The following is a 142,954-nucleotide window of genomic DNA, read 5'->3' as shown; positions in this document are numbered from 1 at the left end:
AAAGAAGGGAAGAAGGAAGGAAAGAAGAAAGAAAGAAGGGAAGAAGGAAGGAAGATAGAAAAGAGAGAGGTATTGGAAAGAATACATGCAATAATTTATACAAGAAGTTTTATAAACTTTAAATGCCATCTACATAAAATGCAAATTATTTTTGAAATTGGTAAACAAGAGTGAGAATTAAGAGAAATGATCAAAAGACACCATGACTAAACACTTATATTTCAGTTTTACAGTCCAGAAGCAATTAAGAGTCTAAGGCAGAGAAGCCCTGTTTTTAATAACTCTGTCATTATTCTCAATTTTCAGCACCACCACACATGAAAAACCCATTTCCCATTTCTTTAAAAGGTGTTAAATGGCTTTTGCACTGAGTTGGGAAACTTTGCCACTAGCAAAATGACTGCAAAGTGAGTTCACAGCTTTCCTGCCCCAAAGCTTCTATAACAACCCAGTTTGGCCTATTTTTTCCCACTAGACCAACACTCTCTTGTTAAGTGTTTAATTATGAGGACTGCAGACTATGAAAATTCTGGCATCATGGAAGCATCTAATTGCAGCCTAAGTGTTTCCTCTAAGCACTTTCCATCAGAGGAACTAAGCTAACCTTTACCTCTGCATGGCCCTGCTAAGATATTACTGGGAAATTGCTTCTTCCTGTTAAATAGACAAACTGATGCAGAAACCAGGGAACTAGAGTAACTTCTATGAGAAAAGAAACATACCAGGACTGGGAAGGGAAGCAGAAGAATTTGTATGAGAATTTTACCAAAGGAGAAAAGGACTAGCTGAGTGTACTGAATGGGAAAATGAGAAAAGAAATGGGATCCCATCAGCGTGTCAAAAAATGAGCCCAAATTGTAGGAATACCAAGAATCTGTGATTTCATCAGCTGAAGAATTCAAAAAAAAAAAAAATACACTTATGAATTTCATATATTTAGAACTAGGGGGCAGCTAGATGGCGCAGTGGATAGAGTACCAGCCTTGAATTCAGGAGGACCCGAGTTCAAATCTGGCCTCAGACACTTAACACTTCCTTTTTTTTTTTTTTTTTTTTTTTTTTTCTTTTCTTTTTTGAGGCTGGGGTTAAGTGACTTGCCCAGGATCACACAGCTAGGAAGTGTTAAGTGTCTGAGATCAAATTTGAACTCAGGTCCTCCTGAATTCAAGGCTGGTGCTCTATCCACTGTACCACCTAGCTGCCCCTCATTTAACACTTCCTAACTGTGTGAAATCTGTGATTTAGAAATACTAATTTGGCAGTTGTGTTTAGGACCTATTAGAGACAAAAATGCTTTATGCAGAGAAATCAATTGGGAGATTATTTCAATAGAAGAGAAGAGAAGTGATCAGAGAGTGTGAAATAGGGTGGTTATGGTTTGAATAAAAGATGAGACAGAGGTTAGAGATGCTGTGGAGACATCATTGACAAGTCTTAGCAACTGATTTGACAGGTAAAGGTGAAACAAGAGTGAAAAATCATGGATGAGTCCTATATTACAAAATTGGATAACTAGAAAAATGACCATGCAGCAACATAACTAGACATTACACAGGAGAAAAGTAGGTTTAAGAGAAAAGATCCTGATAAGTTCTGTTTGGGATCTATTGAGTTTGAGGAATCTATAGGACATCTAGATAAAAATAGATATCTAGTAAATAGTTGAAGATAGAAAAATGGAGCTCCATTTCTAAAATACATAAAATATAAGAATTAAAGCCATTCTCTAATTGACAAATAGTCAAAGGATGAGAATAATTTTTAGATGAAGAAATTAAAACTATTTCTAGTCATATGAAAAGGTGCGCTAAATCACCACTGATCAGAGAAAGGCAAATTAAGACAACTCTGAGATGCCATTGCCCAACTCTCAGATTGGCTAAGATGATAGGAAAAGTTAATAATAAATGCTGAGGGGGGTATTAGAAAACTGGGACACTGATACATTGTTGGTGGAATTGTGAACAGATCCAGCCATTCTGGAAAACAGTTTGGAACTATGCCCAGAAAGTTATCAAACTGTGCATACCCTTTGATCCAGCAGTGTTTCTATTGGGATTATATCCTGAAGAGATCTTAAAGGAGGGAAAAGGATCTGTATATGCACAAATGTTTGTGGCAGCCCTTTGTCTAGTGGCAAGAAACTGGAAACTGAATGGATGCCCATCAATTGGAGAATGGCTGAATAAGTTATGGTAAATGGATATTGTGGAATATTATTGTTCTTAAAAAAAAAAAAGAACAGGATGATTTCAGAGAGGCCCAGAGTGACCTACATGAACTGATGCTGAATGAAATGAACAGAACCAGAAGATCATTATACACTTCAACGAGACTGTGCGATGATCAATTCTGATGGACATGACTCAACAATGACATTATTAAGGCCAGTTATTTTATAATTTATAATATATAATTATAATAATAAATTCCCAGGCATATTTTTTAATGATTAGCTAAGCCAGGCCCTCTACTGAAGTAGCCTTCCATCATAGAGTGATGATAATTCTGGATCTGAAATGCCATGCCAGTAAGATCCCAGACAGGTCCTACCTAGAGAAAAAACTGTATACATGTCAGGAAATAGACTGTGTGTTCAAAGAGATTTATTCCCACAGATTTGACTTTCAGATGATGGCCACAACAACTCATTTAACTTTCTACTAATGATGTCATTTGCATCATAGAAAAGGCTCCCCATATCTATTGATCAGTAAACATTAATTAATTGTGGTAGCCACAGGAGATAACAAGGCAAAATAAAAGTTTTTAACATCAAAAAGCTTATATTCTAGGATTTCACATAAGTGAAACCACAGATCTCTGCCATCTTGAAGTTAGTGTCATAAAAAAGAAGTATTAAAACAATAAAGGTGACAGTCACTTGAAACATGGGAATAACTGAGAAATGTTACTGTTTTCCAAGAGGAGATTTGGGGATTGAGATGAGAAAGGGAAACTAAAGAACTTGGGCTTTGGGATTTGAATGGCAGACCTGGAAAGGTTCTAATTATTCAATTTGTATGGGCTCTCATGCCAATAGAGTTTCATTGTTATGGAAAGTGATGGATTAAACTTCTGGAAATGGGAGTTCACCTGCTGCTTCCCATCAGAAGACATACTCCTCTCCAACAATCCTTTTTGGTCTGGGTTAAAAAAAGAGCTCTTTATTGAGTTTCCTCAGTCCAACCTTTAGAGATATGATTTTTTGCAAGTAACTGGGGTGATAACATCTTCCAATTTACACCTTCTTTCAAATAAGCTCTGTTGATTTTTGTAATCAGCCTATAAGGATAAAACCTAGTAGCTTGTGATCCCCTGCTGCCAACCTCTACTAAAGCCACTAGTGGTGATTCTAACAAACGTTCCTTAGTCTTGATACCATTGGTAAATTAATGGGCTAATTTATCCTTACTTTTCTGTCTTGTGAGAACACGCACCAGCTCTGTCAGTACCTAGCTTCCCACTGCCAGACTCAAGCTGCCAATGAGAAGGACGTTAGGAGGCAAATGGATCTAACCCCAGATTACTTAGTGAGCTCCCTGGGACTCCAGTCTGAGGGATGTGATAATTTGACAAAATAATACTTCTCTAGAAGGTGGAAATTTTCATATATCTAACACAGATCCTGTCTTTGCCAAAGGCACTGGCATCGGGCTTAGAGAGGTCAGATTGAAGGAACCTTGGGCATCACCAGGGATTTGTTCATGTTCACATAGGTAGTCAGTGGTAAAGTTGGGACTTGAACCCAGAAACTAAACTATGAGATCAGTGCCTCTATTATAGAGAAAAGTCCCAATAGTTCCACGGGAAATGGGATCTATTGTTTCCATGAATGGTTTGTCAGAAGGGCCTGACTCCCTCAGACTAAGGGAGAAAGTGACTGATGAACTCTATCACCCCCCATTCTCTATATATCATTAGAGTCAGCCAACAATGTGTACAAGTGCCTACTGAATACATTGCCCTGAACAAGCTTCCAGGAGGAAATGGTACAAAACAAACATGGTCCCTGTTCCTGAGGGTATTTACTTTCTATGGATTGAGACAGGTCAAACACTCCCTTAAAATTTTTTAGATAGCTAAAGACAATGTACTAAACTATATCAATACTGCAGCATAAGTGAGATTAGTTCTTCAAGGACAGGATCAAATAACAGTCTAACTCATTCTAGTTCAAGAAAGAATAAGCATCTCTACCATCTCAGTGTCTAGCTCTTTGAATAGATTTGAAAAATACAAGGAGTTCCTTACAAGGACACTGTGAGACAGATACTGTTCTCATTTAAAAGTGAAATAATTAAGACTGAGAGAGATGGATGTTTTGCCTACTGTCACATAGCTGGTAAATATCTGAGGTGATATTCATACTCGAATCTTTCTGATTCCAATCCCAATGCTCTTATCTACTATGCCAAGCTGCTCTCAAAATAAGACTTATCCTTCTCTCACATGATAATCCCTCAAATATTTGAAGGCAGCCATAATATTTTCTCTTCTCCAGGCTAAATGTCTCAAGTTCCTTCATTCTAACCGCTCCTGGCACAGTAGCAAATTTTTATTCCCTCCTAGTTGCCCATTTCCTGGCAAGTTCCAGGGTATAAACGTCCTTCTTAAAATGTAACACTTGAAATAAATATGACTACAAAATATAGTTTGACCAAGGCAGCATATAACAGGATGATAGTCTTATTTGTTTGGTATCTTTGCTTTAATGCACTCCATGATTTTATTCCTATGAATTTTATTCACCATTGCAAGTTGCAACCTCTCTGTGTCATGTGTACATGGTCTCTGTGAGTTCCTGTGGTCAACATTTATTCCCTTGTAATCCCATTTTTTGCCTTGTTGAGCCTCTCTGTAATCAGCTAGCATGGTTTTCAGGACCAGAGCCTATGACTGGGCCTGTTCCTAAATTCCCAAATTTTTCCAGCTTAATAAGATTTGCCAGAACTTGCTTTCCCCCCAGTGTAGTCTTTGAAAGTCCAGAGTCATGCAGAGGCCACAGAAAAGCACCGGAGATGAAATTTTAATGAGGCTTTAGTTCTAACCATTAGGCAATGCAACAAGTGATATCATTAGCTTTTCTTAAGCATGGTTTAGGTAACATAAGATAAAGTGCTTTATGTTCTCTGATGGAGAAACAAGTTATAAATTGAAGAAATTAAATTATCATAGGATTTCATAGCTATTAGTGGTACTTCTATCCACTATCTACTTCTATCTACACCATAGCAGCATGCATCAATACTCTTCAGCTTCATGATTAATTGATATATGACTTTCTCAGGATTGTCCAGATCACTCTTAATTGTGTTCTCAAAATGTCAGCAATTGAGATCAATCTTCACTGGGTGATGCCAGACCATCTGCTAATCCCCTTGATTTCAACCACAAATCCAGTGTCTGCTACAGCATGTGCATTTTGGCTGGAATTCAGGATGTATTAAATTTTTTTAATTGTTCTCACATTTGGTCTGAGATACCCTCGGGTCCTATATATTCTCTTCAATTATCATGTGGCCTCCACTTTAAGGCCAAACACAAACTCTCCTGTTTCTACCAAGCTGAGAAAACTTATAGTACAGGTCAGAAAACAGACTATTACTCTTCCAGAGATCCAACTAGCTACATTCAGAGACATTTATCATCAGAAAACTGGTCACCAGGTGATGAGATTGTTTTTTTTTCTTTTTTAGCTACAGCATACTAAAACACAAGTTTTTAACATGAAATCCATTGATATATTTCAGAAGATTACTGAATTTGTATGTGGGAAAAAGTTTTATCTTTATCTTCACTAATCTTTGGTTTCTTTTATAATCTAATATATTTTATTTTATGCATTTAAAATATTCTTTTAAAAAGATATTAATAAGCTTCACTAGACTGACAGAAGAATTTGGGCCACGAAAGGTTAAGAATCCCCCTGTTAAAGACTGTCTGCTAAGGCATTCTTATTGTTGGCATTCTATTGTTAAAAGAAATACTCATGCTAATGAAATGATGGATATTTAAAGTACTGAATGAGCAGCCATGTAGGCATAGAGCACTGACCTTGGAATCAGGAGAATCTACATACAAATCTGGACTCAGATAGTTACTAGCTTTGTGACCCTGGGCAAGTCACTTAACCCTACTTACCTCGATTCCTTATCTGCAAAATGAACCAGAGAAGGAGATAGCAAACTATTCCAGTTTCTTTGCTGAGAAAACCCAAATGGGGTCACAAAGAGTTAAACATGATGGGCAACAACATAAGTACTGAATGATCATGTGTGCCCTTGATTTTGCTCTTTTTGTTACTATAGATTAACTCTGAAGTGTACTCTGAACAGAGTTGGAAGAAGGCAGGATTCTGGTTTAAAATTTCAATAGAAAAATTGTCCCAAAAGGGAAAATATGCTCTTGGTGACATAAGCATAAGTTATTCTGATGAGGAAAAAAGGGGAAGCATTATAAAGAGAACGATGCACATGGAATTTAGCAACAAGCTTAGCTATTTTAAAAATGTACAAATGTTGGAAGGAAGGACAGATAATTGAGAGTAATATGTTTCAGTGAGAAAAGCATCAGTAAAGCTCATATGAACTAAAGTTATTGATAAATAGTATGGATAGCAATAGGGACTAAGTGGAAAATCAAAGAAAGGATAGGATGACAGGATCAGGTTGGAGAAAAGGGAATAAAGGAGGAGAAAAGGCATAATTATTCAACTAAAATTTTGGTTTTGTCTTCTCCAACACTGTTGTTTAGTTGTTTTCAATCATGTCTAACTCCTCATGACCTCATCTGGAGTTTTCTTGGCAAAGATACTGGAGTGATTTGCTATTTACATTTCCAAATCATTTTACAGATGAGGAAACTGAGGCAAATGGGGTTAAATGACTTGCTCAGGGTCACACAGCATCAGCACACAGCATTAGTAAGCATCTGAGGCTGGATTTGAATTCGGGCTCTCCTGAGTCCAGGGCCAGTATTCTACTCTCTCCATTGTCTAACTTCCTATCTTTTCTATCAAGGAGACTGAAAAGAATGGAATAAAAATGGTTAGCAAGAGCATGAAAATAAAAATGAAGCAAAATATAGTAATAGAAAACTTAACTTCCTTTTGTAAGTTTGAATTGCTTTGCTCAAGTGATCTAGAGCTCAAAGTATGAAAAGTATTAGCTGTGATTGCTGAGCAACTACCAGTGTTGGTCTTTTGTTTTTCTTTTTCAAATCTATCTAGATGCATAGTAGAGTGTTAGGCCTGGAATCAGGAAAACTTGACTCCAAATATGGCTTCAGAGATTTACAAGCTATATGGCAAGTCATTTAACTTCCATCTGGCCTCAATTTTCCCAACTGTAAAATGGGAATAAAGAATAATTAAATGATATTTGTAAAGTGTTTAGCATTATGCCTAAGACCCATTTAGGTAGGCATTTAAATAAATGTTATGTTTCTCTTTGCTAAATAATTTGCCAAATTCTTAGCACAATTTGAGTACATTTTGTTGTTGTTCAATTATTTCACACATCCAACTCTTTGTGACCCCATTGGGATCTTAATGGCAAAGATACTAGAGAAGATTGCCATTTCCTTTTCATTTTACAGATGAGGAACCTGAGACACATAGAGTCAAGTAATTTGTCCAGGTTCAGACAGGAAGTAAGTATCTGAGACAATATTTCAACTCAGATCTTCCTGACTCCAAGCACTCTGTCCACTGATCAAAAGGTATGCATAGTTTTATAGCCTTATGGGTCTAGTTCCTTTGATCATTTATTGAATGGAAAATGACTTGTATTTTCATGAATTTGACTCATTTCTCTACATAATTGAGAAATGAAGTCTGAATACGGGATTTTATTCTAAGGTAGGCAAAAAGAGATGTGTGTTCCAACCTCAAGTGAACAAATTCCAGATGACTCTGAATGTTCCAGTCACAGGTAGTACAGTTAAATCTAAATATGAGAATCAGCAAAATTCTTTTAGAGTCAAGGTCTTCACTCATAAATATCCATCATTCTATGACTTTCCTTTTCTGTGTGAAAGGACTAGACTAATTTATCTACCTTAAAAATCATATCCAAGGAGTGATAATTGACAGATCAAACTGGAAAGGGATTTACAGCAGAAGGCTCCCAGGAATGTTTTCTTGACCCTGTTCTGTTCAACATTTTTATTAATAATTTTAATGGAAGAATAAATAACAAATTTGTAGATGTCAAAATTGAAAATAGTACATTGGATCAAAGAGTCAGTATCCAGAAGAATTTCAATAGGTAAGAATAATGGAACTAATTTAATAAGGTAGATTTCAATAAGGATAAATATAAGCACCTACATTTGGTTTCCAAAAATCAGTTGTACAATCAATCAACTAGCATTTATTAAACACTTATGTGTGGAGTATTGAGCACTGATGATGTAAATGAAAAGTAAAAATGGTCCTTGCCACTTAGGGACTAATATTATTACAGGGGAAATTATTTATATGAGTATTATGCAAGGCACATACCAAGTAGATGGAAAATAACTTGGGTGGGGAAGTCATAAGTAGCTAGGAGAGACTAGGAAAGGCCTTTAAGAGAAGTTGACATTTAATCTGAGTCTTAAAGGAAGTTAAGGATTCTAAATGTGGGCTGTGAGGTAGGAGAGTATTCCAGCCACAATATGATTAGTTCATTGTGCAGCCACAGAATTTGTAGATGAAAGTAATATATAAGAAAACTATAGGGAAGTTGTCAAGAACTTTAAATACCAAATAGAGGAGTTTATAGTTGATCCTGTAGGTATAGGATTGATATATAGGGAACCCCTGGAGTTTATTAATATAGGAGTGACATAGTCATGCATAAGCTTAGGAAAATCATTTTGGCAGCTCTGTGGATGAGGATGGGTAAGACTAGAAGAAAGGAAACCAACAAGGAAAAAACTATAATAATTCAGGTGAAGATAATAGGACTTAAGCTACAGTGGTGATTATGTAAGTAGAGAAAAGAGAACATAGGTGAAAATTTTTGTACAGGTGGAAATCACATGATTTGGCAACTTATTGGTTATGTAGAGTGATTAAGAGTAAAAAGTTGAGATTGACACCTAAGTAGTAGATCTAGGTGACTGGAAAAATAGTGGTGCCCTTGACAGTTATGGGAAAAGTTCAGAAGAGGATTAGATTTTAGGAGAAAGATTACAAATTCTATTTTAATCATGTTGATTTGAAATGCCAATGAGATATCCAATTGGAAATGTCCTGTAGCATCTTGTAATGCAGGCTGAAGCCTAGTAGAGAGACTAGGGCTAGATATATCTATGGATGTGGGAATCATTAGCATAGAGATAATATTGAACTTTTGTGAGCTGATGAGATCACCAAGTGATTGAATGAAGACATACAAAGGAAGAAAAAGCATTAAAAAAAAAAAAAAAAAAAAGAATACAGTTGCTGATGACATAGATAAAAATCCAGCAGAGGAGAGGAGTGGTCATGGAAACCCAAAGAGGAGAAATCATCCAGAAGGAAAAGATGATTAATACTGTTAATTGATACTGATAGGGTGAGAAGAGAAGGATGAACACATAAAAGGTGAGAAAAGAAGAAGAGGAGACACTGAAAATAGCTGGTTTCTTCAATAAGTTTAGCTGAGAAAGAAAAAAGAGATACAGGATGATAACAGGGATGGTAGGATCTAATATGTGAGTTTTTTCCCAAAGAGAGAAAAGCATACACATGTTTGCATACAGAAAGAAACCAGTAGTTAGCGATTGAATTATAGAGAAAAATTGGATATGATTTTGGGGACCATCTTCTGGAGATGACTAGATGAGATGAGATATAAAGTGCATGTAGTATAGTTGACCTTGGCAAGGTAAAGAGTGACTTATTCAAGTAGTGACAAATTATGTCGAAGAAATATAACATGAGAAGAGGAAAAAAAAGGAATTTTTTTTGAAAGTGACCTCAGCTTTTTCAATAAAGTACGAATGAAGGTTCTCAGAGAAGAAGCTTTCTAGAAAACCAATATTATGAAAATCATCTTAAAATCTAGCATGATCTTATACTCCAAAATTGGAGGCACCATGTCTGGAAAGAAGATAATAGTTCCACTGTAATCTGATCTAGCAAGACCATGTCTCAAGTACCATGTTCAATTCTGAATGCCATAAAAGCTTGGGAAAGATGTAGACAAATCAGAATGTGTCAAGAAGAGGGAAGCACAGTAAGATGGTGAAAAAAATGGGAGAATGTGACATAACAATGATAAATTGTAGGAAGTAAGTGTATTTACCCCATGGAAAAGAAGATTTAGTGGTAGCAGGGTAACCTTCTTTAAATCCATGAAGAGCTGTCATTAAAAACATAGTAAGACTTGTTCTCTTTGGTACCAAAGGACATAAGTAGGAACAATAATTTGAAGTGACAGAGAAGCAAATTTCAACTTAGTATAAAAGAAAGAAAGAAAAAAAAAAAAAAAACTAGAGATGTCTAAAGGCTGCTTATAAGAGATAATGAGCTCCCCATCACTAGAGCTCTTTAGATGAATTGGGATGTTTTCTTGCAGCATTCTATTATTTCTGACCCCTAAGACCAAGCAAAGACAATGAATTTTCCCTAAGACAATGCTTTGAATATTTGAAGATAGTTATCATGTCACCTATAAGTTTTATCTTCTTCAGGCCAAGCTTATCTAGTACTTCAAATGTTCATCAATTCTATTTCCTCATCTGTAAAATGGAAATAATAATGCTATTTACTCCTCAAAGAAAATTCAAGAAAAATAAAGGATGTGAAAATGTGCTCTACACATGTAAGAAGTAATCACCATTGGTCAACTTCTATTTCACTGCAGGAGAATTGTAATTCTGGTAAATGGTAATTTCATGGTAAATATTTCATTTCAGGTTGTTTTCCTCCTGCTCTCCAGTACCACTTCCCCCCAGCTACCAAATGGTATGTGGTTAAGAAGGCCAGATTCATTTTCACATTATCCTCATGAAAATCTAATTAGAAATATAAATATACTTCCTCAAAATGGCAACATGCATTTTAAAACCATAGGGAAATGGTTTGAAGTTTGTCCATACTATGCTGTCCCACAAATAATTATTTAAGTATAGGTCATAAATATGTACTGAAAAATGATAGTATTATGCCATGTGCTTAAGTATACACAATACACACTTGTACTTGAAGATACACTACCTTTCTAATATTTTAATCTTTCTTATGTATCATTGTTTCAGAGAGATGTCCTTGGGAATAGTCTGGAAGACCATGCCAACAAAAACAAGTTCTCTCAGACTCTATAAGTTCTTCCAATCCAGGGCTAGTTCTGAGGTCTATTACTATTGTCCAAGGACTCTTCCTAATAAGTTTGGAGAAGTATATTATCAGAACATTACTCACAAACTGATAGGTTTTGTGGGGCCAAATCAACTCATGAAATGAATCCACTGAGTCACTGAAGTATTACAATCTATATCAGTAAAGGAACTACCAACAATACAGCAATCACTGCAATGAAAACCTTGTTAATGATTTTAAAAAGCACATTAATACCAATTCAACTCTTTAAGACTTAAATAAGTATTAGTTATTTGATTCCAGTTTGTAATAAAACAATCATTCCTGTTATTGACAATTTGCATTGGTCCTACTCAGCAACATACTTAATTAAAGTTTCTCATCTGGAATTATTTAAGGTCAGTTTATCATGAGAAAGATTGATGGAATAAGCAAACTTGGCTTTTGGCATTTAGAGAAACACCTTATCCTCTTGCCATTCTGCAAGACTTCTTTAATCATGTTTGATTGAAGGTTACCAACCTTGAATTATTATTTAATGACATCTTAGCAAAGGAATGATTTATTGTGTGAGTAAACTTTGCAGTGGAATATAGAACGTGAAACACTAGGTATTTAAGTTGTAACTGAAATGTATGTTATTTCATTTTGACACTGAAAATAAAATCCCAAACAAAAGCATTTACACTTGGTCTTAGTTCCTTCTGTGCAAGAACTATGCTGAAATAGATAGAAGTCTGAAATCCTTTTAACTCTCCCAACTTTTCAAACGATGTTGATGAAGAGGGGTCTACACAGCACAGGAAGTCCAGCCTTAGAACTAGTCCCCAAAGTCATTGATCATCATCAAAAAACTGAGAGGGATGTTCCAGCAAGCTGAAACTCAGGTGTGAATTTTGTGCTGAGTTCCAAAGATCAGTCACCTCTCATTAGGGACCTCCTTCTGAAACATCAGCATGTGTTCAAAAAGCAGCCCTCCACACTATAGTCTCACGGCATGAATTTTTAGGTCCAAAAGGATATTCAGTTCATCTGGTTGGGCAGCAAATTAGTTAGTCCCAAGTGAAGAGAATGCATTCATTTTGGCAGGTGTCGTATTTTTCCCGGCATTTTGTCTGAACATCTCTTTCCAACCTTCCATTCTTCAGAGAAATACCACTCAGCTTCAGCTCTTCTGAAGGGCAAGTGTGATGAGGGAGAATTTGTTCAAGAGACCATCTGCTCCTTATGCCTGGTCCCTTGTGTTCATCCAACAGTCATTTTCATCAGTGGCATTCCAGAGTCAAATTCAAAGCATAAATTTATAAAATTGGAAGGTCATCTTCAGATCAATCTCTCACCCAATGTCAGAATGCCCTCTATGATATCTCTGCAGATGAGAGAGGGAAGGAAAAAAGATATTTATATGATAAATTTATTATATATTTAAAAGAAATAGCAATAGTACATAATAGATTTGCAGTTCCATGTGCAATCATCTTTTTATTATTCTACCATGCCATGGTAATATTTGTTTTATTTTATAAATTAAAAATAAAATAAAAATATTTTAAAGGTAGTCATTTAGTTTCACTTGCACATCTTTAGAAAGAGGGAAATCATTTGTTCCAGAAACAGCCTTTTTCCATCATTGGACTAATCTAATCACTAGAGTATTCTTTGGATGGAACCAAAGTAAAGTGAGGCTCTAGAGCATGTTTTATTTTCATGTGAAATGTATGTGAAACAAACTGGTCTATATAAATAAGAATAGAAATAAGAGTTGGGTGAGCTTAAAGCCACTTGATTCTATTAGTGTAGAAATCCACAATTTATATTTATATTAAATTATTAAATTATATTTATATTAAATGCACTGTGTGAATACCCATTTACTAAACCATACCTCATGCCACATCTTTTTCTATATTTATCTTTGATAATCAGCCAGGAAGCATAAATACATGCATTTAATGCACATATTAAACACATATCATGGGGTATACATGTAAGTAATATATGTGACCAGGGTACATAGATAGAGAAGGAAATCATGCTGGTAATTCTGCAGTAATTCTACTACTTAGATCTTCTAATAGTGCCATGGTTTAATTCCTGTGAACACTGATCTGCTAGAGATTTCTCTGCTAGACACATGTCATCTACTCACCCCTGCTGGGTATGGCATCACTGAACCTATGATTATGGAGCTTCTTTTTTTTGTCCTGTAGCTTTTGGCTATAGTACCATCCAAGAGTGCACTGGTAACTTTAAAAATTGGTTACCTAAAAAAATGTATACAGGTTGTACTTTTAAGTTCAGTCTACATTATTCATTTCTCCTGGTTCAGTCATGCCCAATTCTATGATCAATTGGAATTTTCTTGGCAAAGTAACTAGAGTGCTTTCTTGAGCTTATTTTGCAAGTGAGGAAACTAAGACAAACAAGGATAATTGACATGCCCAGGGTCACTCTGTAATGCCAGAGAAACTGAGGCAAGACAGAGATTAGAGGTTTTTAATATTTTAATAGTGGAGAAGTTGGACTAGTGAAGACATACTAGTCAGCTGGCTTGGATGGGGCTCTTGTCTCAAAGCATCCAGCAACAAGCAAGTAATTCCAGAGACTTTTTATAGGGCTGCAGTAATCAGGAAAACAAAGGCAAGGGTGGGGCAGAGAATTGGGTGAGTGAAAATTCCAGGAAGGACCATAACTTTTTAATTCTGACAGGTTGGGGGTGAGGAAGATGGTCAAGCAGGAGACAGGAAGTCTGAAATAGAAGATAACCAGGGTTTGAGATAGGCCATCTGGAGTTTTATGACTCTCTGGAATGCCAGAGTGACCAGAGCTCCACAGCCCTAATTATCTCAGTCCTAATGGCCAGGAAGGGGGTTTTGTCACTAGGGAAACTGAGGTGGAACAATTCAGGGAAACTGAGGTATTAAATTCAGGGAAACTGAGGCAGAACAATTCAGCTAGTAAATGTCTGAGGCTAGATTTGAACTCATGAAAATAAATCTCCCTGACCAAGGCCAGTACTCTTTCCACTGCATCACATAGATGTCCTTATTAATTTCTCCAGCATTTTCTTATTTCTAGATAACCAAGAAAACAATAAATCAAGGCTTGGTTTATGCATAAATACTGATGCTAAAAATTTAACAATTGCCTCTAGTATAAACTGGCTCCAGCACACCCCTAGTGCTACCTCTTCATAATAAGAATAGGCACTGCCATGTTCTTAGTTCAAACAGCAAGATTTTTTTAAAAATAACTCTGAGAAAAAGAGCCACTCTTACTTCAACCATGATACTAATAATAATATAAGGATTAAAAAACAAAACAAAACAAAAAAACACTTTTTCTTTATGGAATGACTGTAGTCTCTTCTAGAGACTTAGCTGGAAGGTTTTTAACCCTACTTGAAGGTTCTTTATCCTAAAGGATTAGGAGAAAGAACAAAGCCCTCCCACTTAAATAATGCTTTTAGACTTTTAGAGTTTTTAGAGTTTTCTTCAGACTGAAATTTTTAGTTATTAGGCTTGACTTTCTGTGGGTAACTTTACTCTAGTTAATGATGAGCCTTCTGTATACCTTTTACATTTAATAGCTAAAGGTCAGACTATTCCTGTTCATAATTCACTTAATTACTATTTGCCCAATAACAAACTCCATAATTACTCTGGAATTCATAGTTTCCTAATTTTGTTCCAATCCAAATCTCTTCCACTCTCCTATGTAGATTCATGGATTGGAGAAATTTACAGAAACGAATTCACAAAGACAAAGCTAAGTCTAAAGATAGAATCATGGCCTCTCCTATCTGTCTAGCCACATTCTTGTTGTCTTTTGTACATAGAAATACAATCCTACATTATCATTTACTGGATATGTGGTAGGTCCTTAGAGCAGTACAGCAAAGTACAAAGTTTGTTCCATCTCTTCTAGCCAAAGAGATAAAACATACACACAATATTAGATTTCAAGTGGTTGTTCAGGACTAGAGTACAGGGTTAGAGTATCTCAAGGTTAAGTCTCAGTTACCCTCAAGGTCAAGGGGAAGAATAAATGAGAAGTTCTAAGGATACATATAAATTAGGGCAACAATTTAAGCCAGAATCCTTTGCTAGCCTATAACAGAAAAAGCGTATCTATGTGAACCATGCAGAGGAGTTCACATCCTCAATCTATTTGTCAGACTTGAGTCAAGGATACACAAGAAATATGAGAGCTATAGCAAAGAATGAGAAGTAAAAACAGAATGGAAGAAATTAGTTTGCCCACAGATTACTGGTAACTGTCTCTTTGTAATGCTTTTCCCACCTGTTTTGGGTTGGTAAGTCTCAGCTGCCTCCAACATCATATGAATTAAAGAACAAAGGAGCACAATAAATGATCAAATAAAATGCCACTGTAAATAGTTCTGCTTACTCATATACTCCATTGGTCTAAATAATAATCCTTTCTGATTTATAGCTCTAGTTTCTGTATCCTTCAATGGCCTTATGTAATTTTTTTCTGTATAGGCTAAGAAATGGATTTTTAAAATTGGTAATAATAGATAACATATTTCCACAGAACTCCATAGTTTATTTTCTTTCCTACAAAACTGTGTGGTCAATAGTATAAGTATCATTATCCCCATTTTAGAGATGTGGTAACTGAAGTTTAAAAGGACAAGTGATTTATTTATGAGCATATATTATTGGGATCAGAACTAGAATCCAGTCTTCTAATTCCAGGTCATTCTACCTATTAAAATATCATGCAGTTTCTCTAGATAGAATTTCAATCTCAAGGCAGGAGCAAGAAGTCCACATTTAACTCACATTTTGGAAAGATTATGTTTACCCTCAGACACTAAATCAAATTGAGGGAGACTACCTAGAGTGCCAAAAGCAAGGGGACTTCAGAGACTGGTCTTCCAAGACCCTTTAAGAAAAAAAAAAAAAAAATCACTGGCATCTGAGAGAAACTTATAAGTATCTGCAAACCAATCCCGGAGTCTAAAAGCTCTTTGGAACTACTACTCCCAACTATCCTCATACTTTCTTGATTCTTTGAAAAGCAATTTTCTAAATATAAGATCTAGGCCCATGACCAAAATGGGAGAGGTATTTTTAGGTCTTGTCTATTCCAGCTACAGCCACAGTCATCAGAGAAATAACTTGGCTCTCCCTGGGCAGGATGAAATTCTCACTCCCTATGTCCTATGGGTTTGAGATCTAATTGGACAGAGTTGTTAACACTGCTTTTACTTTTTCACTGACCCCCTCACCCTGACCCCCTACTTCCCTTTCTGCCTGCAGATGCTTGTTCTATGATATGAATCCTTTGGCAAAGCAAGATAAATGTCTGCATAGACAAGAGGACAATGTTTAGTCCCATACTTTGCCATCTTAATAGTGCCTTTCCTGTGCCCAGCTAACAATTGTTTTCCACAGTTTGAAGTGACATGTTTATTAGTTAATGAGTCAAATTCTCCCCTTCAGGGTGAAAGGAAAAGTATTAAAATCATAGAAAATAAGAGTTGAAAGGGATCTTTTCTTATCTATGCTGACATGGCAACTTACCAATCATGTCACATCCTTTTATCTTACAGATGAAGAAACTAAGCTTCCTAGCCAGTTGTCAGTAGTCAGCAACCACTTATTGAGCATTCATTATAGGCCAGGTATAATGCTAAACCCTGGGGATACAAATATAAGCAAAAAGAAAGACAATCTGTGACCCAAGGAATCCTAACAGGAGAAGAAAACACAATAAAGGAAGAGTAAGGGTGGTATGGTAGAGAGTGATGAAGGAATATATGAATTGCAAACTGGTTTGCCAGGGATTTCTTTTTCAGTAGAAGTTCTGGGAGGAGCCATCCTATTGGAGGCAAGGGTCACAGGGGCTGAAGGTACTGCTGAGCTGTGAATTCCAGAGTGGAAGTTATCTTCCAAGTTAAAGAGTTTTCTCAGAGGTGACAGAGTATTGTAGCCTGGATTGAAGCTCTATAAGAAACTAATATCTGTGAAGTGATTGGACCAACACCCATGGGTACTAAGTGGCTGAAATCAAAAGTAGGACCAGAGTCTTTTGACATCTAAGGCACTGTTATTTCTGCTATTAAAACATTGTCTTTAAGTCCCAACTTTGAGCTTTGCTGTGCCCTTTTCCTGATGATTATACCTGCTCCTGATTGGAGGATGGATGGGAAGGCTGTCCAGGTTATTTAACTTCCAGGAACCAGTGATTTTCTTACCACATCCACAAAAACTAAAACTTTTTTCCCTAAAGAGCTTCCCAGAAGCCTTACTGATCAGTGTCTGAATTTTCATAGGTATACCGCAGAGGGCATCACTATCGCAGTCTCTCCAGCTGGCCACCACTCAGATTCACCACTCAGAGACTTCCCTAGAAGTGAAAAGTGAGGAAAAGACTTTCTTTCTCAGTCTCTGTTCTCTTCCTTCCAAACACAGCCCACAGCCATGAAGGTCCTAAAAATCAACATTATATGAATTGTTGCAATTGTCAAAATCACAACCCCATCATGCCATGGATCAGATAGTATCTGAATTTTCCATAATTCAAACTTCCAAGCAGTATTTGAGGTTTGAATTCAGGCCCTTGGGTAACAATCTCATAATTAGTCTTCTTGCTTTCATAAGCATGAATTTTTTAGGTATAAGGGAACTTCCTCTTTTCTTGTCCCAGTCTTACAGAGGTTGCTTGAATAACCTCTGGTTACACTAGTTTATGTTAAGATAAAAAAATCTTACCAAGAACTCCACTGACTCACTGGTGAATGCAGGAAAGATTTATTGGGTGCCCAGGTTAGTAGACTCACCTCTGAAACTCCAAAGGCAGAATTGTATTTTCTATCCTGAAGCACACACAAGTCCCTATCCTGATTCTTCTTTAATTGGATGTTACAGAAGTGACCACATGAATATCCACCCTTCATTACATAGCCATTTCCTGCACCCAAGGAACTTCCATTTTAGAAGGGGGAAACTAACAGAGGAGGGATAAGGGCAAAGAACAAAACATTCTTTTCAAATCTCAGGTGACCACCCCTGATTACAAAAGTCAGTCCCTCCCCCCAAAGAGCTTACACCCTTAATTATTCTTTGATGTCCATTTGGGTCTCAGTTTTCTAATTCTCCAATTTGATTTTTGTAACAGTGGAAACCAAAATATCCATCCATTTCTCACAATTTTCCCCTTTTTTCTTTTTCTTTTTTTTGGGGGGGATAATTTCCATATTCTTTTCTACTCTCTTCGCTAATATTTTTTATATCCCACTTCATAAAAGTCTATTAACCCCTACACAGATCTCCTTGCATGGGATGAATAATTAATCCCTGAATTGTCTGCTAATTCTTCTGATAGGATTGTACTAGGAATGAAATTACTTCCAATTGTAACACATATTCCTCCTCTTCCTGCCAATAATCTTTCTAGAGTCATTCTATTTTCCCATGCCATTTTGCTAGTGGCATCTAACGACTCTATCATTCCCTTCACTGCCTCTCTGGTGAAACTTATCCAATAATATTTATCCACCAGAGTAGGAATGATCCAAATTCAGAACTAGATTTCTAGCCTTGAATTCATCAGTTACTATTCTTGATTTAATTCTTCTTGCTTCAATCTTTCTTACTACATCAAATGCCAAGGAAGAAAAAAGAATAGCCAATTGGATCCGTGCACAGATGCCCACTCAGTTCTTGAGCAAAGAAGATTTGAGAGTGCTGCCTCCACAATACCACCCAAGTTTGCTTTGGGTATGCTCATCCCTGAGAATTGCCAGAGCTACTCTCAGTACATTCCACTACAGTCACTAGATTTTGGGATCTCTCACCCTGTCATGAGAGGTAAAGATGAGTGATCTCCAGAGCTAAGGGGCTAGTTTAACCTAGTTTATTCCCTCACAAAAAGGGAAAGGTAGAACAAAGCACTGCAATTCTCCCCAGGAATGTCATTTTGGGAACAGGAAAAACTCAGCTTTGTGTGTTTCCATAACCAAGGGAATGGTACTGTCTGGACATGGGGCAACCTATAGCACAGACATAGAAATTGATTTTTGTTCAGATTCTTTACAAAGTCCTTTACCAATTCTACCCTGGTATTAGTATCTATCACTTGCTTTAAGTTCTTAACTTGATTCCAACTCTTCCTAAAGAGATCTATACCTATTACATGTATAACCAACTTACTCTTTGATCTATATTTTCTAAAGGTCTAGCCCTTTTGCAAACCAAACATTATTCAGAATTGGACGGGCAGTTCCAAGAAATTCTCTATTAGGACGTAATTGTACCTACTTATCTATAGCTAATCAAGACTTTACAATTCTATAATCTGACAAGCATCAAACTGATGCTTTTTCAGTAATATTAACCTAAATCTTAACTCAATGTCCCATCCTTAGTCCCAAATATTATTGCAGGGGAGTAACATTAATCCTTTATAACCCTCCCTCTTCATAGGATTGATGGACTCTTTACAGGGAACCTACTCAGAAAATGGGTAATTTGGGGTCCATTCACCAACCAATTTCAATTCCTTCTCAAACAAATGGGCTTAAAGTCCTTTGAAGTATGGGGAGATGATCTCATTTTCTGAAACTACTTCCTGCTAAGAATGGGCATTGAACTGGGTCATCCTACAGAGGCTTGAGCTGATTGAAGATCCAATGGGTTGAGTCAGACTCCTGAAGCTAGTTAATACAGCTGTCTAGTGCTGGGCATTTGAAGATGAATTGCTGCAAAGTCTGGAGGAAAGCAAACCTAAGAGTAGTGAGAGAGGGTGAGAGAGCATTCTTGGGGAGGTATGCTTATACTTTCTATGAAGATTTTGTAAATAGTTACTTAGATATCATCTCTTTTAATAGAGACTACCTTATACCCCAAAAGCAATTTTCAAAAAGGCAGGATCGCATCAAAATTATAGAGGTATTCACAAAATTCTTCATTAATAGGTCTCATTTACCTGTCAAAAGCAGGACATTGAGATAGGGAGATTAACCCAAACTTCTACATGAGGCATATAAAAAGCTTCTCTGCCAGTACTTTTGTTTTTAAAGATATTCTTCCTCTTTTGCCAAGGTCTGTTGTAGGATGGACTGGGAAAGGTCAATATAGATTGGCCAGCAGCATTTCAATATAAATTATTCAAAAGAAAACACTATACACACTATATAACATTATACGAACAAATGTTATTCCCACATTAGTAATGAACTTAAATAAAAGTGACTTCTTCATAAATATAACAAAATATTCTATAAGTTACATCAGTTACATCCCTCTAAGAAAACTTGAATATACTAAAATCCTATTCTCTAAACATTAGGAAAGATTTTTCAGTTTTAATTTCAGTAATCAATAAAATAACAGAGCCCACAGATAACTGTTTTTTTTTCATTTATATAAGGTTCTTTAAGGACCTTATTTCATACAGACATATACATCTAGCAACAGATAGATGACTAGGCCAAGTTACTAATTTACCTAATTATACAATATAATGACTATATATTTATTTTTTAGGTTTTTTATTATTTTCTATATGTGCTTATGCTTTCTATTGACCAATTATTCTGATTTAATATAAGAGGAAAAAGCCGGGGCCTGATTATAATAGCTAACAATTTCACCTTTTAGCCAACTCAGGAATCCATTTGAATAACTTAATGATATTTCTCTCAAAGAGTGTATTACTAACAATTCTGATAATCATTCACAAATTCAAAACTCAAAAAAGTACCAGTTATAATCCCAGGAGATTTCATCTCGATGAACATAGCAAAAACTGGCTGCAGGACTGTCAGGTTGAAATCCTGCTCTAGGTACTTCAAGAAAGCTATAGATCACATTTGCTATCATATTCATTAAACAATGAGAACAAGATGAACTTAATATATATCAGATAACTTCCTGAACGGGTTTGAAATAACCATTTTTAGAGAATTTGCACTTAATCAAAAATCTAATAAACTTCTCTTAAAATTTTTCTTGTATTGCTAAGCAGTAGAATCTTTGATATAGCATCACAAATTACTTTGCTTTAAAACAACTACAGACTTGAAAACTAAAAATAAATATTCAATTATTAACACCTTTTAAACAAAAGTTATGGAAATAACTAGTATACAGTTTTCAATACTAAATTTCATTAACAACCAAAATTCCCAATCAAAAACCTTCAGAAACCTAAAGGTGAAGAGACTGGAACACTACACCTAGAACCAAGCTTTTTCCAAACCTAGCAATTTCATAAATCTGGGAAATGGACCCTAGAGCAGGGGCTGAGTCTACCTCCCCAACCTGTTCAACTCCATCTTAAGAGTCCCTGAGGCAGGCAGGGAGAAGGCACTGATAAGAGATCATCTCAGCAACACAGTCCCACTCTTCAGGGAAGTGGTCCAGTCCAAAATCCAGGTCATATCAAACTCCTGAGATCTACCTTCTGCAGAGGTCCTGAACAGTCCCATCCTGCCATGCTCTGCCAGGAATCCCAGTCATGTTCCCTGAGGTTAAATTTTCCTATAAAATCTACTTATGGGCCATCCCATGGTTGCTGCCTTCCTTTGGGTCAGTCAACCAAGACATTCTGCCTCATGGGGTCTTTCCCTTTTCCCTTTCCCCATGCCATGTGGTATCTCTCCTAATTTCACTATACTTCCTGACCCCCCTTCTCCTTATAGCTAAGTTTTTTAGGGTGCTAAGTTCCTTTCAGGATTAGCCTGCCCACTAAGGTATACCAACCTCACAGGATGTTTCCTTTATCTTAGCAAATTATGTTTCCCTAAGAAACTTGCCCTTTCAGTCATTAATTATTAAAACTCCTTTCTATGCTCTCTCACTCTATTTCAAATTTACCATTCTATTAGTGTTTATTGTATCCCTACATTTTGTCTGTAACCTCTTCCCTAAATAAATTTATTTTTTGTCAAAGAGAATTTGGCACCCATCATCATCATCTGATGTCCACATCTCTCTCTGTGTCCAACATCCCATCCCATCTCTCTCTCTTTGCCTCTCCATCTCTGTCTCTCCATCTGTCTCTCTGTCTCTCTCTTTCTCTCTCAATCTCTGTCTCTATCTTGTCTCTCTCTCTCAATCTCAAGTCTCTGTCTCTCTGTCTGTCCAACAATTGTCTTCTTCTCTGTGCCTAACATCATAATTCATATCAATAATGAACTATTTTAGGTTTCAATATTATAATAATCCCAAATAACTTAGTATTTTCACACTTTTCATAAGTGATAGCCAAATAGACGTAACATAGCCTATCACAAAAATGGATAGGAATCACATGTAATTTATAATCAAGTTTCCAATTTTAACATATATACCAATTTTTTAAAAAGTTATTTTAAAAATCAATTCTTTAGTTTCTGGTATTCTAACTGGATGTTCTATTCAAACTATCAATTACTTTTGCAAATAAATCTTTCTTGTCCCTTGTTTTCTTCTTCCCAAATGTATCAATTGAAAGTAATTCTATCAGGCGCAGCTAATTGGTGTAGTGGATAAAGCACCAGCCCTAATGTGTTCAAATCCAGCCTCAGACACTTAACACTACCTAGCTGTGTGATCCTGGGCAAGTCACTTAATCCCAATAGCCTCAGGAAAAAAAAAAAAAAGTAATTCTATCATATATCATTTAAAAACAGAGTAATCTCGGTCATATTTTTGGGAGAAAACTCCTCTTCCCCTTTAAAAATTCCATTCTCCAGGATTGCCCGAAATCTTTGAAAAGGCAGTAAGCTATTTGAGACCTGAGATGGAGACACAGGCCTCTGGGTGCAAAATGACAATGGCTCCTATCTGCCTCCCTAAATTTTGTACTCTTCCCTATATGGACCACTGTATCGGGAAGGGGAAAAGATTTTAAAGTATAAAATGGATTCCCTTAGACCAAACCCTTTTACAGAATCCAGAGTCCCCAGAGAAGAATTTTGGGATTCTGGGGAATTGGGAAACACAGTGACCCATCTAGAGAAAAACTGAGACTTACTCCAGAGCATGGGGTTTGGGGGGAGTCTGTTGTTCTTTGGAGAGGTTGGACTGGACATGAGTTCACACACAGCTGCCCTGGTCATTTCCAGTCCCCTAGCTTCTCTCCCTAGAGATACTTGAAAGCTTAAGAAAAATTCAGGTTAGTCTGCATCAAGATGCCTTACAATGTTTTTAAATCCCCAAAAGGCCACATTTCTTCCTTTGTAACTCAGCTGACTAAGAGAAACATAGAAGACAAAACACACACACACATATGTCAAAAACCATTTTAAAGTCCTTTTCTTTCTATCTAGTACAGAGTTGTTCCCCATTTCCTGGAGAAGAACCTCTTTTTTTTCTGGAACTCTACTTCTTACTTTACTGGAGTTTCTTGTAAATTTTTCTGATTCAGATCCTTTCTGTGACCCAGCAATGAAGATCTGCACACTCTAGTGATCCCAAATCACTAATATTTACTCCCCCCTAGATTTCCTGATATCTCTTCTCTTCCAGGACTATATGAGAGGAGTTCCCATTCCTTGGTGCCATTAAATTCCCCATCTTACTAACCTGCCTGATTGCTCAGACCCTGTAAGATCTCAGCTACCAAAGACAATACCAGATAGTCCACATTCTTACCTTTGTCTGTGCACAGAGTTGTCTGACTGCTGCAGAGCTTACTCTAGTTCCCTTCCTGATCCCTGCCTTTATCAGTGACCTTACTGACCAAAGTGATCCTGAGATCTTGGGCAGTCTATGAGGGGTAGGGATGCCCAAGCCAAGCCATGAGGCCTTTGAAATCAATGGGATGCATCTCGTTGTGTGTTAACAGGGATGTCCCAAATTCATAATGGCTGGATTCTGGACAGAGCCCCCATTTGTAAGAAATAAAATATCTTAACAAGAACTCCATTGACTCACTGATGAATGCAGGAAAGATTTATTTTACATTCTTGCAAGAAGGGGTGCCTAGTTGAGTAGACACATCTTTGAAACTCCAAAGGCAGCATTTTATTTCCTAGCCAGAAGCACAAGTCCTTCCCCTGATTCCTCATTAATTGGATGTACAGAAATTACACCACATGAATCTCCATCCCTCATTACATAGCCATTCCCTGCTCCCAAGAACTTACATTTTAGAAGGGGGAAACTAACAGAGGAGGGTTAAGGGCAAAGAACAAAAGATTCTTTTCAAATCAGGCTACCATCCATGATTACAAAAGTCAGTCTCTGCCCCCAAAGAACTTATATTCTTTTGGGGGAGATAACCTCCACCCTTGATTATTCCTTGATGTCCTTGTGGATTTCAGTTTTCTATTTTAAGCTTTATTTCTTCAATTTGATTTTCATATCTGTGGAAATCAAAACGCCCAGCCATTTCTCACAGTTATGAGAAAAAATTTGCTAGTATTTTTCAATTTTAAAAAATCTGTTCTTCCAAAAAGCAGCAGGGACCACAATTTCTCTATACACTGATTCCATTAAATGTAATAAAGACAGGTAGCTGTGTGTCAGGTTCTGGCTTTATGGGTCACTTGATAGATTAAATCAATATTGCTCTAAAGTGAATAGATCAAAGTTTCAGGAAAACAGAGACTAGAAAACAAGAAGCCAAAGATTAAGTGTGTATCTTAGTCTTACGTGTAGCAAACCCACAGACCATCCAAGAACATGGTCTTGCATGCAGAGAATGAATGGCTGTCAGACACCGCTGCTGCTTCACTCTCCAATCTAGCATGCATCAAAGGTTTCTTCCATTTCTGATAAGACTATGAAAGCAAACAAAATATTAAAATGTCAATTATTACAGAAATGGATCACTAAATTTCAAGAATAATAGATTTTTCTTCCTATATCCAAACCACAGGAATTTAAAAAAAAAAAAAAAAAAAAAAAAAGCTTATTCAACAAAATTTAAAGTGAATGTCCTGAATTAATTAACTAAACTTCTCCTGAAGAAATCTGTCATGGGCATAAAAAGAAAATCTGTGAAACTCAATCTTGTGGATAGTCTAATTTCTGCACAGGAAGTGATAAGTAACAAGATAAAAATACCCTTAAAGCCAAGAACTTCTCTGATGACAACTGCTCCAAATTCAAATTTTTCAGAAACTTTGAGTCAATAGTTCATGGGTATCTTAAAGCTCTTTATGTTCTATTGATGAGATCTGGAAAGAATATAGCTTAAGATGAAAAGAGATAGGCCAAATACCAGCAGGAAATTCTTTTTTGGGAGAGGCGGAAGGAGATAACAACAGAGAATTCCTGTCTTATTTACAAATATCTCTGGAACCTCTTGGGTAATATCTCTGTGCAAACATTGTTTTGATGACCCTAGTTATGTATAAAAGGAAGGTCTAAAAAATGGAATCCTTACACTCGGTTCATATCAGCCTTGTGCCTGCCAACTGGCGTCCCCTTGCAGACAGTTTGGTCTTCCTGGAGGCCAAATGTCTGTCTATCCCTTTGCTATCAATAAAGACTTTGTTTTGATACAGCATTGAGTAGCAAATTCATTTGCTACCGAACCCGCCCTGGGTTACTTTGGGGAAAGACAGAGGCTAATCAGACCCAGGAGGAAAGGAACTGACCTATCTCGGTTTAGAAACTCGGTTTACTCCTCATCACTATGACAGCCATAATGATGTAATAAGGACTCTGTGTCTCCCTGATCTTTGTGAGGGGTAGGCCACCTGGCCCCCAATTCCTAAAAATAATCCCCACCTACCTGAATCTCCCTTGAGAAAGCTATGTGGTTCCTATTGGAATCTTCCACTCCCAATTGATCTGATAATCACTTCGGTCTGAAGAACAATCACCACCCTTTATTGAATTGAAAATTAGTCCCTCAAATTCATTGGAGATAACTCCCTAGTCCTGGGCCATTAAAAACTTAATATAATCAAAAGCTGTACCCCAAACATTTGCTAATTCCTTTCTGGATTTGGCCCAGTGGGAAATTATTTCTCAGTGTAAACCCATCTTTGCCAAAAATCTAGTTTTGTTAATTCCTAATCAAGAAAGCCCACTGAGAAGTTGTTTTTCAGTGTAATAAATCCATTTTTTTGGTTTAATTTTGCCAAAAACCTCTCCTACAGTTCAGAACTGCAAATTCTTTTGCAAAAAAACTTGCGACATCAGCCTGGGGTCCCTGTTGTTGCTAAGGTAATCTCTCATCCTCATTTCTCACACCTCATACAGATTTCCCCAAAAGCAGGAGCTCTAGAATTCTATACCCCTTTTATTCTGTTAAGAGCTTTGAAAAGTTATTTTCTATTGCAAAGGTTTTCAGATATAATCAAGATTTTAAAAATTTATTTTATGTTATTTATTATTTTCTTTACTTATGTTTATTCCATTTCACTTCTTGTAATTGTCATATTGCTATAGCTAACATTTCTAACACCATATTTACTAATACCAGTGTTATTAGAGTACTTGCTTTATGATGATCTCATTGGGAAGACCATTAGTCTTTTCTCTATTACCTATAAAGTTGACTCTAGATTTTAACAAGTGAACAAGGAGAGGGATTATGTTCTTTTTGTTTTTCATAAAAAATAGGATGCTGAAAAATCTTAGTTGGCCAAGTAAACAGCATCTCTCTGGCCTCTGCAAAAGAGCAAAAATCATGATTCCTATAGTAGTTATCATATAAGGCTATATTAAGAGCTGACAACTAGAGGCTATTATAGATGGACTTCACACTAAATTAATCTAACAATAAACATTTTTTCCCTTTAGCTCTGAAGGGCAGAACTAGCACTAGGTAGCAATGGTAGAAGTAGATTTTAGCTTAATGTAAGAGAATATTTAACAAGTAGTACTGTTCAATGGTGGAATCAATTGCCTCTACCCCTGGAAGCTAGCAGTATTTCTACAAGGAGGCATAGTGAATATAAACTGGACTGGGAGTTAGATAAACCCGAGTTCAAACTGTTCTTAAATATTTTCTAGCTGTGTGACTGAACAATTCCCTTAACCTATTGCCTCATTTGTAACTGGGTAACACTTCACTCTCAGAGTTTTGTGCCTGGTACTTAGTAGGTAATTAATAAATGTATGTTTCCTTCTTTCAATTCAGATACTCCAAGATCTAGTTGTTGTTTTATATTTTTTTTTATTTGAACTTAACATAGAACAAATATAATGAGAATTTTCATGTAAATAGTAAATTAGAAGAGAATTATATGCAAAGTTATGAATCTCTATTTTGTACTTGCTTTGCTTTTCTTTTCAAGCATAAAATGAATTCAGCAGTTAGTTAACTTTCAAAGCTCTCCTGCTTGTCTGTGATTCCTTCTGGTTTTCCTTCTGGTCTTTTATTCACTTTTTAAATTATGCTTTAATAACCCTGATTTTTCTTTCTTATTTTTGGCATTCCTATTGTTAGCTTCTCATCCCTCTCACTTCCCCTGTACTCATTGAAAAAGAGAATAAAACAAAATGCTGGTAAAATATGCAGAGTCAAGCAAAATAAATTCCCACATTGGCTACATGTGAAAAAGTTTGTCTTTTTCTTTATCTTGGAACCTATCAATTCTTTATCAGATGCTGAATTGTATGCTTCTTCTTTGGTCCACTGAAAATGTGGTTGGTCATTAAATTACATAAGTATTTCAAAGTTGTTTTCATTACAATTTTGGTTTTATTATATGTAGTTTTCTCCTAGTTCTATTTGCTTTTCTCCACACTAGTTCATATACGTTTTCTCAGGATTCTCTAAAAATGTTCATGTCCTTATTTAACAATTCAATATATTATATTATATTCATATACCATAATTCAGCTATCCCCCAATTTATGAGTCCTCCCATTTAGTTTCTAGTTCTTTGCAATAACTAAAAGAACTGCTGTAAATATTTTTGTACATATGAGTCCTTTTCCTGATCTCTTTTGGAATATAGACCTCATAGTATTATTACTGGCTCAAAAGGTATATACAATTTAATAACTTTTAGGATATAGTTCCAAATTGCTTTCCAACTTGCTAGACTAATTCATAGATCTATCAGAGTTCTAGTGTACCTATTTTGTTGAATCCTCTTCAAGTAATGTATTGCCAGAGAAACTGAGGCAAGATAGAGATTAGAGAGTTTTTAATATTTTATTTGGTCTCAGGGCTGAATCAGACTTTCCTCTCAAACAGCCTCAAATGTGTGCTTTCAATGAAATATATATGGCTCTAAGCTATCAGGATAGACCAAGGCAGGGGCAGAGTCAGAACACTGGGATAGGGAAATTCCAAGAAGGAACCATTAATCCGGTTCTGACAGGTTGGGGGTAGGACCATAAATTCTTACAAATTGGGAGGACTTAAGAGGTGTCCAACTAGAGCCAGGAAGCCTGAAACTTAGAGATATAGAGGATGCCAATAAGGTATCTGAGATAGAACATCTGGAGTCTTATCTTTTGGAATGTCAGATCTCCATAGTCCTAATTATCTCAATCCTAATGAGCAGAAAAGGAGGATTGCAATCAGGTGGATTGAGGCAGAACAATTCAAGGAACTGAGGCAGGAAAATTTAGGGAAACTGAGGCACAACACCATTATTTTCCATCTTTTCAACTTGTTGACCTATAATCATGAAGCATATCTTCAGAGCTACTTTAATTTGCATTTTTCAAATTATTGGTGAATTAGAGCATTTTTTATCTGTTCATCTAAGCTCTCTGTTGATAGCTTTGACTTTTTCTTTTAAGAACTGTCTGTTTTATAGCTCAGAAGGCTATGAAACTGTGCATATCCTTTGATTCAGCAGTGTCACTACTGGGTCTGTATTCCAAAGAGATCATAAGAGAAAGGAAAGGATCCACATAAGCAAAAATGTTTGTAGCATCTCTTTCTGTGGTGGCAAGGAAATGGAAATTGAGAGGATGCTTATCATAAGGCTGAATCAGTTATAATATATGAATGTAATGAAATGTTTTTGTTCTATAAAAAATGATGAGCAGATTGATTTCAGAACATCCTGAAATGATTTACATGAACTGATGCTGAGTTAAGTGATCAAAGCAAAGAAAAATTGTACATAATATGAGAAAGATTATGTGATGGATTTGGCTCTTCTTAGCAATGCAGTGATCCAATTCTAGTAGACTTGGGATGGAAAATGCCATCCATATCCAGAGAGAGAACTATGTAAACTGAATGTGTATCAAAGCAAACTATTTTGATCTTTTTTTTGTTTATTTTTTCTTTCTTGTGGTTTTCCACTTCTATTCTGATTTTTCTTTCACAACATGATTAATTTGAAAATATACTTTAAATAATTATAGATGTATAACCTATATTAGGTTGCTTGCTGTCTTGGTTGGGAGGAGATGAAGAAAGGAGGAGGAAAAATTTGGAACTCAAAATTATCCAAAAATAAATGTGAAAATGGGTTTTATGTGTGATTGGAAAAATAAAATACTGTTAAGGGGAAAAAAAAAAAAAAAAAAAAAAACTTGTTTCAAAAATTTTCCCCAATTATCTGTTTCCTTATCATTTTTACTATACTTGATTTTCTTGGTTAAATTAAAATTAAATTGGTAATTAAAATGGTCCATTTTATTTTGTGTGATCCCGTCTCTTATTTAGTCATGAACTTTTCTCTTATTCATTGATTCAAATTACTTCTAAAATATACATGGTCAAGCTAAATAAATTCTCATATTGATGAGGTGTGAGATGGGGGTAAGATATCCTTCTGGTCAATGTCACAGTTCCCTTGCAAAATAATTCACAAACCTGAAGTCTGTGGCAAAAGGGGATTTATTTGCACTAAGAAAACAGCTTTCTTAGTGGGCAAGGTTCTGTTAGAACTATTGAAAAGATGAGTTGACACTGAGAAGAAAATATCTTCATCAGTAGGCTAAATCCAGAAGGGCAAATAGCAAAGATTCGGGGTTCAGAGTCACCTTTTATTAGCCTTCTGAGGCTTTTTCAGGGTTTGCCCAGACTCCTCAAAGTGGGAGCAGTTGGAGGGACTAATCTCTAATTCAATAGAGGGTGGTGATTATGCTCCAGGCATATCTCCAATTAAATGAGATTACTTATCATTAATGGGTGTGGCCCCTCCTAGGTTTTGAGACTCAGGAACACCCTTCCTCCCAAAGGGAGATGCAGTTTCAGGGCCTCCCCAAAGCTTCAAAGAGGACAAAATTTACATCGTTTTTCCTCCCAAAAGATCTCAGTTTACATCAATATTGGCTATGTGTGTAAGATGTGTCTTGTTCTGCACCTTTACCCCATTATTTCTAATTTCTTTTTCCTCTAATTTACTTGTGATTTTGACGAGGGAAACTGAGGCTGGAGACCCTAAAAAGTCACTTTCCACATTATCCTGATCCAGAAGTCAGGCCAACCCCACCTCTGTTAAGTACCACTAATTTACCTTTCTATAGAGTTCAGCTGACACTACCCAAGTTTTCTATAGAGCTGAACTAAAGCTAAGTACTCCTACTTAACTTTCAATAGAACTGAATTAATGTTAAGTACAACCACTTAAGCTCTATATAATTTGAGCTATCACTAATCAAACTTTCTATAGCCTTACTGAAGCCTATTCAAATCCAAAAGCTCTGTATTGTCTCAAATCATAAATACCAGAGTGGGAAGAATGGGCAATATGGGCAGAAGGGACTGAACTCTAATTCCATCAGAGAGTTCTGCTCCACTGAAATCTCTTGATGACTTAAAATAAACTTTTACTTTACTTTTAATTTAGTAAATTCTTTTACTTCACCCGAGCCTTGTCTCATGAATCAAAAGCCTGGAGAAATCTCCAATAAACCTGGTGGCCCTCATGGGGAATCGACAGAGCCAGCTGTAGGTAAGCCCCCTCTTTCTCTGAACCTCCAAAGCTGTGAGCAGACAAAGATCCGGATCAACTTTGCCTGCTGGAGCTTTTTTCCACTCAAGCAAAATCCTTACTCGTGGGGACGCTTGCAATAAGGATTTCTGCGATTTCTTTTTTCTCTTTCTCAAGGGACACCTTGGAGAACGAAGACGCTATTGGGAAAAAATTGGGGTGCTTTACGGCTCTTAAGGCTTTTGCATAATTTTTTAAGGCTTAAGGCAAGAGTGGGTCAATTTATCTCATCCATTCCTAAAGACTCACAGGGTGTTTCTTAAAAAACAAAGATAAATTTGGCTTAAGAGATCTCAAAACAAAAAAGCTAATTCATTTTTCCAAAAATACCTGGCCAAAGTACCTTCTAGGCGGCCAGCAAAGATGGCCCATATTCGGCTCAACAGATTATAGAATTATTAAGGAGTTGGACTTATATTGCAGAAGACAAGGGAAGTGGTTTGAAGTCCCTTATGTTCAGGCCTTCATGGCTCTAGCACAGGACGCTGAATGAAGGCCAAATTGCAAAGCGTTACTTGCCAAATCTAATGGAGAGGAAGAAATTGACCTTTTAGACGATCCTCTCTTCTCCACTCCTTCAAGGGCACAAGAAGCATCTGCTCTGCCCTCCGGCTCCCAGCAGAATGCTTGCATCCCAGAACCACCTCCTTATCAGAAACAGCATCCAGGGTCCAAAGATATAGAACTCCCCTCTCCACTGGAGTCGAGTTCTGGAAATGCCCAACCCCCACTTCTTTTTCACTCCTTCTGTTATTGTTTGCTTATATTTTTGTTTTCCTTCTCAGGTTTTTACTTTCTTTCTAGATCTGATCTTTCTTGAGCAGCAAAATAACTGTATAAATATGTATACATATGTTGTATTTAATATATACTTTAATATATTTAACATGTATTGAACTACCTGCCATCTAGGGGAGGGAGTAGGGGAAAAGGAAGGGAAAAGTTGGACCAAAAGGTTTTGCAAGGGTCAATGTTAAAAAACTACCCATGCATATGATTTGTAAATACAAATCTATAATAAAAAAAGAAAAAAGAAAATAATTTAAATAAATAAATAATTTTAAAAATGAATTCATTTAGGTCTTTTGACTTCAATCTGAGTGTTCTAATCATTACATCACCTAGCAGTGATACAAGAAAACAGGCAGTTCTTTTACACCATTTGAAATGCTCAAAGCCTTTTTTGAACAGTTGAAATAAAAGTATCTCAATAATTAAAAAATATCTAAATCTTCTAATAAAACATTTCTTTGCAGTAAACCTGAGTTTCAAGTAACTAGATTTTTCTGTGACATATAAATATATTCTATCTTATCTTATCTTATCTATTTATCTATCTATCTATCTATCTATATGTTGTTAGGGACAGGAAACGGAATGGAAGATATTCTTATTCTGGGACTTCTTGTTTAATTTTCCCATCATTAATTTCATCAAATTGGTTCATATTTCCTCCCCCAACCCATTTTCAGATAAAGTCAAATGCCATGGATCAAATTTCACAGTTCTGCATAATCAAAAAGGAAAAAAAAAAAAAACAGTAAGTGGTAAAGTAGTGTTGATTGATTTTCTTGAGAAGTGAGTAATACTTAATTTAAACAGAATATAAGAAATTAAATATTGATTTCTAGATCTTTGTCAATTCTAGGTATTAGAATACCTGAAAAACTCTCCCCTTTTCTGTCTTTCAAAATCCTACCTATCTTTCAAGATCTACCTAGCTCAAATTTCCCATATTCTCAAAAGTCCCAATGGGAGAGCTCCTTTATTCTGTATTATCTGAAATATATTCTCCTATATATGTCTTCTCTGCTTTCTGTTTTGTTATCAATCTGGATAAATAAGTAATGTTGACTAAGAACCATTTTTTCATTGTGAAGCTAGTATTTGGTAGGAAAGTAGTTAAGCCTTAGATATAAAGTTTGTTTCCCCTCAATAATAAATAATGATCAGGAGTCAGACTGAACCTAAAAAACCCATTCCCTTGACTAACAATATTTAAAAAAGCAAAGAGGCATAACTCTAGCCATGAAGAGAACAGAGTGGGCTCTGGCCCCAATTTCTTGCTTCCTTTCCTGGCAGGAATTTGTGACCAAAGAAGAACTAGAGATCATTATTGATCACAAAATAGATAATTTTGATTATATTAACTTAAAAAGTTTTTCTACAAACAAAACTAATGCAGACAAAATTAGAAGGAAAGCAAAAAACTGGGAAAACATTTTTATATTCAAAGGTTCTAATAAAGGCTAGATCTACAAATTATATAGAGAATTGACTCAAATTACAAGAAATCAAGCCATTCTCCATTAGAAAAGTATGGAAAGAGAAAAAACTAGAAATGTCCATTCTGCCTTTCTTCAAACCACAGCCTCTCACATCAGATGGGATCTTCTTACATGTAAATTTTGCTAAAGAAATTAAGGGAAGAAGAAAAGCATCCAAGAAATTATAGGAGAGGGGAAAAAAGAAAAGTTGGAAAATGTAGAAAGAATGGTCAAGGATTGAAGGAAAAAAATGTTTCTGGGAGATGATAAAAGATGAACAGGAAAGAGAAGACACATAAGAAGAAAAGAAGAATAGACTTTTGTACTGTGCATGTTCAGAGCTATAACTGGACCAGAATGACCACAATTTTGTACCAGGATGCCAATGTGAAGGAGAAGGTAAAATTGCTATGTTCTTCAAGGTTGCAAGGGTTCTGTGACACATTTTCCCCCTGAAACTTGCCCTCCCTCTGAATCCCTTTGTCGGAGTGGGCAAGGTTATTCCCTTCCTAATGTGACTGTATCCATGATTATAAGGATGTTAGTCAAATTCAAATTTCTTTTTCCCACACTCTATTGTTCTTTTGAAGCTTTTATCATCCAATGTATCTGTCACCCTTATCAGTACTCTGAAATTCAGAAACCCAGCAATTAATCACACAGCAGCTACTCCAGGGATTTCAATCTTCAGTCATTTATGACTAGAATGTTTGTAACAACTCACTGAAGAAAGATTATTTTGTGGGCCAGGAAAAATAAGACCACAACAGTAACTCCTTGCAGGACAATACGTTCTCAAATACAGCATGTAATCATGCCAACATTACTGAGGTTTCCCTCATCCTATGAAAGACAGTCTTCTTGAAAGCAGACCAACTAAATGTCGAAAATCCCAATTTTCAATGTTTTATGCTACTGAGTCTAAAGTTAGACTGATATGTTGTTTTTAAATATCAGAATATATAAATCCAATGAAGTAGCCTTGGACTGAAGGAAGCATTCTTCTGCAATCTATTCCAAACCCCTGTTCTACCATATTATTCCATCAGACTTTCTCCATATAAGTAGAAATTCAATAAGTGCTTAAATTGTTAAACTGAACAATAATAATTGTAATTTTAGCTTACATTGATGCAACAGTATAAAAATTACAAAGCACTTTCCTTACAATCACTCTTGTGGGATACATAGAATATCCTAATTTACAAGGAAACGACAAGATCATAAGATATAGGAGTAGAAGGGACATTGTAAAACACCAGAAATGTACTTCCATCCTATCTCTGCCTCTTAAAATTGCAAGTTTCCTAAATGTACTTTAAGTATACCTTTTAAATGAAGGCTTTTCTGATGCCCTCATTGGTTGTTGACTCCATTCCCCATACCTCAATTAATTTGTATTTATTTTGTATGTAATGATAAACGTACAGAGAATGGTTCTATACTCTTGCATGTCAACCTCAGAAGCAGGATTGAGTGCACAATCATACCAGGCACTATTATAGATTCTGGGCATACAAGGAGAAAAATTAAACAGTCCCTGCCCTTAAGGAAGAAGACTGGATTTCCCAGCATGGCATGTATTACATCAAAAAAGGTGGTGTGCTCCATGAGCAAAGCAGAATTGCAGTAGCACAAAGGAAAAGTGAGATGTACAAATCTAAAGATTTCTCCATCCCCAAATGTTCAAAGGGATTATTTGTGCCTGATTTGTGGTAGAGCTTTCCAAGCTCATATTGAACTGATCAACCATAATTGAATACACAGTACCTTGACCCTAAAATCGTATCATTGGTCCTCTTCAAGTACAAAGGATGAACAACAAACAATAGACACAGATTAATGTTCAATAAAAATGGTGATGGAAGATTCTATAGATAAATAGACTGATCTAGATCTATTTTTGTTTCTATATACATGTATCCATCCATAAATAGATAGATAGATAGATTATAGCTAGATGGTACAGTGGATAGAATGCTGACCTTGGAGTCAGCAAGATGCTGAGTTCTTATCCTACTTCAGATACTTATTAGCCATATGATTCCTGGGGAAATCACTCAACCTTAATTTTCTCATCTGTATAATAGAGATAATAATAGCACCTACAGCAGAGTGTAGTTGTGTAGATAAAAATGAGAAAATGTGTGTAAAACCCTTTGTATATCTTAAGGTATTATATAATTGCTAATTAGCATCATTACTATTATTTATTATTATTCTCAGAAAAAATGAAGTGACTTGTTCCAACTCCCATAGGAAGTAAGCAGTAGAGCTGGGATTCAAGAACATGTTCTCTGATACAAGAACCAATGTTCTTTCCACTTTACAGTATATAGAGAAGTTCAAATGATTTGCCCAAAGTTCACCTATTTACGAAATGCTGAAGCAAATATGCTCATTAGCTTCAATGTGTTGGCAACATTTATTCAGATACATAAGTTCTGAAACATTTTTAAAATAGAAAATCAATTGAATTATGTTATGATCAATGCTCATGCACTGGAGTTTCTGGAGAAGTAGTAGAAATAAAAAACATACATCATCCCTTCATCACCATCAACTCCCCCCCCCCTTTTTTTTAACAGTCTAACAAAGTCATCCTCCTGGCTCTGTGTCTATCCTTGAAGCAGATATATTTTGACATTTGCTACATTGCTTTTGAAAGGGAACTATATGACAAAGCTTGTAATCAATGTCTACTCAAACATCAGCAGAACTTTTCCAGGTTCCTAAATAAGAAAAAAATATCATCTAAGAAATGTCCCCTGTCCAGTCCTTAATTTGTTTTCTTGACGACTCTGCCAACTCTTTAGTTTTCTGGAATAAGCATTGCTTCTTTCATCTGTCATCTGTGAGGGGCCTATTATGGGATGTTGTTATAAAGGAAGTTATATATAGCACCAAATAGATTTTGATCAAACTACTCCACAAGAACTAATGCTGTGGTTTCCTGTAGGGCCGATATTTCCCTTTTGTCAAATGAAAGTTTCATTGACTAAGATGCTGGGTAAGCAATATCTATTTAGTATTAAAAAGCAACCAAAATAACTGCTTGAAACAAACCCAGAGAACCAAAAGAATTTTTATTACTGAGAAAATAGAAAAAGAAAATTGAAGGGAAATCTTCATAGAAGGGGATAGAGATTAAGATTGTATAATTTGAAGATGAATAAAAATAAATAAAATCATATTTTTCCTGAACTTAGCTACTGTTCCTGTCAGAAAACAATTAGAAAACTAGTTCATTGTGATATTGCTGTTTATATATTCTTTCTTATTTCCATTACCAATCAATACAAAACATTAAAATATGTTCATATTTCCTAGATTGAGTATCATACATCTTATATTTCCCAAAGGGTTTCATTAACTTTTCATATTCTGGCTTATCAAAATACAAACAAAGTTTTATATTAACAAATAATTGTCCCTTAGTTATAAAGTATAAGTAGAATCATAAATTATGGAATTATTTACATATTCCTTCCTTTTATAAGGAAGCTTAGTATCTTGTGTTAGTCATAAAATATACATTGAAAAAATTAAGAGGAAAATAATTATATAAGTCTAATAATAAAGATATCCAATGCAAATACTCAAATCCAAACTTTCTGTTTCAATAAAAACTTTTTTATGCATCTTTATGTATATGTATGATACTTATTTCAAAACTGTTTTATACTAGGTATAGACTGCTTCCAAGTACAGGGTCATGATCTAGAGATATTGAATCAATGAAATAGATAATGTGTTCAGTTATTTTAGTTAGATCCCTCTCTTCATGACCTCATTTGGAAGTTTTCTTGACAAAGTTGCTGTAGTGGTTTATCATTTCCTTCTCCAGCTCATTTTCCAAATGAGAAAACTGAGACAAGCAGCCATAGGCAATTTGTCCAGAGTCACACAGATATTGAGTGTCTGAAGCCAGATTTTACCTTGGGAAGATGAGTCTTCTTAATTTCAAACCTGGTATTCTATCCACTGAGCCACCTAGCTGCTAAATACAAACACTTAGTAAGTGCATCCATTGACAAGTACAGCTCTGAAGGTCCCCATCTACAAAAGAGTAATTATAAGGATAGGCTTCAGGAAATAAAAAAGTCTGTTTGGTTTGAAAAGGTATGCTGCCTTCTCAATATTGGTTTATCTAGAAATCATTTTTTAAAATGGGTTTTAGTAGACTTAGCCCAGCTCTGTTCCAAGTCTCCATGACTAAAATTTATCGACATGTCTTAAATCACTAAGGCCATGCTGTCTTGTCAGATGCTTAGGATATAAGGACAATGCGGAAATAGTATTGCTTTACCCTTTGATCCAGTAGTGTCTGTACCTAATCCCAGAGAGATCATAAAAAAGGGAAAAGAGCAAAAATGTTTGTGGCAGCCCCTTTTTGTAGTGGTAAGGAACTGAGTGGATGCCCATCAGTTGGAGGATGGCTGAATAAGTTATGTTATATGAATGCTATGGAATATTGTTGTTCTATTAGAAACAATCAACAGGATGATTTTAGAGAGGCCTAGAGAGACTTACATGAACTGATACTAAGGGAAATGAGTAGAACCAAGAGAACATTGAGCACAGCAACAACAAGATTATGTGATAATCAGTTCAGCTGGACATGGCTCTTTTCAATAGTGAGATGATTCAGGCCAGTTCCAATGGCCTTGTGATGGAGAGAGTCGTTTGTACTCAGAGAGAGGACTATGGGAACTGAAGGTGGATCACACCAGAGTATTTTCACTTTTTTATTGTTGTTTGTTTGCTTTTTTTTTTTTTTGGGGGGGGGGGGAGGCTGGGGTTAAGTGACTTGCCCAGGGTCACTCAGCTAGGAAGTGTTAAGTGTCTGAGACCAGATTTGAACTCTGATCCTCCTGAATTCAAGGCTGGTGCTCTATCTACTGTGCTACCTAGCTGCCCCTTGTTGTTTTTTTTTCTCATTTTTCATTTGTTTTTTCTTCTGTAGCATGATAATTGTGGAAATAAGTATAGAAGAATTGCACATGTTTGTCGTATATTGGATTGCTTGCCATCTGGGATAAGGGACTGGGAGAAGGAAGAGAGAGAAAAAAACTGGAACACAAGGTTTTTCAGGAGTGAATGTTGACAACTAACTATTCATGTGTTTTGAAAATTAAAAAAAAAACTTTATAAAAAATTTAAAAGACAAAAAAAAATAGTAATGATTGATATCCCATGCCTTGGTCCTGGTCTTATTATGGCTACAGCAGGACTATGGCTATATTTTAAAAATAGTAATAAGTGACTCAAATCTTAGCTTTACATACCAAAAAATAAAACACTTGAAGGAAACTATGGCACATTAGGCATATTTCAAACAAAGAAGACAAAAACAATCACAGCGAAAATTACTATGATCCCCATGTCAGATAAGTTGTAGTGTTGCCATGCTATGATAACAGTCTGAAAACCAGAGTGGAACAATAGGCCAACGATAAATGATAACAGGGAGACAGCAAACAGGAATACACAGAAAAGTACCAGAGCCAAACAGATTTGAATGCTATCTCTACTGCTCAATATCTGAAAAAAAATGACACCTGGATGCAGAAGTCACAAACTTCCATAAAAAATGGAATAGAAAAGAGTTAATAGAGGTAGGGAGATTCTAAGATACACCACATTTTCTTTTCTCTTCTTGTATTGTTTTAATAGGGTACTGAAAACCTATCACCATCCCTCTTTCTAATCCCATGCTTTAATAACTACATCCATAACTCCAGTCTAGAGAAGGCTTCTATTTCCTCACCATTTATGGGTGGGCTATATAGGAAGAAAACACTTAGTTTTCATATGCTTAGTATGATTAAAGATTTATCCTACTCAACTATATTATCTGAGTGTCATTCATAGGGGAGGGTAATGAATGAATGGGAAGAATCATCACAGGAGGTAAGTATTTTTATCCTCACTAGAATTCCTTTTCTGTTCCCAATCATCATATTCAAAGGCTCCCATCTTTTTCCTGGGTGACAAAATCAAAGAGAGGACTTCTGTTTAACTCAGTTGCCACAAAGTATGTCAATTAGCCCTACATCTTTCATAGGTCCAGCTAGTGCTTGGTCTCATTTCATCATATTCTAATCAGTTCAGTTTTCAGGTACTCAACTGTATCATCCCCACTAGCTCTTTGGAGAATCTTGGTACCAGCCTGAATCCTTGGTCTTAGAAGAGGAGTGAAGAGAAGGGAAGAAGCACTTGGATGGTCAAGCATGGAGTCCATTTATTTCAAGTTTTCTCAGCCTTAAAAATTCTAATACAATTACATCACTATAGCACACTGCACATGTGCTAACTATAGTATAATTACATCACTACAGCACACTGCACATGTGCTAACTATAAGCTCCTTGCTATTATTATGTAGATACCTCTTTACTGCATTTTTACTACTTTACTCTGCTGCAAGAACACAGATTGCCCCACTCCCTGACTTCTCAGGAAGGTTGCGACATCCCCAAGGGGAAATGAGAGCTGAACCAGACATTCTCAACAGGTTACCTCTGGGCTGAAGGATCTTATACCTCACCCAGAGTTTCCCCACTATCTGTGGCCCTCTACACTCAGCAACAATTAGGAACAGTCACAAATGGGAAGGAGATAGTGCTTTTGCTTCTTTGATCCCTCTCCCACAGGAGGTCAATCCTTCTGGATCTGCAGTGGATCCACTTATTTCTTTGGTGAAAATTATCCCACCCCACACAGCTCACAATTCCTATGCTACTAAACAATATGGACTAAAGTTGGTTCATCCTAGTAATCAGAGTGTCCTTTCCTCCTTCTTTTATCACAGCCATCCTTCCTCTTAGCATTACTATCCCATCATTATCCCATTAATCCCATTATAAATATTATCAGGTTTTAGTTAACTATGCTAAAATGTTCTAGTCTAGGTAGATGTGGATCCCAAGTACAAACTTCTAGAAGAGAAATCAATGAGGCAGATAAAAACAATAATAGAAACTTTTACTAAACAAGTACAAAGCAAATATAGATATTGGCAATGTAGTTTTTTAGATCCCTACTTACAAGGAAGTCCCCCTCCCCCGTTGGAACAAATTGTTCTCATCCACCCATTCTGCCAGAGGGATATGCCTGGGGTAGATACCATACTAACTTCCTCATGGGTTTGAGATCAGATTCCCTTAACCTGGTTTACTAGAATGCAACTACTATGGACACTGTAGCTTCTGGGAGCTATGAGTGAGAGTTAGGTGAAAGGTGGACACCAAAGTTTCAGGACTACTTAGTCCTGAAAGGGGTCAGCAAGCCCTCATACCTGAGGTGCTAGTCCTCCTTGAACACTGGGAATACTCCTTCAGTAAACCTAAGCATTAAGTGAAAAGTGTTCTGATTAAGTGCAAATGTAGAGTTGATATTTTCAAGCCTCTTTGGAAAAATCTTTAGTAGACCCAAGACTTGTTGCCAAAGGTAATACTCCAACAAACTCTTTAACATGTTTGTTTCTACAGATTTGAAGTTAGGAAAAGGTAAAAGAAGAGATTAGTATTCAATAAAACTTTTATATTCTCTTTAAAATCCTAAAATTAGGGAGAAGAATCCACAAGATTTCATTTACAAAGTATACTGGCTTTAACCCTAGCCTATCAGACATACTTTTTGGTATTAATATACTCAGATTATGGCTCACAATTGTCCTAGTTGTTTTCTCATATAGACACAAAAATTATTGATTCATGTGACAAATCATAAGAAAAAAAACCCTAAATATATTTTGTTTTCAACTTGAAAGGTTAGGTGAGTCCTCAGGAAATGAATATGTTATTTTCAATCAAGCCTGAAGTGCTTTATATGCTGCTATGTATGTACAAAGAGCCATGACTTTTAAATAATGGAGAACAAGTTGATTTGATGTTGCAGACCTATATAAGGCATAAAGCTGGTGGCAAATCTTGTTGAGAGAGAAATGTAACTCTAGGCATTCTAAGGAAGAGACATATAAAAAGACTTTGGAAGTTGTACACATGTAGGAGATGCCAACTCTTCAATATATCCCCTTGATTTCTAGTTTGCCTCCCTAGAGACTTTGAAAATTTTCCCTTGGGGTTTGTGTTTTTTGAGCTGAGATCTCTCTCTCCCCCAGATCCTCATTCCTTATGCATTTTCTGATGTATATAGCAATACATACAATTTCTATTCTATTTCTATTTGTTTGGAGAATTTGCTACTAGCTATTTGAAAAAGTATTTTATGTAATAAGTTCTTAGTAGGAATGATCAGGACTGCTGAGTCTTGGGGCTACCCTCTCTCTTAAGAGCCCCTGGGAAGTGGCTCTGTTTTAAACTCTCTAACATTTTAGCCACAAAAGTATTTGATGGGAGTAGATAAATATACTTCAAGTCCAATAACTCTCTCAGAAATAGATGAGGGAAGAAAAAGGCACCTAATCCACAATGCTTCTTCAACTCCCCCTTTCCCTTCCTGTTCCCCTCTTTATAAGGCAGAGATCACAGTAGTCCTTGAAGAAGAGTAGGTACAGATTCCATAGATACAAGTCAGTACTTTTTCACAAACCATATGTACATATCATACATAGACATATATGCCTTATACGTAAATAGAAAAATAAAATCATTAACTTTGTAGTTTGGTTAAAGATCCTTCCTGGTTTTGGATAGTCTGCTAAATTGAAAGGTTTCCCCTCTGTCAATATTTCATATAATGGGAATAGTATTCCTTTTATTGCATAGTATTAATTAAAGTTGTAAGAGTAACTGAAACTTTCATTTTACTTTTCTGTAACATTATAGTATTCATTGCCTACTTATCCTACCATAGAGAAAAAGAAATCTGTATTTCTAAAAAATTTTCCTTGAAACTTCAAAGATCCATGACTTCCTCAGTGTGAGTATTCTTAGGATCATCAACAATTACAATCACTTTGGTTTTTGCTGAAAGGTCTTTGAGTTGTAGCTGAAAAAATGTCACCAGGCCTATAGCCAACATACACACATGTATGCATACATACATATATTGAATATATACTTTCTATATATCTAACGATAGAGTATATAGTATATATATATATATATATATATATATATATAGTACAAATAAAATAAGTATCAACATATAAAACATATCTATTATTTTATTTTTTCTAATTACATGTAAAATAGTTTTTAATAGTATTTTATTTTTTCTAATTACATGTAAAAATAGTTTTCAACTTTCACTTTTGTAATATTTTGAGTTCCAAGTTTTTTTTCTTCTTTTCTTTTTTCCCTCCTCTCTCCTTAAGACAGCAAGCAATCTGAAATGGGTTAAATATGTACAATCCTTTTACACATATTTCCATATTACTCATGTTGTGAAAGAAAAATCAAAACAAAAGGGGAAAAACATGACAAATAATAATAATAATATGCTTTACTCTGCAATCAGTCTTTATAAGTCTTTCTCTGAATGTGGATAACATTTTCCTTCCCAAATCTATTGTAATTGTCTTAGATCACTATATTGCTGAGAAGAGCTAAATCTATCATAGTTGATCATCACACAATCTTGTTATTATTGTGCACAATATTCTCCTAGTCCTGCTCACTTCACTCAGCAATTGTTCATGTAAGATTTTCCAGGTTTTTCTTAAATCAGTCAGCTCATCAACTTCTTATAGAAGAATAATATTCAATTATATTCATATATCACAACTTATTCAACCATCCTCAATTGATGGGCAAATATCTCCTCAATTTCTAGTTCCTTGCCACCACAAAAAAGTTGCTACAAACTTTTTTGCAAATGTGAGTACTTTTTCCTCTTTTATGATCTCTTTGGATTACAGACCCAGAAATGATAATGCTGGATCAAAGTATGTCCACAGTTTGATAGTTCTTTGGGCATAATTCCAAATTGTTCTCCAGAATGGCTAGGTTAGTTCACAAATTCCACCAACAATGCATTAATATCCCAGTTTTCCCACATCCTCTCCAACATTTATCATTATATTTTCCTGTCATTTTATCTAATCTGATAGGTGTAACATGGTACCTCAAAGTTGTCTTAATTTGCATTTCTCTAATCAACAATGATTTAGAGTATTTTATATAACTATAGATGACTTTAATTTCTTCATCTGAAAATTATTCATATCTTCTGATCAATTTTCAATGGGAAATGACTTGAATTTTTATAAATTGACTCAGTTTTCTATATATTTTTAAAAATGAGGCCTTTATCAGAAACACTGACTGTAAGAATTGTTTTCCCAATTTCTACTTCCCTTCTAATCTTGACTGCATTAGTTTTGTTTGTGCAAACCCTTTTAAATTTAATGTAGTCAAAATTATCCATTTCGTATTTCATAATGTTCTCTATTTCTTCTTTGGTCATAAATTCTTTCCTTTGCCAAAAATTTGACAGGTAAACTATCCCTTGTTCTCCTAAATTGTTTATAATATCACCCCTTGTGTCTAAATCATGACTCCATTTCAACTTTATCTTGGTATAGAGTGTGAGATGTTGGTCTATGTCTAGTTTCTGCCACTCTATTTTCCAGTTTTGATTCATTTCCTAAGACATGCATAAAAACATACAATTTAGTCCTTGATATTTACGTTCCTCTACTTGAAACAAAACTAACACAAGAAGCAACAAAAGATTAGGATGAAATATTTTTCTGGATTAAGAAAACCTAAGGAGAAATTTGTAATATCAGAGGAAGGCCTGTCTGGAACCCACACATGTGGTGGCAGTAATAGCAACCACAGCTTCTGGAGCTCACATCCCAGAGATGGTAATATGGTCAGAGAGAAATCATAGGGGACCCTTTGCTGACACAGGTTACCGCTGGCATTGATTGGCACTATTGCCCATACACAGTACTAGGCCACAGTTCAAGCACAGAAAGCAATACTAATGGTTGGTCACAAAGGATCAAAAGGCCAGTTCATAGTTACAGGGACACAAGGAGGACCAGTGCTTCTGGCTGCAGGGTAGTAGGGGCCCTTCTTGGCTAAACACCAGAGGACAGATCAGGAGAGTATTGAACATCTCTCTCTCTCTCAAGATCATACCACCTTGAAAGTCCCCAAAACTTACATACTCCCAGACCTAGCTCTAAAAATAGTACCACAAAATTTCTAAATCTTGGGAAAGTGCTGTCTTATCCCAAGTGAGACTAAGAAAATGAACAAAAAACAAAAAATTATTGTGATCATAAAAAGCTGCTGCAATGGCAGTGAAGACCAAAACATAAACTCAGAAGATAACAATATGAAAACAGTTACAAACAAAGCTTCAAAGAATAAACTGTACTCAAGTGCAATAAGAATTCCTGGAGGATTTAAAGAAAAAGATAAGAGTGCTTAGAAGGAAAATGAGAAAAGTAATGAAAGTTATATAACAAAATTATGAAAAGAAAATTAATTGCTTAGTAAAAGCGGCACAAAAATACTGAAGAAAATAGTACCTTAAAAAGAATTGATCTAATGGGAAGAGATACAAAAATTTGCTGAAAAGAAGACTTTCTGAAAAAGTAGAATAGGTCAAATGGAAAAGGAAGTACAAAAATTAATTAAAGAGAATAATTTCTCTTAAAAATTGGAATTGACTAAGTATGATTCCATGAGACAGCAGGACACAATAAAACAAGGTCAAAAGAATGGAAAATAAAAGAATATGGGAACTATTTCATCAGAAAAACAATTGATCTGGAAAATTGATGGGAAAGAATTTAAAAATCATTGGAGTACCTGAAATTCATGATCAAAAAAAAGGAGCTTAAACTTCATATTTCAAGAAATTATCAAAGATTTTATTTTAGATCCAAAGGGCAAAATAAAAAGAATCCACTTATCATTTCCTGAAACAGATTCCAAAATGGAAACTCCAAGTAATACTATATCTAAATTTCAGACTTTGTAGATCAAAGAGAAAATTCTTTAAGGAGCCAGAAAGAAACAATTCAAATATTGTGAACCACAATCAGGATTACACACAATTTGGCTACTTTCTAAGCATCAGAGGGCTTGGAATATGATATTCCAAAGGGCAAATGAACTAGGATCACAATGAAGAATAACCTACTCAGCAAAACTCAGTAATCCTTCAGTGGAGGGGGGTGGGGGTGGAAACCTGACATTTAATGAAATAGCAAGTTTTCAAACATTCCTGCTGAAGAGACTAGAGCCAAATAGAAAATTTGACATTCAAATACAAGACTAGAAAATCATAAAAATAAGAGACTCAATAAAGTTAAACTATTTACATTCTTATATGAAAAGATGGTACATGTAACTCAAGAACTTTATCATTATTAAGGCAGTTAAAAGTACTTTACAAAGACAGAGGACATGGATATGAGTCAATTATATTGGAATGATCTCCAAGAAAAATGAAGGGGTGAAAAAGAAGGCATTCCTTGGGGAAGAAGGAGAGGAGAGGTAGAGAATATGTAAACTTTTCTAATATGAAAGAGGTGCACAAGAAAAATCCCTTTCCATGAAAAGGAAATGGAGGGAAGAGGAAAGGAGGTAAAGAGGAAGGTATGAACCTTGCTCCCATTGGAATTGATTCAAAGAGGGAAACACACACACACACACACACACACACACACATACACACACACACTCTTAGTTGTATAGAGAAATATAATTTTTCCAATGGGGAAAAAGAAGGGGAATGGGAAAAGAGAAAGGCAGGGTAGGGGAGTATTACAAAAGGGAGAACAGATTGAGGGAGGCAGTGATTAGAAGCCAAACAGAGTTTTAAGGAGGGAAAGGATAAAGAGAAAAGAAGAAGAAAAGAAAATGGAATGGAAGGAAATACATAATAATCTTAACTCTGAATGTGAATGGAATAAGCACACCCATAAAATGGAAGCAGAAAGCAGAATGGATTAAAAACCATAATCCGACAATAAGTTGTTTATGAGAGACACAATTGCAGGGTTTTTGTTCCTTTTTAAAAATTAAAGCTTTTTACTTTCAAAACATATGCATACATAATTTTCAACATTCACCCTTGAAAAACCTTGTGCTCTCCAGCCATTCTGGAGAGCAATTTGGAACTATACTCAAAGAGTTATCAAACTGTGCATACCCTTTGATCCAGCAGTGTTATTACTGGACTTATATCCCAAAAAGATCTTAAAGATGGGAAAGGGACCTATATGTGGCAAGAACGTTTGTGGCAGCCCTCTTTGTGGTGGCCAGAAACTGGAAACTGAGTGGATGCCCATCAATTGGAGAATGCCTGAATAAACTGTGGTATATGAATATTACGGAATATTATTGTTCTGTAAGAAACGACCAGCAGGATGGTTTCAGAAAGGCCTGGAGAGACTTCCATGAACTGATGCTGAGTGAAATGAGCAGGACCAGGAAATCATTATATACTTCAACAACAATACTATATGATGATCAATTCTGATGGACCTGGCCCTCTCCAACAATGAGGTGAACCAAATCAGCTCCAATAGAGCAGTAATGAACTGAACCAGCTACACCCAGCGAAAGAACTCTGGAAGTTGACTATGAACCACTACATATAATTCCCAATCCCTATATTTTTGTCTGCCTACATTTTTGATTTCCTTCACAGGCTAATTGTACACTATTTCAAAATCCTATTCTTTTTGTACAGCAAAATAACTGTTTAGACATGTATACATATATTGTATTTAACTTATACTTTAACATATTTAACATGTATTGGTCAACCTGCCATCTTGGGGAAGGGGTGGGGGGAAGGAGGGGAAAAGTTGAAACAAAATGTTTTTCAATTGTCAATTCTGGAAAATTACCTATGCATAAAATTTTTGTAAAAAAACAAAAAAACAAAACAACAACAACAAAAAAAAAAACCTTGTGTTCCAAACTTTCTCCCACTTTGCCCTACTCTTCCCCTAGATGGCAAGTAATCCAACATATGCAATTCTTCTAATCATATTTCCACAATCATCATGGTGAATAAGAAAAATCAGATCAAAAAGGAAAAAAATGAGAAAAAAAAAACAAAAAGTAAGCAAACAACAATTAAAAAAGTAAAAATATTATGTTGTAATCCACACTCAGTACCCACAGTCCTCTCTCTGGGTGAAGATGGCTCTCTTCATTACAAGTCCATTGGAACTGCCTTAAGTCATCGCATTATTGAAAAGAGCCACGTTTATCAGAACTGATCATCGTATAATCTCATTGTTGCGATGTTCTCTTGTAACAATATTAGTTTATGTAAGTCTCTCCAGGTCTCTCCAGAATTATACTGATGATTATTTCTTATAGAACAATAATATTTCATAACATTCATATACCATAACTTATTCAGCCATTCCCCAATTGATGGGCATCCATGCAGCTTTCAGTTCCTTGCCACTATAAAAAAGGTTGCCACAAATATTTTTGTACATGTGGGTCTTTTTCCCTTCTTTAATATCTCTTTGGGATACAGGCCAGTAGACAGTGCTGCATCAAAGGGTATGCGCAGTTTGATATCCCTTTGGGCATAGTTCTATATTGCTCTTCAGAATGGTTGGATCAGTTCACAATCCCACCAACAATGTCCTAGTTTTCCCACATCCCCTCCAACATTTGTCATTATCTTTTCCTGTCATCTTAGCCAATCTGAGAGGTAGTGGTAACCCAGAGTTGCCTTAATTTGCATTTCTCTGATAATGATTTAGAGCATTTTTTCATATGACTATAAATGGTTTTAATTTCTTCATCTGAAAATGAGACATACTTAAAACAGAAACACACAGAGTAAAAATAAAGGGCTGGATTAGACTATAATATGCTTCAGCTGAAGTAAAAAAAAAAAAAGGCAAGTTTAGGAATCATGATTTCAGACAAAGCAAAGCAAAAATAGGGGTAATCAGGGAAACTACATTTTGCTAAATGATATCATAGAAAATGAAGTATGATAGAAAGTTTTCCTGATAAAAAATATATACAACTGAGTCAAATTTATAAAAATAAAAGCCACTCTGCATTCAATAAATGGTCATAGAATACAAACAGAAAGTTTTCAGAAAAAGAAATCCAATCTATTTGTAGTTATCTGAAAAAAAAATGATCAATATCACTTTTGGTTAGAGAAAGGCAAATTAAAACATCTCTGAAGTACTACCTTACACCCATCAAAAATGACAAAAGTTGAAGGGGACAAACAAAAATCTAGTACATTAATGAACTAACTGTTAGTAGAGTAGTGAACTGGTGGTCTAATCATTCTGGAGAACAATTTGAAACTAGGCCCAAGGACTATAAAACTATGCATACCCTTTGATCCAGCAATATCATTTCTGAGTCTCTATCCCAAAGAGATAAAAAAAAAAAGAAAAAGAAAGGGAAAGGAAAGGGACCTACATGTACAAGGATATTTGTAGCAGCTTACTTTGTGGTGGCAAGGAATTGGAAGTAGTAAGGATAGTCATAAATTAGGAAATAGCTGAACAAGTTGTGGCCTATGATTGTGATAGAGGGGCATATGATTGTTGTGGAATGTGATTGTGTTGTGTGAAATGATGAGGGATGGTTTCAGAAAAAAACATAGCAAAGACTTAAATAAAATGATGTAAAGTGAAATAAGCAAACTGAACTGAGAGATCATTGTGCACAGTGACAACAATGATGTAATAATGATTGAGAAAGATTTGTTACTTTCATTAATAGAAAGAACTTGGTGTGAAAAGATACTAACCACATCCATAAAGAAAAGTGATAAACTCTAGTGCAAATTGAAGCATAATTTTCTCACTTTCTTTTTTTAAAATGACTAATAAGGAAATATGTTTTGTATGATTTCACATATGGATTAATATGTCACTTGCCTCCCCAGTAGGTGGAGAAGGAGATGAGAAGGAGGGAGAAAAGTCAAAACTCAAAATTTAAAAAGAAATATTAAAAAGACATAATGGAATTTTTAAAATATTGAATAAAAAAGAAGAAATAGGGAGAATATTTTATTTCCTTTATTTTAACCAATCCTATTCAAAACTGCATAGAGATCTATTGATCTGTCTAATTATATTTACAATTTTAAAACTAACAAAATGGAATAAACAGTTATATACAAATCAGTAACATTCATAACTGTAGAAATAAGTTCTGATGATCCAGTATAAAAATACAACATTTTTTCCTTCTCTTTTGCCCATTATTCCTGTTCCAATAATTCCACAGCATTTTCCACATCATTAACTAACTTTCACACAAGTCTTAGCAAAAATGAATAAAGAAGTAAAGTTGTCCTTAATAAAGTAAGGTCTCTTCAGGTATGACTACCAATTTTCCAATATATGCATTATTTTAGAAAGACTGACTTGGAATATATTTTTTCAAGGGCAGTTACTTTTGATCCCAAATCATCCAGAAAATTTTCAGGCAGGTCACTTTCTGTCAAGGCGAGTGAACTGAGGGATTTAGTAGCTTCAAATTCTCCCTCATCCATGTAAATGTGGGGTTCGTAAGTAGTGTTATACTCCAAGATGTCAATATCATAGAGCTTCTAGAGGAAAGAAAGAAGACACAGGTCAGACATAAAACTCTCACTAAAGCCTCTACATTTTTTATCCTTCTAATTAAAATACAATGAAGTCATCAAAATTATTGTTGATAGATGTCAAATATCCAGGTTTCAGGAAAATTTTTACTTCTATATTCTGAAGATAAGTCTAAGAGAAAGAGTGTTATAAAGGCTGCTTCCCGTTTAGGTTCTCCTTTCTGACAATGAAAGGGAGGAAGGAAAGGAAAGGAAAAAGGAAAGGAAAGGAAAAAAAGGAAAAGAAAGGAAAGGAAAAAGGAAAGGAAAGGAAAGGAAGGAAACTTCCAGGTTTATAAGAATTTTGTAGTATGTATAATGGAAATGCTTGTCCAGGGATTTCTCTGAATAGTGGGGGAAAGGGAAGAAAATACAAAGATAATGCAGGCAAGTATGGGTTTGATGATTCCACTGACCAGATACTATAGTCCTGGGCAGATTTAATAGTTTATTTGTTTGTTTGTTTTGTTTTTTAATCCAGGTCCCTGATGCTGATTTTGCCCATATAAACTGGGAAATAATTCTGAATACTAAATTGGCAATATTTAAGCTATCACTCTTGAAATGGTAAAGTGAATAGTTCTTGGAACTGATTTTTGAGTTAAGAAAGAAGTTTTAAATGGGAGAGTTAGATAGAGCTTGCACAAAGTAATTCTAATCTTTATGATAGTAGTTTAAGCCTTGAGGATTTAGAAGAAGTCTCTCTTTATTACTAACAATTTAATCTTGGAGTTTTAAAACACTAACTTTGATGCTTATTGTGTAAATAAAAAGAAAAACAAAGTTGTAGAAACTAATGAGGCAGTGATATATAGTAGATCAGAAAGTAAAAGAGGAAAGGGAAAATGGTTGATAATATTGACAGCATGAGCCATTGAAAAGCACCAACTTGCCCTCTAAGACTAGAGAGGGATAAGCAAAGGCTTTGAAATGCGCTGAAATATCGAGGACAACTGCTGTGGGTAGTCCCAGTAGAGACAAAGGAAGAAATGGTTGTACCACAGAATTTTAAGGGCATACTTAAAACTCAATGTTGCCAACACCTGCTGGGTGTCTATTAAGTGAAAAAAGACCATACCAAGCCCTAGAATTATGAAAATTAAGGCAACCATGATTCATTATAGAAACAATGAATCCTGGGCCAGAAGAACAGGGCTTGAGCCCCCTTTGCTATTCAGCAACAGCTTGGAAGTGGGACTCAGCCTCAGTCTACTCTAAGGTAGCTGATGGCACAGTTGACAGAATACTATGTCTGAAGTCAGGAAGAACTGAGTTCAAATCCAAAACCCACAATTTACTAGGGGTGACCCTGATTAAGCCACTTAACTTCTGTTTGCCTCATTCTCCTTGGCTATGAAATGCAAATAATAATAGTACCTACCTCCTAAATTATTCTAAGGATCAAATGAGATAATATTTATAAAAAGAAATCATTTAGCACAAGCAGACACATAATAGGCACTAAATAATACTTATTCCCTTCTCTTACCATCAATCTTTACCTCAACTAAAAAGCTAAGATAATGTTCCCTACTTCACAGGGATGTTGAAGGAATTAAATGAGATAAAACATATCTCAAAAATCTTGAAACAGTATCTGATGCTATAGTTTGATTTTAGATACTATTGTTTTTCTTTGTTTGAAGAGTTATTTCTATAAGGGTCATTATGTTTTTAAAAAATAGCTATGTATTTAAGCTTAGAGGAAAGTTCATCTACCTGGATGAATGTGTCACTGGCCCCAAACTATGGGACCCAAAAGTAAGGAAGGGACATCACTGAGCAAAGGATGAGGCTTCAGGTTATCATAGCTCCCACTTAAATCTTGTTGGGGATTCATCTCCAGTTTGTGGGTAAGGCTGTCAATGCATAATAAACGGACTACAGAAGTATTTGCTATTATATTAGTGTTCAGATGACTGGATACTTACACTATTATAACTCTGCCTGACCTAGCTTCCAACACTTAGGATTTTAAATGGAAATTGATTTTCTTTAACTATGGCAAATAGATGGCAAAATTGATTTCCTCTAGCTATGGCAAATAGATGGCACAATAGAATGTTGGTCTTTGACTAAAAAAACACCTGAGAACAAATCTCACCTCAGATATTTACCAGTCCCTTGAGAAGTCACTTAACCAGGTTCTGCTTCCTCAGCTATAAAATGGCAATAATAATAATAGCATCTATTTCATAGGGTTCTTGTGAGACTCAACATAAAACAAAATATATAAAACACTTTGCAAAGTTGAAAGTGATAAAAAAATTATTATTCTTATTGTTATTGCTGTTACCATTTCATAAGATGCTACAATAGATCACTTCTAATCATAGCACTTCCTTTCCCAACTCAGGTAGCAAGATGTCACCTATAACCTGGCCATTACTTGAGAATGTATTTCCATAGAAAACACTCTCTTTCATTAGCAATAGCAAGCTTGTTTTATTCTTTGTATTTCTATCCCCAGCCCTGGCACACAGAGTGCCTTATAAATGTTTGGCTGAATGAGTAGTTGACAGCATGATTATGTTAAAGTAGCTCTTATCATTGCCTGAGGTTTCCTGCCTCCCTCCTCACCCTCAGCAGCATGGAGCACATGCCCCACTATAACAGGTTATCAGGTCAACAGACAACTTTTTAATGTTAGCTAATTTTTTACATGTTCGAAACAAGTGAATAGAGATATAGGCAAGGAAGGGGTTACAAAGCGTACATATAATGATCACACTTGTTGATATATCATTTGAAATCCTCTCCATTTCTACAGAGAAAGAGAATAGAATGGGATATTCCAAGGAGATCAGAACTCATAAGATTGGGGTAATGCTCAGAGCTACTGCTCCAACTGCTTACATTTATTTATAGAGTGTGGATAAATCTGACCTCTCAAGCATGGGGAATCAGTATTCTGGGAGAAATCAGTGACCCTATTCATGAGGGGCAGATTAAAGAGATTTTACACATCTAGGGAATGCCCTGTGGTAGTTATGTGTCTGAGTCATGGGTTGAGAAGCCTTAAGCCAGGATTTTCTTACTTGACCTAAAATATAAATAGGTCATTTGGATAGCCATCTGGGAAATCTTTGCCCTGACCTCAGAGATGAGATGTTCTGAATTTTGAGTAATATAAACAAGCCTCAAATAAAAAAAAAAAAAGATTTGAGTTGACATGCAGCTTTGAAAAGATCATATTCAGGATAAGAAAGACTGATTTGTGGGAACTCAACTGTAAAGCTCAGACTATAGAATAATTTTCAACTGAAAAGCAGAAGATAAGGATCCAACTGATGCCCTCACAGTTATGTCAATCTAACGAAACTTCTCCCATCTAGTAGAGTGTACAAAACAAAGGTCCTCCAAGATAATATGACTGTCACTAGTGCTGGTTCAGGTATATACCCAAGAAGAGTAGACAAGCCTAAGAATTCCCCAATTGTACAATGACAGGAAATCTCAAAAAGCTAACAGAGTCAGGTCTGGGAGTTGGAAACAAAGGGAGTTGTAAATGTGATGACCTATACAAGTAAAGGTAATTTTCTTGTACAATTTAGGCTTTTCTGTGCATACTCAATTCTCCTAATATGGAGACATTCTTGAGGAGCCCTTTGAGCACACCCAGTTTGCCTAACATGGAGCCTGCTTCATCTCCTACCAGTAGGTGAGGGTAAGTATCTTCCTATGTCTTCATTTTTTCTTCTATGCTCTCTAGTGTTCTTATTTTTTTATTAAAGGTTTTTATTTTTAAAACATATGGATAATTTTATAACATGAACCCTTGCAAAGCCTTGTGTCCTAATTTGCCCTTCCTCCCTACTCCTTCCCCTAAATGGCACATGTTAAACATGGTAAAAATATGTGTTAAATTCAATATATGCATACCTATTTATACAATTATCTTGCTGCAAAAGAAAAATCAAATCAAAAAGAAAAAAATGAGAAAAAATAAACTGTAAGCAAACAGCAACAAAAAGAGTGAAAATGTTGTGTTGTAATCCATACTCAGTTCCCACAGTCCTTTCTCTGAGTATAGATGGCTTTCTTCATCACAATATCATTGGAACTGGCCTGAATCATCTCATTGTTGAAGAAAGCCACATCCATTAGAATTAATCAACACTTGCTATTGCCATAATGATCTCCTGGTTCTGCTCATTTCACTTAGCATCAGTTCATGTAAGTCTCTCCAGGCCTTTCTGAAATCATCCTGCTGATCATTTATGGAACAATAATATTCCATAACATTCATATACCATAACTTATTCAACCATTCTCCAACTGATGGGCATCCATTCAATTTCCAGTTTTTTGTCACAAATATTTTTTTGCACATGTGGGTCCCTTTCCTTTCTTTAATATCTCTTTGGGATATAACCCCAGTAGAAAAACTGCTGGGTCAAAGGCTCTGTACAGTTTGGTAACTTTCTGAGCATAGTTCCAAATTGCTCTCCAGAATGGTTGGATCCGTTCACAGTTCCACCAACAATGTATCAGTGTTCCAGGTTTCCCAAATCCCTTCCAACATCCATCATTATCTTTTCCTGTTATCTTAGCAAATCTGAAAGGTTTGTAGTCTTCCTGTGTCTTTAAAACAGGAGAAACTAAAACACTCAATTCTTTTCAACTATTGTTTTGCTGCTATTTTCTACTTTGTTGTGCTCTTTTAGGCCCTTCTTATGTGTTAGGTGTTCTGAACTGAACAAGTGAAAGTTTTATCTCTTTTATCCCAGTTCCAAGAAAAGGGCTTGGGGAAGTTTTTTTTTTCTTTTTCTAGATGTTTATGCTCCTTACTTTCAGGGATTGGAATAATCCCTTTAGGACTAGAAGTCTGCATCATGGTGATCTTGAAGTTATGATTGAAAATGAAGTGGTACAGCCACTGGGAAACCAGAATCTTTGAGACTTGAACTTGAGGAGGTGGGGGTGGTCTTGGAGTTGGAACTGGGACTATACCTTATGGAAACTATGAACCCAATCCTCTTCCCCTCTCCAGAGACTGAGATTATTGGAGCGGTGGGAAGATTGCCTCACACATTGGCAAAGTGAATTTGTATATTAGTGATTATATTTTCCAAAGTAAATATTTCTGTATAAATTCTGTGTAAAAACTCATCTGATTATTAGTGGCTAAAGGGATCTGAGGTGCAGAGGGAAAAATAATTGAGGGAATATTATCAGTGGTATCTGAATTCATTTGCAGGGAGTTTAGATGCCTCCAATACCCTTAAGGTTACTGGGGAACCCTAGAGGTATATGGGAGGAAGATTAAAATACAACAAATTTGGTCTTTGGAAAGTGGGGACCAAGGTAGTATACATGTAAAGGTAATTTTTAAAGGTGATGAGCAGATATGGCCTAATAAATTGTCCTGAGGACAATTTTAAAATGCTTTCTACAAGAGAAATGGGATCGTACAATGGTCAATATCTTAGAATTTGCCCAAGTCCTTCCAAGAGACTTGAGAAACAATAGATTCTCCATTTTCCTCCTCTAATATGTGGAGAAAGCCTAGTGTTGGGAAGGCTTAGATGATTATTTTAGAGTGCACTCTGGAAACCAGAATCTTTAAAGGCACATGTGCCTCCTAGTGAGGAGAGAGGTAGAGTTAAAGTGTTGAAAGACATTGTGTTACTTGTTATGTTTATAAGGTTTTATGTATATTGGTTGTGATAGCCAGTGGATTATATAACAAACAATGTAATGTCTAAAATTAACCTCAATGGCTATTCTTATATTGCCATCCTGATCTAATATGAATGGAAACTTTAGGATACTAGTACCCATGCTTGGTCAAGAAGTGATTACTGATTCTTTTATGGGAATGAAGGATGACATATATATTCTTTCTCTTGAATTTTATCTTGCAACAATTTTCGGTTTCAATAACCATATATATAATATATACAAATAAATAAATAAATATATATATATATATATGTATATACACATGCATATGTATTTCCATACTTTAGTGCATACTTTTTAGATATCCTATTATCTTGTGTTAGTACATTATAATTTATTAGTCAACATGGCTATTCCTATAAAATAGAGATTTCCTAGATACAGATTGTTTGGAATTAGGATAAAGTCATGAATTTTAGGATTAGGGAACTTTTGGATCCTAACTAATTGCCACTAAAACACGTGAACTACTTGAGACTGCCTGTAGGACACTTCTGCTCTATTAAATGGAGAAAGAGGAAAGGGTTCTATATATAAAACAATATTTATAGCAGCTCTTTGTGCAATGACAAAAAAACTGAAAACTAAGGAGACTTCAATTCAGCAAGGCTAAATAATATATTTCATCTGAATGTTATAGAATGGTATTATAGTAGAAGAAATTAGGAAATGAGTGATTTTTTTAAAGACATGGAAAGACTTATATGAACAATGATGCAGAATGAAGTGAGAAGAACCAAAAGAACAATACATAACATAAAAAAATATGAAGACGTATAAACCGAAGAAAAATGAAATGAACAGAATGAGTAGAATAATTTATATAATAACACTATGAAACATCTATGAATGTTAATTAATACAATGACCATCCAAGATTCTAGAAGGTTGATAAAGTATGTAGTTCATCATCTGTGAGAGTGGTGGTGAATTCAGGGAGCAGAAATATATATATATATATATATTTTAAACAAGACCAATAAGGAAATGTTTTGCTTGACTCTGCATATTTATTAAAAGGAATTTGTTCTTTTTTTGTTTTCAATGGGGTGAGGAGGCAAGAGTGAGAGATTTCTGTTAATTAAAATGTAATTTAATTTTTAAAATAAAAGGAATGCTGAAAAACATAGGAAAAATGCTTATCTGATCTTGACATTTGGCTTAAAAGACACCATATTTGACAGATGGACAAATTTGCTATCTACCATAGAATCTCATATCCCTAGGATCCAGGAGGCAGTTCCATGTATAACGGGGTTTAGATACCTGTTAGGTCTTTTTAAATATCTATTAAAGGATTCAAGCCTTGTGGTAAGTATGCCAAATACTTTCTTTCTCCAAATACAGAAAAACAAAAAGAAACTTGACATTTCTACACACTTTGCCTAGTTGAAGCCAGGGGGTGCTGCGTAGGATTATATAAATTAGAATTAAATGGGACATTAGAAAAGGTACAGATTAATTTCCATTTGGTAAAATAAGGGAAATCAAGTCTAAAAAGGTTAAGTACATACCCAAGATCACACAAGTAGTAAATAAGATAACTGGGATTGAAACTCAAGTGTGCTAAGGCTAAATATTGCACACTTTGCAATATATTATGCTGTCTCTTTCAGAATACAGCTTTAGTTCCCACTATTTGAGGAAACACACAATTAAGAGTTTAAATCTATTTCATGCAGTTTCTCTCTCTCCTCCCCCAGAATATATTTCTCTCTAATCAGAAATTTTCCATTTTCCTTTGTGCAGAATTCATAATGCAATCACCCATGTTGGCCCAGATTTAGCCAGATAATTTTGTTTTGCTATTTTAAAAAATAGTTCATATTTAATAAGTACCTATATACTATAGCTATGAGCCAAGTGCATGACAAATTGAAAACTTAAAGAAATTAAAAACAAATTCTAAATATGATTTGAAATCAGAGCCAAGATTGAGGAGTAAAGGCAGCATTACTATCAAACTTCCAACATTCTCCTCCAAACAGTTTAAAAATTGCACTGAAAATAAAATTCTGGAGCAGACTATCCAACAAGGGATCAAAGTGGGGCATTTCCCCAACAACTTAGGCAGGTAAGAAAAAAAGAGGCCTGTAATACTAGGGTGGGGATTGGCTCAAAGTATAGGTACCAAAAACACCCATCCTCAAACCTTGCAGAAGAATTGCTTCAGCTACAGTAGTAGGCGTAACTTGGGAAGCTCTTACTCTGAAGATGACACAAGGATCAGAAAAATAATTTGAAAGAGAATGCATAGGATCTCTGTGAAAGTACTGGGCAAAGGAGCAGGTGCTACTTGGCAACTTCATTGCACTTTACCTATTCCAAGCTACAGTTTTAGGTGAAGAGAGAATGTAGAGATTGTAGTTTCTATGTGAAACAAAGAGAAAAATACTAGTATTTGTGGTAGCAAGTGAGTGGGCACCCTTACTGTTTGAATTCTAGAATGTAGTCCAGGATAGCAGTGACCACACTTCTCCCTGGGTCATACTACCTTGAAAGCACAGAAAACATAAAGACTTCCAGAGCTATCTTTGAAAACAGCAGGGCTTAAAAAACCTGAAGCTTAGGACAATTGCCCCCCCCCCACTATCATCCTCCAGGTGAGAGCAGAATCCTACTCTAATAGAAAGCTCAAAGTCAAGAAACAAACTTGGAAAATGATCAAACAAAAATAATAAAAGAATCTAGTGACAAGGAAGCTCAAACTATTAACTTAAAAGAAAACAATGACATGAAAACATCTAAAAGCAATGCCTCAAAGAAAAATGCAGATTAGACACAAGTCAAATAAGAATTCCTAGTAGACATAAAGAAATATTTTTGAAAAGGCAAAAAATTATTTTAAAAATTTAATAAGTGCATAAATGTAAGAAAAATTTAAAAAGAGATTCAAAAACTTAGCAAAAAAGTAATTAAAATATTAAAGAAAATATATTCTTATAAAGCAGAATTGGTCAAATATAAAATAGAGTTGTTATTCAATAATTTAATCATGTCTGACTCTTCATGACCCCACGGACCATAACATGTCTGGCCTTTCAATCTTCCACCATCTCTCAGAGTCTATCTAAGTTCATGTTCATTATTTCTATGACACTATTTATCCATCTCATCTTCTGCCATCTCCTTTTCCTTTTGCCTTCAATCTTTCCCACCATCAGGTTCTTTTCCATTGAGTCCTGTCTTCTTCTTTTGTGGCCAAAGTATTTCAGGTTCAGATTTGGTATTTGGCTTTTCAGTGAATATCATGAATTAATTTCTTTAGGTATTTACTGATTTGATCTCCTTGCTGTTCAAGGAACTCTAAAAAGTCTTTGCCAGCACTATAATTCAAAAGCATTGATTCCACTGCACTTGGCTTTTCTTACAATCCATTTCACATAGCCATGCATTGATCTACTAGAAAAAACAGACTTTTTACTATATATGAAAGTTTGTTGGCAAGGTGATATCTCTGCTTTTTAGTTTGCTGTCCATATTTGTCATAGTTCCCCCTCCCACAAAGAACAAGCATCTTTTAATGAAATTACCTATGAGATTTTTGATCCCAAGAATATAAAATTAAACACTACTTCCATTTCTCCTCCTTCCTTTCCACCTCCATTTGCCATGAAGTGATGAGATAAGTTGCCAAGATCTTAGTTTTGGGGTGTGTGTGTGTGTGTGTGTGTGTGTGTGTGTTTATATTAAGTTTCAAGCTAGTTTTTATACTATCATCTTTCACCTTTGTCAAGAAGCTTCTTAAATTTTTCAATTTCTGCCATCAGAGCAGTTTTGTCATATCTGAGACTACTGATATTTCTCCCAGAATCCTTAATGCTGGCTTTTGATTCATTCAGCCTAACATTTCTCTTGATGAAAAGTTAAATAATCAAGGTGACAATATAAACCTTTTCCAATCTCAAACCAATCAGTTGCTCCATGTTCAGTTCTAACTACTGTTTTTTAATTCACAGACAGAATTCTCAGGAAATGCTCCCTTTTCTTTAAGGATTTGCAATATTTTGTTATGATCCATATAAAAATTTTGGTGTAGTCAATGAAGTGGATAGTCTTCTGCAATTCCCTTGCTTTCTTCATAACCAGAAAATGATGGCAATTTGATCTTTAGTTCCTCCACCTCTTTGAAAACCAACCCACTCTTCTGGGAATTCTCAGTTCACATTTTGCTGAAGGTAGTTTTCAGAATCTTAAGCCTAACTTTACTGGCATGTAAAATGAGTGCAACTGCTTAGTAGTCAGAACATTTCTTGGCATTTGCCTTCTTTAGGATTGGGGGTATAAATCGATCTCTATCAATCCAATGATCACTACTGGCTTTTTCAAATTTTCTGCCATATTGAGTGCTGCACTTTAGCAGCAAGCTCAGTAAAGAAACTAATTTCTTAAAAATTATAATTGGGTAGGTAAAAGTTAAAGAATGCAAAAAATACCAAGCAAAAGAGAAATTAAATAAAGAGAAAAGGAAAACAAAATAATAACAAGCAGAAAGGTAAAAGAAGATAATTTTAAAATTCATAAAAATTTAGATTGAATAAAATTACCATTCTTGGTCCAAAGAAAAGATGATGAAACACAATATGTTCTTTTTTTTAGAGAGAGCTAAAGGGGTGCTATTTATTGTATAGATTGTTGTATATACTATTAGGTCACTTTGTCTTAGCCATTTATTATAAAGAAGAGTTCAATTGAGAAGAAGTATTCTGGGAAATGATTGCCGTATAAAAAGAGGAAAACTTAAAAAAAATTTAAAAACAAATAAATAATCTAAAAAAAATCTTCTTACTTGAGTTAATGTCTCTGCTATTTTTCTTTCCATCCGTTCCATTTGGCTTTTAGCACACAGGCTCCTTGTGTCATTTGGATAGCACTATAACACAAGAAAATTCAAGCTGTAAAAACACTGATAAGTGTTACTAGATCAGTATAACCATTTTCTATGTCTGCCATTTCTTCCCTAGAGCCACCATACAAACAAGTCAGGCAAAAATCACATTGGCTCTGAATCACATAATCTTGTCACCATCCCCCTCCCCTCTCCTAGTTGAAATACTCTTCAAAGCTAGCTCGCATATGTCACTCTGATTCTGATTTGCAGTACCTTCTACCATGCATTATATGATCCAGCTGGGTAACACAGTAGATAGAGTGTTGGGCTTGGCATTAGAAAAGTCTGAGTTCAAATCCTGCCTCCAGTACTTATTACCTCTGTGATCCTGACCAAGTCACTTAACCTCTCTCTGTTAGTTTCAGTTTCTTCCTCCATAAAATGAAAGAGTTAAACTCAGTGGACTTTAAGATTCCTTCCAGCTCTAAATCTATGATTTTATGAGAACCAGAAAGGGAATAGAGAGAAGAAAAGTGTTTTTTCTTGGTGCAGGTTGTTTCTGAAGGATCTAACGATACTGAAACCTGAAAACCAGAGCGGTGAATTGCCCCAAGCATAAATATGCAAAGTGAGACAAAAGAAATTTCCACATAGGCCATGTCCAAAAATGAGTGTTTCATTTTGCATATTTAGCTCACCACCACTCTGTCTAGATGTGGGCAACTTCTATCACTAGTCCTTTGGGATCATAGTTTATCTTTGTGTTGATAAGAATTATTGTTTTCCAAAATTATTCATTTTTATAATTTTTTATACCATAAATTGTTCTAGTTCATTTCCCAGGTATCTCAGAAAGCAATTCTTTCATAATTTAAAACAAATTTTTAACATTCATTTTTGAAATTTTGAGTGGCAAATTCTCTCTCCCTCTCACCCCTTTCCCACCTATAAGATCCAGACTAAACATCTGCTATACTTTTTAGGCAGTGTCTTTGCTCATAGTATTCCCTTTACTTGGAATTACTTTATTACCTTTTCCCTCCAACCCTTAAATTCTCTGAATCCTAGCTGATATCAACTTCCCCATCAATAGCTCAGATGAGACTTTACTTTGCACCTTCCCAAAGAATTTATCAGTCAATATTGTTTATTATTAGAGTTATCACCCATTCATTGAGAAGGCAAGAATACAAATACCTAAGTGTCAATCACATTACAGAAATATAAAAACTTTTAAAAGCAAGAAAAATAAATTTCTGTTCTGCACATCCCCTTTAACCTAGAAATACTAGATTTATCCTAAAGAGATCAAATAAAAAGGAGAAAGACTTATAGATACAAAAATACTCATAGGAACTTTTTTGTGGTGGCAGAAGAATTGGAATTCAAAATTTAAAAATTAATGTTAAAATAATAGCAAACAGAAAGGTGAAAAAATTACTAAAATTTAGAATGAGTTCAATAATCAGTCTTAGGTTCAAAAAACAGATGATAAAATACAATATGTTCTTTTTCAGAGAGAACTGGAGATGTGCTATGATTGTTGTATATACTATTAGATCAGCTTGTCTCAACTTTTTTGCTTACTAACCATTTGCTATTTTTAAAAGGGTTTAATTGGAAAGAAGTATACTAGGGAATTACTGCAGTATAAAAAGAGAAAAAAAACTGAAAAAGAAAATAATAACAAACAAAATTTCTTCTTACTTCACTTGATCTCTCTGATATTTTTGCTTCCATCCTTTTCAGTTGGCTTTTAATATGTAGATTCCTTGTGTCATTTGGATAGTACTGTAACATAAAAAAATTCAATTTGTAGAAACATTGATGGGTGTTATTAGATCAGTACAACCTATATTTATACCTACCATTTCTGCCCTAAAGCCACCAAACAGGTAGGAAATCACACTAGCCCTGAGTCACATATGCTTGTCACCATTCTCCACTGAATTGAAATACTCTTCAAAACTAGCTTCTATATCTCACTCTGATTCTAATTTATAGTGTCTCCTACCATGCATCATATGCTCCAGACTGGACATTAGTTTTTAGGCCAGTGTCTTTACTTGGAATGACCTTCTTCCCTCTTTCCTCCAAGCCTTTAAACTCTAACTCCCAAAGCCTTTAAAAATTCTACTCTACCAATTTTCTCTGTCCTTAGTGATAGCAACTTCTTCTTTAGACCTCATATGAGACTTTATCTTTTAAATTCTCAAAGAATTGATCACTCATTATTGTTTAATATGTGCTATCACTCACTAAGACTTTTAAGTTCCCATTTGATCAGAAGCCATACCTTATCTAATTTTTTTTTTCTCTCAGACCCAAGTAAAGCACTGTGAACACAGAAGACCCTTTAAAAAACTTGCTGCACCCCAAATAATTACAAATAAATACTCTAGGACCTTGAACTAGAACTATCTTTATACCATCTTTACATGTAAGAGATTATACTAGAGCAGCCACAATCAGGGACAGCTCAGGTTCTTAGGAATTCAGCTATAAAAATAAGAATGTATTTGAGAACATTGAATTCTTATGTTTATGTCTTGCTATTAAAATCAATTATTAAAATTATTACTATTAAAAGATATTCATTAAAACATGTTCTTTTTAATAATCTATATTACCACCAAAAACATTTAAGAGTTAAGTAATTTTTTGTCGAAGACAATCCCCAAGTTAAAAAGCCTTTCCATAATCATTTAGTAGTATTTTTTCTAACCACAGTATTGACATTAATAAAGTGTTTAAGTTCTTAAATATTTGAAAAATGTCCCAAAAGTTGCATTGTAGTCAATTAAAAAGGTCTTTGGTCTCAGGTATATTATCAATGGATATATTCACATATATAGAGAATAAGAGTGCAGAAAATTCAACAGCTTTGCCTTTTATTTTTATACCATAGGATCAATAGCTCTAATGATCTTGACAAAAAAGTGAAAGGGCTACATAACAATGCATGAATACATCAGAAAACCCATAGTCAACTTTTTAGAAGTGTTTATTAATATATTAGGTTGGGTTTTTTTCTATATTTATTTCAAGCTCATGGTCAATTTGCTCATTTGGGTGGAGAACATTGCTAATAACGACAGGGATGCAGGTTTAATTTCTAAATTATATACAGATTATACTTCCAACTCAGATGTGGGGGAGAAAGAAAGAATGGCAAATTAGCAAAAAATTATAGATTTATAATCCACAATTAGTTAACAGATATGGAATCAAGAGACCTGATTCAAATAACAATCCATATACTAGCTATATGATTATGGCCAAATAAAATTTCTTTATTAATGAAATAAAGACTTCAAAATGCCAAATTAATGAGTTATCATTATTCTGTTTCAAAATTTATCATCACAAATGGAAAGAGAAACCTTGAAACACTAATCTCTGCATAAGACCATCAAACTATTATAAACACAAGTTCTGAATTCTTCATATTCCATTTTAAATATTAGAAATTATAGAATAATAGTTATGAATTCTATATTCTTTATAAGTTTTTTTTTTCATTTTCAAACGACATAAAAATAGCAATAATGAACAAGTAACAATGCTGTTTCTTTTCAGTTATTTTTACTTGCCTAACTCTTTATGATCCCATTTTGGGTTTTCCTTGAAAAGATAGTGGAGTAATTTGCCATTTCCTTCTTTGGTTCATTTTTACAGATGATGAAACTGAGGCAAACATGGTTAAATCACTTGCTCAGGATCACACAGTTAATAAACACCTGAGGCCATATTCGAATTCATATCTTCCTGACTCTATGTCCAGCATTCTATCTACTATGCCACGTAAACTGTCCTTGGACAGAGAGAGCATGTTTAAGTAGGAGACAGCAAATTTTCTAGAATTTGGTCTAAAATGTATTTAACTTTAGCAGTGCATAATTGAATCAAGACAAATGTAATAGTGAGTTTTATGGTAAATATTAATTTAAGTCATCATTTACCAAATCGCTAGTATATTTAAGTATGGAGATAGATGTATATTTTTCCTACCTAAGTACTAAATTCAAAGTGTACTTGACAATACAGAAATGGTGATAAAGATGCTGACATAAATAAAATACAGAATGAATCTTAAAATAAGTATTCTGTATGGTATCTTCTGATGACCTAAGGAAGGTCAAAAGTAGTAGACTATTCAGGAACTGTTGGCAAAATTAACGGATAACTCATAATTACAGAATTAGAACTGTATTTATTACCGAGATTTCACTGTAATGATTTTAATCCACTCAACAGGTTTTTGTTGAGCTCCTATAAGCAGATTATGATGCTTGACATTGTAAGGGTGTACAAAGCAAACAGCTTTTCAAAGTTCTTCAAAAAATTCATTTACTTAGCAAAAAAAGACACATATACACACAGAAAAAGTCACACTAAAAGATTATGCTAAGTTTTAAGTGAATGGTGTAGAAAAAAATATCTGTATGATTTCAGCCAAGCACAGAATCTTAATCTTAATCAGAGAGTGTCTAGTCCATCTCATACTTGGAAAAAAAAAAAAAAAAGACCTTTTCTACAATATCTCCAACAATGACCATCCAAACATTAGCTTGAAAATTCCACTACCTCCTGAAAAGTCCATTCTACTTTGAGGTTTATGTGGCTGTGGGAAAATTTTTTCCTCAAGTTGACTTGAAATCAGCCTCTCTGCAGCTTGTATTGTTCCTATCTCTGTGTTCTGAGGCCAAATTAAAAAAAAAAAGATAAGGGAAGACATAGTGTAAGCTGATGTGGCCACCACAGAATATTATTGGATTTGGAGTCAGAGGGCCTGGTTTCAAGTCTTGACACTGCAAATTCCTACCTGTATGACCTCTGCCAAATAATTTCCCCTTCAATGGACCTTAGTTTCTTCAAATGAAAATTAAATAGGCTAGATAAAATAGTTTTTAAGATTCTTTTCAGCTGTAAATTCTGCCATCTTCATGGGCTATGAAGGACTTTTGAAAAGAAGGGAAACTTCAACTAGGCCCTGAAGACTAGGTAGGATTTTGAGAGACAGAGAAGGGAAGAATTTTTCAGGTAACAGAACTGGCAAAGATATAGAAGACAATATTTAATTTCTTATTGTATTTTGTTTAAATTAAGAATTACTCATTTCTCAACAAAACCAATAAAATACAACTTTATTACTTATTCTTTCTTTTCCATTCATTACAAGGAGCTGTGGAACTTGATAAACAGAGTTTGACTTCATCTAAAAATGGGATGGGTTTGGAAGGAAACATGAATCAATTTTATGAAATTAATGGTGGAAAATTTAAAAGGGAACCCAAAATAAGAATACCTCCCCTCTTTGTGTCCTGTCCCCAACAGCTAATATCTGTATGTCACAGAAAAATCTAACTCCTTGACATCCAATTTTACTACAAAGAGAAATTTTATTAGAACATTTAGATGAAAAATTATTGATAAACTTTTATTTGAGAATTTCAAATAAGGCAGAGGAATTGCCTATTTTCTTTTATCACAGTTAGGTGATACGATAGATAGAACATTGGGCTTGAACTTAGGAAGGCCTAAGTTTAAATTCAGTCTCAGATTAGTTGTGAGACCCTGGGAAAGTCACTCAATTTCTGTCTGCCTCAATTTCCTCAACTATAAAATGGGGGTGATAATAGTACTTACTTCCCAGGGCTATTGTGAGGACCAAATGAGAAAACATTTTTAAAAAGCATAAAACAATGCTTAGAACATATTTGATGTTTCATAAATTCTTTCCTTCTTTCCTTCCTGTCATTAAATCTATGTGAATAAATGATGTCTTGGTTTTCTATTATCACTAAGAGTTCAGATTTCAGAGAGAGATAAACAGTTTGTAGCTGACATCAAAGTTCCTGCTCCAGAATTTGTTTCTCACTTCCCCATCACTGGTCCTAAGATGATAGGGTTCCATATCCAGCTCCTCTCAGTAACTGAATTTCAAGGCTTCCTCCACCTGATAGCTACAGTCTCACATAACAATGATCTATACAACCTTGTATCATTAAACTTTTTGAGATAATATCAGCATGGTCATGAGGGCTCTAGTAGGTAGGGACTAGGCCTATGTTAATAAGCTATGTCTATGATCACAAACTATGAAATTCTCTTTTTTGATAATAATTTTCTACACTTTCTATCTTTCTACCACACTTCTAAACCTATTCCTTGTCCTCATTGCAACTTCAATCTCTTCATCACCTATTCCTCCTTTTCACCTAATTCGCCACTCCTGATATCACCACACTTTGCTTCTTTAATAATCTATATTTTTTATTTAATTTATATTTTTCATCACATTCCTTTGTAGAGGTTAATCTACATTTTTTCCTTTTCATTTGTGACCCCTCATCTCCCTACTATCTAATCTCAGTAAGGATTCACTCTTCATACTTTACTGAGAAAATTGAGTCCATCTACAGTAAATTTCCTCTCTTTTTTACTCTACAATGGAAATTCTATTCTTCATTGCCTTTTCAGAGATTGTAGCAGAATAGGAGACAGAGTCCCACCTCTCTTTGCCAAGGACAATCTTTCCATAAATTTGTCCTTTTCATCTTTCCCTCTTTTTCATCTTAAATCTCTCCTCAGTTTCAGATTTCTTTCCCATTGCCTACAAACATGCCAGGTCTTCCTCCATTTCCTAAAGAACAGAGATTGTTTCCTTTTTCTCTTAGTATCTTAAGTTTCTAGAGTAGTATCTTGAATATAGTAGTTATATAATAAATATATCTTGAAAGGTTTTAGAAAGGAGGCTGGTTAGCATTTTTTATGTTAATTATGATGGCTGATGGCAACTGTGAAATGATTTTAATTAAGAGCTTAAGATACCTTTGACTGAATGTAAGCTTATTATTAAGTTTGACAATGATATCTATTCTTATTTAACTTTGTAGGAATTTCATCTTATATTATCTCATGCAAGTTGGCTATGGAGAATTATAGACATGTTTCATAAACATTTTATTAAGATATTGGAGAATCCATGATTCATTCTGAAGTATAAAATACTATGCCATGTTTTTGTATGCAAAGAATGCTATAAAATTAATTTTTTATTAATATATGGCATCAAGGAACCATTAAGGTTCAAACAAATAGGAAGATGAGAGTGAGTTGAAATTTATAAATCAGATAAGAGGCCAGGTATGAATAGTAAGGAAGAATAGGATATAAGGATGTTAGGAGGTATCAGAGAGATAAGCAGATGGTACTAAAATTGGGTATATATATATAAGAACAAAACATGTTTGAGATGGGGATGGTGAATTGGTTGGACACAACAGAATTTAAATGAAGAATCAAGGAATTGGGGGAAGTGTCAATCAGTGAAAGTTAAGTAGGTAGAAGATAATTAGGAATTAGAGATATATACAGCTTATAGCCTTCAATTTTTTTTTAAATAATGAAAACTATTTAAAAGTATGCCTAATTTCAGCACAGTCCCCTCATTTCATCTGTAATCAGGACCTGTTTCTCTATTTTGTAATCTTAGTGGGGTTCTACTGTTGGAAGTTATACATCCATAAAAAATGATCATTTTCATGCTTTTTTCCCCAAAAAAATTTGGTCATTTTTTCGTAATTTTTCCATAATAAAAGTTTCAATTTCTTGCAAAAAAAATATATGAGAGAATGAACAACATTCTTTAGGATTTATCAAATATTTGGCTTGATTAAAAAAAAAACCATCACAGTTATTATATTACTTTGCTATTATATATAATTTAAGTTTCATCACAGTTATCTTGTTCTGAGGCTTATTGAGTGATTGATAATCATGGAGTAAAAGTAGCACTTGGTTTTCAAAGGTTATTCTAGTAGTTCTTATTAAGCAGGAAGGGACAACTTTAATTACATGCCAAGCAACAGACTACATGACTCTCAAATGAAAAACAGCCTTACTAAATTTGAAATGGTTATTACCTGATAACTGCACACCAGGTAAAAAAATAATTTTGGCTATAGCAATTAATAAAAATTGTCCTAATAAGATATGGAGCATTAGTACCTGTATCAATGGCAAGAATGTCAATACCAATGTTGTCACATGATAAATAGGGTTTTATTTATAGATACTGCTGCTAGTCCAACTCTTCATGACCCCATCTGGGATTTTCTTGGCAAAGATAATGAGGTGGTTTCCTATTCCTTCTCTAGTTCATTTTACAGATGAGGAACCGAGGCACACAGGGTTAAATCACTTGCCCAGAGTCACACAGCTAATAAAAGTTGGAGGCCACATTTGAATCCAAGATGAATCTTCTTGATTCTAAGGCAATGCTCTATCCATTAGGCTACTTAACTGCCCTTTTATTCTCAGAGAAGTGCTGTTAATTTAAAAGGTCCATTCCTAGGGCACAGTTTACCTGTGCTATTGCCAGGGTTAGGGATAGCATGTGAGTCATAGTAGTAGCAGGTTGCAAACAGATGGGGTTATCACACACAAGTATCACATGTCTTTGGCTGGGCTCCCTAGTCCTCACTTCCTGCTTGATTTATAGGCTGGACCAGGTTTCTCCTTTACTGGGACATTTCCTGGAAGAGGTTAGTATGCAAGCCTTCCACTGCTCATCTCAGACTTGTTTTTTTTCATTTCCCAAAACATATAAAATAAAAATGATCAGGGCATAGAATAATGCAAGAAATTTAATCCAAAAAATATTTTAGGTGATTACCATGTTTAATGTATAGTAATAAGTTCCAGGAATATAAAGACCAAAAAAGTTTCTTCTCTTAAGGAATCTCCCATGGAAAATGTTTTCTTGATTTTCTACTTAAAATGTGTTTTAGGCAACAAGCACATCTTAACTACCTACTATGTGTCAGGTACTGTACTAAGCCCTACAAATAAAAAGAAAGACAAAAATACTCTTCTCTAAAGGGGCTGACAGTCTAATGGAAGGGACACCATGCAAACAACTATAGTCAGAATAAATTGTAGAAAACCAAACAGGAAGAAGATACTAAAATTAAGAGGAACTGGAAAAGCCTTTTTAAGTCTTATAGAAGGTAGGGTTTTACTTGGGACTTAAAAGAAGTCAGAGAGACCTATAAGGTAGAGATGAAATGAGAATTCTAGGCCTCAGGGATATCCAGTGAAAAATTCCTCAAGATAGCAAATGGAATAAATTGTTCAAGAAAAAGCAAGACCAAGTAATGTCACTGAATTACAGAGTGTGGGGAGCAGAGTGATCTGTAAGAAGACTAGAAAGGAAGGGGGCCAGATTGTAAGGAGCTTTGAATGCCAAATAAAAGATATTAAATTGAATCCTTTAATGGGGAGCCAGTGGAATTTATTGATAGGGAGGATGGCATAGACCTGCATGTAAGGAAGTGGAAGAAAATAGAAGGGAGAAGATAAGGGGTAATAGATGACGGGAGTGAATCAAATAAGTAAGTGACTCAGCATGTATATATGGTATAGCATAAACATCATCAAGGTGATGCCTGAAAAGAACATGTTAAAATATAATTTATTACCAGTGTTGAAGTGTTTTCACTTTCATCATTATATTTGATCAAGGACTGACTGCCCCGTCCATAAGGAAAGGATATTGGCTGCCTCTTGTTTGCAGATCCAAAAGAAAACCGCAGCAGGAAAAGTAGGGCTACTATGATGGAGAAAAAAAATTTCAAATTCATTTTGACAGTTGAACAAATGTATATTAACTATTTAGTAGGTTTTTATCACCTTAAAAACAGGGCTTTATACGGGATAGCTCTCTGGGAAGAAGGAAGAGAATAAAGGAGGAAATTTAATAATGTAAAAACAAAAGAGATGGACAAAAATTTATCTTTTCACCAAAGGGAACCATTGACCCATATTCTAAGAGAGAATTCCCTCCACCATATTATCTAGCTCATGCTTAAAAATCTAAGTCATTGATTCACAAAAATCACCGTAATAGTCCAGAATCACACTTCCCCTCTTCCCCACTCTTTCCTTTCTCTTCCTGGTCCATGACTTAATGGATTATTGAACAGAAATGCTGTTTTCTTAGCCAGACAGAAGCCCTAGGCAATAGGCGTTAAACCCAGGCTAAGCCTGAGAGTGATATTTCAATAAAAATTCTTTAAGAAGGATAGGGAGATCTGCCATCAACAATTTTGATTGCAACTCCGAGATCCTGTGATTCAATGAAATTACAGAGTATTCCTAAGAGACAGGACATCTTCTGAGAATGTAGGAAGCCGACTACTGACCTGCCAATAATATGAAAGCTACACATATCAGGATAATGGCATCTCCACCAAGTTCTATAAAGGCCATTGAAGAGTCTATGCAGGTAATCCCATTGAGACAGGAACACAGTCTCACATATAGCATCTGTTTCTTGAAAAACCCTTGTTTATCTAAGATAATGAAGGGCACTGAATAATTACCATTTGGGAGACTTCTTACCATTAGAAGTTCCACAGAATAACCTACAGGGAAAAAAAAGACTCAGCTGTAGATTAGAAAATTATAAACTTTATTATATACAAACAGTTAAGTACCACTTAAAACTAGATTAAGTAAAAGCCACAAATGCATATTTTTTCAAATATTTATTAAATGCCTACTATATGCAAAATACCATATAATATATAGTCAATTAATACAAAGCACAAAGGAAAAAAACTTACCAAAATTGTTCCCTAGCTTCCAAGTATCTTTTATATTTCCAAAAGAAAAGTCTAACTCAAATGTAAAAGGACCAGAGAATGGATCTAAATCTTTATCCTCAGCTTCCACAAGAAAAGATGCATTCTGCTCCATCTTACAAACTTCCATGAAAGGTTTAACAAGAATAGGTGTGTTGTCATTCTTGTCAGAAAGAAAAAGCATCATAGTTCCTGTACTTGTCTGAGGTGGGACACCTTAGAATAGAAGGAGAACAGATCAGTGAAGATTTACATTCACTCCTCTTCCCCAATTTAAGGTACATATTCCTTGATTACACCAAAAATAATATAAAGAGGAATAAAATTAGTGACAATGAAAGTGTTTCAGGAAAATGATTTCAAATTAACCACTAGCCCATATTTCAGCATGAAAAACCACTAATTTTGGAATCAGCTTGAATCTATTTTCTTATATAATGAAAAACTCAAATTGTCTATCAAAAAGTATTTTAAAATAATGGTTTATTAAAATCCTAGATCTAACCCTGAACATCTGTGACCCTGGGCAAACTTCAATTTCTCTGGGCTTAAAAATGAGTTCCTCCAATCCAATAGAATTGTGATAGAAAGAGTCATCTGCATCCAGAGAGCAAGGACTGAATGTGGATCATAACATAGTATTTTCACCTTTTTTGTTGTTGTTTGCTTGTTATTTTTTTCTTTCTCAGTTTTTTTTTTTCTTTCTGGTTTTATTTTTCTTGAGCAGCATGATAAATGCGGAAATATGTTTAGAAGAATTGCAAATGTTTAACCTATATTAAATTACTTGTTGTCTACATTAGGGATAAGGGCAAAGAAGAGAGAAAAATTTGGAACCCAAGATTTTGCAAGGGTAAATATTGAAAAATATCTTTGCATGTATTTTAAAAATAAAAAGCTATTGTTAAAAAATTAAAATGGGCTCCTCCACAAAATGGGGTGATGGCATTTATTATCTACTTAACAGGACTATTAAAAGGAAAGCAACTTATAAATCTTACAAGTAGTATAGAAATGAAAATTGTTATTTTAAGAAATAAAATAAGTGTCAAATATGTAAAATATGTAAAAATATGTAAAATTCATGCAAAACATGAATCCAGATTTCAGGGCTCTAATTTTTTTTAGTTAATGCTTATTAAGAAAGTGGGTTTAATGTCCAAAAAAAATTAGTGAAGTTTTAAGATATAATGTTGCACACTCTACTGACAGCTCAGCTTTCGGTTCATTAACTTTTTAAAAACTTTAAATTATCCAAATAGTTTAAATATTAACTAACTTTCACCTACTAAACTTTATTCGCTTGTACTTTGATTTATGAATTCAGACTTGAAGGATTGTATCATAGCCATAAACCACTCTATTTTAAAGATGCTTGACCTTCTTAGAGACAGCTGGTGTGGTGATGCAGTAGGTAGAGAGGTGGGCCAAGAGTGAGGAAAACCTAAATTAAAATTCAGCTTTAGTTTTTTGTTAACTGTGTGATCCTGAGCAAGGAAAACAAACTCTATTAGCCTCATTTTTCTAAAATGGTAAAATGAAAATAATAATAGCATTTGCCCCATAAGTTATTATAAAATTAAATGACAAAAAATTATTAAAAATACTTGGCATATATTAATATTGTTTTAAATGCATGTTTATATATGGGTAAATGGATATATATATGTGTGTGTGTGTATGTATCTGAATATATGTGGGTTTATATACATCCATGTATATGTGGATATATTTATATGTATGAGTTCATAATGGGTATGTATATCCACACACACGTATATGTATGTATGTATGTATGCATGTATGTATATATATATATATATATATATATATATATATATATATATGAAGTAAAAAGTACACAGCAAAGAACAAAAGAATAACCTACAAGGACACAAAGGAAAGATGAACACTCATGAATATAATCTCTTCTAATATTACATAGGCTTTCTTGACATGAAAATTCATCGTTATATATTTTGAATTTTTCCTGATATTCTACTAGGCACATGAAAATATTTTGTTTTATTTTCCCTTTCTGTCTTTCTTTTTCTATTCTGTTTTGTCTTATTTGTTTTGTTTTTTTATTTTCTGTATTTCTTTTTCTGTTGTTTTTTCTTATTTTGTATTCAGTTCAATTAAAAAAAAAAGTGCTAGGCAAATGGTCTGGCAAATATTAAGTGCTATATAAAGGCTTATTCTCTTCCCTTTCCTCCCTAGGATTCAAAAATAGGATTCAGAAATTATGCTAAATATTTACCAAAGATAGTTTGCTTGAAAAAAACAGTTGAGAACTCTCTTATGAAAAAATGGTAAAGGATATTAGTTTGACTATAACTTCCATAACTTACTAATAGCTTTCTATGGAACTATTATAGTTTTTCCTCCTGGAACACTTCTCACAGTTTCCTCTGTGATTGTGGAAGGGCAAGGATTACTATTTTAGTTTTATGGAATTGGGCTGGTCCAAGATTCTCATGAGTATTCTTTTCTCCTCATGGAGGGACATTGGGTTGTTTCTGAGTTATATACTTACCATCATCAATGGCATTAACGATAATTGTATAAAAGCTGTTTTTTACATAGGGGGATTCCCGATCCACATGTTTCACTGTGGTAACCACACCAGAGAGTTCATCCACAGTGACCCAACTAGCAGGATCATGAACCAGTCTAAACCTTTAGAAGGAAGAAAAAAAAAAAAACATTTTAAAAGTAACAAGACGGGAAGCAGGAAAACAACATTTACAACTGATGTAAATGAAAGGACAATAACAACCACAAAATGAAATTGAATGCTGTTTAGTTATAATGATGGAGTTTGGCAAACAGGAATACAGAAAAAAAGCATCTTCCCTCTTCTTTGCAATAGTGGGAGACTGCATATGAAATAATGAATGTACTGTCAATCTTGGTTAGTAGGTCACTTAGTTTTCAAGAATTACTTTTTACTCTTGCTCTATTTTTTTTCTTCTTTGGTTCTCAGGGGAAGAGCCAACAAAGGTGGATACTTAGTTATAATTATGACAAAAACAAAAAGATATTAAATTTTTTAAAAGTGTTTTAGGAAAATCACAATGCCCATGCAAAAAAAAATTTTTAAATTAGGCTACAATTCATGAATGGGGTGAAAGACATAAGGGTTGGCAGCTCTGGAAAATGAGATGTACAATAATACGTGATACAGAAGAATCAATGAAAATTCATATTATCTAATCCTAGTTTCCCCTTGGCTCTCCATTTTGTATTAATAGTAACTATATTGATTCAGGGAGAATATTACATTTTAATAAAGAATGAAACTTCATCTAACTACTTGCTTAATGATCAGATTCCACACTAACAAAATGATTCAGAGAAACATGAAATTTCAATTTTTGTCTGTTGTAAAATGAGGAGATGGATCCCTTCCAGCCCTCTGTATTTCTACTATCCTTACCATTCTATGGTTATGTATACTATGGGTCTCTACCACAGAAAGTTCTGGACAGTTGGGTGGCACAGGGAATATTATGGCAGGCTGTTCTGAATTCAAATTTGGCCTCAGACACTATCTGTGTGACCCTGGGCAAATTACTCCCTGTTTACCTCAGTTTCCTCATCTGTAAAATGAGCTGGAGAAGGAAATAACAAATCACTCTATTATCTTTGCCAAACCCCACTGGGTTTCAGACATGACCTAAATAACTCAATAGCAGCAACCACAGAAGGTTTTAGATTCTAAGAGCTCTCCCAGTTCTAATGTTTAAAGTCTCACTCAGGTGTAAGATTCAGAGTCTCTTGTCTCTGGTTTCTGATTTTATTTTGTGATCTATGAATTGAATTGTTCCATTATGTGAAGAGAGGGTTCTAGTGAGAAAAACTTCTAGCAAGTACTTAAGATGGTATAAATATTTTCCCTTCTAGTGTATTTAGAAAAACTGAGTTCTAATCCCATTTTTTGTTATTGTATATTCTATTATGTGTATAGTTTCTGGCAAGTAATTTGTCTATAAATCTCTATATCCTTATTTTTTAAAATAATGGAGTTGAAGTAGATATCATCTCTAAGATCCCTTCTCTAGTTCTTCCAGTATGTGACATAATGTCATGTATTCTTATTAAATAACAGGGTGTATAACGTCTCTCTAATCTTACTGCTTGTGATTTAACAGATCTCGGTCAAATTATCAATAATAGATAATTCACAAGCACAGAGAGCATTTCATCCCACCTAATTAAACAACAAACCAGAATGTTGCAAGCCCTTAGGAGGGCTTCCCTATTTCTTCTTCTTAAAAGCCAGGGCTTTTTAATCATTCCATTTTAAAACTCGGCGAGCTAAAATTTTCAAAGAAGCTGCTGCCTTCCATTTATAGTTTCACATCATCAGGCAACTAAAACTCTGCAAACATAAATGGCATCAGTGTTTACAAAACAGAGACACTATAAGTGGCAAATTATTCATCCTTGTAGTATCTGAAGCATTAAGAAAACAATTCTCTGGTAACCTTGGATCCAACACCTCATTCAAATTAGATGCAAATGGAGTGAAGAGGAAAGATGGTGTCACACTGTGGAGAGATTGTAATTTACACATGTAATAGGAGCACCCTTGCCAATGAAACCATATCAATTCTGAAATACCAATATTGAAAAAGTGAAGATTTTAAGCAATAACAATAGCATCATGTGATGGTATACGATTCATTCCAAATGGAAAATAACCCTCATTTCCTCTATTATATCTTCACCTTATGTTCTTGCTGTCCCCATCTGGGTCTGTAGCATTGTATCTTCCCAACTGGATCCCAGGACCAGCACCATCAACTTCTTGAACGATAAAATTCGGAGGATGGAACTGAGGAGGATCATTAGTATCAATAACCTCCACATTCACAGTTGCAGTGCTGGTTCCATTGCCAAATTGGTCTTTTTCACAGGAAAAGAATGGTTCTTCATTTTCAACTACAATGACAAGTTTTCTGTCTGGCAGGTTTTCATAGTCCAAAGGCTGTCAATCCCAAATAGAAGACTTTATTAGCAAATATGTCTTGAAACTGGGACCTTATGACCTTTGTTACCTCTACATTACAGAATCAAAGAATCTCAGGTATTAATTGGCCATCAGAGATCAACTTAGCAGACTCATATTTGAAAGACTTCTTTCCACAATATTCCCAACAAATAACTTTATAACGCTGGTTTGAAGGTCCTTTCTAGTGATAGGGAATTCACTATTTTATGAGGGAAACTTTCATTTATGTATTTTATTCATTTAATTACATATTTGTTTCTTATTTATTCATTTATTTATTTATTCATTCATCTATCTATTACCTGGCTGTGTTATTTTAAATATGACAAACACCAACAAATGCAAATCTCTATTTCTATCTGAAAAGAACAGGGAAAAAAACTGCATATATGAAACCATAACTCTGATTATATACAACTCTTTTTTGTTGTTGAAAGTCTAAACTTAATTCAAAATATTCCAAAGCTATCTTATCTATTGACCTCTAGACTTTTTTCTATACTCTTTTGAACATTTTCCTTCCATACCTGATGAACACATTGCTTTTCTTCTTTTTTTTTTGTCTTCAGTATCAATAGCCACCCTCTCCCCACCAATTCTTATGCTGTCTTTTTCCTCTCCTCTTAATTATGTCTAAGGTCCCTTTCAGCACAATCTATGATATTATGATCAGTTTTCAAGAATCATGGTCGATTCTTTCATTGATCAGAATTCTAAAGGCAGCCCTAATCATTACAAAATGCCACCAAAGTGAGCAGAAATATGCTTTGGTCTTAGGTTCTTAAGACCACTCTCTTGGTCCAGACCAATTCTCATATGGCACATTCATATTATCTTTTACAAGAAAGTCTCCATCTCATTCTCACATCATTTATGGCTTTTTTTTTTCTTTTCATGGCTAAATAAAATCACCATCAATAAAAGTTAAAAAATTTCAACCAAAATCAAAACTAAATGAAAAATTAATCGGAGGAATATTGAGAATATGTATATTTATAGCACAGTTGCCCAATATACAAACTGATTTAATGTGGTAAAAGAACAGAGACATATAAGAAACAAGTATTTTAATTTCTAAGAATGCATGAAGCAATGAAAACAGGAGGGACATGCCAAGCTTGAGAATTTTCTTTCTAAGATTTCATACTTTTAGGTTATTCTGGCCATATATAAGGAAACTGATTATGGGCAGGTATTGACCAAAAAGAGACAATGTTGGTTTAGAACACTATAGCATACAGTTTACTAATTAAGCTTTGACTAGATAAGTGAAAGTAAAAGACTAGATAAGAGAAAGTTATGAACAGCCTTTTGAAAATTTGTTCTAAATCACATTGCTATTCATCTTAGCTCTTTTTTTTCCCCTGAGGCAATTGGGGTTAAGTGATTTGCCCAAGGTCACACAGCTAGAGAGTATTAAGGGTCTGAGGTCAGATTTGAACTCAACTCTTTCTGACTTCAGGGCTGGTCATGTATTTAGTTCTTAAAGAGGCCCAATCACATCAAAAGGGTGAGGCCTTCTGGATTTAAGTGAGGCAAGGGTACATGGTCATCAGTCACTCTTTCCTCTACAATGATCAGAGTTCATTGGAAATATATAAGTCAGGACAATTGGCAATGGTCCCAGAGAAAGTAGGAAACGCTGGTCTTTTAAAGTTAAGGTCCTAATCATTAATGATAAAATGGACACAAATTAAGCCACATTATCTTTTATTGTGGGACAAAGAACTAAATTTGGGGTCAAAGGACTTAAGTTCAAATTCTTCCTATGTCCTACCTGAGAGAATGTGGACAAATCATTTAATTCTTTAGGCCTCAACTTCTTGTCTACAAAATGAGGGAATTGGACTCAGTGACCTCAAAGGTCCCTTTCAGATTTAGATGTACACCAATAATTTCATACTCATCAAACTATTTAAAATTACACATGGCAGAAGTGGATATTGTTAGGGGAAGAGCTGGAAAGACCAACATACTAATACAAATTGGTACAAACATAGAAAAAATTGAATTATACTTGAAAAGTCATTAAAAGGTACATTCTATTTTGACTTAATAATACTCTTACTAAACATAGACCTCTGAGGTGTCAACAGAGAGTTTTCATAGTTATCTCTTAGTAACAAGGACCTGGAAACAAATTGGAAATAGATGTACAAACTTTGATACATGAAAATAATAGAATTTATTTCATCATAAAAGAGGGAAATTATGAAAAATCCAGGGAAATTTAAGAAAATCAGAGAATCTACTAGAATCTGTCTGGCTAGTGCATCTGGGCCAAGACTTTACCTTGATGACATTTAAAATTCCTTCATTGGTCCCAGGATCTGTTACAATATTGAAGTGTTCTTCTTCATTACCATGTAATATTTTGTATTTTGCTTTCCAGGCAGGTGTGAAGGGAGAATCATGATCTTGCACTAGGAGCCTTAGCACTTCCTGTTGTATTTGACTTTCAGAAATCTGTATTTTATACTGAAAGAAGCAATCATCAAGTCAGTGCTACTGAGACAAAGAAAACTTCTCTCATTTTCTTTCTCTATCCAGGTTATCTAACTCAGAAGGCTGGACACATCTCCTTACTGAAATCTCTAAAAAAAAATTTGAAATTCTAATTATTTGATAGCAGTATAACCAATGATAATGAGGCATATTCTCTACCTGCTACTTGGACTATTAAAAATAGAATGATTTTTTTAAAGTCCTCTTGAACATGCTATTTTCCCAATATTCCAAAATATTCTTTAAATTATTTTTATGAATGTGTTGTAATATAAAAATGCTGCTAATTTCTTAAAAGATAAAAGGAGAGGCACTCTAGATTAATGGAAAGTGTATTGGAGAATGAGTAAATCTGAGTCCAAATTCTAGTTCTAATACTTCTGTAACATGTGATTTTGGATAAGTACAATTTCTTTATCCATAAAATGGAAAAAAATTTTTTCCTTGTGGTACCTACCTTATAGAGTTTTTGATGCCATAGAAATGTGAATTATACAGAGATTCAGAAAATACTTTTATATCACACATAAGCCTTAAAATAATTGGTTATTCAATACCCTTAGTAACATTTTGGAGTCTTCAAACTAAAACAACAAAAACAACAAAAGAGCAGAATCCTATTTTCTGGAGTTATTTGTCAAGCAAATATCTTTTGCTAAATCAGGAAAAAAATAAAACAAACTCAAAAATAATATCTTTCAATATCATAATCAAGTTTGTTATGAGTATTTTTTTATTTATCTCACTTTGATTTAGAAAACAAAATGTGATTGTTTTTAAAATACTTAACTATCTTGAGAAATATTTTCTTTTAATCCTACACAAAAAATTGGAAATAAACACTAAATACTTGCTATTTTCTTAATTCATCTAAAAGAAAATCATTTACACTCAAAATAATACTCTCTTGTTGGTCAAGAATAATGATTCTCAATCTTTTTTTTCCTCTTGTAAAATGCTATTATTTTGGATATTATTTCCTGACATCCAAATCACACTTTGTCATTTAATCCCTTTCACATAATATTAAAATATTAAATTACAACCAACCTGATTCTTCAGATTTCATGACATCTCTCACCCTATCAATACAATTACAGACATCCTAGGATGATACAAACTAGAGACCAGATCTCTTTGGTCATTATGATAATTTTTTAAAAAGTAGAAGCTAGAGTATAGCTAGGTGGTGCAGTTGGTAGAGCTCCAGCCCTGAAGTCAGGAGGACCTGAGGCTGTGTGACCCTGGGCAAGTCACTTAACCCCAATTGCCTCGGGAACAAAAAAAACCCAAAAAAACCAGAAGTTAGCTATTGAACTTACATTTTCCTTAGTAAATACAGGCATGTGGCTGTTTCCCGATTCAACAGCTATGTTAACGGTAGCAGTGGATGACAAGGGTGGCTCTCCATGGTCATTTGCTCTAATCAGTAATTTGAACAACTGGACAGCCTGTGCATGGGAAAAAAGGTTAGCTTCTTAACATAAAGCAAGAAAACAAGTTAACTGGCTTTGTTGCTTAACTTTCGTTTCCAGTTTTTTTACAGTAGCCCCTTCAATGTTTCATAATGGCATGGATACAAGATCTTGTAGGCTGTGCCAGCAGAAAGCAAGCTCTGGCAGGTCCTAAAAACTAGAAAAATTTCTGGGCTAAGTCCAGCAACAGAATCTGATTCTAATGCTCAAAGATTAGGCCATTCAGATTCAGAGAGATTCAACAATCTTTGGCTGGCAGGTAATGAAATTTACTGGGAGCCAATGTAATTCATAAATAATGTTTACTTAATTATATGGAAAGGTTGTGATTTTCATGGATTGGACAAGCATCTATTCCAATGAAACCCTAGATCTTTTAAAATTTTTGTAGGACTATAGGATTCAGCAGTGGATAAGACCTTAGAGATCACCTTTCTAGTTCTCTCATTTTAGAGACAAGGAAATTGAGACCCAGGGAAAAGTAAATTTCTTAGAGTCATAGCAGATAAGCAAAGCTAACATTAATGCCCAGACTCAACAATAACTTTTACTTTTTTTTTCTATATTCAAATATATTTATTTATTTGTATAAGCAAAATTTAAAATAAACACACACATGCATATCTACTATTTATATAAGCTGCTATGTAGCACAGAGAATAGAGTACCAGGCCTAGAGTCAGAAAGACTCATCTAAACAAGTTCAAATGTGGCCTCAGAGACTTACTAGCTTGTGATCCTGAGTAAGTCATTTAACCCTGTTTGCCTCAGTTTCCTTATCTGTAAAATGAGATGGAGAGGGAAATGGCAAATCCCATCCAGTATCTTTGCCAAGAAAACCCCAAATGGGGTCATAAAGAGTTTAATGTAACTGAAACAACTGAACAATAACAAAGATCTTTTCTACCACTAAATCCTATGTCTACAAAAAATATTTCAAAAGAACTAGGGTTTTACTGGGATAGACCCTTGCTTCACCCATGTAGATTCTAGTCCTTCCACAATATCTGTGAATATGTGTGTGGGTTTTTTATGTATGTGTGTGTGCACATAATCATGTAGTATATATATATATATATATGTCTGCACCAAATATACAGTGTAGGTATAACTAGGTTAAGAAAAACACCATTATAGTTATATATGTCTCAAACCAATTACCTACTAGATTGTCAAATCTTTCAGGACAAGTCTCCTGGCATTGTGCTCTAAACATAGCAGGCATTTGGTAAATACATGATGAATGAAAAAACAAAGATATATCTACACATTTAGAGCTCATGTACAATAATCACTTGCAGGATACAGAATTCAAGATTTTAAATAATAGCAAAAAATGTATGACCTCATAATCTAAGCATCTTGAGACACGAATTTCTCCACTACTGTGATCAATGTAAAATTCATTTCCTTTTATCAGTGGCATTTGTGAAACAAGGGAATAGGAGACTTCAGAATTAGGAGTTTGCTTTTTATCCAAATCGACTGCTTCTACCTGAAAAATAGGATCATCTAAAAGGAAAGAAAATGAAAATTAGTTGTTACAACAGACTAAAGTTCCAAGGTATAGTTTGAATCTGTTTCAATTAGGCTGTTAAGTGGTCTATCAGAAGATCAAAATACTAATAAACTATTTTCCTGGTTATTTTATTGTTTGTACAAAATTTAGCATAAGGATCAGAAAGAATCAGAATAGGAAGTGTCAGGCCTGCTACATTAAGAACTGAACAAGAAAATGTATACCTGAAACCATTCAGTAGCACATCTATTCCCTATTCTTCATTTATCTTGTTTAGTATAAAAAGTGAAGAAGCTTCCATTAAGGAAATTAAAGAATACTAATTTCTGCTTTTACATGTAATTGGGGAGAAAATAAAATATTAAGAATATTTTTAAATGACATTATCACTGACAAAAAAAAAAGAAATATAATTTTGCCAAGAAGTGAACAAGTCTCACCAAAATTGTGGCTCTCTTTGACAGTAATGTTAAATTCTTCCTCATCAAACTGTGGTGCATTATCATTGATGTCGCCAACTTTGACAATGAAAAATAAAGACGAATCCACAGCTTTCCGAGTTGAAATATCAATAATATCAAAGCGTATCTAGAAAACAGTGGTCAACATTAATGCCAAAACCAATTATTTCTGGGGAGAAAACATTACTCATTACTATATTATCTTTTATGATTTGTTATTATTTTTTTAAATTTTATAACATTGTTATATCTCCTACACTAGTGTCTCAAATGAGTCATCCTCATAAATAATCCATAACTTCATGCACCAAGAACTTATCTTAATTGCAATTTAATTGATGCAGGGAAGATCTTACTAACGTTCAATTTCAACCGGTTTTTTCATGTAAAGTAATTGATACAAGTTCACAAAGATTTAAATCAACAAAGTAGATTTTTTTGGCAATGTCTAGTGAAAGACAATGAAGAGATTTGAGGATCTTTTCCTCTGGGGTCAACAGTTAGCCCATGAATAGGGGCTTTAGTTCTTTGCCTCCATATTTGATTTTTTTTAAATGTTAGGTGAGGGATGGTGGAGGCTCCAACTTTATGGGCTTCAAAAGGTCAGGAGAATAAGCCATCTGAGTTCTAGAAGGCAAATCCACAATGAGCTTTAAATGCACCTGAGCACCAATGTCTCAAGAAATAAAGAGCCATAGCAGCAGCACTCAACTGGCTGTAATGTCACATTTTAAAGTGAATTTGATGGGACCAGTATTTTGTAGATAGTGCATTAAATCTGAGTTTTCTTTTCCCAGACACTGAAGTGATATGGAAGAGGTTGGGGGTAAAATACCCTCAAGTTGTATGTGTGGAAATAGCATTGTATTTCTATTCTTATTTTATCTTTATATTTTAATGTATTTATCCATTTTCAAAAGGTAACTGATATTAGTTGGTTTCATGAAATAATGGTACTAATCACTGATTCCTAACAATAGAGATAAAAATACCCCCAATGGGGCATCAATATGATAGTATTAGAGAAAAGATACTCCAATCCCTTACTCCTGAAGGGGTGATGTAGTCATCCTGACTCTGAGAACAGTGAGTCCAGAGAGTACTTGCTATGTTGGAGTGTATTGATTTATAAAATACTTTCTGTTTCATACCATCTCTCAGAAGTAAGTTTTACTGAAAGAAGAACTTCACAATTGAGCAGCTCTTCATAAACATCCTTTAGGGGATTTTGGGAGGGGATAATTGAAACAGACTTGGTAAGATCTGGAGTAAAATGAAAGAATAAGGGGTTGAAAAAGAGAGACAGGAAGTATATTAAATCTCAAAGGAGAAAGAGAAAGACACCTAAAATCCACTAATAGGGGAACAGGAACAGTGGAGAATCAGGATTTACAGCTGAAAGGGACCTTGGAGACCATTTAATCCAACCTTTCCTTTTTACAGATGAAGAAACTAAAACCTAAATAAGTTATAGGATCATAACAATCATCTAATTCAATTGCCTCATTTTTCATAAAGAAACTGAGGTCTAATAAATTTTAATAACTTGCCCAAAGTCATACAGGTAGAACCCAACTTTTTATTATATCTGCTAACTTTTCCACAGATACAGAGCCAGTGGTGAAGCCCAGAACCAAACCCAGGTCCTCTGATTCCTAGTCCAATATTCTTTCCATTACAATACATTGCCTCTTTACAAATCAGACCCCAATAGGTATTCTAAGGGTAAAAGATATTCAAGCTGTGGTCAATGCCCCAAACCCAGATACATTCTAGAAGGTTAGAGCTAGAGACCTTAAAAATCACCTAATCAAGAATCCTATTGTTAAAAGTAAACTTTAGAAGCTATCTAGTCCAAACTGTATTTTGATCAAGAATCTCTTTTACAGCATTATCAACAAGTGGCCATGCAACTTTTGTTTAAACACTTGTGGTGAAGGAGGTTACCTTCCATTTATTTGGTTACCTTTAAATGTAGAAAAATTTGTCTTCACGAAAGTTTAAATACTCTCTCTTCAACTCCTACCCATTTATATCTAATTTTGCCCTCTAGAAATGAGAAGACATGACAGCTCTTGAAATAACTGAAAAAAGATACTACATCTCTCCTGTCTTCTCATCTGCCAGGTAAACATTTCTGTATCTTTTTTTTTAATCATATATATATATATATATATATATATATATATATATATATATATATATATATATATATATATATATATATATATATATATATATAAATATATAATATGCTTGTGGCCCTTCTCTGTATAATTTTCAGTTTTTCAGTAACTACCATGATCCAAAATTGAAAATAATATACTTGATGGAGGTTGGTTAGATTAGCCATTTATCCAAAAGGGACAAGGGTCAGGGAGGGAAATTCAGAATTAGCTAAAACAAATCTATGGGCATGACATCTAATACAATCGGAATTCACTCTCTTTACTCATCCATATCTGCTCAACTTATAATTAGCATATTCTTAGACTCATGGAATATTGAAAGGGAAAGGCCTTCAGAGATTATTTAGTAATTCCATACTTGAATAAGAATCCTTGAATTATTCTCAACCAATGGACATTCATCCTTTTTGCTTTGAGAACTCCAATCTGTTTGAAGGATTTTAGGCCCTATTCACTCTGGATTCGTGCATTTGCACAAGTTTTTAGCTCCCTATTGGGTAAAGAGCAATTTTGGCCTTAATGACTTTAGGCTACTCAGATGTGGTTTTAAGCAGAGGTTTTTCTCCTGAGTTGTCATTACATGTCATATAGCAATTTCTCATGACTAGTACAAGTTTGAGAACTAAGGTGGTTGTGAAGCCAAAAAGCACATTTTCTTGTCTCTTTATGTCAGTATTCTGACAATAGTTTGTAGGCTATTAATCAATGCCATAATTTGATTGGAGGTGGAATAATGGTGGCTTTTTTCCCTGATATGCTGAAGAAGACTTAAAAAACAAACAAAAAAAAATTTTTTAAATATGGCCTTACAGAGGAACAGCATAGCAAGAATATCACTTCGATTGTTCTATATACTGTATCACTTAGGATGGTCAGAGATCAGATCAGGGCTTTTTGGTTGCCATGTCTCATTGTTGATTAGTGTTGAATTTTCCATCTCCTTTCTTTTATGGAGAATAAAAGTAAGGTTCACAAAGCTAAATTATACCAAAAATCAAGAGGGTCTCTCTCTGAGAAGATAATACCGCTACTGGGCAGCGGAACCAGACCAGAAACCTCTGTTTCTTGACGTCAATCCAACAAACTTTCAACTACACCACACTGACTGTACAAAGAGATTCTATGTTCAAATAGAAACTGAAGAATTAATCAATCTCTGACACTATATAAGAAGGCCCATTAACCAATGTGATTATTTGTTTGCTATTGTTGTTGAGTCATTTTTCAATTGTGTCTGATTCTTTATGATCCCATTTGGGGTTTTCTTTGCAAAGATACTAAGTATTTTGCCATTTCCTTCTCCAGATAATTTTACAGATAAAAAATTGAGGGAAGCAAGGTTAAGTGATTTACCTAGTATCACAAACTAATAAGTATCTAAGGCCTGATTTTAACTCAAGAAGATGAATCTTCCTTATTCCAAGCCCAGTGCTCTATCCACAGTGCTACCTAACTGCCCTCAATGTGACTAACCATGTGATTTTGGAATTTACAAACAGTTTCAACACTTATTTATTAGACAAATTATTTAACCTCTCTGACCTTCATTTTTAACATCTGTAAAATGGGAATATTATTATCATTGCCTACCTTGCAGGATTTTTGCGAAGATAGTACTTTGTAAATATTGAAATGATACAGTAAGCTGAACTAGAGAAAAATATATATGGGAAACATTGATGAAAATAAATAGTGAATCCAATAAAACATAGATAATGTTAATTTGTAGTTCTCTAAGTCAATATATAGCAATCAAGGATCCATTTCTATTTGAGTTTGAGATCACTGATGTGAATTATTACTTTTATTGTATGCATCACATAAACCCAGGCATGACTGGCAATTAACCTTGGAATCTTTAGAAGAGATAGGTTAAATATTAAGAGAGTTAAATATGTTATGCCTTTCCATAGAATTCCTTATCTTTAATTAATTGATGTAAAAAAGAGATTTTGCTTGTTTAAAGTCTAAAGGTCATAGCTGTGCTACTAACTTCTTACAGAGAATAGAAATACTCCCTATAAAATTTTAAAACTTTTATTGTAATCAAATTTCCTTTAAAATACAACCATATGTTTATTCCCTTTTATAATTCATAAATAATCTCCTAATAGCATTAAATTTATGTAAAACTATACTATGTCCTTGCACTCAAAAAAAAAAAAAGCATTTTAACATGTTTATGAAATTAACATTTAATTTCACAATTATTTTACCAGGAGAGAGAAACCAAACCAAGATATGGCATATGCCTAGAAACAGAGGCAATAGTATTATCTGGACAGAGTTTTCAAGAATAGGGGAAACAAAGGGAAAGGAGAAAACCAGAAGGCGAGAAAGCCTAGAGATGCTTAAAAAGACAAAATTTAGATCAAACTGATAGAGAAAAGAGATTGGGAGGAGAATGAGTGGATTCACAGTTAGGCACTTTCTTCATAATTTATAACTGAGAGTTGTCTAGGCAATGAGAGATTAAATGACTAGTACAAAGTCACACAGCCAGTATGTGTCAAAGGCATGACTTGAAAACAGTTCTTGGCTCTGAGGATGCTTCTTTACCCACTATCCTATTCTATCTCACTTATGATTTCACATTTTATTATTTTCCTTTAAAATGTAGAATAACTATATTTTAAACCAGTAATTTTCCTCAAGATATGCTCTGGGAAAAATTGTAGAATTTTCACCAAGGCCCTAAATTTAAGTCAGAGTAGATATAGAACAATCATGTATATATTCTACACTTGAAAAAATTTGCTGTGGTTGAAATTTTTATTTCCTAAAAGATGAGTTTTGTCCCTGAACAGAAACAAACATTATATATCTCTATCTGCCCTTACCTCTTAAATCTTTCAACAGTTTTCAGGTTTGGCTGGCTCTTTCTTAGGATACTGAAGGAAGAGGATCCTAAACCCAAAAGATCTCACACTCTCAGTCCATTACCCCCTCAAAAGTCATTAAGAGTAGAATGTTTCCTCTACTTTTCTGTCTCACCCATATCTTACTACTGATGATGGAGTAGCTTGTTTAAAAACTATCCTGACTATAGAAAAGTCTAAACTGAAATGTTCAACTTTCTTCTGAGTTAGTATTTTTAATGTAGTACTTACTGCTGGTATTACTTCTCCAGCTGTAATCTTCTGAAAACAAAGGGTTTTAGGTTACAGAGCAGAAAGAGACCCAAGAGAGAACTTTATATTAAGTAGAAGCAGTGTAGAACAGAGAAAAGAGGGATGACTTTGAACATCTGGGTTGTACTTTTAACCCTTTTTACTTGTGTGACTTTGAGCAACTCACAAACTCCCTGGGACTTAGTTCCCTCATCTATAAAATGAGAAATTTGAATTAGATGGCCTACTGAGATCACTTATAGCTCTAGGTCTATGATCCTATAATTATAAAATATGATTTAAGATTGAACTTAATGGTTTGCAAAGCACTTTACATATATATTCATTTTAGCCTAAAAACAACCTTGAGAAGTAAGATACTAAAGACTAAATATATTAAAAATAAAATACTAAATATTAAAGATACTCTCATTCTAGGGTTGAGGAAACCAAGATTTAGGGCATGTAAAGGACCACTCCATGATCACATATTGAATTATCATAGATAGGATTTGCTATCTCAATTAGGTTAAATGAAAATAAAATCCCCCAACTTTTACCGAACATAGATTCTAGATACAAGGTATATCATGCTAGCTTTTCCCTGAAGTTGATATTTAATTTTCTACTTGTTATTTTCAATAGCCTAATTCCAAATAGATCAAGCATAATGTCCACTGTACCACACTGCCTCTAATTCAGTCTCTTTATTCTACAGAGGAAGAAACTAGGCCTCAGACAGGTGAGGTGAGTTGCACAAGAATGGGTCTAAAATCAGAGCCTTTTAATACTCAGGACACACTTTTTTTTCTTGCAGAACACTGCTTCCCTTGACTATACCATGCATCTTAATCTCCTTAACTCTACTACAATATCACTGAGAGCCAGTTCTATGTCATATTCTATATTTTGTGTATCCCTTTTGCATCCACAAAATTTAATTCAATAAACATTTTTAAGTACCTATTATGTCTAAGGCACTGGGCTTACAAAGACGAAAATAAGACCTTAAGGAATTGTTACACAAGGGAGAAAAAAACACATACATAGACAATTTAAATACAAGATAATTTGATATTAGATAAAGAATAGTTTGAGAAGGGAGAAAGCAACAACAACAGGGGAAATCAAGGGAATTATGGGCAACTGAGCTGAGGGTTAAGAGATGAAAGGTATCCTAAGAAGCAGAAATGGGAAGGAAATGTACCCCATGCATAGAGGACTATGGAAAGTCACAGATTAGAAAAATGTTGCAAATATCCCTCTAGTTAGTATTGTTCATTGTGAATCACTTTCATGGCCACTTAAAGTTTCTTCATGTTTTATTGGGCATTTTGTCTAGAGAGGATGAAAGAGTTATAGCTAGAAAAGACCTTCAATGTGGATTTCAGATTCTTCATTTTGAAGATGAAAAAACTGAAGCCCATAGATGCTGCCCAGGATCTCACAGCTAATAAGTATCTAAGAATAGAAAGAGAGGATAATGTACCTTTAAAGAAATAGATTTTTGTTATTATAAGTATTGTAGGAGAATTTCTATACATTTGGAAATAACAGAGCCAGATCCCATCAATTCATAAAAAGAATATTTCCCACTTTGGAAAACTACACTAATTCTTTAGGGACATAGAAATAAGACATGAGAACTTATCATTCTGAAACATTAAGTTATATGGTTGGGGTCCTGAAAAGGTTAATGCCCTTTCAAAATGGACCATTCACTTCTAATACAAAGGAGAATCAGGCCCTAAGCCTTGTAAAACCTGAAAAGTAAGGTGCTGTTGCACAGAAACAAAAAATAAAAACCAACATGGTTCTTGTTTGCTGAGTTTACAAAAGCAAATCTTCTAGTTCTCTAGAATTGCATCAATGAAATGTGTAGCTATTTCAGTGGTGACTCATTTGCTGATACAATATAAAATCAACAAACCAACATATTCAAAGGTAATCTTAGAAATCTTTAAATTTCCAGGTCACCTTGGGACACCTATCAAGATAACTAGAATATAATGAGCTCCAAATGGAATTTTGAGAAAGAAAATGAGAAATAGACTAAAGTCACTGAAAAAAAAGAACATCACAGTCTTTAAAATATGCTGCTAGAAATTATTCAAGAAATCCTTAATCCCCTTATCCAACCATAATATATTAGTTTTCTACCTCTTCCTCTGCCTTCCTTTATCTAACTCAAATCTTCCATTGCACTGTGACCTCCAGTTTAAAGCTATTTCTCTGGCAGTAGCCACTCTCTTCATTTCTCTATCTTGACAATGGAGAATCATTTCAGCTCTGCACTGTCCCATTTTCTTGAATCTTTAATCACCCTTATCATTTCTGCTGATTACATCCTGCCAAGTCTCAGTCTTGGAACACTCCCACAACATGCACTGTTTTTGCTTGTACACATTCTGCTGACAAAAGGTATACAACTATTCTGTCCAGGTCCACTACAAATGTTACACAACCTCAACTAGGTCTTCATTCCTTTTTGGCATTCCTTATATACCTACCTTATCAACTCACTATCCCTCTCGTCTAAACCTTTTCATGCCTCCTCAATCCTTCCTTGGTTCTCCCCTCCCACCTTCTCAGCTGGACTTACTTCTTATTTTATAGAAAAATATGAAGACCAATTGCTACAAACTTTTTCTTCCTCATATGATCCATATGCTTTTTGTTACTACTTCTTCCTTTGCCCTTATTTCATAACAAGGCTAATCCTTAAGCAATCCATTCTATCCCATCTCTTTTAACAGATTGCTATTCTGTCATTCCTATTTTATCACTTATTTTCATTCTTTCTTTGTCTACTGACTACACTCTGTCTAATTACAAACATATCCATGTCCCCTCATAAACTCTTGCTTTATCCTTCCATCCCTTGTATCACCCTATATTTTTTCTTCTCTTTGTAACTAAACTCCTTGGAAAAATGATCTATAAGAAATGCTTTTACTTTTTCTCCTATCATTTTCTTCTTTTTTTATTAAAGCTTTTTATTTATAAAACATATGCATGGGTAATTTTTCAACATTGACCCTTGCAAAGCCTTCTGTTCCAAATTCCCCCTACCCCCTTAGATGGCAGGTAGTCCAATACATGTTGAATATGTTAAAATATATGTTAAATCCAATATACATATTTATAAAGTTATCTTTCTGCACAAGAAAAATCTGATCAAGAAGGGGGAAAAAACTGGGAAAGAAAACAAAATGCAAGCAAACAACAACAGAGAGAGTGAAAATGCTATGTTGCGGTCCACACTCAGCTCCCATGGTCCTCTCTTTGGGTGTAGATGGCTCTCTTCATCACTGAACAATTGGAATTGGTTTATCATTCTCTTCTTAATCCCTTACAATCCATTTCTGATTCATCATTCCACTAAACCTATTTTCTCTGAAGTTACTAATGATCTCTCAGTTATCAAATCCGATAACCTTTTTCTCAATCATTATTCTGCTTGACCTTTCTGCAGCTTCTCCTTTCATTGATTGATCAACATCTCATTTCTCCAGGTTTTCAGGATACTACTCTCTTCTGCTTTGCTGAATGCTAATCCAGATCACATCTGCTGATGTCCTACGTAGGTGTCCTGAGCCCTTTTATATTCTACCTCTATATATTACACTTGGTGATCTTATCAGTTCTCATGGACTTAATTATCTTTATGCTGAAGATTCACAAATCTAACATTTCTGTTGAATTTCAATCTTATTTCTCTAATTGCCTTGTAGATATCTCAAACTGCATATTATATAGATATCTTAAACTCAATATATCCAAACCACTAGAACTCATTATTTTTCCCTCTAAAAACTTCCTTGCCTTCTAGCTTCCATATTATTCCATTCCCAACCCTCATGCCTTAGGTGTCATTTTTAACTCTTACTTCTCATTGCTCCCCTTCAAATCTCTTAGCAAGGCTTGTTATTTTCACCTTTGCAATATCTCTGGAATATGCTATTTCTCATTATAATACAACTGGCCTACTGCAAAAGTCTGTTGAAGATCTGCCTATTTCAAGTCTTTCTTCATTCTAATTTATTGCCCACTCAACTACTAAAGTGATTTTCCTAAAACAAAGGTCTTACTATGTTATGCTGCATCTCCAATAAACTCTCATAGCTTCATACCACCTCTAGGATCAAAAACAAAATCCTCTGGTTGGCATTAAAAGTTCTTTACAATCTAGACTCCTTCTACCTTTCTAGTCTTCTTATGCCTTATTCCAGATCATTTGCTCTGATCCAATGACAGCTGCTCTCCTGGTTGAAATACTCTCCTATATCCCCACTATTTGCCTATCTGGCTTTCTTAAAAGTGTCAACAAAATTCTACTTCTACAGTAAATTTTTCCCTACTTCCTCTTAATTCCAGTGACCTTCCACTCTCATTTACTTCTTAATTATTCTGTATATAACTTGTTCATTCAGATTTGATTCCTCCCTTAGTTTATGAGTTCTCTGAGACAGGGTCTGTCTTTTGACTTTTTTGTTTTTGTTTTTGTTTTCCCAGTGCTTAGATAAGTGGTTGCTTAATAAGTATTTATTGACTGATAAACTTTAGCTCTGAATTTTTGGTTAGGTTAAACTTTTTTTTTCTTTATTGTCTTATTATGCTTCTCTAAAAACGTTTTTTGGGGAGGAGAAGATGGGAGAAAGTAAAAAGAATTAGAGGGAAAAAACTTATAGGTACCACAAAAGATTGTATTTCCTCTCGGTCAATCGAAGAGTGAACATAGACTTTCCCATTTTGGTTATCTTCTATAGAAAACAGACCAACTGGAGGCTCATCCACACCAGGCCCACTGATTATATATATTAAGGATTCATTGTAGTCCATGTTATTGAATAACTGTAAGTATAAACACAGGAAAAAAAAAAAGGTTGTTGTTTTTTTTAAATCATTATTCAGATGAAGTGTTCTTGACCACTGAAGCAAGGTATTTCATTGCCTTGGTATTCTATAAAGTTTTCAAGTCTTGTCGAATCAACTACTGCCATAGTGCTTGTTCTGTCAGTTCCCTTATTTCCATTCACACTTCCTCATAAACCCTTATCATCTCTCACCTAGACTATTGAAATAAATAGACCTAATAAAAGACTTAATTGGTTTCCCCTCTTCCATCATCTCCTCTCCAATTCATCCTCCACATAGCTACCAAATTGATATTTCTAAAACATAGAGCTGACCATATTACTACTCTACTCAAAAATCTTAAGTGGCTCCCTAGTGCTTCTAAAATAGAATTAAAAAAAAAAAAAAAAAAAAAAAAAAACTTCAACTCTAAAACCCTCCACAATCTGTCTCTCACTAACTTTTCTAGTCATGGTTCTCATTACTTCTTTTCATTTATTCTCTGTATCAAACTGGCCTGAGATGTTCTGGGACACAACAATCCATCACTTGCCTCTATACTTTTTCACAAGCCATCCTCCATGTAAGTGGAGGATACATCTTCACTTTTGCCTCTATCATTCTGACTTTCTTCATAACATAGATTACAAAGCCTTTTCTGATGTCACTGTGTAGCTGGTGTTTTGTAAATTATTTTGCATATGCATTGCATTTCCTTATTTGGGTACTTGTTACAGGGAAGTACTAAAGCCAAATTGAACTGGCTTAGAGAATGGACTGTTAAATTTTTTCAGTGTGAGTGAGCACTTATACTTTAGAAATTGGCAAAAACTACAAGGTAAGGCTTGATTTATTGTTTTGTAGATTGTCTTCATTTAAGAGTGTCACGAATGTAGCCTGAACTTAAAAGTGTTTTTGGAGAGAAGGTGTTAACCATTTACCAGCATGCTCCTGACATTGTATCCACATAGCATATAGGATGTAAGCTCTTCAAGGAAAGGAATAGTTTTTGTTTTGTTTTTTTAACATTTTAATACTGGTATCAAACAGTACTTTGCATGTAGTAGGTACTTTAAATTCTTTGTGACTTTATAGCAGAAGATACATTTTTGATTAAAGAATTATTATTGTGAATCCTTTCAGAATTTTTATGTTTCTAATTGCTAGATTTTTAAATGGTCATTAAGGATGCACGTGGCTTACTTCTCCAGCAAACTTGGGAAATGGTCCTGGGTCTTCTTCAGTGAGCTCCAAGGTAGTAATAACCCATCTTCTTTTAACACGCTGTAAAGGCTGGTGATCCGTATTGTAATCAAGCCAGGAAAAGAAAATTGTTGCATATTACTTTGAAGTGACATTGTATGATATGTATATAATATCACAAATTATCCATAACCTTGCTTAAGATGAGATGCCCTTTACCTTAAATCCCTCATGGCTCAATGAAACATCATAAATATAAGTATTTTGAATCTATTTTTACTTCATATTCTTGAAAACCAAAGCAAGTCAGGGCACTGCAAATTTCTGGATTTGGCTTATCAACCAAAAAAAATTTACAGTATCTTGCATATTATTAAGCTTAATACCTACCCTCATCCTATCCTGATTGGTAAATTCATCTTTTGCTGGCTGAAGACAGCTGGTTACAGTGACCTTGAAAACAAAAAAAACTAAGTTAGTAGGCAATACACGTGTTGAAATGTTTATTGACAGATACAAGTTGCCTAATATGATCTTCATATTAGATTCTGATCACATGTAAAACCCAAAATAAATTTGGAAAATATACAATTGTATATTTGTATATTCAACTGTCTAAAAATGTTAATTTCTTTAATTTACTTTTTTTTTTAAACTATCCTAATTCTTGTCTATCATGCTGTGAAAGAAAGGGCACAAGATGGCTTGTGATGGAAAAGATACATGTTTGGGTTCTTGTTGGCTATTTGTTGTTCAGTTTTTTTTCAGTCATGTCTAACTCTTCAGGACCCTATTTTGGGATTTTCTTGGCAGAAATATTAAAATGATTTGCACATTTCCTTCTCCAGCTCAATTTACAGATGAGCAACTGAGGCAAAAAGGGTTAAGTGACAGGTTCACATAACTAGGAAATGTTTGAGGCCACATTTGAACTCAGTAAAATGAACCTTTTTTATTCCACACCCAGCATTTTATCCACTGAGCCTACTGGCTGCTCTAAAATTGATTATTGTATTGCTCGGTTTAGTCCAATTCTTAATGATCCTATGGACTATATTGTCTAGGGGTTTTCTTGGCAAATATGCTGAAGTGGAGAACTATCTCCTTCTCCAGTGGATTAAAGCAAACCAAGGTAAAGTGCCTGCCCAGGGTCACAGAGTTTGTAAATGTCTGAAGATTACTCCAGGCCCAGATTTCTAGCCACTGAGCCAACTAGCCACCAGTGGCTGTTTGATTGTAAGGAAATTGTTCAATCCTCATCTGTAAAATGGAGACAATGACATTTGCTTTGCTTCAGAGAATTGTTGTGAGGAAACAGTTTTATAATTCTTAAAATTGCTATAGAAATGTGAATTAAAGGCTAAATAAATATGATTCTGATATAAATTAATTAAAGATAAAAACTAGTAGAATCTATTTGTTATGTCATAGTTCATTATAAATTTTTCCAACCACATGCTCTATTTCTGTCCTTTCCATAAGGAGAGAAAATTTCAAATGCCTTGAGTGGGATTCTAAAGTCTCAAATATCAACAAATTCACATTACTCCTTTTTGATTAATGCTAGTAGTTCTAGGAACCAAACTAAAGTTTCAATTTTTTAACATACTTTAATTTTTTTTTATTTAATAAAAATAAATTTAACTTTGCTGAAATTGATTAGAAATAGTAATAAATGTCATTTTCTTTTTCTAGGCCTCAGTTTCTTTTTCTATCTTCCTTCCTTCTTTTAATAATTCCAAACAGTGTTTGCTATTGTAAAAATCCATCTCCTTACATATTCTCACATCACTATATGTTTTCAAATCAAGTAATATTATGATATCAGAAAAATCAAAATGACAAGTAATCCAAAGAAGAACAGAGATAGGTCTAACTAGGCTTCAGCATATAATTTTGCTTATGAGGATACAGGACATATATGACCAGCAAAGAACAGCCTAATTATGTATCTAGAACTGGAGACAAGTATAAAAACTGAGTGGGCTTGGGATTATTAAGAGAATCAAAATTACGCTTCTAGCACAGTGAATGGAATCCCTAAAAAGCTTGCAAAGGAATAGAAGGATTATGATCATACAGTCAGAAAAATGTGAGTTCAATTTTGGTCTCAGACACTTAATAATGATATAACCCTGTGAAAGTCACTTTAATCTGTCCACTTCATTTTTCTCAATTATAAAATGGGAATAATAATAGCTCCTATCACCCAAGATTGCTATGAGGATAAAAGGAGATATTTATAAAGCATTTAGCAGAATGACTGGCACATAGTAGGTGTTTAATAAATGCTTATTTCTTTTCTTCCTTCCACCAGTGAAGGAATTACCCACATGCCATCTAGGTATTACAATCCAAAAAATAATACCTTAGTTATAATAAATGTTTATTGAATTCAATTGAATTAATAATAGCTAACATTTTATATGGCACTTTAAAGCCTAAGCCCTTCACATGTGTTATATGATATGATCCTCACAACAACTCTGGGAGATAGGTACGATCATTACCTCCAATTTGCACATGAGGAAACTAAAGTCCAGAAGGATTGTCACTTTCCCAGGATCACACATTTTGACCCAGTAATCTCTCTGTTGGAATTATACTTAAGTATCATCAAAGTAAAAAAAAAAAAGAAAGAGAGAAATAAAGAAGGAATGTTGGATGGAAGGAAGAAAGGAAGGAAAGGGGAAAAAAAGGAAGGAAGGAAAGGCCTATGTGCTCAAATATTTTCATAGCATCCATATTATATGTCGTCATTCATATCACATACTGTTCCAAAAACTCCCCAAAAACAAAACAAAACTGGAAGCAACATAAATTATATAAATGTCAATCAAAAGGATAATGTAATAAAATACTATACTTCAATTATTATATTATGAGGAATACAAAAAAATCTGGAAATACAATCGATTGTATTATTTTATTGTGTATTTATAATGTTTATTATATAATTACAACTTATTTTTGCAATATGGAAGCTAAAACAATTATTCCCATAGATTTTTGAAATGAAAAGTAAAGTCAATTTTTTGCAAATAAAAAAGGTACTATCAGATGAATTTGGGCAATGATTACACTCTGATGAGAAACAATGTATATACTGAAAGGAATATATCTCTTTGTGATCCTGGGCACTTGTGATGCTCAACCTTTCATGTTATTTTCAAATTACTCATTTAACATTCATAAAGAAAGATTATTTTATCTCTACTAAGATCAAATATGATAAAAATTAAAGGCAATTAAATTATTAATATTTTTATCTAAAATAATTTTCAGATTATAATGATTTTTTTTAAGTTGCAGGCTTGAGGAAACCAATACCAAAATGAATAATAATAAAATAGTACTAAATACTAAAATAGTATAGTAAAATTAAAAAAATTAAAGGATTTTATAACTTGAATCTTGTTAGTAGCTTTTAATGTTAAACATTTCACTTCTTTTTTTAATTAATAATTTTATTTAGGCACTAATGATCAACATAGTAGATTTATAGACCACAATAAAAGAGAAGTTATATAACAGATAGAATATTGGATTCAAATCCTATCTCAGAGATATTTACTGTATATTATATACACTTAACTTAACTGAACTCTTATTTTCCTGCTTGGTAAAGTGCAGTTCTAAATCCAGAGTCTTATAAATGTTAAGTATAATAGCTTAAAACCTTGTTCAGTTGTTTCAACAGTGTTCGACTCTTTATGACACTAGTCAGTTCAGAATCCACTAACTGCACTGTTGTCTAGTTTACATTTCAACTTTTCTGCCAGAGTAGCATGAGAAGCTTTGTTGAACAATTTGCTAAACCTAGTTCAAATATATCTAAAATACTCCCCTACAAGTTTAATAACCTTATTTTAAAAAAAAAATTTATTTTCACATGACTTGTTCTTTTTTTTTTTTATTAATTTTATAATTATAACATTTTTTTTGCTTGTTCTTAATGAAGATATATTGGCTTTTTGTGATCTCTACTATCCTAGAATTTGGCCCAAAATCAAAACTGAACTCATAAAATATCCTCCACTGTTGAAGCGCTTTACTTTTATTAAAAACTGGGATCTTTGTCCTGCTGCAATCCTAGGGTTCCTATCCCCACTTTCTAAGATTTTTGAAAGACTACTATCAGTTTCTTAGCAATCATACAGTTATTTCAGTAGAAAAGAGATGATATAAGAGATAGAATACTGGACTTATACTAAAGAATTGGATAATTGTCTTAGATACTTATTAGCCATATGACATTGGAGAGGTTATTTAGTATTTCTGAGCCTCAGTTCCTTCATCTTCAAAATGGGATAGCCCATACTTTGTTACCTTATAGTAATCAAGTGAGAGAATGTGAGTTTAGTGCTTCACAAACCTCAAGGTCCTATAAAACGTTAGTTTATTATTATTACAATAGGAGGTAACTCATTTGGGTATGAGAAATGTATTTATATTATTGTGTGTACCAATTCACTATTAACCATTTTTTCTGTACTTTCAATTCCACAGATGACTCTCCTCATTAGAGAAAACAGAAGCAAAATCAGAATTGAAGAGCTAAATTCTTTGTATCGCTACTTAATTAATTAATCAAGAATTTATTTAGTATCCACTACAGGTCGGATATTCCTAAGTGCTTGGGATATAAAGACAAAACAAAACAGTTCCTACCTTCGAGGAGTTTACATTTTATTCAGAGAGGCAAACTTTTATCTATAGGCATTTAAAAATAAATACAAAATAGATATAAAGTTATAGGGTGGGTTCATTGGCAGCTGTGAAAGGACAGTTAATAAAAAGATGATGCTTGAGTTTAGTCTTGAATTAAATTAGAGATTCTAAGAGACTGAAGTGAAAAGAGATAGAATGTCAGGCATGAGGAATAGCAGGTAGGAAAGCAAAGAGGTGGGAGATAAAGTTATACATAAAAAACAGGAAGGCCAATTTGGTTAAATTGTAAAGTACTTGAATGGAAATAATATATAAGGATGGAAACTATGTTTAAATCAGGTTATACAGAGTTATGAATATCCAACAGAAGAGTTGATATTTTATCCTAGGAGTGATATAAGTAACATGGGCAGGCCTGCCTTTTAGAAAAATCAGTTTGGAAACTGTGTGCAGGATAGATTGGAGTAGAAAGTGGCTTGAGACAGGGAGAAATATTAGGAGGGTATTGCAATAGTTCAGTGACAATGATAAGAGACTGAATTAGGGTATTAACTATATCAAAAAAGAGAAAGGGACTGGTTGAGAGTTGTTGTGGGTATAGATAACAAGACTTGACGACTGATTATATCTATGGAATGAGGATGGGAAGTCAAAGATGAATGGAGATTTCCGACCTGGGTGACTGGAAGGATGGTTATACCCTCAAGAGAAATGGAAGTTTTCTGTTTTTGATGTGTTGAATTTAAGAGGTTAACAGGACAACCAAAGATGTCTAATAAGCAGTTGCTCATAGGGAGCTGGAGATTATGGGAAAGACTGGATATATGGATCTGATATTCATCTGCATAAATATGATAATTAAGTACATAGGAGTTGATGAGGATACCAAGCATAGGCTGTGGAGGGCTTGGGTTTAATTCATAAAAGGGCCAACACATGACAGCATGGTAATTGTGTGCCTTTGATACACACCCTAGAATATCAACAAACCTTTTTTTTCATTCTTATTGATGTAACAAATAGTTGTCTTAGTGTCTTCTAGCAATATGTTAGAGAGTAGAAAAATAAGGAGAGGAAAAAGGGTAGGAAAATGACAGCAGTACAAATAAAGCTATGAAAAGGGGAAAGGTTATGAGGCAGTTCTTAAACAAGGGGGGGTTAAATGGTATAAGTAGCAAGAAGTTGCTTGTCCTCCAAAAAATGACACTGTATAGCCACAAAGATATTTAGGAAAGAGATCATCCAGGGAAGGTCAGAGAAAAAAGAGAAAAGTAGTAAATTTTGGTGATTCCTGCTCAGATGTGCTGAGATAACTATATATATAACTCAAAAATAAGAGAGTGACTCATGTGAGCGCCAAAGAAACTACCAGAAGGAAGTTAAATAATTGTCTATGATTATGATGTCTTCAGCAGTAACTTGAATACCACAGTGACATAGACAGCATTTTTCCCATCTTGACCTTTTGAAAGCAGGGGATGCAGAAGACAAAAATTCATTTGCAAAGTGAATATTTGGATTTTTGTGTCATGGATTAAAATATTGCATTGACAAATACCCGACCAGAGATGAAGTATATCTAACAAAATCTTTTAATAGTAAATTATTTGCTGGGTCTTCTATAAATCCAACCAATAGTACTTGCAACTAAAAAGGATGACAGGGGTAAAATCTACCTAAACACATCCCCACAAGTTGTATGCCATATAAGAAGCTACAGTGAAGGCAAAATAGAAGTTGGGATACCAGAATGTTCACGGGAAGCAAAATCCAAACATAGGGTCAATATATAAAACCTATGGCTTCTAATGCCTATACACACGTAATTACACAAGTAATAAGCTCCAGGCCCCTGATCTGTTATTTCTGGAGCATATAACCTTTGAGCATTCAAGGAACTCACTTGAGCTCTGTGGCCCTACTTCATTCTGAAGCTCGAGTCCTAATTTACAAGGTAAGTTTTCTCTCTAGTTTATGACTGGTTTTCTTCTATGCTATCAGGAATCATGATTTTTGGAACCATGTCTACTTGAAGCCTGCTCCTCCAAATCACCTCTCTATCTCTGTCTCTCATGTAAGAAAATTTTAATATACACTAACATGAACAAAATTATAGTAAGTTAACTTTTTAAATTAGAATAAAGAAAATATTAAGCATATAATAATTAACAAAAAATAAATATAAAGAGGTAGAGAACAAGACAGTAGCAAAGGAAAGGACTTTTGCTAAAAAATCTTATACTTGTCTCTAGTCATTCTATCAGAGGAGTTAGTATTTTGTGCCATCGGGCTGTTTTTTTTGTTTGTTTGTTTGTTTTGTTTTGTTTTGTTTAATACATAAAGCAGTAATTTTTAAATCCAAAGGTCACTTAGCAGAAAATGTTGAGAAGTTTCATTATAGATAAAGCTAATGACAAAGTTCTTTATTAGAGCATTAATATAATCATAAGTATTCTTTGAGTCACCACTCTGCAATGAAGTCTTGTAGAAAATCAAAAGTATAATAAACATGATCCAGGTCCAAGAGTAAAGGAGCTGGAGGAAAATCTGAATTCAAATCTAACTTCAGACATGTATTAGCTTTGTGATCCTGGGCAGCTCTTATAAAATCTGTCTACCTGCCTCAGTTTCATTAATTATATAAAATGGGCATAAGAATAGTACCAATTTCTAGGGATTGTTAGGACAACCAAATGAAACAACATTTGTAAAGGGCTTAGCACAATAACTGATACCTAATAGATTTTTAATAAGTTTTCTGCTTCCTCTCTTCGTCTTTTTCTCTCTCCCTCTCTTCCTTCTCCTTCCCTCCCTTCCCATCTTCCTTCCTCTCTTCTTTCCTCAAGAACTCAGTCACCATTTTATTACAATGATGCAATTGGGGGAGGGGGGAGTATAGAAAAAGATTGATGTAAACACCAATTAAGGAAATCAAAGTTCTTTTCTAAAGAATATTCCAAAGACCAATAAAAATTATGCTAATTTTGTATCTGTTACTGATCTCTCACCATTAAGATGGAGAAACAGTTTTAACTGCAGATTTTTTGCAATGTAAATATGAGATATTAGCATTCCATAAATGCATCTCATTTTCTCCATGGCTTATAGCCTCAGTCACATATAATTTTCAATGAATATTTTTAAGAAGATTGAAGACTGGCCTGAATCAATCTTCCAAGTCTGATCAATGTTCTTATCCAAATGGAAAGACAAGATTCTATTAGCATGTCAGTTTCATTTTCATGAAATTAAAACTAATTAGCTAAATAGAACTTGCTTTTATGTTGGCTACCCAGGTTAAAATGAGAGTAAACTCATCAAGTTCTCCAAGTCTCTTCCCAGGCCTCTCCTATTAGCAAGATCTTTAGTTTCGTTTAAAATGGTTTACAGAAATTTAAAGCTAAAGGGATCTTAGAGACCAATAGTTGATTTCCCTTTCCATCACAACTCCTGTAACTGTTTAAAATAAGGAAGAAAATCCATCAAGGAAAGTCTAGGTTTTGTGATCGGATACCTATTCATCGAATTTTAATAAAAAAGTGTGGAGGGCTGGGACAACTAGATGGTGCAGTGGATAGAGCACCAGCTCTGAAATTCAGGAGGACCTGAGTTCAAAACCAGTCTCAAAACACTTAATATTTCTTAGCTGTGTGATCCCAGGGATGTCATTTAACACCAATTGCCTCAGGGAAAAAAAAAAAAAGATAGGGAACCAGTAGGGTGTAGTGGAAAGAAAGTTGGATTTCTACCCTGAGGACCTGAGTTTCAAACTTATATCTATTATTTAAAGTCTGTGTAATCTGGAGAATAGCTCTTATCATATGGTGCAAGATAAAGAGATTGAGCTACTTGGTCTTTAATATCTCTTTCTGTTCCAAGATCCTATTTTAGGAAAAAAGTAAAGCAAGACTTAAGTGGGAAACCCAGCATCTGGGGCAAATTCTGTTACATAGATAAGAATGGTGATGCTAACATAGAAAATGATCCAATCCAGGATCCAATCAGGTATGGACATATCTCATCTTTAAGTGAGGTCATTCATTGTCCAAGTAGTAGTGAGGGCCCTAGGATAGGGCCCTAGGAGAGGATATCATCATAAGAACCATAAAGAATACATGGTGAGGTACAAAAATGAAGCAATCTTTCTATGCCAGTCCTCAGGGCAAAGGTATAAGTTGCTGCTAGTTAAGTTCTGAATGAAGGGGAGGAAAGGAAATCATTTTAATTTATTTCAGTATTAAAAATGTTAATATCTAGTTACTTCAATGTGATTTCAACGAATATCTGATTATTTTAAATCAAATTCTGTTTGTTTTGATCCTCTACAATTCATATATGACTATTTTAATATAATAGTCATTTCTGTAACATGCCCTCCTGGCAGTTACTATTACCAAATAGACAATGGGCCTGCTTGCTTCCCCCGTGGCTACTTGCCATATGGTGGCCTGGGGAGAGGCTTTGCCCTATGCTTTCTGTTGAAGGACTATGCTTTTAAATTAGTGGGTGAAAAACCAACACATCCACCTGCCATTGTTATTGAGACAATGTTACTGGACATGACTGCTTATGTGTACCTTTATCCGGGAAGCTAGAATTGATCTAGAATTTTGAAAAGTGCAATAGAATTGTGGTAAATATAACTAGAATTGTGATACCCTACCTCACTGATATTTAATTGTTAACTAAAATTGTGATGTTTTACCTTGTTGACTTCCCACCTCAGTGTTGACATCCTACCTCATTGGCATCCAACCTCTTTGGCTTATTATCTGCTTTAGTATGACTTTAATGAATGGGTTGGACACTTGGCCACTGTTGAGCCTAGTTTTCATTGTCATACTTCTGTTTACTGATCTGCTGCTTTTTACCTCCTTGGGAATAACACTCTATCATCTCATGGATCAAGTGAAATATAGCTGGTGCTAAAAGTTTAGCTTGATGAGATGTACAGTTCCCGCAAAACAAGAGAAGGGAATTGTAAGGGTCCTTTAAATGGGCGGGCACAGCACAGCCGGAGATTGAGTGGCCCAGAAGTAATCTCTGTGGATATAGGACTGCCCTGTGGGTGGGATTCTGTCCACATTGAGATAGCTTTGTAATGGGTGATAGCTCTCTTGATGGTTGGCTGTGTGTGTGACCTCACAGGTCCTTTATAAGCCCATTGCAGACAGCAAGTCACTCTCTTTAACCTGGCTCCCTAGCCTGAGGTAGCCAAGCCAAGCTGATGGATAGCCCAGAGAGGTTAGGAGTTTGGTAGTGAACACGTGGGTCTTCAGACCAGGTGTTCACTAGGGAGTTAACAACTCAAGGCATTAAGTCAGGGCATTATGTGAGTAGGTATAATAAAGGCTTTTAAGATTACACGTGGCTGTTCTTGAGTGCGTACCAGTTATTAAACTATAGATTCAAGAAATCATGGCCAGAGACCTTTGAAGGCCTCAGAGGAGACCAGCCGGGTAGAGTTGACACTGCAAAGGTCAGTGGTCAAAGGTACTCTGTTGGGCCTAGGACAGACTGGTAATAGTAACTGCCAGGAGGGCATGTTACAATTTCAGTAAATGGAACACAAAAAAATTGAAAAGCTCTAAATTTTTATCAGATTCAACTCTAATTCACTCCCTAAAAGGAACAATTTAGAGCAATTACAGTATTTCACATGTGTAAAAATACACTGCCCTATGGTGGGGATCATAGGATTTTTTGTGGAGAGGAATCTTTAAAATAACCCAATCCAGCCCAATTAATTTACAGGTGAGGAAATTGAAGTCTGGAGAAAGAAAGTGCCTTGCGCAAGACATGCAGGTAGTAACAATATTATATTGGCAACAGGAAGTATTATGAGCAAAGAGATGGTTTGACTTCTAAGATTTGTAAATATTCCTCTATCCCAACTTCTTTTAGAGATCTTTTTTTATTTTAGTGCTTAGGAAATTATTGAACAGACAAGTGTTCTATCAAGGTCTTATTTTCCTTTCTTTCAGAATATAACCTACATCATAATCTTATCCATAAATATATTAGCTACTAACAGAATTCTACTACATAAGCTTTAAAAATAAAATTATTTTCTGATTCAAAGGCATTGTGGTTTGTAAGCTGTCCTTGGAGTCAGGAAGACCTGGGTTAAACCCTTGACCAAAAAATATAATGAATCCCACATCGTGGGCAGTTCAAAAAATATTTCAGTGACCCTATTCAACTCTCTATAACTACAGCAGGTAATAACTTTCTTTTGTAGAGGAAGGTTGCTCTTTGAGAATTTTCTGAATCAATTTACTCACAGATCCTGCTTCGTAGGGCTTTTTTATTACCCATTTATTTAAAAAAAAAAAAAAAAAAAAAGTATCTTTCTCTAAAATCCTCTTCCAATGGATTGACCCAGGATACTAAATATCTGGCAAATTCTGGCAGTGCTTAAGAAAATAGAAAAATCAAATATGGTCCCAGAGTTGGATTATATATCTACAAAATCAACCAGGTTAAGTTCTTAGAACTACAAGTTGAACATTTGGGAAGAGGGTTGGCACTACAAGTCATGAAAACTTTCACCAAAGCATAAATGTGTAAGAGTGGAAGTAGTACACATATTGATGAAATTGTAGAACTTTGCAAAAAGGAAGCATGAAAATTCTTTTGATGAGGTTTATTTGGAGCATGAATATATCCCAAATTCCTGGCCACCAAGATCAAACAAGATATCTCCAAAAATAAAAAGTTCCATTTCATGCTGTAAAATGGGAGATGGCAAAGCATTGACTTCTTTCTTTCTTTTTTTAAGAAAAAACAAATTGAGTGGAATATGATATTCATGACCCTGTTTTCTCTCCAGAAAACCACTTCTTCATAGTCTTAGATTACACTTAAAGAGTGCTTTAAGCTTTTACAAAGTCTTTTCCTCCCAACCCTGTAAGTTTGATAAGTAACAACCAAACAGCATTATCTAACAATTTCTTAGAGTTAAGCATTAAAAACTGATTTAGTAATCTTAATTCTATCAATGTAAAACATTATCTCTTTTTTCTTACAACACTCTCATTGTGATGTATAGTTGATAAAGCCAATAAGCCTACCTCAAATGCTGGATGTGTGACCCTGGACAAGTCACTTACCCTCTCAGTGTTCTAGGCCACTTTCTAAAACTAAAAACTTTCTTTAAGAAAAAAAAAAAAAAAAAGTGCTGACCTGCATTGATAGGAGTTTACACTTTCAGGATTTCCCTACGCAAAAGAAATCATAATTGAAGCTCCTTAATCTTGTGTAAACACATATCAGTTTCCTAGATTTTTCTTTAACTGTACATATTTTCTGACTCCTTTATTGATTTTTATTTCCAGATTTTTACCATAAATAATTTATTAGGCATATGTAACAATTACCATACTCCATTCCAAATTTTAGGTTGATACAATCTAAGAACTGTACTCTTTTAAAAATCAGAAATAATTTGAATAATATAATCTCGATTTATTTGCAATTATGAAATGTGCTAGCTGGATACAATACGTTTCTCTTCCTCCTAAAAAGGATATTTTTTTCAGTATTGCTTTACTACAACTTCCCAATAACTACTTTTACAGAGAGCTCACACTTTTCTAGCATACCTTTAATTTCCCAATAGCTGGTCTTCTTAATTTGGATTCCACAAACATCATGTTCACTGAAGTGGGAATCCCTGCCATCTCCTTTAAGATTCCTATTTTATACTATCATTCTGGATTAGATTATAAACTCCTTTTGCTTCCTCAGCAATTAAAACAGTGTCTGGCACATAGTAGGAATTTAATAAATACTTATTTCCTATAACCTATAAGAATAATGATGCAAAAATTTAAACATTAGCTAAAAGTCTATCCGCTGCATGAGAAACTTTCCAAGGATTTATTGATAGACAATTGATACAAGTAATAGCATTGCATTGCATCTATATAAAGGGCTCTTTCAGCAGATGCTTGAGTAAACCATCTATCCTCTAAAGAGGAACCCAGATGATCTGTGTTCTAGTCTCAGCTCCTACACCTTTGTGATCTTCGGCAGTTCACATTCTCTCCTTCAGCCCCAGTTTCCGTTTCTTTAAACTGAGATGGAATGGACCAGAAGGTTTTTTAAGGATCTCTCCAAATTTTAACCTTCCCTAATTATCTGATTAAAGAAAGCATTTTGATTTCCTTTGGTGTTGAGCCAGAGTTTGACTCCGTTCGGGTTTATCCAAATTACTTCCCCCCAGTTTCTGAACTACTGGGTCTAATTCAGACTCACCAGCATCAGGAACAACCGAAGGCTCCACATGCTTTGAGGGATAGAGAGCATCCCCTGAGAGAATTCCGAGGACGGATGGTGGTACAGAGTAGTCTGCCTAATAAAGCAGCCTTGATTTTACTGCCAGCCCTCTACAAACGGCTTCCTCCGCCCTTCTCCTCCCCTTTTCTCACACCCTGTGTTTTCTCATTCTTGACCTAGGTGCAGCCCTATCTGTTGCTCGATCTTGCATTATGCTCCTTCTCTCCCTAGCAGCTCTTTGTTTGCTGTATGACCACAGCAAATAAACTAAACAGGTGTTGTCTTTTTTTTTTTTTTTTTTCGTGAAGGTGGGGCGACGAGTTTGAGCCCATCAAATTTAGCATTCCTCTTCCGTCTAAAAATGTGGGGCACTCAATTTTCAGAGAAACATTCTGTATGTGCTTCACGTATAATCATTTCCATGCTAAATCTTTTGTGAAAGAGGAAAATTTTTCTTTCAAATCTAAAAAAAAATTACAGTTGCCATTCTTTTAGTTCAATGGCAGTTATGTTTTCAAGATAGGCTATTTCCATGCGTATTAGTTCCTGTGACACATAAACTTCCATAAACAAATTCTCTGAAAAAAGAGTCCAAAAGAAAAGTTCTTTTAATTTTGCATTTCCAAAGCACTTGTGGAGTTAATTAAGGGAAGAAGATTCAGATACCTTTTACCATTCAAAGTAAGTCTCATATTAGCCTAATGCAAGACAGCTGCGGTTGTAGTATATGACGTTTCAATTTACTGAGCAAATCACTTGTTCTCCATGAGTTTTGTTACCCAATCTTTAAACGAGGGGTTTCGACTGGATCAAAGGTTCTTTATCTGTGTGCGGGTGCGCGTACTTAATGTATTCTTTTGCTAGTGTGGTAAAGCCTATGGACCCCATTTCAGAATGTTTTTAAATGCATAAAAAATGTATGGGATTACAAAGGAAACTAATCATTATAAAATAGCATTTTTTTCATTACAAATTTAATTTTTTTAAACACTTCATGGATGTTAGTTAAGAACTGTTAGACTAGATAATTCTCAAAGTTCCTTCCAATTTATACACTGATTCTACACTTAAAACAAGATTCCTTGTAAGGAAGAAAAAGCATTGATCTAATATTCAGGAAATCTGACTCTACTTCTAGCTTTGCAACTATTTATTAATCTGCGTGACTTTTAAGAAGTTCACTTTCCTTCTCTTGACTTCATTTCCCCCATCTGTAAAAGGAACAGCATGGATTAGATTTCTAGAATTCTATCCAACTCTGACATAGATTTTTTTTTTTTTAAAGCTCCATTTGACTCCCTTTTTTTCAATTGCTGCGGAGTAGGGGGCTATTAGTAAATGGACCTTTCTATCCACCAGGAAAAGAAACATTTCTAAAATAAACACTTAGAATAGCAATGAATAATTTTAAATAATTCTAGTTGTATTTCTACTTTCATATTACAAACCATAGTTAATATTTCTTTGGTTGAAGGAAGATGTGTTTAAATGATCATATTTACCTTAATGGAGATAAAGTATTCAAACTTTGAGTCTGCTTGATATAGTAAAAAAAAAAAAAAAAAAAAAAAAAAAAAAAAAAAAAAAAAAAACAGGCCATTTACTAATCCCTTAAGTGAGTTATTTAACCTGAGTCTATCTTCTCCTCTGTAAAATAGGGTTAACAATACATGTAAGTACTTTCTTCATAGTGGTGTCTGAAGAAAAAATGAAATAATGTATCTAAAGGCTCCTGCCAAACTTTAAGTGATATAAATGCTACCATCATAGGATCATAGAGTTGAAAGGGACTTAGGCTATTTTTTCCAAATAGTTCATTTTATAGATGAGAAAACTGAGACCTAGATCACTTATTATATTTAAGACTATTCATAATTCAAATTAACCTTCCTTAACAAATTCAAATTAGATATTATTGTACTTCCAAAAAGGTAGGTATACTTTTTTAAAATGTTATTTCATCAGCCACAAGGTGGCAACTTTCAAAAAGCAAAGTTTTGCAGAGAATTTAAATAACAGATCAGGGAAAAGCTTTGTAGAATTAAGAGATTCTGAGCTACAAGGGACTTTAAATATATTATCCAATGACTTCATTTTATATGTGAAGAAACTGAGGTCAAGAGAAATGAAGTCATTTCCTCCAGTGTAACAAAGATAGTAATATATCTAGAATCTGCTCCCAAATTTTCTGATTCTAGTGGGTTTTCCCAATATGTCATTTAGAACAGAAAAATACTTTAATGATTAAAAAGATATTTTAAAAGCAATTATTTTTCAGAGACTTAAATTTGTGTGTTTTTGTTCTCCATGGATTTTCAATATTGTGTACAGAGTATAACTGAAATAAATAAAAGAATTATTAAGGAAGAGGTTAGATAGCCCGCTTCTATAGTGCACTCAATCAGCACAACTGATTGACTTTTCCCAGTAAGGCTAAACAAACCAGGGTCAGAGATAATAGAATTGAAGGCCATGAAGGCTCTTTTTTGAGATTATGAATTTCTTTGACAGTCTGGTGAAACCTATGGGACTCTCTTAGAATGGCAGTTTTAAAGGCATAAAAAAAAAAAAAATACACAGGCTTAGAAAGAAACTAATTGGGGGCATCTAGGCGGTGTAGTGGATAGAAAGCACCATCTCTGAAATCAGGAAGACCTGAGTTCAAATGTGATCTCGCTTAACACTTCCCAGCTGTGTGACTCTGGGCAAATCACTTAACCCCAATTGCCTAAGAAAAAAAAAATCTAATTGTACTGAAATAGCAAAATGTTTTAAATGTTCGTAGATGTTAATATTAAGAACTCTTTAACTTAGTTGCTAGCTATTATCTGAAGTTACATATTAGTAAGGCTGGAATGCCAAATCAAGGATGTATTGAAATGTTGAAATTACTCATTTAAAATTAAGAACCTATTTTATACAATATGCTGGACCTAAAATAACTATAAAGTTTAGATAAGATCAAGGCCTTTTTATCGCTTATAACATAGTAGGGAATGAAGGATAAAGTTGTAACTTTAATATACATCACCTGCTAAGTGCTTTTGAGTTATGAAACAAAGAGCTATATGAGTTCACAGAGAAGAGTTGTCACCAATGAGGGATAGTGTGTATGTGTGCTAGAGAATCAAGGAAGGCTTCATAAAAAAAGATGACCCTTTAATTCAGTTTTAAAAGATAGGTATGAATTCATGCAATGGAGTCCAGATTAGATAGGGAGGAAAATAAAATCAGATAGGAGATAGGGGAATAGGAGAATAGGAAAGAATCAAAAGATAGGTGATTAGAACCAGGATCAGGCCTAAAAAGAGTAAAGGAATGATAAGGTCACATAACTATAACAAGACAGAAGACTCCATTGCATATTTTTAAAGTGGGTCCTACTCTATGAGGTATATGGTATAAACTGGTGAATTGATGGAAGAGACTGAGCATGGAAGTAGCTGAATTTAAGGTCAGGGAGCTGTAAGACCAGGCTTTCAAAGGGTTATTAGGTGCATTTTTTTTTTCTTTTAAAATTTTTCAATAGTATTTTTTCTAAATATAATTTTCAACATTCATTTTTGTAATACTTCATATTCCAAATTTTTCTCCCTTACCTCCCCCCTCCACAAGATATCAAGTGATATGATGTAAGTTAAATATGGTGCATTAAAGTTAAGGGTGAAGGATGGGGTAGACCAAATATAAACCTGTGGACCAGATGTTGAAATCATCTATGAAAAGATAATACGCTGCATGTGAGTAAACAGGCAAAAAGAATGAGAAAAGGTAGCATAATGTGTCAGTATGGGCATTGTTTTGCTTTTCTATTTAGTTCCAATTTATAAATATCTTTAGATTTGATCAGAAATAATTTAATGCAATAGCTACAGTTGGTGCTCTTTGAAATGTGAAGTAAGAGTCGCCACCTTCTGGTTAACAAAAATAGTAACATCAAAAAAAATTACAAAAACAAATACATTCATTTACAGATATGTATGTGTGTATATGTATATTTATATAGAACCCCGAATAACTGTTCAATCTCTTTGTGCCTGACACTAATTTCCACCTGATGTTTCCTACCCTAATGAAATGAGGTTTAGAGATTTGACAGTAGACAAGGACAAACAGATTGACAGATAGATGACAGTGCAGAAGCAGAAACCAAATTCTATCTAATACATATTAGTTGTGTGACCAAGGGCAAGCTTTAAGCTTCAAGAGTTTGCCTTAAACAAAGCTTTGGACACAGCTGCAATCTTTCTCGAGAGGAAGTACCCATACCAATGAAATCAGAGATTATTCACTCACACATAAAACTTCATTATTTTATTACTTCTCCAGCACTTTCAAAGGTGTAGTTACATCGTGGTTATTTGTTCTTCCATGCAGAGTAAAAATCTTCCACACAGCATGTTGTTTAAAAGGCTGCTTCCTTCTCTTCTGCCTCCCCTACCCTAACCTCCCCCCCCCCCAAAAAAAAACCCACAGATTGGTCAACTTTCTGGTAATTCACTTCCCTTTACTTAATGGTCTGATTTTCAGTTAAGAAGACAGCTCACTATTTACCATCTGAGTGGCATAGTAATAGTGGGCTGGACTTCAGAGTGAGGAAATTTTAAAGAGGTATCCTATCTCAGACATTTATTAGATAACTGGCCACTTGTGGTTTCTCCTCCATAAAATGGAGACAATAATAGCATCCACCTTATAGGGCTTTTATGAAGTTATAATGAAATAACATATTCAAAGCATTCTGCAAACCTTAAAACATCATATAATGCCAGCTGGTATCATTGAGTCCGTCCATAAAATCTTCCTACTTTTTCTTGGATCATCCAGAGGCTTGCAATTTGCTGATAGAGCCTTTGATAATCTGGAGTGACCTCCACACATGATAAATCACCAGAGAAGGATTGTAGGAAAGAATATTTCCCACTTACCCTTGGGGAGGAGGAGATATACATTGATTAAATAATAATATAATAAAGCCTTTTATAGGGTTTTTGATGAAACAATTAAGAAATTCAATAAATTATATTTAAGAATGTGCCTAAAATGTCCACCCCCTTTGACCCAGAGGTCTGGCATATACTGTAAGGATGTGAAAGATAAAAGGGAAACAAAAGGCTTCAATACACCTAAATATTTGTAGCAGCACTTTTGGTAGTAGTAAAGAATTGGAAACAAAGTAGAAAACTAAAAACTGGAAAATATTGTGATACATGTGTAACAGAATATTACTGCTCCAAAAGAAATAGTGAATATGAATATAGAGAAACAAAGGTTCCTGTGTAGGAAAATTTATATGAACTGACAAAAGAAAGCAGAATCAGGACAATAAAAACACAATGACTGCAATAATGTAAACAAAATTACAACAATTGAAATGATTGTTGTGTAATCATAATGATCAGTCTTTAGCTTCAAAAAAAATAGAAGAAAATGCTTCTTCGTGGAAATGGAGAACTATGTAAGCATATACCATCACACTCAAATGATAATGTTGGTTAATTTTTCAGGGCTGTTTTGTTCTTTGCCATGATAGTTCTTGTGAGTGGACAGTAAGAAAAACATTATGAAATGTGATAACAAAAGATCTCAAAGTAATTTTTTTAATTTTAAAAGAAACTCCATAAAATTAGAATTTGGAATGCCAGATAATTTCCTCAGATATTCTCTGAATTGCCAAGCAAAACAAAGTAACCCACTGAAGAAGGAAATGAAATACCATATAAAACAAACTGAAAAACCCACCTTGAATAAGCATGATTTTCTGTTTTATTTAAAAGCAGAGGCCCACAGAGTCACATATTCTGTTTATTTTATTCACTCTCATATGCTAAGGCAAGCATACAACAATTATGTTAACAAATAATTCAAGCATGCTGAGTGTTTTCATGCTGTTGGATAGTGCCCTGCACAACTGTTTCTTAATAAGAAGTACTGCTTCTGTTATTTTCTTAGGAATGTACCTCTAATAGTAATATATATGTAACTTCAGAGTTAATATGTGCATAAGGCAAATTAAGACATTAATAATAAACAAGAAAAATTAATATCCATGGAAATTCTTGTTTTCCTTGCAAATTAAAAGGCTCAAGAACTATGATATTTTCTTCCCTCAAGCTATTATACTACCAAAAGACAACTTTCCACTGGCTACTGTGCTGCCAAGTATCACAATTGCTCAATTACATACCATTCTCAATTTGGTTTTGGAACTCTAAACTCTCCAGATGACATTTTCATGGCAGATGTTGGGTAGCAATCTATGATCGTGCAATCATCTTATTGTACAAAAGTCTGCTTAAGTATATTACCCTGGTATTCAGAACTTAAAAACTTAGAAACTTCTTGAAATATCTTAAAGGGCAATTGAGTCTAATTTCTTCTTCAACCTAAAATCTCAGCTGTTATTACTAGAACTGCTATACTAAGTTGTTAAATCACTGGGCTTTTTTTTTTCCTTTTCTTTTCTTTTCTTTTTTTTTTTTTTTGTTTTAAGTTTAATTCAATAAAGGGGATTCTTCCAAATAAATAAATGCTAGTTGATTATTTCTGTCTTTTATAACCTATTGCTTTACAATATCTATTACAATTGTAATTGTATTATAATTTTCATTAATTGTATATATTTGCTCCTACAATATTCATTAATCTAAGCTTGTTGCTCATGTTGGGCAGCAATTTGGACAGTCTAAGTGACATCAGGCCAGGTTCTACAATCACAACAACCATTCTCTGAAAATGTGTTATTTCTTGAAGTAAATAGACTAAAAAAAAAAAAAAAAAAAAAAAAAAAAAACAGGTTCAGGACAGTGGGCAGTTATTTTGATAAAATACAGGAATTAGCTAATGTAATTTGTAAGAATGTTTATATATATATATATATATATATATATATATATATATATATATATATATATATATATATATATATATATAACGGCAAGGGTCTTACCTCATCTGGGGTGAGCAATACAATGCATGTGTCAGATTTAACATCTATGATTTGCCCCATCATAAATAAGTGATGGGCATTTTACCTATGGGGTCAAATCTGTTATCAACTATGGGGGGGAAAAAAAAAGAGAAAAAGACTATTCACCAGAGGATCTTAATATATCAAAATAATATGGAAAATAAAAGCAATGTGAGGGAGGAAATGCAAAGGTGAAGTAAAACCTATCACCTTCAAAAATGCTGTTTGGATATATTAATATTTCCCCCCCACACCTCTCCATTACATATTTATTTTTTGAAAAGCAATAGCTCTTAAGCTAGAAATCAATGTGTTTGCAGTTCAACTATATAAAATGAGTAAAAATAAATTAAGAAATCTATATTCAAACTAATCCAGGCTCTCAAAATCACCACCCACGTCCTTCGCTAGTAGGAAAGGTGGCAACTAAATTTTAGTCATTTAGTTCATTGCAAGCAGCCACCATCATAGCATGCTTGTTGAGATTTTAGTTATGATATCACACAGTAACGTACTATTTGTCTCTAGCAAAGAACATAAAATAACACTTAAAAACCTGAGCAAAAAACTATGACAGGTTATAGTTCTATAAGTTGCAACTTTATATGCAGAAAACTGTTTTTAGGCTATTGAATTATATACATAGATGGGACACATCTATGAGCAGCAATGTAAGAGAAAGGATACATGGCATAAAGTTGCATATTTGCATAGGAAACCTTAAATGTGAACAACAATAAAGGCAGACAAACCATGCAATACATTTTCCATGTATAATGCATATATTAATACAAAATACCACAGTATGTTTCAGTTTACGAGTGTTAAAAATAGGACTTAGTAATATATATATATATAACATTATTTTTTCTTTTTTTGGACAAAATAGATACAGGAATTATTAGATGGGGAGAGTTTCTCTAACCAGTTGTTATGGAGAATAAAGATTTTAAGAGAAGCAACCTAAGAAGGTACTTGAATTTAAAGAAAAATGTATCTTCAAAATAAAAGTTTAGGATGGTCAAGTAATTTTAAATTAACTTTAAAATTTAATATTGGCACATTATTTTGTTATAAATATATGTGGTCCTTTGAAATTTCCATTTGTCACTTATATAACTATTTAAAAGACATTTAATCTACAGGAGAGGTTCAGAAAGCATGAAGATGAAGTCTTTTGTATTTGGTTTTTAAAGTACAAGTTTCCAATCAACTTTTATCATAACCTTGACAGATAAAGATTAAAAAGAAAAAACATATGATCAAATAGATTAACCATTTAGACTAAAATAAACAGCCATAAAAGTGTACTATTTTTCAAGGAGTAAACAACCAAGAATTTTGAAGCATATGAAAATTAACAATAAGCTGAATAACACAACTAGAAGTATAAATAAGTGTTATTAATCACGATTCACACAAGGAGAGGCAGGACAAGCTGGGTGCTCTATGAGAAGAGCTGGAGGTGTCAGGGGCAGCCTTTAGCATAGCCTTCTTCAGCTCCCACTCCTTCAGCTATCCTCCCTTTCCCCCAAATATAATTGTGCTCTTGCAACCCAAACAGGATAGTATTATGCTTGTCTTTAATAAATTATATTGAAGAAGTTCTGTAGAATTCAGCTTTCAGACCTATAACTTAAAGTCTGCCACATTCAGTGTGGTTCCATATTGATACTACTGATAAAGCAAATTCAAATCCTAAAAGTATTTTCCTCATGATGTCTCCCTTCAAAGACAACCTGACTTTCCAGAAATTTCTTGCATACCAAATGTTTCATCCCAACCCTCTACCAAAATAAAATCATATTCAAACAATTTTCATCTAGAACAAAAAAAAAGTTCTGTGAAATATGTACATTTAGAAACTGGTTTTATTTTAAACCAAGTTTTAAATTTCTCAAAAAAGGATCTTTCCAACAATCCTCAGTTTAATGTACTTATTTCCCATGTTGGAGTGTTAAAAGTATTAAAACACCAGAATCCATAGACTTTTAAGAGAAAGTAATTTAGTGATAAATGACTTAACTCAAAATAGAAACTCCATATTCCATAACCCTAAGGACAAACTGAAGCGCTCTCTTAGAGCATGAAATGAATCTGACCCTACTATTTACATGGCTAATGCAAAGGCAAGTGAGAGAGAAGGAATTCAAAGAAAAATCTTTACTATCTAACTTCTATAATCCAACACCATTTAAAATAGTGTATTATTTATGGGCAATGGAAATCAGGAGAGAGAATAACACTCTATCCATTCTGCATAGTTAAATCTGGACTAGCTAGCTAATCCAAAAATTTAGTTGGCTCTTCTCCAGGAAAAAAGAATTCAGTCTTGCTCATTCAATATGGCACTTATCACATCTTCTCAAGCGAGAGAGTTTATTTTTACCTAAAGGGTTCTCATTATCAGCCAAGATTATTAATATAGAAAAAGGCATTAAAAGACACTTCTGAGATAACACTGTTGGCACAGGAGAAAAAAAAAAACACAAGTCACTGAAATGCCAAGTAAACAAATTTCCTACAGATGTTCCCATTTAAGAAGACTTAAGTCAAAAATTTATTCAACAGAAGGCTTGTTAATATGTAGCTCTCTGGATAACCTTTTAATTTTGTTGTTATCTATTTAAAATAAAATTACTTGAACACATAGGAGGCTTGCTTCCCTCCATTAGTTTTGAGTTCCCTCCCTGCTGTGGCTTTATTGGCAGGTCCGTAGTTATTTGTATTTCCATTTCTCTTAGGATTTGGGCGTATGGGTGCTTTGAGGGGCTTAAGATGCTCAACTGAGGAAAGAACCATCTGTGGCTGTTTGGGAATTCTAATGTTACCACTAGCCTGAATCTTAGAACTGCTGTCATTGCATGGCAATTCCAGAAGTTGTTGCTTTGCACCTTCATTTGGTTTCTTTTTCTTTTCTTTCATTCTCATTTCATAGTTTTGCTTCTGGGGACATGACCTGCTACTAATTGCATCAATAGTTTTGGGAGAACTCTGGAATACATAATATGATGGGTGGGCTTCTTCACAATGAACTTCTCTCTTTCGAAGATGAACTGCTTGGCCTGGGGAAAACTTTGTAAACCCTTCAGGATGGGTTAATATCCTGCTAGATAAAGTATTTGGAAACAGCCTGCTTTTCACAGGGCTTTTTGCAGACCACAAGGTACCAGGAGCAGTTTGAGGCCTTGCTTTGACTAGCTTTATTTTTTCATTTTGTACGGTTTGCATTTGTAGCCACTCCAGTTGAACAAGTCTATCAATATACTTCCCAAGAGACTCTATTGTTTGTGGGAGGAGCTCAGTTTTGTACTCTGTACTTGTTGATGAAGCCATATTATTTAAATCCCAGGAGTTAAAAGGTGGTGGAAGGAAGTCAGGATAGTAATACTCTGCCTGCTCAGAGCCTTGATCAACATGAGGATCAAAACAAACTGGATCAATTTCTTCAGCTCTAAGGTTAAGTTCTGGTGGTGTAAAAGGAGAAGGTGGAAAAGGAATTCTTTCAGAATCAGAAAGATCACTTGCACTGTCCTCATCAGTATCTTCTTCAGTAATACTCAATGACTGAAAATCAAGAAGTAATTTGCCCATTGAAGGCTCTGGAAATCTGGAACCAAATGAAGTAGCTTCAGCAACAGATGCCGAAATATTCCTTTTAGGGTCTCCTTCCATATGACTACCTCCTTTAAGTTCATCCTCAGTCCTTTGGGAGATATCTATAATACTGCTTTTTAACTGGGAAGGAATGAGAGGTAATTGAGATTTACTCGGCTTTTTTTCTAAGGGATCCTTCTTCTTTGAACCTTTTGCTCTATTCGGAGGTGGGCCAACATTCATACTGCTGTAGGAAAGAAAGCCATCATTCTTAGAATATATCATGCAAAGACAAAAACTAATCTGCCTGTTATTTGAAGTCAAAAATTTTTTTTGAAATCCTTTAATTTTACTTTTCAATTATTATACGTCATTAGAAAATTTAAGGTCCCCTTAAACTCTATTGCCAAAAGATTAGAGTATCCCAGAATCATTGAATTTTCCACATTCTGATGGAGAATATTTAGTACATCTTTTTTGTATAAAGGAAGTATTTTTCCCCAAAAAAAGTACCAAAAGTTGGGCATATTAATTCAATTTCACTCAAACTATTTAACTTTAAGATAGTGTTTGTATGAAAAGAAGGAGATCTGCTTCAATTATAGAATTTTCTTAAATGTCTTCATTATTATAGTTTTAGAGAAATTTTACACACTTTATAAACATTTGAAAAAACTGCTCTCAAAACTCTAATTCTGTTGTGTTTGTGATAAACAGTGCTTAATAACATTAACAAGTAAAATCCACAGTTTTAGTTTGCATGCCCATCTTTAATTTAAATGTAAATAATATGCAAAGTATGAGTCTCTTAATCATCAATGAAAGCTGTGGTGATTGTGAGCAACTAAAAATTCTTTATATTTAAAATGCAGCAAAAACACAAATCAGCTAAATCCCTACTATGACATGTTTTCAAAGAATGCTTTCAATTTAGAAATACAGTAAAAAAAAAAATTGTGATTAACTGAATGGAAAATCAGTGTTTCACAAGAAGCAGCCAAACTGCTAGAGAATAGAAAAAATAAGGACAGTACTACACTTTAAAAGTTTAATGAATAAAATAGATTTAATAAATACTACATGCACTAGTAGTTATATCACAACAAACTCATTCTTATAAGGTTTTGCCTTTTTGGTTTATTTGTTCACAGGACTATAAACTGTAAGAAAAGAACTTTCTTTGGGATTACACATCAAAATTTGTACAAAGCTTAATTCTGAACTATCTGGGATCTCACTCAGATTGAAAATGCTAATGGTTCTAAAAGCATAAAATGAATGGCTTATAATTTGACTTTTAGTAATTATTTAAAAATTGGGAATATATGGCAATCATGATACCTAACGAACATTTCTAGGCAAGGACTATAATTTTGTAACCTACAATGCTTTTGATTAATTAAAAAAAATGTAAATTGTTTCAAAAATAAATTGATCATGATAATGATCACAGGATCCTGTAAAGGGCAAAACTCTGGAGAAGTATATGTACCAGACCTCAGAGGTTATTTTAACCAGACTTCACCAAAATAAAAAATTCTCTCTAAAATATTTCCCAAACTTACAATGTGTCTTTTTCCCCAAGTTCTCCCTCCACCCCTCTTTTCTTTGCTCCCATATTTTTCAACTTATCTTGCATTTACATATCAATGTAAATATTATATCCTTCAAGTAAAATAAAATCTCCCTGTTCCTTATGGGAAGGAACTGATTCATTTTTGTCTTTATTTGCCCAACATAGTACCTTATATGTAGGCTCTTGATAAACCCATGTTGAATTTAATTGTTAAAATTAAATAAAATTAGTTAGAGTGATTAATTGATTTGCTTCAAGTCAGATTGATACAAGATAATCTGCAGTAAGCCTTAGAATTTAGATATGAGTATGTTATAGTAGAAAAGGCACAAAATTTAGAGTCAAGAGCTCTATGACCTGTCAGCAGAGGTACAAGGGAAAAAATACATTTGATTTACAAATAGTTTCAAAATTAGAAACTATTCTCTGCACATATACCATTTATTAGAACACATTTGTTAAATAATGGAATTATACAAAAAAAAAAAAAAAAAAAAAAAAACTTTACCTGTTTTTCTGACAAGACTCATTCATCCTATTCCCTTTCTTGTAAAAACTCCGTGACTGAACATCATCTAGGTTGCTATGAGATGTCTGTGAAATAAGCATATGTAGTAAGAATCATGAAAATATAAAAATTGAGCATGAAATCTGAGCAAGTTCTTTCTACAAACATTATGTTACCTTTTCGGTAGCGCTGGAGATATTCTTACTCAATCTGCTAGAAGATGGTGTCAGCTGGGGAAATGGTTTCTTTATTCCTTTTATATTTGGAAGGGATGTCCCACTGGTGGAAACAGAAATAACAGAATACCTCTTTTAAGTTATAATCAACATTATTTCTTGCAAATGAGCCTAGCATCAGCACTGGGTTGTCTAAAAGCAAACAACAAAATTTTAAGAGAAAAAAAATTCAATACAAAACTGTTAGAAGTAAAAAATGGCTGCTCTAAATTTACCTTATTCTTCAGAGATCGGCAAGAAATGTAAATTTTTTAAAAACCATAATCATGTTTATAATATATAACAGTGGTCCTCAAACTTTTAAAATAGGGGGCCAGTTCACTGTCCCTTAGACTGTGGGAGGGCAGGACTATAGTAAAAACAAAACGTCACACTATCTCCGCCCCTCAGCCCATTTGCCATAACCCCGTGGGCTGCATAAACGTCCTCAGTGGGCCGCATCTGGCCCACGGGTTGTAGTTTGAGAACCCCTGATATATGAGATGCTATAATTACTCTAAATTATGACTCTATGACTTAGATACATAGATACAAAGATATTCTTTTGGAGATAGTGAATTAGGGTAATAATGACATACAAGAGGGTAACTGACTCATAAAGCCCTCTGTATATGGAAGGACCCAGATATATGTTTCACTGATCCAAGTTGATGGCTTCACTTTGCTAGTTTATGACTACTCTTATCATGCCCTTAGCCCAATTCCTATTCTAGTTCTGGAATAATCAAATGATTAAACCTGACACTTTTATTGGAAGAGACAGATCAATCTACTCCCCTATAGCCCTACTCACCTCAACTTTACAGACCTAAATGCCTCCACCTGGCCATTATTGTCTTAATCAGTGTTGTCTCTCTCAATGAATTAGAAAGTAAGCTCTTATCCTAGAAAGCAAGGATGACCTTTGCTTTTGTATTTGTAAACTTAATACTTGAGACAAACTAAGGAGAAGCAACAATTTAACACAGTTTTTAACACACTATAAGCATTTAATAAAAGGTTTTCTCATTCATTCACCTATTCCTATATGAAAAAAGAAAAGTGACAGTTTTTGCGGGCTTTTTTTTTTTTTTTTAACCTTCTAGACAGGTACAGTGATGCTTTCTAAATTACCTTGGCCAAAAGAAACCAGAGCCTTAAAGTAATAGCTGGTTGATTAAACAAAACCAATGGAAGTCTCCTGAAAACTGAATTAATGAAAATGTCCTTAAGATGTATTGAAATTAAAAAGGAAAATATCCTTATATTTCAGGAAAGACAAAGGAGAATTTTAATAAAAATGGCATAACTTCTTTAATGAAAGCACCTTAAAATTTCTTATCAAATGAATGGCCAATCATCCTTTGGGGGATTTGGGGAATAAATACTCTGTATTATCTGTAAATCAATGAATTAAAATTAAGCCTCATTAGGAAACCCTGGAGCCACAAACATCACTAGTGGATTTTATGTCTATTAAGTCAAGAAATATACATTAAAACAGCTTCATTTGTGCAGGGCTGATTTCTAATATACCCCATCAAATCATTTCTTTTCTCAAAGTGTGTGTATGTGCATATGTATATGTGTACATATATACATATGCACATGTGTACACGTACATGCACATATATAAACATAAATAGCATACACATATGTCAACAGAATTCACTCGTCCCTCCAATAAATCATAAGCACTTTACAAAGAATCAAAAAAAAAAAAAAAAAAAAAGGTTTCCTTACGTTACCATTCTCTGGCGTGTTTCATAAGTCTGGCTTTCCTTTTTCTGTGCCCCTCTAGGCAGTAATAAGGGACTGTCTTTCATGCCTGGTCCCATAATTGCTCCCAAAAGAGTACGCTTGCACCTTTTTCATGTCACCTTTCGCTATAAAGCCAAAGGCTACAGCTTTTTGTACATTTAAGTCAGGAGGTGAAATAAGAAAAATATGATCAGGCCCTTAAGACGCAATAAACAAACGCAATCTTCTCTCTCTTGTGGCTTTAAAAAACCACCCAACTCATTCTAGTTGCTAAATTATCATGCTTCACTGATTGATTAAGGTGAGTTGCATATTCATCACACGATATTAATTAAACCTTGTCTTCTTGTCACCAGCTAGTGCATCACAGAAAAATAGGAACCCAGCAGTCTCGCCGCCCCCTCACTCCCGGGAATTCGTCAGTCATTTAGGCCAGCAAAGCATTGTGGGTGATGTGCAGAAATGACGCTTCACCTTACGTAGAGCTGCTCCTGCAGTCAGGTAGAAATGGTTCATCCCTTCAAGGCTGCACTTAATATGGCCAATGGGACCATTATGGCGGGAATAGATGCTAAAATAAGCTGCAGTCACCAAATGAAATGATAATTCCCAGGGGTTGACTTTTATTTGTGCAAATATACATATAAATATATATAGGCATATATATGCACTTGCAAATTAAATGTATTCTTATATTATCTACTGAATATTTATACCGTCCTGACAGATCCACGTAGATTGATTAGAGCTTCCTTTTTCGCAAGCAAAGAAATACGTGACTAAGCAACCAGACTTACTTCCCTTCTAGCAAGCTGCCTTCCTCCCAGCCACTAGTTACGGCAACTGCAGCTGCCAAGCTGGGCTGCTGCAGAAAGGGGAGGAAGAAAAAAAAAAAAGCTCTCGGAGAGGAGGTGCCTCTGCGGCACGCTGCGGGGGGAGTGGCTGAAGAAGCTGGTCCGAAGCCTTTCAAGAAGGTAGAGAAAAAATTCGGGGAGTGGTTGGCAAAGGACACCCTTTCAGTGTTTTGACCCAATTTGAGGCTGGTGGAGTTGGGGATTCCGGTAAGCGAGCTTGGCGTCACGGAAGGGGTGGGGCAGGGGCTCGGCTCCTAAGGAGCACCTTCTCAAATTGCAGGAGTGTGTGCTGCCCAGCTGATGTGGGGCGGGTGGGTGGGAGCGGCGATGTATCCTTCCCGTAACCTCTTTTTTCTTCTTCAGTTTAGGAATAGAGGGAAGCCCCTCAGAATTACGCCCCTCCCCCACCGCCTCGAACCCCTGTGGCGGCTCTTACAAGTTACTATTACTGAAGGGGGAAGTACAAGCATTCCCTTTTGAAACATTGTTTAATTGCAACAAACGGAAAAGGACCCCGGGCGCTTGTGGCCGATAGGAGATCCCCGGGCAAAGGGGAGTCCCCAGTGGCTTCAGCTCTCGCTGCGTCGTGCAACGGTACCGTGACAGCTCTGTGTATTGCTGGAGTTTCGGTAGAGGGTCTGCCCGACGTGCAGGACCGAGTAGTGGGGAGAGAGCGGGGGAGGGAGAAGCCTGGTCTCGCATCTCAATCTCTCCAGCTCCCGAGCATGTCTAGAGGGCCGGGTTCCCTTGGCCTGGCTCCCTCCTCCTGCTTGCGGCAGACCGTGCCCCGGACTGGCGTGAGAAGCCTCAGCAGCCCGACCGACTTGGACCGGGACATGTCCCGGGCGCGGAGACCAAGCAACCCCTTTTCGGCCCCAGAGCCCCAGTTCCGACCCCAGCAGCCGGCTTCCTCCAGCTGCGACCCTAGTCTGAGGCCCATCATTCACCGCCGGGCCCGCTCGCTCCCCAGCTCCCCGGAGCGCCGGAGGAAGGCGTCGGGGAACGCGGGGACCCAGTGCAGACCCGGCTGCAGTCGTCAGCACCGCGTGCGATTTGCCGATGCTTTGGGTCTGGAACTGACTCAAGTGAAGGTGTTCAACGCCGGGGAAGACCCGTCGGTCCCGGTGCATGTCCTCTCCAGGTTGTCCATCAACTCCGACCTGTGCTGCAGTAGCCAGGGCTTGGAGTTCACCATCCAGTGCCTGGTTCCGGACTTCCCGCAGCCAGCAGACGGCAACGACTTCTCCACCCGGTTGCAAGGCCAGCGGGTCTGCCTGGAGCGGGTCACTAGCTCAGACTTGGGTTTAAGCGGCACCATCCGGGTAATTAATGTGGCCTTCGAGAAGCAGGTGACTGTACGCTACACCTACAACTGCTGGCGGACTCAGCAGGAAGCAGGAGCCTGCTGGCGCAGCAGCGACGGGGATTCCGATGTATTCATTTTCTGCGTCCCTGTACCACCCTATATTCTGGGTCTCAGCTCTGTGGTCCAGTTTGCCATTAGATACCGAGTAGGGGGGAACGAGTACTGGGACAACAACGAAGGCCAAAACTACAGTCTCAGGTGCCAGACCCATCCTCTCAAAGTGCCCCAGGAATGTGAAAACACCTGGCACCTCTTTTCTTGAATTGGGGTCCAGGCTAATTTTTAGTGGGGGCGAGGGGAAGGCAAAGCTTACTTTCAGGAAGAGTACCCTAGGTGTGATTATAAAAGCTTTGACGTTTTTGTCCATCTTGTGCACACCTTGGAACAATTCTAGCACATTATTCTGCATATATGCGAGCCATACTAGCAGAAATTACAAGAGAATGTTAAAATAAGAATGAAGGGCCGTAACAATGTTTGTCTGTCTTTATTGGACTTCGTCCCATACTCATCTAAAACATAAACCATTTAGCCATTGGAATAGAGCTGTATTGTCTGTCTTCACGGCCTACTCTCAGCAGTTTCCTTCATCCTAAAGCTAGAAACAAACGTGTTATAGTCAAGTTTCAAAGCATGTGTAGGTGTTGTACCAAATTAATTTTTTTAGTTTGGGAGACCGATTCCCACTGTGTAATGTGGTATTTATGAATTTTGGTCCTAGTGTGGCAACCACTACCTTCAGAGGTTAGGTTTTGTTAAGTATATTTGTAAAGATCATTTCTCTCTTAGATTTGTAGGAAGGAAAACTCTTGATTTTTGCATGTGACCTAAGTGTGTCTATAGAGCTCAGTAAGCATTGTTAGCATTTGTGATCTTGTTATGTTTTCCTCTAGACAAATGCTTTCCCAAGAACAGGAGCATTCAGGGTTTTAATAAGGTTAAAAAATATGATTAATGTTGCTTGTGCTATGCCGGCTAGAAACAGAATGTACCACCTCCAGAATATGAAAAACATTAAGGTACCTTATGGTATTCTGGACGTGTCCAATCAAATGTGAGATCATGTTTCTTTGTCAATCCATCATTTGCATCTCTGTAAGAGTGGAGGACTATTAATAGTACAGAAATGTAAACTGAGTAACATAACTATTCATGTGTTGTGGTTTCTCATCTCATGAGGATCTATATTGCACATGGGCAACAGCCAAGAATAGATTTAAAACATAATTACTTCTGCCAAAATACAATTACAGTTTGTTTTTCTACCTAAAATATTTCCATTATAAAAGCCTAATAATTATTTTTCTGCATTGATATATGTGTTTTATCACATTACTCTATTTAGACTCAAAACTACTTGAATATTTAAAGAAGTCTTGCCTTAAAGTATTGTGTTTAGTTATTCCTAAATCCAGAATCCAGTTTCAGGTGAAAGATGCATTTACTGTTCCATTTATGAAGTTAAAATGATTACTTTTGTTCAAAAATCAAAGTTATATTAGCCATCTTTCAAAGTGAAGATGTTACATAAAATTACAAGAAGTTTATCATCAGCAAAAACACGGGTGGTAATAAATCCACAGGTGTTTGTACTTTTTTTTTTTTTTTTAACTGCTTAAACTGTGGCAATAGCAGATATTTGTAAATTTTAGTTGTACTCTCTTGTGCCTTCAGAAAATAGAGAATTCTAAATTCCAAATAATTTTTTTAGTTTTCTTTAATTTAAAAAATGTTTATTATATATCTCTTTCTCCAGCCCAAGGATAGGATGGATAGGATAGTGTTTACTAAAACCATACCACAATTATATAAGAATTCATTAGTAGAATTATGACTTCTTATGGTGCTAAGTGGTATTCTAATAGCTAGTATAGCAAATTTGGTGTTAAATTCACTAAGATTTCAGATGGAAAATATCCAGCCAACACTGTGATTTAAATTTTTGAGTATTAATTGACATTTGTTAAATCAGTAATTTTAAGATTTTCTGCAATTTAATCTATTTTCTTTGCTATAACTTGTTTAAAAGTTCAGTAGAAAAGCAAGCACTATCTTTGTAACCTCTTGATCTTAGATCACCTGATTCTCTGTATAGAAAATGAGTTATAGCTAGTCCTTAAAAATTATGCACTACATTATCATGCAAGAGAGAGGCAGGCCTAGTTGCATTTCCTGTTTTACTGCCTGACTAAGCCTCTGTGGTCCTGGCTTCTGTGCATTTATCCCCTGCCAGATGAGGGAGCACAAGATAGTGGTTGTGTGGTTTTTGTATTATTTATCAATGATTGGCTGCTAAATTTTTTTGCAGTGTAGCTAAAGGACAATGTGTAAAATTCAGTCATAAAGAGTTCTACATTTGGAAAGATAGGAAATAAGTTAATACATCTTAAATAGAGCATCTTTAGGGTTTGATGAGACAAGCTCAAGGTGCCTTTAAAATAATCAAGATTTGGAAATTTTAAAACATGAAATCCATGAACTATTAAAAGACCAAATATGGCTAACTAATCAATAGAGAAGATATGGAACACTGAAATGTCTTTTTAGAACGTCAATATTAACATCAATTGTATTACATATATTATATTGTATAATTAGTGGTTTTTCTCTAATTATTTTTAATGTGGTCATTGTTCTTTTTTATTTTTGCACTCATTTTTCACTTATTAAAAGTTTTAATATATGCACATATTGGTTGTTAATTCTAACAGTACTGAGTGTATCTTCTTTGTCACCTTTGTATAACTTTGGTTTAAATTGTTTCACACAGTTTTTCTCTCTTAAAATGATTAACTTTATTTTAGGACAAATGTGTTGGTTTTATCCTAAAGTTTCAATAGCCTCTTTATAAGTACTCTAACCTACTGTAAAGGAGGAATTTTTGCTTACTGGAGTAATAGTGCTAAATCTTAAAAAGAACATTAAATACTAAAACATATGCATATATCTTAAGATATTTGTTAAAGCATAAATGATGATCATGGATTCAGGAAAAAAAAAACATTTTTTTTTTTTGCATTTACCTTTATGAAATACAAAATAGCCATACAAAAGAGTGCAATTACCCACTTTGTCCTCTCTCTAACTTGGGAAGCTCTTAAAAATTATAGTTTTCAGGTGTGAAATTAATTTTGAAACTAGTTTTTTGTTATCTCAAAATTCATTAAATACATAGCATATCCCTCAGTTTTACAGCAAATAAAAGTGTATTTAAATGATAATAGTTAATCAAATTACTTTTATAGGTATAATGTATAATATGAAATAGCCCAGGAAATTTTATTATATATTGAAACGAAAATTTTTTTGGCACTTCCAATTCTTAAGTGTCAATGACTCTTTTCCTAAGAAAATTGATTTAATATATGCATTATTTATAACTAGTCCTAGGGGAAACATTTAAAATCAGGTTTTTAAAGTTTAGAATTAGAGTAAGTATTGGGAGAAATATAATGTTATTACTTAAGTCATTAAGTGTTTGATAGAGAGAGTAAAGCACTCTAGTGCCGGAGTATGTTCTTGAATCAGATTCTCATTGAGTAGATATTGGAGATAGCTTTTGGAATGATAATGAAAGTCTTTTAAAAAATCTGAAATAGTAAGTTTTATTTAAAAAAGTATTGGTGTGTGAAGTTATATGTATGAAGTTTAATGTTTACTGAAATATTTTAGAGACCTGAGTCTGATAATTAAACTGAAATATTAATGGAATGATTTCATCAAAAATTATTATAGTCTGTGTTTTTAACTTACAAGAACAAAGAATTTTTAAATTGTAAATGATTTTAATGATCTAATCCAATTCCTTCATTTTCATTGTACTCTTGAAATGTTAAATGACTTTTCTTGGGGCATCCTGCTAATTTTTGGCAAAATAAGACTAGATTTCATCCATATTTCTTTACTACCTCTAAATCAGATTCTTTCTACTACCTCATATTATATCTCCAATTCTTCATTGTGGGGAAAAACCAAACACGATTTTCACATCTCACTGGATAATCTATAGTGACAATAAATCTATTTTAAACTCATTTTCTACAACTAATCCATCATAACAAAAACTGGCCCCCAATACCATGCTACAGAAAGAATTGACTTCTTTCAACCTGCCATTATTTTAAAAGGAAAAAAAAAGTCTTTATAGATTTTAAGTAGGTTTAGGTTAAGATAGATTTATTTATTGTACAATTGCGAAATAATCTATACTATTCCATTTTCAGAATTTCCAAACTAGTTTTGTCCTAAACTCTGCCTACTTTCTTCAAGTTAGAGGACTATCAAATACTTTAAAAGCACAGTTTGTCCTTTTAACTAATTCTTTATTAAAAAGAAATTGAGTTCAAGAATTCAATTTGTAAAAAATTTATTAATTTCTGTTAAATTAAGAGCAGTTCAAAGAGCTACAGAATAATTCCCTTGTAATGTATATTATAATTGAGGATAGAGTAAATGCAGGTTATCCTAGAAGTCTTCATGTAATTTTGTGAAAGCTTAAAACTAAAACACTGGGGATAACCCTAGATATATATGCATTGAAAACAACTGATGTTATAGATGAGAAAAATTATCTACTAGGGTCTCAGGGGAAACTATGAAGGACTTAGTATTTAAGCTGAACTTTAAAAGCTGAGTGGGATTTCTGTTTGAAGGGCAGGAATGAGTAAAAGGATTCTATTTAAAGCAGGTGCTTGAAATCTTTTTTTTTTTTTTTCTTTTGAGTTAGGAATTTCCTTGGCAAGATGGTCAAACTCTATGGATTCTCAGAATAAAGTTTTTAAGTGCATAAAATAAAATACAAAAGATTTTTTTTAAACTAGCTATATTGAAATATCAAAATATCTTTTTTTTAAAGTTAATAGATTTCAGATAAAACTTTAAAATAAAAACTCTTGTTAAAAAGGGAACTGCTTTTTCAGGGCAAGTTTAACTTTTTTTTTTTTTTTTTTTTTTTCTTAAAGACCTCATTTCTACAGTTATTTCTTTAGAATTGTAATGTTTTTGCTGAAGCCTGGAATTTTTAAATTAAGGAAACAGACTCAAATGAAGTGTCTTGGCCAACTTTGTGTAAGTAGTAAGTAGCAGTAAATACTCTTTTCTAATCTACTGCTAACTATTCTGTCCAACAAATTGTATCAATACAACTTTAAATTTGAGGAATGTTGAGTTTTAATGGGTTAAAAGTTTAAGAGGGGTGGTTTTTAAAGCATCTGAACTTTGTCTTAAATTCAAGACTGCAAATTTCTTAAGCAGTAGTGACATCTACTGGCTTTTTAATATTGTCCCCCTATAAAACCAGTGAAATTCTTGGGATGCTCCTATTCTGATGATTATGCTGATTACTTCAAGCCTCCTCAGTAATTCACTGGCTCTCAAAAGAATCTCAAAAAGCCAAGCTATACGTAATGGGGGAAAACCAAATGGATGAACACTACCAGTTACCCTGATTATAAATATAATTTCATTGACTTAGTACATAAATCTTAGATGCTGTTTGAACTAGGCCCAGAGTTGAATAGGAGGATGGTTTATATCCTTTAGAAATCAGCATGGTACTTTTAATTATCACAAACCTTACTCCCATAAGAAAGTCTCCATTTTTAATGTTACTAATCTCTTGGCGATTCTATACTGTTATAAATTCATGGGATATGACTAAATATTCACAGGCAGCTAGGGAAAAAAATGAAAAGATTGGATAGAAATAATCTGTAACTTATTCTGTGATTTTTCTGATGGCGAAAAGATGTTTCAGGTGGGCATATTAATGTCTTGTGGAAAAACTGTGAATTGATCTAGATATATTAGAAGTGATTTATAATTATTCAAGGAAAGTGTCTAAAAAATGTGTATACCCTTTGGCCCAAATTCCATTGTAAGATTAGTGACAAAAATAAAGACTGTATTGCACCAAAACATTTACTGCAGCATTTTTCTTTGTTTTGGGAAGGAGGGAGGTGGCTAATAAGCCTCAGGGAAACAAAAGTAAATGCTCATGTATTAGGAAAAGGTTAAATAAATTTATAAATTAATGTAATGAACACTACTATTCTGGAAGCAGTGATGACTAGGATAAGCACAGAGAAACATGGGAAGATATGATGAATGAATGAAGTAAGTAGAATCAGGAAAACTATACAGTGATTACAACAATGTAAACGGCAAGGGCAACAAACCAATGGGCATAGAATTGCAAAATTATAATGACCAAGTTGGCTTTAAGGAAAAGATATGAAAAGATACTTCTTCCTGTTCCTTTCCAGGAGTGGAGTGAGGTCTATGTGGAACACTACATCTAACTGGAGAGTTTTTCAATATGTTGGTTAGTTTTGAACTATTTTTCCCCCTTTTTTCCTTCTTTACTATGTTATTCCTTAAATTGTAAATCAGTTATATTATTATTTATTTTCTTAAGGATGATGACCTGAAATTGGTAGGAAGAAAAATTTTATAGTGGTGATGTAAAATAAAATTATGTTAAAATTTATTTAAATAAATCAAAAATCATTCAAATCAGTCACTCCTAAAAATATGTAGCATTTGCAAAATGCACGAGTCATCTAACAAAGATAGGTAAAGATAACACCTTATAAACCCTTTAGGCACAACAGCTAAGGATTGACAGACATAATATTAGTTAAGCCAATTAAAACCATGAAAAGCTTTTAATTGGTTTGATTTCATCAGTGTTCACTGGACGTGTTACCCTCATAAGATTTTAAATATTAAAGGAAGGAAAAAGTATCACTAATCAGGAAGCATCTCAGCATACAATAATAAATCTGACATTGGTCCTATGTAAATTTAAATGGAAACATTTGCCATCTTTGACATTAAAAGTATAGACTGAACAACTAGCACTTTTCAAACTACAGATGAATCACCATTTTGTTGCTGCATCAGAAAATGGCCCCCTTTTCTGTTGGCATCTGTGAAAGACCCGGCGTTAAGGCCTGCGGGACTGAAGAATAGAGGGTCTTGTAAGGAGGACATGGACAAGAATGACAGAGGCAAAGGCACATCTGTGATGATGGAATGCCCCCAAGCTAGTGACGGATCCCTTCTCAGAAGGATCTGAGGTTTTCATGGGAATATCTGGTGGGAGACTTGGAACAGAGTATTTTGCGCCTTCTTTGTGTTATTTGGTGCGCCGGTTTTGGAAGTCGCTTTTAATTTGCTAGCATCTAAGGAAACGCCATAGTTAAGTAGCAGGTTCGGTTTAATTTGCACAGAATCGCTGTGGATTAGGGCCTGTTGGGGTCGGTCTGTGCGTCCCCTTCAAGTGCCAGACGAGGAAGGTCGCCTGCCTGCAGGACCAGGCTCCCACACATTGTAAGGAGTCGAGGCCTAATGGAACGGGCTTCGCCCGAGCGTCCTTCTCGTCCGCGCCAGGCCAGGCGGGCAGGTGGCTGCCGCGGACACCGGTCGGGGGCGGCAGAGAGCGCTGGCACGACTGGTTCTAGACAGGATTGGCAAGCGAAGCCGCACCTCCCGGGGGCCCGCTCTGGATGCGGGGCGGGGGAAGCCTGAAAGCTCCGTAGGGTAGGAGGCGTGTGTGACCACGGGGGCGTGGACCACGGCGTAGGGAAGGATAGAACAGCTATCTTCCGAGGAGGGGGTGGGTGAAAGGAGGAAGAGGCCCTCGAGTCTTCCCCTCCTCCTCTCCGGGGAGGCGGGGTAGCTTCACTCCCGCCCCACTCGCAAGTCCCGGGAGGAGTGGGGGTGGGGAAGGCGTCGAGACTCAGAGAGAGGCTGGCGAGAGGCGGGAATAGCCGCGCCGAGGACGAAGGTGATTGGAGGAGGCGTTCCGCGCCTTTTTCTCAGGAGTGAAGCTGCCGCCTGAGGCAGCGTGGGAGAAGACAGCTGGGGAGTAGCCTCCCGGGCGGCAGTCAGGATTCTGCTACAGGAAAGACGACGCGTCTGGACGCGAACGGTTGGCAGGTTCCCTTTCTACCTCTCCACCAACTGCCGGGGGCTTGACATGGTGGGGAGTCCGAAAATCTCTTTTCGGGAATGAGAGTGGGAAGTCCGCGTCCCCATTGGCCGAGGCCGCGCTAACCTCCTGGGGGAGAAGAGGAAGGGGGAGGCCGGCTTGCTCTGAGCCCGCGGGTGGGGGCGGGACCGAGGGGCTCCCTTACCTGAGGTGGGCCACTTCAGCATCGGCGCCTTCATTATCGAGGTTGATGCATGCCTCCGTGGTGGGAGCCTTTCCTTCCCCGCGCCCCCGCTCCTCTTCGGAGATGATCGGGGCCGGAGGCGCTGGTCGCTCGGCTGGTCCGAGGGGGCAGTAAGGACTTTCCTGGGGCAACGTCAGTCCCCCAGCTGGCACTTTAAAAACCGAGTTAGAAGGATCATGTTTGGTCCCCGTCGGGAGAAACCTGTGTTGGCCTTTCAGGTTCCCTAAGCCGAGTGTGGTGGGGGCGGGATGGTGTCGGGCGGGGGCCTACCAGGCCATCCTGAGGTGATTAACGGTGAGGGGATCTTCGGAATAACTGCGTTTTCGTCCCGTTTCTGGAGGAGAATCTTAGGATCATAGAAGGGGCCTTAACACCCTGACCAACCCTCCTCGTTTTACAGATGAGGAAACTGAGGCTTAGAGAGGTAAAGGTGACTTGGTCATAGTCCCATTGGTAATAAGTACGGATGACAGGATTCAAACCCAGGTCTTTTGACGCCAAATCCAAGGTTCTACATCTGATCGAGGCCCCATTTTCCCAACAATGACAGATTGATTTTGCTCTTCTCAAAGAGGATGAATACCTAAACTAGGGGGAAAAAAGATTTTGTCAGATAATGATAAAGCTAAACAATCGAGTAGAAATTAAAAAAGACCCCACCTCCACATTGTGGCACTTGACAGGAAATTTGTTGAACAAATTATCTTTTGTTAGATATGATTTTATCTTCAAGAATAGTAATGACTGAAAAAGTTGAGGTATTGTATAATATCATCTCTCCTACTTAATTTCTTGTTTAAAGTTAAGAAATTTTGGTAAGACTAATCTCTAATAGTTGTTTGGTACCAGCTCCACTCCTTAACTTTTTTGATTAATTTGCTTGGGGGAAAAAAATTCCTTCTCCTTTTCATTTCTTTCTGGCTAAAGATTTAACTTTATCATTTTATCTATTGATCTTTCTATATATTTATTACAAATAGTTTTATATTTTATATATGTAGTTTGAATAAAAGAGGTGAAAATCCTGTTTTTGTTCTTGACTCCAAAATAGCATATTTGTACACCAAAGAAGGAATATAGCATAGTGTAGTGGTAATGATGTAGTAGTAGTAGTAGTAGTAGCAGCAGTAGCAGCAGCAGCAGCAGCAGCAGCAGCAGCAGCAGCAGCAGTAGTAGTAGTAGTAGTAGTAGCAGCAGCAGCAGCAGTAGCAGTAGCAGTCCTCAGGAAACTGATTTTAGTTAAGATAGCTGTTTCATTATACAGTTCACTTTGCTTCTCTGGCCTCAGTTTTCCAACATATAAAATGAGGGAGTCAAATAATCTTCAATCTCTTTTCATCTCTAAAATTTTTATATTACTTGGTAAAAAGAAGTATGAGTGATTTGATTAGTAAATTATAAAAATTGAAATTAACACAATTTTCAAGAAAAGCAAAAAAGTTTTTAGTTTTGGTATGAACTCTTCAGTATGTTACACATAAACATAATCATTTGCAATAGATTTGAGAAAATCATTGTGTTTATATTTTCTTTCAGATATTTTTATGCAGTTTAGTTAATTGAAGTTGTCAAAATGCCAATAAGAGCTGAACGTCAGGTATGTTGCTATATTATAGGTTATAGTGAGATTGTTATGTTTAATATTAAAATTATATTTAGGGAAATTTTATAATTTTACATATTTAGTATACTTATAATAAAGACATATTAATATGAATTATCAAAGGTTAAATATTTTAATATATTTAAATGTAATTTTCAAGTATTTTGCTTTATTTTTTGATATTCTTGAAAATTTTATTAAGTCAATTTGTATGTAATTTCCCATTTTAAATTGATCCTGCAATAGTCTTTTAAAATGCAAAAAAAAATCGCTTCCTGATTGTTATTACAAATATGGATGTATATTAGGTTTTTTTCAAACAATATTTGTCCATATTTGAACTTAATGAAATTTTTTCAATTAAGTTATAGCTAAATGTTTCTAATTACATTTTAAAAAGCAAAGCAGGGAGCATTAGGACCATCACCCACTTAACATTGTTTAATATCTATTTACATTAAAATGAATTTTAAAACAAATCCCAATAGTTTTTGAGTTTTCCACTTAAATTCCCATCAGTATTCTTTCCTTCTTTCCTTCTTATATGATTGTAGTTAATATGTATTACATTCTTCTGTTTTGCCTTTTTTGTTTATTTTTAAGTGCTATGTTCAATTTTCCAATACAGCAACAATTGTGATTAGTTTATACTTTGGAAAGTTCCAGTTGATATTATAATGGACCTAAATTTAATGTGGAGATTAGCAAATTTTTTCCATATAAATTTGTCATGTGATTATTATAGTAACATGTTTATAATGTGTGCTTAGTGATGTTTCCTGACTAGTGATGCCTTTTCCTCCATTTAATATCTAAGATCTTATGAGGATAATGTAGATGGCCTATACAAACCCAACTGAAATTTTTCTGTGGTCATAGTTATGGTTTTAATTGGCTTAAGTAATATCACTTCATTCTTTAAAACTAGATTTTTTTTTTCTTTTGCCAATAAATTGATGAATTTCAACACAAAGTTGACTTAGCAACTTGAGACAAAACAAAACAACCCCCTTAAATTAGGACTTAATAGAAATTCCCCTCCCCCTATCCTCCATGAAGAAGTTTTATTACTCTGGACAAATAATTTATTCTTTTTGTCTAGCTTTAATGCTTGACATTGTATAGCTATACATATGGCTGGATTATTATTATCCTTATTAGAATCAGAATAAATTCTTCTGAAATTTTCAGAGAAAAGTTTATGTAAGACTTTGAATATAAATGGTGATTGATTTGGTTTTGATTCATAACTTACTATGTAATATCACTTGGTTTTTTAGCAGTTGGAAAAATGCATAGATAATGCTTTAAGAAAAAATGACTTCAAACCTTTAGAACATTTTCTGCAGATGGAAAATTATGAAGATATCACACTTAAATGTAGTAAACAGTTTTTCAACAAGTTGGACAACCTTATATGCAAGGTAAAATTTCAATTCTTAAAAAAAAAAAATTGGATGTCACACCACTTTTTAACAAATTACTATTTTGTTAAAATGTTCCTGCCAGAAAGAAATATACCTTTGTAAGAATCAAATTAAAAGTATTTGCTTTAAAATAGCTATTAAATCATCTTTAAAATGCTTGGTGTTTTGTTTTTACCAGTAATTTAAAGACCTTAGAAATATTTACTTATAAAATATTTTTTATCTTTTTTGATTATTTTTTCCTTGGTTATATGTGAAACAATTTTTAACATTAAGTTTTAAAATCCTGAATTCTAGAATATTTTCCTTTCTCCCTATTGAGAAATCACCCCATTGAAAATGTAAGCAATTCAGTATAGATTATACACGTATAGTCATGCAAAACATTTCTATAACAGTTATGATATGAAAGAAAACATAAGACAAAAACCCCTCAGGTAAATAAAGCAAGTAAAAAGAAGTATATTTTAATTTTCATTCAATCACCATCAGTTTTTTTCTCTGAGTGTCCTTACGAGTTGTCTTGGATCATTTTATTGCTGAGAATAGCTATGCTCTTACTTTGTGTACAGTACATTTCTCTTTATAGCAGATTACGGAACTCTTTCAAGGTTTTTCTAACCTTTTTTTCTGCTTATCATTTCTTATAGCACAATGGGATTCCATCATAATCACATACCACAACTTATTCAGCGATTCCTTAATTGATGGCATCCCCTCAATTTTCAATTCTTTGCCCTTAGAAAAGAGCTGCTGTAAATATTTATTGTACATATAGGTCCTTTTCCTTTTTGTTTTTTATCTCTTTTGAGAAACAGTCCCAGAAGTGGAATTGCTAAGTCAAAGAGTATGCATGGTTTTATAGCCCTTGGTATAGTTCCAAGTTGCTTTACAGAATGATGGAATCAGTTCCCTGTTATACCAACAATGCATTAATATCCCATTTTTCCCACAACCAATATTTTGTCATTTTCTTTTTTGTTCTATTAGTCAACTTAATAGATATGTGCTAATATTCTCCAATAGTGAGTTATAGCAGTTTTTTTTTTTTCATATGGATATAGGTAGCAGTATTTAACTTCATATGAAAACCATTCATATCTTTTGATCATTTGAATTGGGGAATGGCCCTTATTTTTATAAATTTGACTCAGTTCTCTATATGTTGAGAAATAAAGTTTCAGAAAAACTTGCTTCCAATTTTATTTTTACAATTACTCTTACTATCTATTTCTCCCTGTACACTCTCTCTCTCCCCCCCCCCCCCCCTTTTCCCTTTTCCTCCTTAAGTGTTTTGCTCTTCCAACTTGCCCTCTGGCAAGGTGCCTTCTTCCCCAGTTCACTTTACCTTCCATTATTCTTTAAGGTAAGTTTAGATTTTCATACCTAATTGAATGTGTATACTATTCCCGTTTTGAGCTGGTTCTAATGAGAGTAAAGTTCACTCATTCCTCCATAATTTCTCCCTTTTCCCCTTCCCTGTAAAAATATTTTCTCACTACTTTTATGTGAGATGATTAACCCCATTCTTCCTCTCTTTCCTTTTCTCACAACATATTCTTTTCTCACGTCTTAATTTTATTTTGCTTTTTTTAGATATTCCTATTTATTCAGTTCACATCTGTGTCTTTTATGTATATCCCTTCTAATTGCCCTAATAATGAGAAAATTCTTATGTTACAAGTATCTTCCCATGTAGGAATGTAAACAATAAAACCTTATTAACCCATTCTATTTACCTTTTATATTTCTCTTGAATCTTGTATTTGAAAGTCACTTTTTATATTCAGCTATTCTTTTCAAAGGATGCTTTAAAGTCCTCTCTTTCATTGAATATCCATTTTTTAGTTGGACTATACTCATTGATAGGTGGTAATTCTTGCTTGTAATCCTAATTTCTTTGCCTTCCAGAATATCTTATTCCAAGTCCTTCAATCCTTTAATGTAGAAACTGTTAAATCTAGTATTAACTTTGCTGTGGTTTCACAATACTCGTTTCTTTCTGGCTGCTTGCAGTATTTTCTCTTTGACCTGGAAGACTTAGAATTTGGTTATAATATTCTTGGAGTTTTCAGGAAGTAATTGGTGGATTCTTTCAATTTTTGTTTCACCCTCTAGTTCTAGGATATCAGCGCAGATTTTTGTGACAATTTTTTGAAAGATGATATCTAGGTTCCTTTTTTTTTTTTTTTTTTTTTTTAAATCATGACTTTCAGGTAGTCCAATAATTTTTTAAAGTTATCTCTCCTGTATCTATTTTCCAAGTTGATTGTTTTTCCAGTGAGATATTTCCCATTGTCTTCTATTTTTTCATTCTTTTGTTTTCATTTTATTGTTTCTTGATTTCTCATAAAATAATTACCTTCAATTTGCTCAGTTCTAATTTTTAAGAAATTATTTTTTTTTTCCAGTGAGCTTTGGTATCTCCTTTTCTTTGTCCAATTCTACTTTTAAGAGCTATTTTCTTCACTGAAAATTTTTTCCCCATTTGACCAATTGTATTTTTTTCTTCAGCGAAATTTTTGTGTTTCTCTTTCCATCTGGCCAATTCTGCTTTTTAAGGCATTTTTGTATTGAATTTTTTGTACTTACTTTGTCATTTGATCTAAACAATTAAAAAAATTTTTTTTTTCTTCAGTATTCTTTGTGTTCCCCCAAGCTGTTGACTTGCTTTTCATGATTGTATCTCTCTCATTTCTGTTCCCATTCTTTATAAAGCTTTTTATTTTCAAAACACATGTATAGACAGTTTTCAGCATTCACCCTTGCAAAACCTTGTGTCAATTTTTTTCTCCCTCTCTTATCTTTACTCCTTCCCCTAGATGGCAAATAATCCAATATATGACAAAAATGGTCTTCTACATATATTTCCATGAAGCTACACAAGAAAAATCATACCAGAAAGGGAAAAAAATGAGAAAGAAGCAAAATGCAAACAAACAACAACAAAAAAATGAAAACACTATGTGAAAACACTAGTCCTCATTCTGGGTGCAGATGGCTCTCTCCATCACCAAGACCATTGAAATTGGCCTGAAATCACTTCACTGTTGAAGAGCCATATCCATCAGAATTGATTATCATATAATCTTGTTGTTGTATACAGTGTTCTCTTAGTTCTGCTCATTTTACTTAGCATCAGATATGTAAGTCTCTCCAGGCCTTTCTGAAATCATCTTGTTGATTTTTTTTTTTTTTTTTTTTTTTTAAAGATTTGTTACCAATTTTTTCCTCTACCACTCTTGATTTTCAAAATCCTTTTTGAGTTCTTTCATGGTCTGAGACTGTTATGGGCCAGAACTCTGAATTTGAAACAAAGGATTCTTGCAAGGTACTAAGTCAATGGAATTGATAGACAGTAGTTATCTAATTTAGCATGATTCAGTATGATTGATTTAATCCTACAAGGAGATGTTATGGGCCAGAACTTGAAACAAGGTACTAAGTGGAATTGAGAAGATAATGGTTAAATCTAGTTTAGCATTGATTTAATCCTACAACAAATAATGGTTTCCTAGTGATATAATGATTGGTTTGTACTCAGTATGGAGTAGAAGCCTCAGCCAGGGAGATTCAGAGACATTTGGAGAGAAGGCAAAGGACTGGCAGCAGGAGCTTAAGCTCTCAGAACCAAGGGGAGAAATTAAATTCCATCTTCCAGCTTCCTGGTGGCTGGCCTAGACTCCTGCACTTCCCCCACTAAGACCAAGGGCATCCTGAAAGGCTCTCCAGAAAGCTGCCCAGCCCCAGGAAGGAAATAATAAAGGATCTGGACTATAAGAAAGCTAACCAGGCCCCAGGAAAGGAGACAAGACTTTGAAAGAGATAATAAAGGATTTGGACTTTAACACCTGGCTGTACTTGTGGTGATTACTGAACTGAAACAAAGGCTGCCTCCAGAGACCTCAAGAAAACCAAACCAGAGAAGATTACATTTTAGAGAATACATTACATGAGACCAATTCATATTTTTCTTGGAGGGTTTGTATATAGGAACTTTGACTATTTTATCTTTTGAGTGTGTATTTTGATCTTTCTTGTCATCATTCTAACTTTCTGTGGTGAGAGTATTTTTGTTTGCTTATTTTCCCAGCTTATTACTTGACTTTTAACTGTTAGAGCTGTGTTTTCAGAGTGGAAGTGCACTGTCCCAATCGTCAGGGTTTTTCTGCATCAATTTTCAAAGACATTTTATAAGACCTGTAAGTTTTCATTTCTTCCAGATAGTATGATCTAAGGAGAGGTGTTTTTACTAGTCTCCTGACTTGTTTTGTGGCCTGTGAGTGACCAGAAGCACTCTTTTCTACCCTGGAATCGTGAGAAGGGTCCCTGCTCCACTGTGGCTGTAAGCTCTGGTGTGCTAGGGCTCCTCCTTGCCCTAGGACTGCCACCCAAATTCAAGTATGTGCAAAATAACAGAGTCCTGCCTGAGTGCTGGCAAAGAGACCCCTTTAATCTCTCTGACCTGTTTGATGCACTCAGTGTCTGTGGGTTGAGAGCTCCAAAAGCTGCTGCTGCTGCCACCACTGCTACTGCTGCTGTGGCTTCCAAAACCTGTCTAGTTTGCTGGGACTAGGGCCTTTGCTGGTATGGCCTGCAAAGGACTGCACTCCATTGATTGTGCTCCACTCTCATTCTGATGCAACAGATCTGTCTTGCAGACTTTCCAGGTTGTCCTCAGCTGGAAAATTATTTTGTTGGTTCTACTTTTCTAGAATTTATTTAATCATTATTTAACAGTATATAGAGAGGTTTAAGGGAGAACTTGGGCAAGTCCCTGCCTTAATTTAAGTATATTGGCTCCACTTCTCTAAAGTATTTTCAAAAGATGAAAACATGCTTTGGTTTTTTCAAGTAAAATATACAAAATCCTGTGTCTGCATAAGATTGCCATATTGACTGATATCTTAGTTGAAAATGAGTTCAAATTTGGCATTAGACATGTAATAACTTCCTAGTTGTGTGACTATGGACAAGTCATTTAACTCCAATTGCCTCAGGAAAAAAAGAAAGAAAATTGTTTAATTATTTGATACTGAATATATAAAATTAGTGCTTATTGACTCATTTTTAAACTTTTAAACTAACTTTTATGTACTATACATGAAGCTTAAAACCTGAGGTTGATTTTGTTGTTAACATCTTCAATATAATATTTTCCCATATATATATGTATATATATATATATATATGTATATTACATGTTAAATTATTTTTTTAAAACTAATTTTTATGTACTATACATGAAGCTTAAAACCTGAGGTTGATTTTGTTGTTAACATCTTCAATACAATATTTTTCTATTATATATATATATGTGTGTATATGTATATTATATGTTAAATTATTCCAATGTTAAAACACTCCAATTACATGTTAAAAGAGTTTTTTTTTTAACATTAAAAAAAAACTTTTTTGTTCCAGATTCTCTCTCTTCCTCCTTCCCTCTCCTTCCTACTTCTTAATACATTAAGCAATCACATGGTGCTTATATATGTGCAATTATGCAAAACATTTTCATATTAGGCATTTTATATAAGAAGACTCAAAGTAAAAAGAATGAAAGTTAAAAATAATAGCATGCTTCAGTCTTCATTAATAATATTAGTTCTTTCACTGGAGGCAGATGGTATGCTTCATCATTTGTCTTCTGGAATTGCCTTGGGTCATTGTCTTGGGGGAGAATAATTCATTCACAGTTTTTCATAGTATAATATTGCTGTTACTGTGTACAACATTCTACAAAAGTCTTCTAGTTCTGTTCACTTTCTATCAGTTCATGTAAATCTAGGTTTTTCGGAAATCATCCTATTTGTCCTTTCTTATAACAGTGTAATATTCTATTACAATCATATTCTACATATTGTTAAGCTATTCCTCAATGGATGAACATCTTTTCTGTTTCCAGTTCTTATTCTTAAAAGTGCATTTTGTATAAAATTAGGAGTGAAAATTAATAATACCTCTTAAATATTGTTTTCCTTCCCACTAGCAGAGGACTTTGCCTTATATTTTACTTAGAACTAGAAGTCAGGGATAGCTAAGGTGACACAGTGGTACAGGCCCTGGAGTTAGGAAAATCTAAGTGCAAATGTGTTATCAGACACTTGACTCTTACTAAACTTTGGGCAAGTCACTTAGCCCTGATTGCCTTTCCCCTCCCAAAATAGAGGTCAGCTGTTGTCTTTTTTCTCCCTCTAGTTCTATATCTCAAATGATTTCACTATTTACTTTTCCACTGCCCCAGTTCTCTTTTCTTTTGATGCAGTCTTTGAAAAGAGGACTCTTTCTTGCCTCAACTTCTGTCCTTCCTATTCCTTACTAGAACTTAACTTTTTCATAATTCCTCCCCCATACTCCCTCATATTTAGTTTCTCTTCTTGGCTTCTCTTATTTGGGTCTCTTTGATGCCTATAGACATGCTCAGATTTTTCCTGTCTTTAGACCTTCGTTTGACCATACCATCCTCTGAAGTTATTATTCACTATCTTCTCAATTTCACTTCTGATCTCTTAGAAAAAGAATATGCTCATTTTCTCTTATTCTTTATCCCAGCCCTTTGCATTCCAGTTTTCAGCCATAAAGCTGGACTAAAACTGCTGTCCCTAGGTACCCAAGGATTTTAAAATTTCCAAATAGCTGTTCTTTTCTTAATCTTTACTTGTCTTGAACCCTGTATTAACACTGTTGACCACTTCCTTTCTCAGAGTACTACCTTTTCTCTCTGTTTTTCAAATGTCGGTCTTTAAAGGAGACTCCGTAGTCTCCTTTGATAGTCTTCATCTGTGATTTTTCCCTTTATAAATGCATGTATCTCAAGCTCAGCTCTGGGCCTTTATAAACAAAACAAAATCAACCACATACACTCTCAAGGATCTCATTTGTTCCAGTGGATTTATTAATTATCTATTCAAATATCTACCAGATTTTCTGAACTATCTTTTGTCTAGGTCCTGCAGAATTCCAGGGCCATCTTTCAAACTGCCAGATAGCTCCACTGGGCTACTTCATAGGTATCTCAAATTCAACATATCTAAAATGAAATTCATTTTCTTTTCTCTCCAACTAAACCTTCAAAGCCATCCTTCCTAACCTTCCTAAAGTCCTTCTTTCTTTTGAGGAAATCATTTTTCTAATTACCAGTCTCAAAATTGATCCCTTCCTCTCCCAAATTTCTCATATTCTGTCAATTGCCATGGTTGTTCATTCTGCCTCCACAATATCTTCTACTCACAGGACCAAAATTTAATCTAGACCCTTTAAATTCTTGTCTGAACAATAATAATAAGCCTCCCCTCTCCAGTTCATCTTCCATAGTAGTTTCAAGTTGTCTATGCTGCTTTATATTAACTCTGATAAAGTGTGGGTGTATATATATATATACACTTTATCAGAGATAATATATATCCTACATTTAAAACATTTCACAACATGCCTTTAATTTATCTTTTCAGCTTTCACCTTAATTCCTATATACATGCTGTGTTACAGCTAATATGGCTTATTTGTGTTTCCCCATTCATGATGTCTCTCACCACTGTGCTCAAGCTACTGCCTATTCCTGGAATGGTCTCCTTATTTCCTAGAAATGATAACTTCAGATTGAACCAACCTACACACAAGGTTTTCTTGATATCTCTCAGTTGTTAGTATTCTCACAAAAATTTTCTTTATTTTTATTTTCTATATTTTGTCTTTCCTTATCTATATGTGTAGTTTTTCCCCTAGTAGAATATGTTGCTTGAGGACAGGAGCCTTTTTTTTTTTTTTGGCCATGCTGTACTAAAGTCTAACATAGTCATTTTTACATAAGTGGAAGATAAATCCTTTGTGTTTTTATATCTTGACTGAATGCAATTAATTTTATACAATGAAAAAATATTTATTTGTATATAATGAAATATTTGCTGTTGTGTTATTTCATTTCAGGAACTTAACAAAAAAGACATCCAGAATATTTCAACTATTTTAAATTCTCTTGGGAAATATGGCAAAAATATCAGCATATTTGGGGAAGCTGGACTTCTAGTAATGATAAAACAAGGGCTAGTAAAAAAGATAAGTATATTATAAACAAAATATATCTTAGGAGATGAAATGTCAGTAACACCCCACCTCAACAATTTTAAGAAAATTTTATCTCTATTGAAGCACATTCAATTACTGGTTATCTCTCCTCTCTAAGCACATGTACTTATCCTTAAAATACCTGTACTTAATTGTTAAATATTTATTTTAGTAATATTTTATATACATCCTACATTTCATTGCTAAATTCCTGTGAAAAATGTCTATGCTTAAATAGGCAATAGGCAGCATGGTATAGTATATAGAGGACATAGAGTTGGAGACTTGAAATAAGGAAGACTTAAATGTCTTTCATCTATCCTAATATCTATCACGTATTCTTTTTCATCCTGTTTTCCTATCTACAAAATGGAGATAATATCTATTTTGCCAAGTTGTTGTGAGGATCAAATGCAGAAATCATAGATGCCTGCCCATGGGATAGTGATGTGCCACATGTATAATCTAC

The 142,954-nt window shown here is 34.7% G+C and overlaps 4 protein-coding genes across 10 annotated transcripts; 2 read left to right on the top strand and 2 right to left on the bottom strand.

The window, feature by feature from the left end:
• Nucleotides 1–49,321: 49,321 nt before the first annotated feature.
• On the bottom strand, nucleotides 49,322–106,507 carry CDH26 (cadherin 26). 2 transcript variants are annotated; one of them, XM_074288740.1, is made up of 16 exons: nucleotides 106,344–106,507; nucleotides 93,804–93,866; nucleotides 93,414–93,503; nucleotides 92,049–92,207; nucleotides 82,034–82,181; nucleotides 81,420–81,586; nucleotides 79,922–80,050; nucleotides 78,387–78,572; nucleotides 75,811–76,070; nucleotides 73,614–73,756; nucleotides 71,060–71,293; nucleotides 70,637–70,858; nucleotides 69,914–70,044; nucleotides 62,136–62,219; nucleotides 60,387–60,470; nucleotides 49,322–49,879 (listed from the first exon to the last, which is right to left on the bottom strand). In XM_074288740.1, exons 1-16 carry the CDS (start codon nucleotides 106,392–106,394, stop codon nucleotides 49,676–49,678), a joined length of 2,355 nt encoding a protein of 784 aa, XP_074144841.1. In that variant the 5' UTR covers nucleotides 106,395–106,507; the 3' UTR covers nucleotides 49,322–49,675. The 2 variants fall into 2 exon arrangements, with proteins under 2 accessions (XP_074144841.1, XP_074144842.1); XM_074288741.1 differs by having other exon boundaries at nucleotides 93,804–93,883; nucleotides 106,357–106,497.
• Nucleotides 106,508–115,680: 9,173 nt separating this feature from the next.
• On the bottom strand, nucleotides 115,681–131,669 carry FAM217B (family with sequence similarity 217 member B). 6 transcript variants are annotated; one of them, XM_074288735.1, is made up of 4 exons: nucleotides 131,350–131,669; nucleotides 119,192–119,294; nucleotides 119,016–119,101; nucleotides 115,681–117,178 (listed from the first exon to the last, which is right to left on the bottom strand). In XM_074288735.1, exons 3-4 carry the CDS (start codon nucleotides 119,039–119,041, stop codon nucleotides 115,972–115,974), a joined length of 1,233 nt encoding a protein of 410 aa, XP_074144836.1. In that variant the 5' UTR covers nucleotides 119,042–119,101; nucleotides 119,192–119,294; nucleotides 131,350–131,669; the 3' UTR covers nucleotides 115,681–115,971. The 6 variants fall into 6 exon arrangements, with proteins under 6 accessions (XP_074144836.1, XP_074144837.1, XP_074144835.1 ...); XM_074288736.1 differs by lacking the exon at nucleotides 131,350–131,669 and adding an exon at nucleotides 121,789–121,896; XM_074288734.1 differs by lacking the exon at nucleotides 131,350–131,669 and adding an exon at nucleotides 120,979–121,818.
• On the top strand, nucleotides 121,924–125,919 carry PPP1R3D (protein phosphatase 1 regulatory subunit 3D). Its single transcript, XM_074288739.1, has 2 exons — nucleotides 121,924–122,052; nucleotides 122,209–125,919. The coding sequence occupies exon 2, from the start codon at nucleotides 122,571–122,573 to the stop codon at nucleotides 123,471–123,473; it is 903 nt and encodes a 300-aa protein (XP_074144840.1). The 5' UTR covers nucleotides 121,924–122,052; nucleotides 122,209–122,570; the 3' UTR covers nucleotides 123,474–125,919.
• Nucleotides 131,670–132,924: 1,255 nt separating the features above from the next.
• LOC141552745 (synaptonemal complex protein 2-like) lies at nucleotides 132,925–142,491 on the top strand. Its single transcript, XM_074284754.1, has 3 exons — nucleotides 132,925–132,985; nucleotides 134,272–134,415; nucleotides 142,348–142,491. Exons 1-3 carry the CDS (start codon nucleotides 132,962–132,964, stop codon nucleotides 142,489–142,491), a joined length of 312 nt encoding a protein of 103 aa, XP_074140855.1. The 5' UTR covers nucleotides 132,925–132,961.
• The last annotated feature ends 463 nt before the right edge of the window (nucleotides 142,492–142,954 follow it).

This window comes from Sminthopsis crassicaudata, chromosome 2 (genome assembly GCF_048593235.1).
Source record: "Sminthopsis crassicaudata isolate SCR6 chromosome 2, ASM4859323v1, whole genome shotgun sequence".
NCBI classification, from domain to species: domain Eukaryota; kingdom Metazoa; phylum Chordata; class Mammalia; order Dasyuromorphia; family Dasyuridae; genus Sminthopsis; species Sminthopsis crassicaudata.
The sequence above is the reverse complement of the archived record's forward strand: the minus strand, read 5'-3'. Positions and strand labels throughout refer to the sequence as shown.

What these genes read in the sequence shown, in the direction of transcription:
- FAM217B (XM_074288733.1), bottom strand. Translation starts at nt 121,068, where the DNA reads ATGGGACCAGGCATGAAAGACAGTCCCTTATTACTGCCTAGAGGGGCA. An exon ending in ACACGCCAGAGAATGGTAAC is followed by an intron (nt 119,295 to 120,973) that starts GTAAGGAAACCT and finishes TGTTTCCACCAG; the next exon opens with TGGGACATCCCTTCCAAATA. An exon ending in TCTCCAGCGCTACCGAAAAG is followed by an intron (nt 119,102 to 119,191) that starts GTAACATAATGT and finishes CTTATTTCACAG; the next exon opens with ACATCTCATAGCAACCTAGA.
- CDH26 (XM_074288740.1), bottom strand. Translation starts at nt 106,394, where the DNA reads ATGCTCTCTATCCCTCAAAGCATGTGGAGCCTTCGGTTGTTCCTGATG. An exon ending in CCAATCAGGATAGGATGAGG is followed by an intron (nt 93,504 to 93,803) that starts GTAGGTATTAAG and finishes ACGGATCACCAG; the next exon opens with CCTTTACAGCGTGTTAAAAG. An exon ending in AGGAAATACAATCTTTTGTG is followed by an intron (nt 82,182 to 92,048) that starts GTACCTATAAGT and finishes ACTGTTTTCTAG; the next exon opens with ATACGCTTTGATATTATTGA.
- LOC141552745 (XM_074284754.1), top strand. Translation starts at nt 132,962, where the DNA reads ATGCCAATAAGAGCTGAACGTCAG. An exon ending in CAATAAGAGCTGAACGTCAG is followed by an intron (nt 132,986 to 134,271) that starts GTATGTTGCTAT and finishes TTGGTTTTTTAG; the next exon opens with CAGTTGGAAAAATGCATAGA. An exon ending in TGGACAACCTTATATGCAAG is followed by an intron (nt 134,416 to 142,347) that starts GTAAAATTTCAA and finishes ATTTCATTTCAG; the next exon opens with GAACTTAACAAAAAAGACAT.
- PPP1R3D (XM_074288739.1), top strand. Translation starts at nt 122,571, where the DNA reads ATGTCTAGAGGGCCGGGTTCCCTTGGCCTGGCTCCCTCCTCCTGCTTG.